Source organism: Odocoileus virginianus, chromosome 8, assembly GCF_023699985.2.
Source record: "Odocoileus virginianus isolate 20LAN1187 ecotype Illinois chromosome 8, Ovbor_1.2, whole genome shotgun sequence".
NCBI classification, from domain to species: Eukaryota; Metazoa; Chordata; class Mammalia; order Artiodactyla; family Cervidae; genus Odocoileus; species Odocoileus virginianus.
Genome location: NC_069681.1, coordinates 14,619,984 through 14,763,384, shown reverse-complemented (window position 1 = coordinate 14,763,384; position 143,401 = coordinate 14,619,984). Strand labels below are relative to the sequence as shown.

Genomic DNA, 143,401 nt, shown 5'->3' with positions numbered 1-143,401 from the left:
TCATGTCTGACTCTTTCCAACAGCCCATAGAATTCTCCAGACCAGAATACTGGAGTGGGTGGCCTTTCCCTTCTCAGGGGATATTCCCAACCCAGAGCTCAAACCCAGGTCTCCTGCATTGCAGGTGGATTCTTTACCAGCTGAGCCACCAGGGAATCCTGAATTATATTAAAATGTCTACCAGTGATACATCCTGAAACACATGTGTGACACCCAGGATTTGCGTTGAAAAACTCTACCCAAAAAAAAAAAGAAAAAAAAACAAATCAGAGCAGTAAATGAAGATGGGCTCATTGACCTACAGAAGATGCATAATGGAGGTACAGGGAATTACCATATTTTCTATGTGTATGTGAGAAAATTTCCACTTTATTCTGCTTCTGCTTCAGGCATTGATCACCTATTAGATTTCTCAGCATCATGTTTATCCCAACTTGCATTTATTTTCGCAAGCAAGTGGGGCTGTGTGATTCTCTTCCAAACCATTAACCTTGTTGCATTAATAATCATAGATACCATTACTTAGTGTTTATTACATTCCACACACTAAGTTCACCATTTTGTGTACATTAACTTATCCAATCCTCACAATAAATCTGTGTTTAAAAGCATAAAGAGGAGCTCAGATGCTGAATTGAGACAGCTCTTCCAGGACCATCAAAAATCATGCTATACCAACTAAAAAGTCCTCAAAAGTATTTGAGGTAGTTTTCTATGAATCGCTCTAATTTCTGTATTTTTAAAGACACACACACACAAATATTATTACAATAATGGGTAAAACATATTGAGTGCTTCCAACATAGTCTCTAATAAGCACTTTGCATGTACCATCTCATCTGATTTGCACAACAACCTTTAAGGTATATAGTGGATGTTTAGCAGATGAAGTGCACTGGGGTCCCAACCAAATGCTCCCCGGCATCCTCGTCTGTCAGAGCTCCTGCCATCAAGACAGGAAATGCATTCCCATCCCTTGAATCTGGGCTGGCCTTGTGACTTGCTTCCACCTACAGAATGTGGTCAGTAGAAGTAAGGATGGACCAGTTCCAAGCCTAGATTTCAGGAGGCCTTGCTTTCTCTCTATTGGGCCTCTGCTGTGAGACGATGCTTGGAGTAACTTGCTGTAGGATGAGAGACCACATGCCAAAGAGACAAAGGGTTGGAACTGACAGATCCTCCCTGGAAGCAGAGCCACCTAACAATCTGCCAGCCAAGCAAGGTGTGTGGGTGAACTGAGCTACAACCAGAACTGCCCAGCTGAAACCAGCCTAACCAAAGCGGTTCAGCAGCTATGAAATTTTGGAATGGGTTTATGATGCAACAAGAGTTATCTGATATAGCAGGTGTCATCATTTTCTCCAGAAGAAGAAATCATGACACAGAAAGGTTAAGCGGCTTGCCCAAAGTCACACTGTGAGTGGGGGAGCAGGGATAGACACCCAGCAGTCTGACTCTGAAGCCCACGCTGCTGGAGCCCACCGCTGTTCAGAGTAAAGACCAAAGGGAGAGGTTACTGGGCTCTGACTCCCAGCGGCCCACTCACGACCCAGGAAGATTCATTACAAACACCTGGCAACACAGGCATCACCATCTTCCCTTATTACTTTGAGTGCAACCTCCCTAGAACTGCCTGCCCTTCCCAGAAGAAGAAACCTCTCCTGTCTGGATGTAACCTCCAAGAGACAAGGCAGACGTTTGATTAAATTAGGTTGTATTCTGAAGGAGCCCAGTGGGGTCCCTAAGAAGCGGTGATGTGTTAACTGAAGTCAGAATATTCAGAAGAATATAAACTCGCTTCCACACTTAAGCCGGAGACCCATAGTGAAGTTTTATTGTGTCCTAAAGGCTGTGGGAAGCCAGCGATGAATTTTAAATGAGGAAACAGCATTTTCATATATGAGAAAATCAGTCTGGTTGCAACAAGAAGAACGGACTGAAAGTAACCTTGGCAATAGAGAGATAAACTCAGAGTCGGAGCAGTCACCCAGGGGGAGACGTGGCCAGGACTGGGATTACACCCATGGGAACAGAGAGAAGCGGGATTCAAGGGCTATATAGGAAAGAATACCCATAGGGCCTGGTGACTAGCTGAATGAGTGAAGGAAAGGGGAAAAGTGAAGGCAACCCAACCATAGGTCCACGAAAAGTGCCTGGCAACCAGGAAGTTCTACTCCCCTTATAGTGTTCTTGAGTGAGGACTGACCAATTTCTGAAAAGGGATTAGGACTCAGTGTCTCCATGGTGCAGGGACTTCTGATGGAGTGCTCTGAATCATCCTATTTGTAAAGAATAAAGACACGCTTGGAGAGAGAAAATGTCAGAATTAAACAGCCACTTGTCTTGACAGCATCTAAAATAATCTGTCACCTGCTCCTAACTTTGTTCTCGGTTACAAAGGCCATTGTTTGAGTGAACAAAGAGGGTAAGGAATCTGGAAAGAACTGTTTATGCAGAGACACTGATGAGGTCAAGCTAGAGAAGACTTGCACGTGATGAGGAGGGTGGGGGACTTCCCTAGTCGGGGAGTGGGTCCAACTCCTGGTCAGGGAACTGAGATCTCACACACGGCATGGCCAAAAAAATAAATAAAAATAAATTAAAAAAAAAAAATGAGGAGGGTGGTGGGCAGCTCCAAGCACTCATATTCTGTCTGCTGCAAACATCTCAGGGACTCAAAATTATGACCAGAAAGAAGGCAATTTCCAGTAGCTGCTCTTGGCATATCTAGAATATTCTAAAACTGACTGATTTCTCAGAAGAAGCCATTTCCCATCTGATGAACCAGAAATTCAACTCAGAGGACAATACATAGATGGCTATTAATAAGGGTCTCCAACTTCCTCCATCCGACACCATGTCCCAATGCACCCAGCTCCCAGGGCTCCCCATTCTGCCCGACCTACCTTCTGCAAGCATTCCTGACAGGCAGGTGGAGGTCACACCATTTTAGGGAAAGTCCTTAGAAAAGGGAAGTGTTCAAGAACCGAATCTACACATACAAAGGACTACCAGATTTGCTCCAAAATTGCTGATTCAGATTCCTACTGTTGACACTGCTAAACTTGTTCTTACAAACAGATTTTCCCACTGGAAAAAAAAAAAAAAGTCATTCTAATTCTTTAGTATTCACTAAATTAGTAGTTTTAGGTTATGAGTGTCCCCTGTTTGACCTGACTTTCAACTAACAAGCCCAAAATAGGCTGATGGCCAGAACTCAGGCAATTCTATAGGAGGATTCTAGTTGATTCTAGTCACCAAGGGTACCAGCCAGCCAAGCCAGGGGCCACATGGGAGATGCAAGGAAAGACAGAATGCTTAGCTCTCTAAAGGCAAGCCCTGAAAGTGAAAGTGAAGTCGCTCAGTCGTGCCCTTTTGCGACCCCGGGAACTGTAGCCAACCAGGCTCCTCCGTCATGGGATTTTCCAGGCAAGCATACTGGAGTAGGTTGCCATTTCCTTCTCCAGGGGAATCTTTCCAACCCAGGAATTGAACCCGTGTCTCCTGAATTGTAGACAGACGTTTTACCATCTGAGCCACCAGGCAGGGTTGCAACCAAGACCTGACCTGCAAAGAGAAAGCAGCCTTGGCTATTAGAGAAAGGGCTTCAAGTTGGACCAGAAGGCAAACACAGGAAGGGCTGAAAAAGGGAGCAGAGAAGCTTAAAGGAAGCTCTCCACGAAGAATGAAATTTCACTCTGTTCTCCAAGAGCTTATCAGCCACTGGATGTTAGTTAATCTGTGACAGATTGTGCTACACAATGAAACATGGTTTTGAAGTAAATCTCCCCCACTCCATAAAAATATTTTATGGTTCGTCTTGCCAATTTTTCACCCATTTAGATTCTGCATGACAGAGAAAGTTGACAGTATTAAATAGTATTACGTCCTCTGAGCTCCCTCAGCTTGCTACCTACAGACTGCCGTTAGGTAGCTTAATCCAAGTTAAATATTTGTAACACAAACATGGTGACAGCCTGTCATCTAGTTGTCTAGAATTGCAGAAATCAATTCGGTTTCATCGAAAAACAAAAATGAAAAAAGCCCTACGCCTTGGTGTTAGAACACTGACTTAAAGTCCAGTATTTTATGATGCCCAGCATGATGCATTTACCAAATTCAGGAGGAAAAAACTGAAAAGGCCCAGAGGCCCATCAGCAACAACTTCCTGTTTATCAAATTTTGGTGGCAAGAGGGGAATGAATGACTCGGCCTCTAAGTGCCCGTCACCTTCCACCCTTGTGTAGGGGTTGGACGTGATGTCACCACCTGGAGAGAGAAAATACTCTGTTCTCCCTCATTTGGAATTTCTGATAAAGCTATTTTGGATAAGACTCAAATCCCTAAATCTGGAAAACAGGCACCCAAACCATTTTTAAACTTCATTTTTGGAGACCAGGTTTATTCAGCAATGTGATCTAACAGGAATTTGAGATCCACCGTCTTTGTGTTGAAGTCCTAGTTTGGCTCTTCCTGGCTAAGCTCTGGCAAATCACATGGTGTGTTAGTTTCAGAGCTGCAGGAGAAACGAAAAATGCCTATTGTGGAGCCCCATACCAAGCTCACAGGACAAAAATCTCGGAAACTGACCAAGCCCCATAGCAACTGTTGCCCTGAGCCTCCAGACCTAAACTGGCCAGTTCCTGGATCCCATATTAGGGAAAAGAAATACCCACCTTATTATCCATGCTATAGCATCCTAACCAATCACCTAATGCCACCATTCCAGCAGGAATTTCTCTGTCTTGAGGCTATAAAAATTGGGCACTAGCACCCCAATGTTCATCGCAGCACTGTTTATAATAGCCAGGACATGAAAGCAACCTAGATGCCCATCAGCAGATGAATGGATGAGGAAGCTGTGGTACATATACACCATGGAATATTACTCAGCCATTAAAAAGAATTCATTTCAATCAGTTCTAATGAGATGGATGAAACTGGAGCCCATTATACAGAGCGAAGTAAGCCAGAAAGATAAAGACCATTACAGTATACTAACACATATATATGGAATTTAGAAAGATGGTAAAGATAACCCTATATGCAAAACAGAAAAAGAGACTCAGATGTATAGAACAGACTTGTGGACTCTGTGGGAGAAGGCGAGGGTGGGATGTTTCAAGAGAATAGCATCGAAACATGTATATCTAGGGTGAAACAGATCACTAGCCCAGGTTGGATGCATGAGACAAGTGCTTGGGCCTGGTGCACTGGGAAGACCCAGAGGGATGGGGTGGAGAGGGAGGTGGGAGGGGGGACCGGGATGGGGAATACATGTAAATCCATGGCTAATTCATTTCAGTGTATGACAAAAACCACTGCAATGATGTAAAGTAATTAGCCTCCAGCTAATAAAAATAAATGGAAAAAAAAAAATTGGGCACTAGCTTGCGAAAGGGTTCAGCTCTCCCTTGAGCCGGTCTGCTGTTCAGTGTCTCCCATTCTGCCTCATGTCTGGAAATTCTTTTCCAACCCACGCATGGACTACGACACCTACCTTATAGGTGCTGCCAAAGATACAGAAATCACAGCAAGTGAAAAGTGACGGGCAAGGAGCTCTGCGGGAACAGGCTGCCACCTCCGGCTCACCTTCTGAAATCTGCTCAAAGCTCAGAAATTGAGCCAGTGTGAACAAAAGATCAGGACTGAGGACGTTGCAGTCTCGAGTTCATGGCGGTCACTGGTTTTCCATCAGCAGAGTGGGTAAACTCCTCTCCGTCATATAAGCCTGCTCACCTACACCCACGACTAGGAAATGAGCACTCTACGGAGAATCAAGCAGCTTTGCTCACCTTACCACGGTGATTCCTCAATTGTGTTGCATACTGGATCCACCTGGAGAGCTTTTAAGCCTCACAGTGTCCAGGCCTACCCAAGACCAATTAATATAGAACGTCTGCAGGTGGTGTCGAGGCATCAGTATTTTTCCAAAGAACCCCCCCCCCGCCAGGTGAGACTACTATACAGAAGAGTTTGAGAACCTCTTTCTGGCTTCCCGTGTAGTCCCCCGGAGGGCACTTTTCAACCTCTTGGTTTTAAAGTTATGTCTAATTTCACAATGGGAGTCAGAGTCCAGGACACGGATCTTGAGTCTCTGTGCCTCCCTCCAGGGAGCCTGTTAATCAGACCCCTCGCCTTATATCCAACTGGGAGGTGGGAACTGCAAGTGAGCTGAGGGCAACTGGGGGCAGGGAGGTGAGCCTTGGGTTCGGAGAGCACAGAGCAGCCCTTCCCAAACTAGGTGATCAGCAGGCTCACAGGAAAAGAGATCTCAATATCAGATACAATTGGCCAGTTCTGGGTCCACTGAAGATAAGCAGGTTTTTTCATTGCAGAACCTCTCAGACTCTTTCAGTTGGAGTGTGACTATAAGCCTGCCCAAGAGGACTGTCTCCCCCCATGGAAACCTTCATTTTCTCAGAGCATTTCAAGAGCTGCTGTTTCAAGGAGGATACTCTGAGAAACCTAGAGCAATGTTGGGGGAAGGGCTGGGGTTCTGTCCCCTGGGGACATTTGACAATGACTGGAAATGGTTGTCACAGCTGGGCCTCTAGTGGGTCAAGGCCAGGGCTGCTGCTGCTAAGTCACTTCAGTCGTTTCCGACTCTTAGCGACCCCATGGACTGCAGCCTCCCAGGCTCCTCCGTCCATGGGATTTTCCAGGCAAGAGTACTGGAGTGGGGTGCCATTGCCTTCTCCGGGGCTGCTGCTAAACATCCTATGACACACAGGGCAGCCCTAAACAAGGAGTTATCCAGCCCACTGCTGCCAGCAGCCCAGCTGAAAAGTCCTGGCCTTGAGCCCCACAGCCCATCCCCCACTCTATGGCCTCATCAACACTAGGTGATGAGAGAGCAAGAAAGACAGGAGGAGGAGGAGGGAAAAGGGAGGAAATGAAAGAGAAAAACAGATGATAAGGGAGGCTGAGGAAGCAGGAGACAGGAGAAAAAAAGAAAAAGAAGCCAGATTCATAATTGCCAAAACTTGGAGGTAGCCAAGAAGTCCTTCAGTGGGTGAATGGATAAACATACTGCGGTACATTCAGACAACAGAACAGCATTCAGCATTAAGAAAAAATGAGCGATCAAGCCATGAAAAGACACGGAGGAGCCTTAAACGTCTGCTGCTGAAGAGCCTGCCTACTGTACGATTCCACCTATATGACATTCTGGAAAAGGCAAAACCGTGGGAACAGTAAAAAGATCAGTGGTTGCCGGGGTGAGAGGTAGGGAAAGATGAATGAGCAGAGCACAAAGGAGATGTGGGGCAGTGAATGTGCTCTGTGTATTCATGATGGATGCATGTCATTACACACTTTACCCAGACCCACAGAATGTACGACACCCAGCGTGGACCCCAGTGTAAGCCATGGCTTTGGGTGACAGGCATGGGTCAATGGAGGTTCATCAGCTGTAACCAGAGTGCCCTCTGGGGGAGGGGAGGGGAGGCTGATAGCCAGGCAGGCCATGGGGGTGTGGAGGAGGGGACGGAGGGAATTCTCTGCACTTTGTGCTTCATTTTGCTGTGACCCTGGGCTGTGCTCACTCAGCCGGGTCCCACTCTGTGACCCAATGGACTACAGCCCACCAGGCTCCTCTGTCTATGGGATGCTCCAGGCAAGAATACTGGAGTGGGTAGCTGTTCCCTTCTCCAGGGGATCCTCCCAACCCACGGATCCAACCAGGGTCTCCTGCACTGCAGGTGGATTCTTTACCAGCTAAGCTACCAGGGAGCCTGCAAGTGTTCAAAACAAGAAAAAAAAAAAAAAAAACAATCACAAAAACCTCGAAAGATGTGGTTAGGCCCCAGCCTCCTCAGGCCTTTATTACTTCTCTGAATTGACCAGGCCACTCATTCTGCTCTTGCACTGGGCACCAGCTGGTAGGGGCAGGCCAGGGGCCCATGGGGAAGGTGGGCGTTGTGTGGTGGGGGGGGCCCAGCCCGGTGCCTCTATGCGCCTGGGGGGCGGGGGAGCCTCAGACCCTGCTGGGCTTCTTGGGGTCCTTGCTCTTGGCCGGCATGAAGGCGTACAGCTCCTCGATGAGCATCTCCATCCGCGCGGTGACCTCGGTCACCGTGTCGATGACCAGCTTCTGCTGCAGCTTCAGCTTGTTGTTCTCCCACAGCGCCTTGTTCTCCTCCTGGAAGAGCCTGTGCTCCTCGCGCAGCGCGTGCAGCGCCCGGTTCTCCTCCTGCAGGAGCCGGTTCTCGTCGCGGAGGACCTGCAGGCTCTGGTTCTCCTCCCGCAGCGCCTGCAGCGCCTGGTTCATCTCCCGCAGCAGCTCCAGGGACTGGCTGCCGTCGGGCAGGCCCGGGCCCCCCTTGCCCACCTCCTCCCCGGGCTGCACGGACAGGGTGCTCACCATCTCCCGCAGGGCCCGGAGGGTCTTGGAGTCGTCCGGCGGGGCCGGGAGGCCCTTGGGCTCCTCGAAGGGGGAGGGGAGGCCGGGGCCCGGGTCCGGCAGCAGCCCGTGGGACTCCTCGTGGGGCGAGGAGATGGGCTTGATCTCATCGGCCGAGGCGGTCTTCTCGTCGGGCTGGGCCCAGTAGGCCTTCCTCTGCTCCAGCAGCTGCTGCAGGGCCCGGTTCTCCTCGCGGAGGAGCTGCAGGGTGCTGTTCTCCCGGCCGCGGTGCGCCTGCAGCGCCGGCTCCTTCTTCATCGCCTCCAGGGACGAGGCGTTGTCCTTGTGCAGCAGCGGCGACGAGGCCCGGCTGTCGTCGCGGCCCAGCGCGGCCTGGTGCTCCTCCCAGAAGACCTGCAGGATCTTGTTCTCCTTGCGGAGCATGCGGTTCTCCTCGCGCAGCGCCCGGTTCTCCTCGCGCAGCGTCTTGTTCTCCTGCAGCAGGCACTCCTTGGCCAGCCTCTTGTGGTGCAGCTTGTGGTGGAAGGACGAGGACGGGGAGAAGTAGGGCGACTGCAGCCGGCAGTTCTCGCTGACCCAGCGGCCGTCCTGGAAGACGAACATCTCGTCGCTGAGCTGCACCCGCGGCGGGTTGTAATCCAGCTCCAGGTCCGCCTGCGACGTGGGGCGCTCCATGGGATCCAGGGGCACCGAGGAGAAGCGGTTGAGTGGGTAGGAGTGCTGGCTGACCACTCGACGGCTCAGCCTGGGCAGGGCGGCCTGCCGGGCACAGCGAGGGGTGGGGTACAAGTTGTGGAGCCTCAGGAAGGGCTCGGCTGTGCCCCTCTGCGGGAAAGAACAGGGAAGCCCAGGGTTAGCGAAGATGAGGCTGACTGCGCCCGAGGCCGGCTGGCCGCGTAAGAGGCCCGAGACCCCACGAGAAACCCCGCCGGGAGTCTGGACCCGCCACCGAGGGTGCTTTTGCACTTGGCCCCGCTATTCGCAAGGCTTTATTCTATGGTGGTGGTGGTCTCCCATCCAAGTACTAACCAGGCCCGACCCTCCTTAGCTTCCGAGATCAGACGAGATCGGGCGCGTTCAGGGTCGTATGGCCATAGACAGTGGTGGTGGTTTAGTCGTTCAGTCGTGTCCGACTCTTTGCAACCCCATGGACTGTAACCTGCCAGGCTCCTCTGTCCATAGGATTCTCCAGGCAAGAATACTGGAGTGGGTTGCCATTTCCTTCTCCAGGCTCTATTCTATAATGTCCCAGCAGATACAGAATTAGCGAATACTGAACCGGGACTCAGGGGAGACCACAGCGTTAGGTTCCTGCCAACCTCCAGTGGGCCACATTTTCCTCAACTGATCAATACCTAACTTTTTCTTCTTTTGAAAGACACCTTATTTAAAATGCATTTTGATTCATTAACCTTGAACTTGGGGCCAACAGCACTGTAACTCATGCAGGAAGGAAGCTTACCTAACACAGGTGTTTTCTCCATAAGGGATATCACTGCCTTCTTGTGCTTTAAGGGGGAGTAGACAGCCCTTCAGCAGTAGGCTTGAGGGCCGTTTTAGACAGTGAAATCACCGACAAAGAGCACAAGAGTGTGAAAACAGTGACATGAAACAAATGGTGGAAAGGACACTGTTTCATAGTCAGAGCAGAAACAAGAAGGCACCTAAACTGGAAACGTGTGCATTAGGTAACTCAAATCATTCACCCTTCTGTGAGTGTCCATGATAAACCACAAAAGTGCCACAGGTCTTGATTTGGAGGTTGCAAACTAATTTCAAGGAAAAAAATTTAGGCAAGTTCACAAACATGGAATCTGTGAGTATAGCATGGAGGTTTTAAAGGCATTAATGTTGGGAGTCAACCACCTCTGCGTCCTGACCCGGTTATCTGATCAGTTACAAGAATATGGACAGATTATGTGAGTTACCATGCTTTCAAACTGGAGGAACTGCACCCACTGCCTTGCTGCATAGAAATACTTTAGAATTAAAAGATAATGTATGAAAGCACTAAGCAGGGGCTCTCTCACACTTCTGTCATGCTACAAGAAGAATAAACATCATTCTCCTGCTATCCCAGGTGGACCCACAACTGGCATCACCCTAACAGTCACTCACATTATCCAAGATGGCAGTGCCACTGGTAAGTCTCACCTTCTCCCTGGCCCTATTCGAGCTCATCCTTCACTCTTCCCCACCCCTGAGTTTGTCCTGATAGCAGCTCCTTAAATACCGACAAACACAGTGCTAGGCTCAAAACAGAGTCCTGCTGAAAATTTTGGAAAGGAAAGGCACCACCACAGTCATGTCACTGACCATGGGAGGTGAACATGTGGTAGTGAAGACATCCAAGGATGCCAAGGGATTCATAAAGAGGAATCTGTGAGGGTGGCCATGCACCTCGAAACCACCCCACAAAAAGAGGATCGGAGTCACAGAGCTTACCTCCGACAAACCAGGAGCAGTCACACTTTTCAATACAGAGTCATCTCAGTGCATTTTAAATGCAGATTTTGGAGCCTCTGCTTACAAGACTGATTCATACATTCAGTCATTCATCTGTGTTTCTAACCAGCTCCCTCAGGCGATTCTGGCTTCCAGTGGTCAGAACTGCTCTGAGAGTTGTCGTCGGGTCCAACTCTTTGCAACCCCATGGACTGTAGCTCACCAGGCTCCTCTGTCCATGGAGTTCTCTGAGGGTTACACCAGGGCTAAACTAGGCCCAGAGGTCAAAATGAGGATCACACAGATGCTTATCCGAGTTCTCTTGCTGATAGCATGAAACTAGAGAACTCGCTCACCTTTTCCGAGACCCAGATTTTCACTAGTACAAAAGAGAGTCAGGCTCTGTGATCTTAAAAGCACCTTCCACCATTGAAAGTCAGCAAATGGTACCTGTAAAGTGGAAATAATACCATGTGCCTGCTTAGTTCACAGCACCGTTACGAGCACCGAAAAGAGATAATGAATGCAAAAGTGTTTTTAAAACTGCCAGGTGCCATAGAAATGTAAGGTATTGTTATCGAGAAAAGGAGATTTCGCTAATGGAGGAATTCTGAGATGATTCATAAAGCAATGAACAGGTGGGATGCCTCCTGGAGAAGAGGTAACAATTGGAGCAATGAATTTAAATAAAAATAAGATCACAGGAGCTGCTTCTAAATACACCAAAAGCATTTCATCCAAGTACATCACAATGCTCTCCAAATATTAATTTCTCATTTCTTAGGTTATTTTCACAATTTTACAGATAGAGAAGATAGAAAACAAGTCAGGTTATTTGCATTATATATATTGATATATATATATATAAGCATATATAGAGATATAATTTGTACAGTGTATAAAGTTGGTTAGAATTCTTTAAGACCTAAAGAGCTAGATAAATAGAAGTCACAGTTCTGTGCTATTAACTTTGCAATAAGCACATGTCATTAACTTTGTAAGGATGTGCTTAATCTTCCAGAGAGCAAGGGTGCAGGGACATTCTGTGATCAGCACATTATTTACTTTAAATAAATCCAGCCTCAGTAATTTTCATCTTTCTCAACGGGAGAAGCACACTGGCTCTTGGGACTGACCCTGTGATCTGCATGAATCCCACTGTGAAGAGCCCAGACCATTTCTTGAAATTGAAGGTGCCTTGATCTCAGAGTGAATAAGGAGTCAGAAGTCATCTTCGTCCTCAAAGGGTAAGGCAACAGAGGTCTCCATCTCAGTAGTAACATCCTGCTCTCGAGGATGTTATTATGGAAAATGTAGTTTTAGTCAATGATTTATATTTCCATCATGAGAAAGAAAGGTAAGTTTTGTGCTAGACCCTAGGCTGAGTGATCCATCCACTGAATTCATTTAATCCTCACAACACTGATTTAATAAGGTGTTACTATTATTCCCATTTTACAGATGGATAGACTGAAACTCAGAGAATTTAAATAACCAGCACAAGTTCCACTTACTAAGTCACAAATCCAGTTCTGGCTCCCTGAACTTATTTATGTGAAGCACACATATGGGAAAGCTCCATGAATTTAGCAAAGGGCTTTCAGTACTTGGGGACTTTTTATTATGGAAAATTTCAAATGTATACAAAAAGAGAGAGGATAGTCTAATACATCTCCATGTATACATCGCCCAGCTTCAGTGGTTATCAAATCAAGGCCACACTTGTTTCATCTATAATATCATCCAATTTCAGAACCACTCTTCTGCCACTGGCTTACTTCAAAGCATAGACATTGTGTTGTTTTATCCATAAATAAGTCAATGTGCATTTTTTAAACAAAACCACAATTCCATTATCTTCCCTTTAAAATTTAACAATGATCCCTTAATGTCAACAAATACTGATTCAAAATTTCCCAACTGTCTCGTTTCTTTTTTACAATTGATTTTTATCAGAAGGATACTCTTTCTGATCCAACTGAACAACCAAAGAGAAATCACTGGTGTTTATACCTACTCACAGTATCCTTCATGGCCTTGAAATTGTCCTACTTAGTGAGCTGCCTGTATTTTATATCCACATCCTGAACTGGGCAGCCAAGGGATTTCCAACTATGTCCTCAGCATACAGGCACTAAACAGAACACCTAACACACGGGCGGCAGGTCCCTAGTAGTAGACATTCTGGGTGCTTGGGCCCTTGTGTTTATGCACGCCACTGGGTGGCCTCGGTCACATCCTCTCACCCTCTGACCTTGGGCTTCACTCCTGTGTGATGGAAGGGTCAGTGGCGTTATCTCTAAACGCCCTCTTGTCTAACTTTCTCTGGTGCAAGGGATCTGAGTTTGTAAACTGGCATTGCCGTGACCCCAGCAGCCCTCCTTTATCAACCTGGCTGACATCAGGTCCCCTCCTGATGTGGCCAACACTTCCCAAGCAGACCCTGTGCTGTCTCGGTTTCACACCTGGCAACCTAATCAGAAAACACTGATGGACTAACAGGTCTCCTTTACCTTCTTAGCCAAGAGAACAAACCCTCCTCTTATGACTAAGTCTTTCTATTCTTCCTCTTCTCCCACACAGGACCCAGAAGATGGCCAAGTCTAGCATCGTTTCATGACCTAGTTTCTTAGATAAAACACTTTAAAAAATTTGATAGTCATGTATTTATTTTAATGGCTATTAGGAAAATATACCTATCTTTATCAAACCCACAATCCTATGGATAGGATTAGGATAAGCCAGCATAGAGCAAATTCTGTTCTCCTTCTGAAAATGAGAGGCTGTAAAGAAAAACAACAAATATACAGGCATTTCAGATATACCAAGAATCATGTTTAAACACTGGGAAGATGCTGAACCAAGAAAAATTCTTTCTTTCCCTTATTTCCCTGATTCCAATCAGACCTAAAGACCTAGTCCACAAAGCAAAGCTCTTTCTTGGCCTCAAGCAAACTCCTTGCCCTAATCAATTCCTACTTTAAACATTCTTACACCAAATCTTCCTCCACATTTATGTCAATGAATCAACTAACACTAACTGGGCTTTTGTTCTCAGACCTGCCCTCAGGGAACTTCCAGTCAATTTGAAAATCAATGCATTAGCACCAACTATTTCTTGGTGTAAAACCATTAATTCTGATAGCAAAGTATGGGGCACAGAGGATTGGACATCATGAAACCAAAGAGAGTCCCAGCTCTGTGCTGTAAGTTCATGGCCTTTACGAAATCACTTGACTTCTCTGCCTCAGTTTCCATATCTAGGAAATGTGGGCACTACACTGATTCAGAGCCACCCTCTATGTTTGTGCAGGCTGAACAAAGTCCAACCCTAGAGGATGCCACTCACAGCTGGTGTTGTAGTGCTCAACCTGTGCAACCATCCACAGCCATTGTACTAACATCCGCCCTGTTTGTTTCAGAGGTCCTGTTGTAGAGTTCAAAAATAAAAGGAGAATATGTGACATCTTCTTTGTTTATAGGAAGCTTCAGACATGCAAGAATGGTGACTGTGCATTCAGAAGAGAAGTTGCTTAGCATTTCCTTCCATTGTATAGAACAAGGTAAAGCAAGTAACACAGAATGACTACTATGGGATGGTACGCTAACTGATTTCCATATTTATATGTAATATCTTACTGAAAAGAGCTACCATGGGTCTACTGAAGCTCACGTAGCCAGCAAAGATTTAAAACCAGGATATCTGACTCCAAACTGCATGTTCACTCTAGCTCTTCACAATGATCAAATATTTTATTCTGCATGTGTTATGTTTTCATTACTTTGCAGTGGTTTTCATACATCCTGTCCCATCTTCTCCCCAGGTTAATAAATTGTCATTCTCTTAGCACAGTCACCTGCCCCTTACTTTTTTGACATCCCTAGTTCTGGAAATCAGAGCAACACGTGCCACATCCAGTGGCAGTGTAATGAGTCCTTACTCATCAACCAAAGTGCACTGAAGGGGGAGGAGGAGATATTAGGCTGAACTACACAACACTGTTACATCATACTATTTTCAGCCCTCCAAAGTGATGATCTCGTTTGCCTTAATATTTCCAGTCTATTTGATAAAGCCATATGCACATTTCAGTTCCCATTTTAAGCTGCGGAGCAGGGGCACCACGGGGCATCCACCCCTGTCCACCTACATAGCCTTAAAGGAAGCTGCCCTCTGCACACAGGCTTGCTGCTGGTCCATGGCACCATCTTGAGCCTATAATCCAGTGAGGGCAGAGGCCTCAAATCCCCAGTAGCTTTGGGCTTAAAAGTCCCATTTTGGCGCTCCTGTGAAAGTCACTCAACTTCTCTGAAAGTCACCTCAGTGTAGCTGCTCTGCCTACTGCCAGGGGTTACTGCGAGAGGCCAAGCAAGTGGCCGCTCAGGTGTCATCAAGACCAAACAGAGGGCCAGTTCTCCTGGTAAAGCTTAACCGTTCCTGGCCTAAAACACTAGAGCAAATCCTAAGTGTCTTTCTCTATGAAAGAACTTGACAAAAAGTGAGTGTCTGCAAGCACTCAAGGTCCTTGAGATACCAAACCCCAGACCCCCTTAGCTGACGTCTGAAGCCAGCTCCTTCTCAGTAGGTCTCCTCAACCAGTGGTATCACAGGCTTGGTTTCATGGGCCAAACTAATCTGCCCCCGGGGTCACTGAGCCCTGAACCAGAGGTCTGGGCCAATTAAAAGCCCCTGGAACATCCCTCAAAGTTCTCCTCAGCCTCGGAGGTGGGGTCTCTGGCAGCATGACCCAAACCCGCAGCACAGCCTGGCTCGGTTTCCAAGAAAGAAAGGACAGCTTCTTCCTTGACATGTAGGACATGCCCTCGTAGGTAGGAGAGGAGAAGCGGGGGGCTTCTTCTTGGAAGAACAGGATACAGGAAGGAAGCAGGAGGGGAAGACGAGTGTCTGTGGGCCTCATCACACCTCCCATCAGGTCACCTTTGTTAGGAAGGTGACCCAGAGACTCTGCCCTCGGGAGCAAAGTGCTCCCGGCTGTGACCTAAGGAAGGTGCATCAGTGCTAAGGATGCAGGAAGGGCCCTGGGTACCGAGAGCTCCCGCTCAGACGCCTGAATCCCATCTGTGGTTGAGCTCCATCCTTAGCATCAGGCCTGGGCTTCCCTGGTGGCTCAGATGGTAAAGAATCTGCCTGCAATGCAGGAGACCCAGGTTCCATCCCTGGGTCAGGAAGAGATCCCCTGGAGAAGGGAATGGCAACCCACTCCAGTATTCTTGCCCAGACAATCCCATGGACAGAGGAGACTGGCGGGCTACAGTCCATGGGGTTGCTGAGTAGCGAACATGACTGAGCGAGTAACACTTTCCCTTTTCACTCTTTATCCTTCTCCCCAGCATCCTTTTTAAAAATACACGTGGTTCTGGAGGGGAAATGTATGAAATCACCAACTGCATGCATCGGTCAGATCACCAGCCTCGTGTGTGGCAAGTGGAGACCACACAGGAGGGATGGCGACTGAAAGGGGGCAGGGCTAAGGGCAGAGAGGAGGTGATAAAACCAAAGCGTCTTTCTGAAGCTAAGGGGTGTCCAAGAACAGGACCTTCGGGGGTGGAGCTTCTGAGGTTGCTGGCCTCCCATCTGAAGAGTTGGGGAACAGAACTGGCCAGTGACTCGCCAGTCTAGTTGCCATGCACTGGGATTCTCTGCACTTCCAGAGAAGTACGGTCACCACAGACCAGAAGAGATGTCCAGATGCCCCCAGCAGACTCCAAGTCTGTTGACCAAGTTTTTTAAAGCCCTGCTTTTGCCAGCATTACTGAGGGTTATGGTCAGAGAACATTCCGCCCTCTGGGGTTACGTTTCAAGCCTGGGGAACCTGAGACCCAGAATATGCTGAAAGGAAAAGCAGCTACTGCTGCTAAGTCGCCTCAGTCGTGTCTGACTCTGTGCGACCCCATAGACGGCAGCCCACCAGGCTCCTCTCTCCCTGGGATTCTCCAGATTTGCCACTAATTTTCAGACCAGATGACAAGGCTGAGTGTCATGATCATATGCTTAAATCAACTCGGCTCCCGAGTGCCATGAGAAAGTCAATGTTGGTTTTAATAAATGCTAACAGATAAGAGGATAATTCGCAGGTCAATGAAATTGATTTTGATAGAATCCTAACACTAACAGCAAAGAGGCTAACGATGTCATCTGTCGCCATATGTGGTAGTTTTAGCTAATTGTTTAACACAGCATCTTCTGAAATCTTCCTCCTAGCACTTTTTCAAACTGGCAGAGGTACAGGCACTGTCGGCCCCAGATTCCATAGCTTCTAAAGAACAAACCCAAACAAAGGCGATGGAGAAAAGGCAACCGAGAGGGGCAAGGCAGGGCCCTGGAGGGGGCGACGGGACCTCATTCTGACCTGGTGTGGATCCTTCATTAACGATCTTGCAGGAAGCTGTGCCTTTATGAGATTCACAGACAGCACTCACTGGGAAAACAGGAATGCTGGGGAGAACTGAACCGTTATGTACCGGGGGCTGGGGGGGTGGGCAAGGGAGGTGGGGTGCAGCATGCAGAGAACTTGGGAAGGAAGTAACACTGATGGCTGGCAAGTTAATGCGCTGGAGAGAAACAGATTAGAAAACACAAATATTTACTGTGAGGAAGGAAGACTGGAAATCAATAAGACCTGAAAAGACCTAAGGGTGATAACAAATAGAGAATCATAGATATTTGCAATGCAAATGAGAAGCGTTCAGGCAGGGTTGGGAGCTAGTGGGGCCAGAGGCACTTTCTGGAGACACGGAGCTGCTCCTGCAATTCCTTCTCGAAACAAATGGACTCATCTCAGAACCAGAACGAAGCAGGATGTGGCAGATTCGTGCAGGGAGCTCCAGGGCTTGGTTAAGATGGGGGGCAGGGAGGCACCATCTCCTAAAAGCCAGGGAAGAAGCAGGCGGCATGTGCCCAGCTTGTGGCAGAGGACGTGGGCACTGACCTGGCTCCAAGCCTCCAACTCCAGCTCTGCCATTACTAGTGGACTTGCTGAGGTTCCAGTTCCGGGTCCTTTACAATGTCTCCCTCGCTCTGCAGGGCCCAGGGCCCCGGACGTGACCAAATCAGTGCTCAGTCACTCTCCCTTCCTCCCCTTGTTACCCAGGATCAACCCTTCCCCTGCTACCAGCCATTACACTGGTCCCTCTCACAGCCCGTTCAGATCATCCAAGCATACAGGTGCCCCTTTATCCCCAGAGAGAAGGAAATGGCCAGCCCACTCCAGTACTCTTGCCTGGAGAATCCCACGGACAGAGGAGCCCGGCAGGGCTACAGTCCATGGGGTCACAAAGAGTCGGACACGACCGAGCGGCCGAGCACACATCGCCCAGAGTGTGCCCAGCGCGTCCTGGCAGGGGCCTGGAACCCGGTGGGAATGGCACCCTCCCCTGAGGACCCGTGAGGCTCATCTGCCCGTGTGTGGCGCGGCAGCAGGCTGTCCTCTAATGTCATGCCTCCAAGACCCCACTGGGGATCAGCCCTCTTCCCACACATCCCTGGACAGAGCTTTCAGATCGTTACCTCTGCGTTGGACTCCTCCACCCTACATTTCAGCCCCTCTGGCTGCACCGCCATGATCTTCCACCAGGGCCTTAGGTGACTCTGGAGAAGCGAGGCTGCCCCTTTGTGACATAGCAGTAGAAACAATCCAATCAGGACCACTCCTCCCGGGAAACGGCTGCTTAGCAGGAGGAGAACTGAGAATGTCCAGCCGGTCACCCGTTCGCTGGCCTCCATTCTGACCCCCTCGGGCTCGTCCCCCTTATGCTCTGTCTCTGGTACACGGCAGGCCCTAATTCTCCCAACCCCTCCACAGGACCCCATGCCCCTTGGTCCACGTCCCAGGTTCATGGGTTCAGGCCTATGCCCTTGATCCCAAGTCTCAGTTCTAATTCTCTCCCCAGAAGTCCAGAGTAGTTGCTCAATGTGCGTGTGCTAAGTCACTTCAGTCGTGTCCGACTCTTTGCAACACTCTGGACTGTAGCCCGTTAGGCTCCTCTGTCCATGGGATTCTCCAGGCAAGAATACTGGAGTGGGTTGCCATTTCCTCCTCCAGGGGATCTTCCCGACCCGGGGATCGAACCCGAGTCTCTTACATCTCTAGCAATGGCAGGCAGGCTCTTTACCACTAGCGCCACCTGGTGGTAAAGAAGCTCCAGACGCTCTAATTTCGAAAAGACTGTCACAGACACTTCTAGTGGGCTGGACGGTCTTATACCAGATCACCGAACCCATCCCTCTCATTCAGCTGACAAGAACCCCAAGACTCAGAGTGACTAAGTGGGCTGCCCCCGGCACACAGCTGGCTGGCAGCTGACCTACAGCTAGCAGCTGAGGCCCTGGCTACCGTTGTTCTGCAATATCTTGCTCGGGCTTGGAAAGAGGAGGTTATTCCGGCCAAAACTGAGAGGTTACACCCTTCTGTGTTTATCCCTACCTGAGGTAGAACCACATTGATGGGAATTTCTAGGTTTTCAGATCTGGTATCTCTTTTTCTTGTAAAATTTGGCCTCGAGTGCTGTGGAAAAGAGAAAATAGGCAGATTTCTGTTTTCCAGCCCATCCTCTGAGCCTCAGCTGCTCAACTGCGTAACACAGGACCTCCTACTATTCACTTCTCCCCTCCTGTTAATTATGTACATTATGAAATGGTATCTGATAAGATGCTTCATCAGTCTCTGAACAGAAATTAAGACTTATAGTTGATGACAAAGCCTTCTGAAAGTCTTTGGAGCAGAGGTCCCTATACCTACTGCCTTTTCTAATATTACTATTTTCTAGCTCAAGGAAAAAGTCATACCAATGTTAGGTGCCAAGTATAGGTCCTGTGCAGAAGTTGGTCACCGAAACACTCAGAACATTCCAGAGGTGACATCACAAAACAATATGGTCTTTTTCAAGGCTCATGGTCTCTCTCTGAGCATCACAGGAGGGAATGAGGGGTCTGCTGGCCAGGCATCTGGTTGTGTCCACGTGGCCAGTCAGGGTCGGTATGACACACAATAGCCCAAACACTGGACCCCTGTTTGGTCATCCTGGCTGACATTTGCATCTCCACTGCCAGGCTGGACTGAGACCCCTTTCCTCTCTCCAGAGGTGGCATCTTCAACTTGGATTACTCAAGAAGGAAGAAACCCAAATTAAACTCTTCCCAGACCAAAAGAGAGAAAAAAAAATATGGAGTCTGAGATGTTTTCTGACACCAACGCATTCTTCAATTCTCTGGCACCCATTGGAGGTCCTACAATTCAATTCTGACACACCCTACCTGGCGTTAATGTCGGATCCCCCAAGTGAAAGGGCTCAGTCCCCACAGAACTGCCCCCACCTCACGTGCCACTCAGGAGTCTCGGGCCACCGATGCATGCGTGCTGAGTCACTCCAGTTGTGTCTGACTCTGTGTGACCCTAGGGACTCTAAGCCCGCCAGGCTCCTCCGTCCTGGGGGGAATCCCAGCTCGTGCCTGGGATTCTCCAGGCAAGAATACTGGAGTGGGTTGCCATGGCCTCCTCCAGGGGATCTTCCCGACCCAGGGATCGAACCCGTATCTCTTATGTCTCCTGCATTGGCAGGTGGGTTCTTTACCACCAGCGCCACCCGGGAAGCCCCTTGGGCCACCAGTCTCACCCTCAGGCTCACGCTTAGTTGCTCAGTCGTGTCCCACTCTTTGACACCCCATGGGCTGCAGCCCACCAGGCACCTCTGTCCATGGAATTCTCTGTAAGCAACTGGACCATCAATACTTCAACTAACCAGCTATACATCAGGGGTTTCCACCACCCAATCCTTAATTTCGATCATTGGCTAGAAAAGCTCAAAGAACTTAGGAAAACACTTTACTTACGATTACGGGGCTTTTTAAAAAGTAAAAGATACAGCTCAGGAAAAGCCAAATGGAAGAGATGTTTAAGGCAATGTATGAGGGGAGAGGAAGGCAGAGCTTCCATACTCATCAGGGCAAACCACCCTTCCGGCATCTCCCTGCGTTCCTGCGTTTCCCCAACCCAGAAGCTCTCCAAACCCTGTCATTTAGAGGTTTTTACAGAGGTTTCATTACATGGTCATGATTGATTATTTCATTGGCCTTTGAAGATTGAATAATCAAACATACTGTCATTCAAGAAATCTCAAAAGTTTTAGTTACTCTGTGCCAGGAACTGGGGACCAAGATCAAATACATATTTTCATTAGATCACATGTAGCAGCTGTTGACCCCTGGGCTTCATGAAACGGGCAGTCTGGTCTCCTGGCCTCCATTCTGTCAAATCATTTGTCCCCGGAGGCTGTCAGTGGGAACGCTCTTATGTATTTCCAGTCTCCTGTTAGGCAGAAAGCTCCAAACCCATGTTATTATACCACACACAGCGAAGGGAATGATGGATCAGGGCCACCGAAACAACCCACCGAAAGCTCCCACCCCTTACTCACACACAAGCCTCGCTTTAAGAAAATCCAGTGGGCAAAAAAATCAAAGACATACATATGCAAAAACCAAGAGGGTAGTTAATCCCATTATATTATCAAAGAATGTCTTATTTTCAATGAGAATTTCTCCCAGGGTTTCTTTTTTTAACTTGTATTTTATTTTTTTATTTGTGGTTATAAACATATAACAGACATATAACATATATATAACAAACATATAACATTAAATTTTCTATCTTAAATATTTCCAAGCATATAGCCCAGGAGGGTCAAGAATATCCACACTGCTGTGCAATGGATCGACAGAATATTTTCATCTTGCAAAACTGAACCTCTATGACCATTAAACACTTCCTCTCACTCCTGCCTCCCCTCAACCCTTAGAAACCATCTCTCTACTGTCTACTTCTGTGATTTGGGGGCGGGGGGGGGGTGGGGGGGGCGGGTGGGAACACCAGACAACATGTAGGATCTTAGTTCCCCAACCAGGACTGAAAATGTGCCCCTGCAGTGGAAGTGAGGAGTCCTAACCACTGAACTGCTAGGGAAGTCCCTATTTCTATGCTTTTGATTACTTTAGGTACCTTATATAACTGGAATCTTACAGTATTTGTCCTTTTGTGACTGGCGTATTTAGCACGATGTCTTCCAGACACCTCCATTTGGGTGCATGTGACAGGATCTCCCTTTTTTAAGCAACATAATATGTCTTTGTGTTCATGTACCACATTCCCTTTATCCATTCATTAGCTGATGAACATCTGGGAATTCCCCCCTCTTGACTATTGTGAATAATGCTGCAATGAACACAAGGGTGTAAATATCTCTTTGAGATTCTGATTTTATTTCTTCTGGATATAAGCCCAGAAGTAGGATTGCTGGATCATACATAATTTAATTTTTAATTTTTTGAGGAACTTACATACTGTTTTGCAGCTACACCATCACTCCCCCCAGCAGTGCAGTGAAGTGAAAGTCACTCGGTCATGTCTGACTCTCTGTCACCCCAAGGATCTTCCCAACCCAGGGATCGAGCCCAGGGATCGAACCCAGGTCTCCCGCATTGCAGGAGGATTCTTAACCAGCTGAGCCACCAAGGAAGCCCAAGAATACTAGAGTGGGTAGCCAGCAGATCTTCCCAACCCAAGAATCGAACCAAGATCTCCTGCATTGCAGGTGGATTCTTTACCAGCTGAGCTACAGTGCAGAAGGGTTCCCCAATTTTCCACACCCTCATCAACACTGACTCTTTTCTGTTTCTCCCAGTGTTTCTGTAAGTGATTAACTTTCACACTGCCTGAAAACACAAGCCAGTTTTCCTTATACACACACCTCACGGAAGCACCTTCATATCCACATTAGAGGCTGAGCTGGGAAGACTAAACAGAGAGGGAGCTGTAGGCATCACCTAGAGCCACCCGAACAAAGGACCGTGAACCGAATGGCTTGAGATAACAAACATGCATCGTCTCCCAATTCTGGGAGACTCATTATCCACTGTTATCTGATCAAAGCCCCTTCCCACCTAGTCCTAGGAGGGGGAGTGCTGAGGGAAGGAAGGAAAGCAAATAGGCACATGGACTGACCTGCCACATTAGCGTGAAAAGAACTTCTTTTACTGAACCCAAACAAAAAGTACAGATGAGAATAAAGAAGGCTGCAAGATAGCAAGGTCATGGCCACTGGTCACTGGGGCTGCTGCTGCTGCTGCTGTCGCTTCGGTCGTGTCCGACTCTGTGCGACCCCATAGACGGCAGCCCACCAGGCTCCCCCATCCCTGGGATTCTCCAGGCAAGAACACTGGAGACCCAGGTACAAATCTGGAGGCCCAGAAATAGTTATTTACTACGCATCTTAGTCATCTCTGTCTGCTATCACATCCACAGACTGGATGACCTAATGACTGACAATTATTTCCTATAATTCTTGAGACCGGGAAGTTCAGAATTAAGGGGCTGACAGGTTCGGTTCCTGATAAGGCCCGTTTCCGGGTCTGCAGATGGCCACCTTCTCACTGTGTCATCATGTGGAGAAGAGAGAGAAAGAGAGAGAGAGAGAGAGAGAGAGAGTGTGTGTGTGTGTGTGTGTGTGTGTGTGTATTCTGGTCTCTCTCTTTTATAAGGACACCAATCCCATCCTTAATACTTCATCCAAACCTAATTACCTTCCAAAGGTCAAATCTTGAAATACCATCAGATGAGGGCTTCAAAATATGAATTTTGGAGGGATGCAAATATTCAGTCCGTATTGCTATGTGACCTGGGCAAGTGACCCCACATCTCAGAAGCCCTGTTTGCTCATCTCCGAAATGAGGAAATTACATTTGAGAGTACCTATGTAAAGAAGCCGACAGCAGGCTCTCAATAATCATTGTTTTGGCGCCTTCATAGAAAATTGCCTTTCTCCCTTTGACTTATAATCTCAAAGCAGCTGCCACCCAACTGGTGCTGCTGTAAAACCTGCTTGATGCTGCATCTTGCCTGGGGGCTTGTGTCTTTGCTTGCTTGATTTGCCTTTTGTTTTTAAGGGAAGAGCATTCCGAGCTGGGCATCCTGGTACCAGCATCTGCAGTTGCCCATGACCGGTCCCTTCTTCCTAGGCAGGAGACACGCGTCCAAAACCCAGTACTGAAAAGCTTCCTTGAGACTGTGCTCCGTGTGCCTTGTTATTACTCAGATTAACACCGTCATCAATCATCCACATCCCGTGAGCGCTCGCCACGAGTGGGCGCAGCACAGAACAGAGGAAGACATGCCTCGGGGGTTTCTAATCTAAACAGACAGGCAGAGCAGACAGAGAGCAGAGGGCAAGCATGCACTCTGGCTTCGCACGCCTGCGACTTGCCTGTTGACAATCGCAGGGGAAAATTCAACAAGCAGGAGAGCCCATCAGAGAGCACGGGCCCCTGTCCTTCCCCCAGAAAGCCACGGCAACTGCAGCTCTCGGCCCAGGAGTCAGAGGTGCGCATGGGGCGATGTGCTGACCTCTCTCTCCTTCTCATTTGTGGAGGAGGAGATGAGGCGTGGCATGGGGGAATTACATGACGCCTGTCGTCTCCAGACTGCGTGATGTGCTGGGGAAGGTCCGCTGTTTTCCCTGCAGAGGTAGGCTTCCCTGGTGGCTCAGCAGTGAAGAATCTGCCCACCAATGCAGGAGACACGGGTTCACGAACAGACATTTCTCCAAAGAAGACATACAGATGGCTAACAAACACATGAAAAGATGCTCAACATCACTCATTATCAGAGAAATGCAAATCAAAACCACAGTGAGGTACCATTACACGCCAGTCAGGATGGCTGCTATCCAAAAGTCTGCAAGCAATAAATGCTGGAGAGGGTGTGGAGAAAAGGGAACCCTCTTACACTGTTGGTGGGAATGCAAACTAGTACAGCCACTATGGAGAAGAGTGTGGAGAGTCCTTAAAAAACTGGAAATAGAACTGCCATATGACCCAGCAATCCCCCTGCTGGGCATATACACGAGGAAACCAGAATTGAAAGAGACACATGTACCCCAGTGTTCATCGCAGCACTGTTTATAATAGCCAGGACATGGAAGCAACCTAGATGCCCATCAGCAGACAATGGATAAGGAAGCTGTGGTACATATACACCATGGAATATTACTCAGCCATTTAAAAGAACACATTTGAATCAGTTCTGATGAGGTGGATGAAACTGGAGCCTATTATACAGAGTGAAGTAAGCCAGAAAGAAAAACACCAATGCAGTATACTAATGCATATATATGGAATTCAGGAAGATGGTAACAATAACCCTATATGTGAGACAGCAAAAGAGACACAGATGTATAGAACAGTCTTTTGGACTCTGGGAGAAGGCGAGGGTGGGATGATTTGGGAGAATGGCATTGAAACTTGTATATTATCATATGTGAAACAGATCGCCAGAGGTTGGATGCATGAGACAGGGTGCTCAGGGCTGGTGCACTGGGATGACCCAGAGGGATGGGATGGGGAGGGAGGCAGGAGGGGGGTTCAGGATGGGAACACATGTGCACCCATGGCTGATTCCTGTCAATGTATGGCAAAACCACTACAATATTGTAAATTAGCCCCCAATTAAAATAAATAAATTTAAAAAAAAAAAAAAGGAGACACTGGTTCGGTCCCTGGGTTGGGAAGATCCCCTGGAGAAGGGAATGACTCGCCCACTCCAGGATTCTTGCCTGGAGAATCCCATGGACAGAGGAGCCTGGTGGGCTCCAGTCCACGGGGTCGCGAAGAGTCAGACACAGCTGAGTGACTAACACTTTCACTTTCAAAAGTAATTAATGCGATTCTGTACATTTCAGTCTAAGCAAAATTTTGAAATCATCAAATTAGTTAAAAGTTTAACCCCTTCAACTAATTACCCATTAGCTGTTCCCTCATGATAATGAAATGTTTAACAAATAGCATGTGATCCCTAAATTGTGCCCAATAAATTGATTATAGTATTTCTTCAAGAAGTAACAGGGCTCTATTTGCTCAGCTTCCTCAGTGAGTTTTAACGTGTTCAGACCTCTGAAACATGGATATGAGATCTGGCTGGCAACACTATAAGGAAGGACAACCTCTAAAGGTGACCATGTCAGAGAAACACTCACCTTCTCACTGGGTAACTGAAAAAGTGAAGTTGGCACCTACATGTGACCCCTCTTCCACTCCGAGCTGGTGGTGTGACCTCTGCCACTTAACTTTTGCTAAGCCTCAGTTCCTTTGGTGATAGAATAGATGTGACAGTCCTTAAAATTTGGAGTTGTGGGGAGGGCCAAACTAGATAATGTAGGAGATGAAAGACTTCAGAGCAATGGTGGGTAGGCTTCACCCACAAGAGTGATAGGTAACTATGTACTGATTGACAAGTTCAGGTGGCTGAAACTAATACAATATTGTAAACCAATTGAACTTCAAGAATAAATTAAATACATAAAAATAAAAGGTTTTAAAAGTTATAATTCTGAGGGAGTAAAGAAAAACTTTGGTTTAACAGATACAAAGTTTCAGTTTTGCAGGATGGAAAGCATTCTGGAAATGAATGGTGGTGATGGTTGTACAACAGTATGAATGCTCTCAAAGCCAATGAACTGCACACTTCAAACGATTAAGATGCTAAGTTTGAAGTTATGTGTATTTCATCACAGTTAAAAAAAATAAAATGATTCACAAAAAAGTTCAGGTGAACTGAAATCATTTTTTGGAACAAAAAAATGCAGCTTTATTTCTTGATTTTTACCTTCTACTTCAGCAAATGGCAGAAGACATTGCTCTGTCCATTTATAATTCAATGACTTTCAGATTTATGCTGATAATTTAGGATGTGAACATTCAATTTCACATACACCCTGCCTTCCTTCACCTTCCCCCTTCCTATCAGAATAGCATCGCTCTTCCATCCTCTGTCCCCAGAGGAATCAGTTGAAGAGTATCTCACATGAAGTCATTATTAATAATTATTATTCATTATTAATAAACTCATGGACATGAGTTTGAGCAAGCTCCGGGAGTTGGTGATGGACAGGGAAGCCTGATTGTGCTGCAGTCCATGGGGTTGCAGTCAGACACGACTGAGCGACTGAACTGAAGGAATGGTTTGCTGTCATCATGAAATAAGGTGGCTATGAGTGCCCTGTGCAGTCTCTGGCATGCAGTATGTGTCTATTAATAAAGCTCAGTCCTATCTGATCACTGTTTATAAACCAGAGTTTCCATCAGGTTAAATGCCCTGAGTGCCCCTGCTGCCCCAAGACAAACCGCGGACACTAAATATTCTTCAGATCTTCTCACAGATTTGACCCAGACTACTTTGAACACTGTACCAGGGAATTACATACGAACATTGCTAATCTATAGTCAGTGGGCTTCAAAATCTTTTCATAGTAAATCCTACCAAAAATATACTTCCAGTGCAAACCCGTAAAGGTATATTTCTTAATTTATAAATTTGATGCTTTTTCTTACATATTATTATGGCATGCATGTGATAAAACACACTCAAAATTGAAATCTTACAGGATAAACAAAGAAAATAACTTCTCTAAGAATGCTATTTTATCTTATTCATTAAAAACACAAAATAATTTTGTTTCCACAAAAAATTAGATAGTAATATTTTTATTGAGCACAGTGTAAATTTTTCTAAAAATGTGGTTCCTTCTTAAAATCTTGGTTTAACATAGTAAGCCAAAAGTCAAATTCTAAGTTAGTTTACTGTTGTTTTTGGACTTTATGACTGTCCTCAATGAAAAGGGTACCTCACAATGGTCAGCTGATCCAAATGGAAAAATATTTACAGTATTGACAGCAATTTCTAAATAGCAATATTTAGTATTCAGTCCTATCCCAAATAATGCCAAGTTTATTGCTAAAATTTGCATCCCAATGTTCTCTTCATTGAATGAGGTTTTACTCAAAAAACAAACAAACAAACAAAAAAAAACGCTCTAAACTCTCTTACTTATTCTTAAAACACTATCACTTCCATGAAGGCAAAAACTGTTTCTTAATCTTTTAAAAAATGGCTCCTATCACACAGTTAACAACCACTTGTCACCACAAGAAAAGGTTAGCAAATTTAGAACACTGTTCTTCTGTAAAAAGAAACAAATGCAAAATCTCTGAGACACAAGTGATTTTTATCATCACTCTCCATCTTGCTACAAAATAACTGCAAAGATCCTGGCATTTTGTACATCTCTCCCACTTGTAAAAATCAGATCAATTGCATCCATGACATTGTCTAGTTCATTGTGCATGGCTTGGGTTTGATTGCTTTGCTGTGATACTTTGACTGTGAATTACCACCCGGTGAATAAATTGCATGAGTGATGCTATCCCTACACACTCACCCCTCATCCTCTTCATATTCTAAAGCAGATGCTCCATCAAATGCTATTTTAAACAATTGTTTCATCAGAACAATATTCCTAGTAAAGTTATTTACAGCTGAGATGACATCTTTTCTGACTTGTCATCCTATAATTGGTTCACAAAAGAATAGCTCTTTGTATGTTTTATTATTGAAGGAGAAGCTGTATCTGTACTTCACTCAGCTGTATAAAAACACTACTTGATTTGTTTCAATACTAGTTTCTTCAAAGTTTTCTCTGCATCCATCAGCAGTTTTGCTGGCTAAGGAATGAATATTCATTTCGTTCAGTCATTCAGAAAGGATTTGTTGAGCACGTGCTCTGAGTCAGTCGCTGTCCTAGGTGCTGAAAAAGTAAGGCACAAAATTAAGATCTCACGGAGCTGTGTGCCTGTGCAGGAAAACAGATGGTAAGCAAAGAAAAAAAAAAAAAAAAAAAGTACATGTCAGAGTAAGCACTTCAAAGAAAAGTTCAACAGGATATTGGGATAGCAAGTGGCAGAGTGAGCCATTTCCGGTGATGAGGAAGACTTCCTTAAGAAGGTGACATTTGAGCAAAGGCATTGTGGGTGAGCCGTGGAGTATCTGGAAGAAGTGCAGCCGGCAGAGGGGCAGCAGGGGCAAAGGCCCTGGGGTAGGAGCCTGACTGGTGTGGCTGAGCCGTAAGGTCTGTGTGCCTCGAGCCAGTGAGTGCATGAAGAGCAAGAGGACCAGAGGTCAGAGGATTTCTTTCCCCAACCAGGATAGGAAGCCCCTGGAGGGTGCTCAGCAGTGTGGCAAGATCTGACTTAGGTTTTCAAAGATTCCTGTGGCCACCCATGGATAATAGACTGCAATGTGGCCAGGCAGGAACAGGGGACCAATTTCAATTGTCCAAACAAGAGATGGTCTCAAATGGTCATGATAAGAGCGTAAGAAAATTGTAAGAGTCCAGATAAAGTCTGATACAGAGCCAAAGAGACCTGCTGATAGGTTTGGATATACGGCAAGGGAGAAAGGAGCTAGGGCTTTTAATCTCAGCACTGGGGAAAATGTGGTGGTAATTTACAAGGGGGGAGAAGACAGGGGGTGGGGCAAGGAACAGAGATTAAGAATTCAGTTTAGACACGCTAAGTCGAGGAAGATTACATTCAAGGGAAGGTGTCAAGAAGCCAGCCGCTTATAAGAGTCTGGATTTACAAGAGAGGCATTTGGAATGGAAATATAAATTTGAAACTTGTCAGTGTGTAAATGGTATTAAAAGCCTTGTCACTATATTTTCCCATGTATTATTTCAGCTGTATTTATTGCCGTGGGAAGAACAAGTATTTTCCCCCAGCAGCATGCCTCTTCTATTTTTTTCATGACTGAGTAAGAAACCTCAAAAGATGCTTTTAAGCACTTTCCATTATACTAATTAAAAATTTTTAAGATGCTACATTGAATAGAACATTATTTTAAGTCAATAAAAAAAAAAGATGGTAGACATCTTTACTGTCTGTTTTTCCTATCTTATTGGCTTTATACTCTTATTAGACAGTATTCTAAGACATACCACAGTTCAGATGAAGGTCATCGTTAGTAATAGTGGGTATAAATTTGTATTTGTGCAACTACATAGTAACTTCCCTGAAAGAGATAGTTGAGGCCACCATGGTGTCCTTTACCAGGTGGTTGTATAAATAAACTGTGATATATCCAGATACTTTATATTATATATTATTTAGTGCTGAATGCATATTGTTGTTGTCTAGTCACTCAGTCATGTCTGACTGTAGCCCACCAGGCTCCTCTGTCCATGGGATTTCTCATGTAAGAATACTACAGTGGGTACAAACACCAGAAAGAAATGAGTAATCAAGTCAGGAAAAGATATGGAGGAAGCTTAAATGCATATTACTAAATGAAAGAAGCCAATTTAAAAGGCTATGTACCATATGATTCCAAGCATATGGTATTCTGGAAAAGCAAAACTTTGTAGATAGCAAAAAATATCAGTAGTTATCAGTGGGCATGAGATATAAGAGATGAATAGATGGAGCACAGAGGATTTTTAGAACAATGAAAATATTAACACTCTGCATGATACAATAATGATAAGTGTATATCATTATTCACACGTCCAAGCCCATAGATTGTACAACATCAAGAATAGCCCTGAAACTATGGGCTTTGAGTAATTATGATGTGTCTACATAGGTTCATCAGTTCTAACAAACACACCACTCCAGTGGGAGATATTGCTAGGGGTGAGGCTGTACATATGTGACGGCAAAGGTCACAGGGGAAATCTTTGTCCCTTCCCCTAGTTCTCCTCTGAGTCTTCATTGCTCAGTCGCTCAGTTGTGTTTGACTCTTTGCAACCCCATGAACTGCAGCAGGCCAGGCTTCCCTGTTCTTCACTATCTCCCAGAGCTTGCTCAAACTCATGTCCATCGAGTCAGTGATGCCCTCCAACCATCTCATCCTTTGTTGCCCCCTTCTCCTCCTGTCCCCAGTCTTTCCCAGCATCAGGGTCTTTTCTAATGAGACAAATCCTTGCATCAGGTGGTCAAAGTATTGGAGCTTCAGCTTCAGCATCAGTCCTTCCAAAGAATGTTAAACTGAGTCTTAAACTGCTACCGAAAAAAAAAAAATGCCTTAATGAAAATAATTCAAATTTAAAACAATATCTAGTTCTAGAAGTGGGACTCTCATTGCCACTTCTTGTGCACTTATTCTTGCCTTATTCTTACCTTCTACCCACAATCATTGCAGATATCATCTTAAGTCACGTGTTCATTTGTGGGTGAGTGATTTACATGAGACTAGACCACATCATCCTCAAATCCACTCTCCCTGACACATAAGAACTGCTGTCCACCATCCACCATCACCCCATAACCGCTTGGGAAAGTCCAGCTTTCTCTCAAGACACTTCCCTTCTCCAATGAGAATGTGACACTGGATGCTTTTCCAAGAAGCAAAGACACCATTCACTGAGACTAGTTTCCCTAAGGGCAAAGGAACCATCTCGAAGCCCCTAAGAGGAAATGATGGCTTCATGCTTCCCCAGTCATTGCAGTACTGCCTCCTGCACTAGATCTGGGGGAACCGGATTTCTCTCTGGTCCTTCCACTGTCAGCCTGATCTGGGCTCTCTCAGGCACCTTTAAAGAAGCAGTAGCTCTTTCAGAACAGGACAGCTGACTTGGAAAGTCAAGTTTTCCAGTGATTCCTATACCACTCAGGGTCCCAGCAGAAAGCAGGCGGCCCCCCAAATTTAAGGTAAGTTCAGAATGACTTCAGGGCTTCCCTGGTGGCTAGGTGGTAAAGAATCTGCCTGTGATGTGGGAGACCTGGGTTCTATCCCCGGGTTGGGAAGATCCCCTGGAGAAAGGAACAGCAACCCACTCCAGTATTCTTGTCTGGAGAATTCCATGGTCAGAGGAACCTGGCAGGCTACAGTCCACAGGGTCACAAAGTGTTGAACGTGACTGAGCAACTTTCACTTTTTCAGAATGACCTAACATTTGCAAGATGCCGGGCAGGGTGTAGGGACACTCTAGGGCACAGTGCAGTCCCTTTGGGCTGCTCACAGGCCAAGGCTCCCAGCCCAAGGCCCAAGGAGGCGAGGGGAGGGAGTGATTATGAGAACATGGAAGACAGTATGGAAGACTGCCGCTGGGACAGGAGCGGTATCTTCAACACAGGCCACAGCCAGCCCAAGGAGATGCCACAGAGAAGTCAGGAGAAAGTACGCCCGCCTGCACCACCTTCCTGCCTCCCGTCTCCTGTCCCACTGATCCAATCCAGACAGCAAGAGAGCTCCCTGATGGAGTCCGCATCCTGGAGCCAAGAGAAGAGGCAGAGCCTGGACCTAAGGAGCACACAGGATAACCCACATGATTCCCAAGTGGAAGGGGCCAATTACATCAGAGTCTACTCAAGGCACATTGCAAAAAGTACGTGAGGACTTCCCTGGTGGTCCAGCGGTTAAGAATCACCTGCCAACGCAGAGGACGTGGGTTCGACCGAGCCCTGGTCTGGGAAGATTCCACAAGACTCGGGGCAACTAAGCCCGCAAGCCACAACTACTGAAAGCCCGTGCTCTGCAACAAGAGAAGCCTGTGCTCTACGACAGAGTAGCCTCCCCCAGCCCTGCTCACTGGAAACAGAGAAAACCCGAGCGCAGCAATGTAGCATCAGCACAGCCAAATACAAAAAATAAAGATATAAAACACGGGAATCCCGCAGAGACAACCCCGCCCTCCCCGAAGCTCAGAGTTAGCATATAGGGGTGGTGGAGAAGGAAACGGCAATGCACTCCAGTATCCTTGCCTGGGAAATCCCGTGGATGGAGGAGCCTGGTGGACTATGGTCCATGGGGTCGCAAAAGAGTCGGACACCACTCAGCAATTAAACAACATAGAGGGGTGGAATCTAAACAACCTATGCTTTTTTAATTCCTTATGTGATTCCAATGCACAGCCAAGTTTGAAATCTCTGACTTTATAAGACACACAAATGACCTTGAAACTCCAAAAACAGGTCACAAAATCCCTTCTCACCATAAATTCAAGCCCACAAGACCAAATCACCCTAAGAATCTTCTGCAAAAGGACTGCATTTTATACTATTACAGTGTCAGGTCTGGAGCAGCCCTTATCAGTCAGAGAGAGAACTGTGTCACTTTCTATCCTCAAGTACTAATCTGTAGGACAGCTGAGTCCAAGGATAAGTTTTTTGCACTGGAACTTGATTGTCTCTTTACCCCCTGAGTAGAAAATAGAAGCAATAGCTCAAAAATACCTGATGCCTTGAAAACTTTGTATACAAATCTAGACCCTCAACTTGAAATGATTGCAGGCTCTCATGGATAAATTTCTTTATTTAAATTTATTTCCATAAGGACCATCCATTGGCAAGGCACATCGTTCAGAAGTTTCATTTCAAGATCAGGCTTTCTGTTATGATCTTTGAAGTGAAGCCAGAAGGGGGAAAAAATTGACAGTCTGAACTCTAGACTCTTGGCTTCAGAAATGCCTATTAATTCAATACAATAAAACTCACAAACTCCCAGTAATTCTCAAGGTGCTCTTAAAATTGAAATTGATTCTGTGAAACTGCTTTCACCTACTATCATTAAGGAAAATTCCATTTTAACTCAACTCTTAAAAGAGAGGAGGGCAAGAAGAAAAGTATTATGTCCAGGAATACAGAATGTTATTTATGAACACTGGACCTGGGAGAAGGGAAAACAGAAGGCAGTATGCCCAGCCTGGACTACATGTATGTCTGCAGGTCCTGGCTCCAGCCACATTTTCCTAGGGACTTACATGGAGGAAGCAGCTCAGAATTTCCCATCACACTGCACAGTTAAACGGCAAATTGTTTTCCACAAAAGTAACAAAACCCAACATGAAAAGAAGCGTGGGCAGAGTGGCAGGGGGAGCAGAAGGCATTTCTTTACTTACACAGCCAGAGTAACGAAAGGACTTCCTTTGGGACTTCCCTGGTGATCCAGTGGTTAAGAATCTGCCTTGCAGTGTAGGGGAACAGTTCGATCCCCGGTCAGGGAACTAAACTCCCAAATGCCAAGGGGCAACTAAGCCTGCATGCCAAACTAGAGAGCCCGGGAGCCACAATGAAAGATCCCAAATGCCGCAATTAAGATCCGATGCAGCCAAATTAACAAGTTTTTTTAAATTTGATTATTAAAAAAAAACAAAAGACTTCCTTTGACAGCAGATGTTGGAGTTGGAAAGTAAAGTCCAGGTCTATCCACGTAGTGAATGGGTGCCCAGGGCTGTGGTTGGCATGGCTAGACTCAGGCTCCCTGACTGTGTTAGTTTGCCACGTAACCTTGAACCAAGGCTCTTAAATGTCTTCTACCAATTTCCCAAATGATAATAGGAGGAAAAACCTGCTTACCTTACAAACCCTATCGGAGTCAAAGTTCCTTTTCCTACTGGAATATCCCCAGGGCTTCCCTGGTGCTCAGACAGTAAAGAATCTGCCCACCATGCGGGAGACCTGGGTTCGATCCCTGGGTTGGGAAGATGCCCTGGAGGAGAAAATGGCAACCCACTCCAGTATTCTTGCCTGGAAAATCCCATGGACAGAGGAGCCTGGCGGATCATGGGGTCGCAGAGATTGAACACAACTGAGCGACTAACACGTTCACAGATACGTCCTCATTCAGTTCAGTCGCTCGGCCGTGTCTGACTCTTTGCAACCCCATGGACCGCAGCACGCAGCAAATATGGGCCACACTGCAATGAAGCACTTGCCATGAATGAGAAATCCAATGGTTGCCAAGTGGTTTTTAACTATTCCTGGAGAGTTGACTTTAAAAGTAGTAACAACGACCTATTATATAGCACATGGAACTGCTCAGTGTTACATGCCAGCCTAGATGGGCACGGGCTTCAGGGGAGAACAGATACCTGTATGTGTACGGCAGAGTCCCTTTGCTGTTCACCTAAAACTACCATAACATTGTTAATTGGCTACATCCAAATACAAAATGCTTTTGGTGTTAAAAATTTTTTTAAGATAAACAACAACAAAAAAAGAAAAGATAAAAAAAAAAAGTAGTTATTGGGACTTCCCTGGCAGTCCAGTGGTTAAGACTCTGCACTTCCATCACAGGGGTGTTGGTTCGATCCCTGGTCTGGGAACTAAGATCCCACACGTTGCATGGCACAGCCAAAAAATAAAATAAATAAAAGCCCTTATTTATGAGAGTAGCTAAGAGGCCAGTTTCTGAAGACAGACAGCTCTGTTTATCTACCGTAGCAAGAAGTTTTTGGTAGAGTCACCAACATTTTTCCCCTTTCCCCTTAATTCCTATTATCCCGTGACTCTTCCTCCACAGACCAGGATCTTCTACATTTACTACCTGTATCAATGACAGCTTACAGATCCCCTAAGAACTGTGTTCCCGCCCACCATGGAGTGTAGATGTCTCTGGAAAGTGACTTCCCAGCCAGGGACTGCACTTCCTGCACCCCCTGAGCCACAGTGAGGCCAGGTGACTGAGTTCTGTCCAACTCTGTGGGCAGAAAAGACACATACGACTTCAGAATCATCTCTGCCTGGTCACTAGAAAAAAGAGGAATGCAAGAGGATGCCTCATTCAGCACGGAGATTCCTGAAGTCAGTGCAAGAAAAGAGATATAGACTTCTTCTATGAGACCTTCAGCATCATTTACTTGCCTGAGAACCAATGTTGCTGATTCCTTAACCAGGATGCAGTCCGTGTCTCTTTAGAAATAACATGATACGATATGCCAAGATAACATGCAAATACAGGATCTCATTCTTAAGAGTGGTAGAATTATCTCCATTTAATAATGGAGGGGGGTGCTCGCTTCGGCAGCACATATGCTAAAAAAAAATGGGAACGATACAGAGAAGATTAGCAGGGCCCCTGCGCAAGGATGACACGCAAATTCGTGAAGTGTTCCATATTTTATAAAATAAATAAATAAATAATGGAGGGGGAAACTCAGGATAAGAGAAGCAACATCTTGTCCAAGGTCATTCAAATAAAATGCGGTAGTTCTAAGATCTGAAGCCAGGGTTTCTGGCTTTGGGGCTATCCTGGCGGCTCAGAGAGTAAAGAAGTTGCCTGCAGTGTGGGAGACCCAGGTTTGGATCCTATGGACAGAGGAGTGTGGCAGGTTGCAGTCCACGGAGTCTCAAAGAGTCAGACATGGCTGAGTGGCTAGCACTTTCACTTTTCACTTTTCTGGCTTTGAAGGCAGTGACGGTGGCAGCTTCCTCTTGGGGACAGTGTGCCCAATGGTTCCATAACTGTCATTCAGCTGTCACCCTCAAAGACCCAGACCCTATCCAACAGAGGATCCGAGAATCACTAACTGAACCCACCTATCTCTAAAAGCGGCTTCCATGGTGGCTCAGACCGTAAAGCATCTGCCTGCAATCCGGGAGACCTGGGTTCAATCCCTGGGTTCAGACATCCTACTTGAGATCTGAGAAGGAAAACAAGTTCTCTCCAAGCTCTGATCCACATGGACGCATGGGCCATAGGGTCTGGCCATCTGCCCACCATTATCTTTGTATGACTGACCTCTGCCAGGTGTCACGCCAGCCGACATAGATGAATTAGTTAGTATAAACCAAGGTCAGTGTAATTAATCACGCAAACTTAAAGCCTTTAATGTCCAGTATTAAAATCATACCATAAACTTGGGACACTACAAAGGATTCATGGCCAAAACGGAGACATGACTAAGGCCTTGAACACACCTGATTCATATTTGAATCAAATCTGATCCTCATTGCCCAGCAGGAGCTCTTCTAACTCATTATTGTTATCAATAAAAAATTCATGGAGCTCAAACATGTATGAATTTCTATTCATGTGACCCACTGGAGAAAACCCCCAGACAATCCACAAGGGACCCTTCCCTTTGCTTTTTCCAACCAATTGGCCCAATACATTCCAGACCTACTTGCAAGAGACAAGAAGCACACTGCCACAGTTACCACGGCAGCCTCTCCATGTCCCCCTGAAGAAGGGCGTCCGTCTGCAGACCCCATCCCCTCCGTTACGGAACTACAACACGTTTATCACCCTCACTTCCCAAGGAGGCTCCCGTCCTGTGCCACTGTGAAGTCTACTTTTCACCCTCCCCCCTCCCCACAGGGGTGTCTGAGACAACGCAATGGTTCTCAGTAGATTTCTTCAGCCTTCTGACCCCCGAAAGAAGGACTGACTGGCAGAGTCTTGCCAAAGAACTGGCCATCTGGGAAATGGCCGCTTCCTTTGACTTAGGCCAAAGCTCTTCAATGGATGGAAGGGTTTTCCCAGCTTATCTTCATGATCTCACCTCCTCCCATTCCTGAGCCTTAAACACTTTTTTTCCTAATTGCCCCCCCATTTATAGAATTTTAATGCCGCAGATATACAGATACAATGAATCTGTTCATGCATCGTATATCTATCTGAGCTTTATACATAAAAAGTACAAGGGGTTTCTTTGCCCCCCTCCCTCCATGAACAAATTCTGGCACTCTTGGGAGTGTTATCTCCCTCTTTGGGAAGAAAACTACAGGCTTAAATTTACACTAAGTGAAACATAGCAGAATGCTATGGTCTTTATCCCCCATGTCCTCAGCCTGCCTTTTGTCTGTGGAAAAACTTGAGCCAAGCAAGTAAGTTTAATCAGGGAAGTGAGAAAATGCAGAAACAACGGAAAAAAGTAAAACAAGACCAAGGAATAATATTTAATAAGGAGGCACAGTCAAGGACCTTTAGTTCCTTCTCAAGGGTTATAGATAATATTCTGAGCCACATCCTTTGAGCTGTCTTACAGATACTAAAACACCCACCAGGTGGAAGAAGTTAACTACACGAGGACTAGACTATAGCCATGACATAAGCTGCCACAATTTTGAGAACTGGCCTCAAAGAAATGGGGAAAAGCAGCCCTGGAGCTGAAAACTAACTAAAACCATCAAGGTGGCCCTGGTCAGGCCACCGCATGACCAATTCCAAGACGGCCATCAGAGCCGACGGTGCTGCGTCTGCCCGGAGCCCCCTCCCTCTGTCTCTAAAAGCTCTTGCCCCCGGCGGTCAGTGAGGGGGTCGGCCTTTGGACAGGAGCCCGCCCTTCCCTGCCCCAGTTGGCAGCCTCTGAAATAAGGCAAACTTTCTTTCCCACCAAGTTTGCCTCTTTATTGACTTCTGAGCGGCGAGCAACTGGACCCCACTTTCGGCAACATAAAAGGTATGATGGTCTGCTATCAAGATATGTCCTGTTGAGTGGAGAAAACAGAGCCAAATGCAAAGGGGGCCAATTTGGAGGAAAGAGGGTGGAGAGGAAGCAGGGGACCAATTCCCATCCTTTATAATACTTGGCCTTTATAATAAGACTTGGCCTTATTTACCAACACGGTGCCTATTCACTTACGAGAGGCATAAATACCACCTCCAATTCTAAATTCACTGGCTTTCCCCACACTCTGGCAGGCTCAGCACTTAGAGAAAACGCTATGCCAGGATTAATTTCTAATAAGAAACACTTCGTCAGGGCAGACAGGCCCGTCGCTCCGTTCTCTGCCACTCTGTGACTCCAGCTCTCTGGCCGCCCACCGTGGTGCTCCGGGCCATTCAGAGTTTATTACAGCATTGTGTAATTAGCCAGGAGTATTTTAGACCCATATTTTTATTCCTCATCTCCCTGATCGATTTTCTAAATTATGCGTCAGCACAAAGGTGTTTAAAAAAAAAATGCTTAACTCAGCAGCAATTAACTGCAAAGCTTTTAAAGCTTAGTTTTCATTTCATAGGTCTTCAAGAGCCAGAAATAATATCAATAATATTGAAATCAAGTTGTTTTTTTACCCCTGTATAAAAAGGTGGCAAATGGCTTCAGAGGCACTATTATCTAAGGCGACGTTAACCAATCTGCTTTTCTGCTCCGTTTCTAGCTGTTACATTCTCTCTCTCTCTCTCTCTCTCTCTCTCACACACACACACACACACACACACACCCATGGGCAGGATTTAATGGAAGGGGCATTGCTCATGAAGATGATGTTTGAAAGAATATTTGATATCTCTGAACACTTTGAGAACACCAATGTTTTGTTTGGACAATACATCCTCATCCGTTTTCTAGAACTGGAAAAGCTAAGCCTCTAAAAGCATAACCCTCACGGTTATTCTGAGATAGTTTAACATGAAGAACACAAGGAAGAAAGACAGAAATACCCAGCCGCCTCTTTCACAAACACTGTGTAAAGAACCTCCAATTTGCAGAGAGTTTGGAGACATGGTTACTTTGCAGCAATGATGAGCAAGGAGTGCTTTCCAGAATTTGTATTTATTTGGGAATCAGAGCTTGCCCTTAGGGTATCTATTGATATAACTGCCCCCAGGGTCATTCACGTTCGGAGAGTCTACACAAACAAGCAACATGCAAGTCAGGGAGAAGGAAACTGAAAGAACGGGCGTTAAGAATCCGTGCTTCATCATGGAATAGTGCAGAAAGACGGAGGCTGGCAAAATACTTCCGCCACTGCCTTCACCTGTCAACCGCCAAATGGCCACTTTAAAGCCTTCTAATCCCACTGCCCCTTTCAAGTTTGCCCTTGATGCAAATTTTAACCACATGTCACCTTCAACATTTAAGTACAGAAACAAGAGGGTGGGCATGTGCGTGCATGTGCATGGTGTTTGGCATGAGCAGCCATTCTTTGTGATCTTGCCTTAAGATGCTCCTTCATAAGATGCAGAATTAAACCTTTATTCCTAGACTAACTTATCCGATTGAGCTCACATACCTAAATTCTTCTTGTCTCACAGTGTATTTTATCATATGATACAGAGACCTTCATGGGCTTCTCCAGTGGTTCAGCAGTAAAGAATCCGCCTACAGTAAAGAATTGATCCATGGCTGGGGAAGATCCCCTGGAGAAAGAAATGACAACCCACTCCAGTGTTCTTGCCTGGGAAATCCCATGGACAGAGGAGCCTTGCAGCTATCGTCCGTGAAGTCACAAAGAGTCAGACACGACTGAGCAACTGAGCACAGCCTTCATACGTCATCCAGCTTCCCTTCTTAGCCTCGGCTGCCAGGAATCCCACAGCTAAGTTCAGTTGCACTAACTGGTTTTGACACGCACCTTCCACCACCACTCTCTTACCCCCATCCCCACTGCTGCCCCCACCCCACGCCCATTACATGATATTTGGCCTTTGTTCTTTTATCTTTACTTGGATATAACTTTTACAACAAGCTGCCCTATAGCTTGTTTGGTAAAAATACAAACAAAAGAAAAAGAACTAAATTATCTTTAAATGACTTTACATTATGGAGCAAATTCCCTGGTGGCTCACATGGTAAAGAATCTGCCTGCAATGCAGGAGACCTGGGTTTGGTCCCTGGGTTGGGAAGATCTCCTGAAGAAGGGAATGGCAACCCTCTCCAGTATTCTTGCCTGGGGAAATCCATGGACAGAGCCTGGTGGGTTAGCCCATGGGGTCACAAAGAGTCGGACACGACTGAGCTACTATCACTAACACTTATGGAGCAAAGTCCTTGTGATAGGCTTGTGCTGACATCCTTCTGGGCAAAGGCTGATTGGGGCGGGGGCGGGGAGGGGCGCATTTTAGCGCAGCAATTAGTGCACACAACCGAATCCAAAAACCTCAACACCGTAACCTGCTCCACATGAACAATCATTTCTGCCTCCCTCGGTGACGTTTTCCATCTACAAAGTGATGACAACGCTTGCTCCTTCCCCTGTTACACTTGTGTTATGAGGATCAATGCTGCAGCATCCAGAAAGTGCTTTGAGCTCCTCAGGGGACTGGCTTTATAATTATAATTACCATTATTGACAGTGGCGGAGAACTGCTGGAGGCTTTCTGAGGAATACTCGAGACTTGGGCACCCGCCTGGCCTTTGACTGGAGCTGCAGCTTGGCTTCTGTGTGTCGGGGGGAGGAGGGGCATGCTTACCACTAGCTCCAATAATCTAGATTAAAAAACAAAAAAAGAGTTCTCAAAATGCAGAAAGATTCTAAAAAGGCTGAAAAAAATACATCATTGCCATTGCCATTTAAAGGAAGCCTGAAACATCTAACAGGGGCTTCCCTGGTGGTCCAGTGATTAAGAATCCGCCTGCCGATGCAGAGGTCATGGGTTCGATCCCTGGTCTGGGAAGTTCCCACCTGCCGAGGAGCAACTAAGTCCGTGCATCGCAACTACTGAGCTTGCGCCCTAGAGCCCAGGAGCTGCAACTTCTGAGCCCATGTCCTGGGTTTAGAGTCTGAGCCCTGAAACAGGAGGAGCCACCACGAGAAGCCTGCTCACTGTCACGAAGAGCAGCCCTCAACCGCCACAACTGGAGACAGCCCACTGGCAGCAATGAGGACCCACCACAGCCAAAAAACAAAAAATAAATAAATCTAAAAAAAAGGAACACCCGAGGGCACAACCAGAAAACGCATGTGGTAGGGACAGCCGGCAGCAAGTGACACGGGGCCTGGAGGGCTGCAGTCCATCCACGCAAAGAGCATCTTTTCCTACTTAGGAAATGCTTTTACAGGATCCCATTCTTTATGTTGGGAAAAATGTATATATGATGCCCACATCCATCAGGCTGCCAGGGCTTTTATGGCCCTTTAAGACTACATCGTCTGGAACCCTGCATTATCTATCTCAAGGAGACATCGGGCTCCATAACTTTGCCACCTGCCTCCTGGTGGGGACCGATCACCCTTCTCCGATCTGACGGCTGTCACTACTTCATTTTGAGCTCGGTCAGAATGCCACAGGCAGGTTCTTCCTTTGGACAACTCCGACTACTCCTGTGATCGGAAAACTACCCTTTCCAGCTGGCGGCATTTTAAGATCGTATTTCTGAAAGATATCTTCTGATTTCTTCTCAAGTTCCCCTCTTTTGGATATTTTCTTTGAAGTCTTTTCTGACCCTAAGGAATGCCAGGACAGACCCTAAAATCAGACATGATTTACTTGACTCCAAAAAAACACATTTGCCTCCTATTTTAAAAGTCCAAGTACAATTCTTGCAGTCATGTTGGAGCAGTTGCTTCATTGTGCTCAGCCACGTCTGACTCTTCGACCCCATGGACAGTTGCCCACCAGGCTCCTCTGTCCATGGGATTCTCCAGACAAGAGTACTGGAGTGGATTGCCATTTTCTCCTCCAGGGAATCTTCCTGACCCAGGGATCGAACGCGCGTCTCCTACATCTCCTGCATTGGCAGGAAGATTCTTTATCACTGTACCACCTGGGAAGCCATGTTGGAGCAATAACAGTGGCTAAACAGAAGCTTCAGGAACTAAATGAGATGGGATGGTGTCTGGGTCAGGGAACTGGAAAGCCAAAGCATATATGCCGAGGATGTAGTTCCAAGATTCATTTTGGGTGCAAAAGAAAAATACACTGTACTTAGCACTCTGCTTTCAGTGCAGCATCAATGAATGCCAAGAAAGAAACACCATTTCAGAATATCTGAAATTCAACTGCAAACTTACATTAACACTTAGCAAAAAAGGAGGGGAACACAAAGTGACAAATTTACTTGGAGTCTTGTGGGCTCTCTTTTAGCCAAATCGCTGCTTCGAGACAGCTCATCATCTCTGTAAGAACAGGAACTGCAGACTTGTCACTTTCCCCGCTCTCTGCTAATACAAGCTGAGTGATTATGTGTCTGCTCTCCCCGGTCGGTAGCTCGAGTCCCGTTCTCTGCAATGCAGCTCATGACAAAGAAGAGCCCTCTCAGGGGACTAATGAATGACTGTCATCAGTGCTCTGTGATTGGATGATGGTGGAATAAGTGTTGATGGAAGAGGGGCGCCTTCACATGGGAAGGACAGCCTCACTGACCAGGATAACTGGCCCAGGGATTGGTGGTCCCCAAACACAGCATTTGAGTAGCAACACGCTGCTCTTAGTTACATCCATCCCCTGGCCTGTCCTCGGGGGCTGCCACCTCGCTGGTCCACATGATCAGGCTCATTACAATTCATCCAACCACTTAAACCAGGAGCACACCTCCGGGGGAATGTTTTCCCAGCTGCTTTGAGGAAACACTGACACCACTGGTCATAAACTCTGCAGGGTAGCAGTTGGCCCTGATCTGAAAGCCGATGCCCAAGACGGAGCTCGATAAACACTTGGTGAGAACCAATGAATATACAAAGTGGCTTATTAAATACTTAGATTGTGAAGTGCCAGTAATACTCTGTTTCACATGAAGATATTACTGAATCGTCTCTGATCCTAGGAGCAGATGTCCTCATTTAACGGATGAGAGAAGAGAAACACAGTAAGTCACTTGCCCGGGGTCAGTAAGAGTCCACCTCTGGATCCCATCTGAATTTCCTACACTTCCTGCCTGAGAATAGAGGTCTCCCCTCCCAGCACTGACTCCCTGAAGCCAGCAAGGTAGACAGATACACAGAGGTGCTCTCTATAGGAGATGCGTGCATTAGGGAGGTTGATAGACTTGTTACCAAAGCTCCCTTCTGCCCTCTCTCTGCCTCTCCCCCACCCAATGCTGGCAAAGGCAAGTCAAGACCAAAGCACGTGCCAAGTCCCCTCAAAAACCCATCTTCTCCTCCCAAAGGGACATCTTTCTCCCCTCCTTCCCACCACCCCCTCTACAACACGATCATATACATGCACCCACAACGAGGACTGCATTTCTCTAACTTTGCCTACTGTTTTTGTCACCTGTCCTAGCAAAACATGGAGAAGGTTGTTGCCCCCTAATGCAGGTGGATCACCAGGAAAGTCTCCCCAAACCAACTCCTGAAACTTGGCTTTGTTGTATCAATCCTATTTACTTGTGGTGGTATTCTTTCTTCTCTAGCACAGGTGGGACAAGGTGAATTCCAGAGTCCCTCCTGTGTCCAAAATTCCAGAACTGAAGTCCTCCTGGCTTTCCGAGGCAGTGTATAAGCCAGTCTTACGGCTAAGACATGGCTCAGCTGAGCTGTGATAGGAGCCCATCCAGCTCAGGAACAGGGAATCCTGGGGTGTGCTGACATGGTCGTCTTCACCGTCAAAGAAACTATGGCAATGGGGCTGGGAGGGGCTTCAGGAGCACTTAGTCTCAAATCCCCTGCCACGTGGGGGGAGAATGGATTCCAATCAACTCTTTTTTTTTTCTTAAGACTTTCAATGCTTCTAGTTTTGCTTTTGTTGTTTGTATTTTGACCACGTGGCATGTGGCATCCTATCTCCCTGACCAGGAATCAAACCAAGGTCCACTGAAATGGAACAACAGAGTCTTATCAGCTGGATCACCAGGGAAGTCCCTCCAAACCAACTCTTGAAACTTGGTTTTGGTGTATCAAGTCCTATTTACTTGTGGTGATATTTTTTTTCTTTAAAAATAAACACTAAAACAAAACTCCGTGTCCAACTCTTTGCAACCCCATGGACTGTATATGGATTCTCCAGGCCAGAACACTGGAGTGGGTAGCCTTTCCCTTCTCCAGGGGATCTTCCCAACCCAGGGGTCAAACGCAGGTCTCCTGCATTGCAGGCAGATTCTCTACCAGCTGAGCCACAAGGGAAGCCCCTAAAACAAAACACTAAAAATAAATAAGTCTCAAAGAGATTACTGTTCCATGTGCCATGTCCTTTAAAGGTGGCTGGGTTTGATAGTTCTAACTCGCTCTGCATTTCATTCCTGACTCTTGCTTTTGGTTTACCAAGGGCAGCAGCCGGAGGTGGGTTCCTCTCTCCCACCAGTGTGGCTGCCAGGCTGGCATTTGCAAAGCTAGCACCTGTGTTGCACCGCTATGGCCTGGAGGCTGGGAACATATGCCCCAACTGTCCGTTCTTCAAAACTCATTATTACATCAGCATGATGACGTCATTAATCAATGAAATGATTTTCACCTACAAGTCAAAACTAAACCAAAGTTTCAGTAAAGTTAAGCAGTGATCAGTAAGTCTGTGTGCTGATTTTAACGATACAAATAGATATCAAGCTGCTTTGGAAAAGCGAAAACACTGTGTTTAAGTGTGAGCTGTGCACATATGTGTTATGAGATATATATAATCTAGGTGAAATACTATTAGAATCGGTCAAACTTGACTCCTCCCCCCAAAAAACTCCCCCACCCATGTGTATGTGATTCCCACATGGATTCAAATTCTCAGTCATCTGGGGCTGACAGCAACTTCCTTCAGATGGGCTCTCCTGGCTTTTATGTGAGGGGATGGCTAAGTGTTCCAGCTCACAGGATTCACCAGAACATTCCACAGGGCTCATATTCCTGCCCTCACTCACTGACCAGGCAGGGCATTGCTGGGAGAGGCTATTAAACACTTCTTAAAACTGCTTTTCTGTTTAGCATTCCTTATTGTAAATGATTTCCTGCTCACAACAGCTGGAATGATGGATCAAGAAAGGTTTTCTGCAGAGAAAAGGAGAAATTTCACGTTCTCCTGAGGACTGGTCCTGACGAACTGTAGCAGAGGACCCCACAGCTCACGGACAGAGGCTGCAGGAGCTCCTCAGAAGGCCTTGCTGTTTGGGGTGTTGCGGCGATGCCCTAAAGACCACAGCTGGCCAAGAGCAGAGGCTTGACACAAAGTGGTTCAATCAGAGGAACCCGGGTTGATGGCCCCGATAAATTCTTAGATGTCCGGGCCACTAGGCACTGACCATGACTTCTAGTCCTCTGTTCTGCCTTCAGAAAATCCAAATCTAGAAGAGTGATTCAAACAGAAAATGCACCCACCTTCCTTAGCACGCACATGCTTCCTACCAGCACCAACCACCTCACTCCTGCCCTGGGGCAAATGCCAATGCCCTCTAGTGATGACTGTGGACAGAGCCAAAGGTGCCTTTGAATGGCCTCTTCAGCTCTGGGTGGTCCTCAATCACACTGAACAGAAATTTTGAGACGTTTAATTATTTCTCATTTTTTCCTTAGTTTTTTCCCAAGTTCACAGTCATATGCTCCTTATGGGCTTCTCAGCAGCTCAGCGGTAAGAATCCACCTGCAGGAGATATGGGTTCAATCCTTGGATCAGGACGATCCCCCGGAGGAGAGCATGGCGGCCCACTCCAGGATTCTCACCTGGAGAATCCCATGGACAGAAGAGCTTGGCGGGTCACGGTCCACGGGGTCCCAAGGAGTTGGACACGACTGAAGTGACTGAGCACACAGACACGCAAGCACGCTCACAGTGACACATGAAACAAAACTGCATAAGTTACTCACCTCTGCATACCCCTCCTTCTCCATGCCGATAGCCAACAATCACCACTCTGAGGAATCCAGAGCCCAGAAGCCGGTGTATATTCTTCCAGATCTTTCTGGAAGGGAGGTTTTATATATATATAATTTTCTGGGTTTTCTTTGGAGTTTTTTTTGCCCAAAGAGGTTCATACTCTATACATTATTCTGTAATTTGACTTTTTCATTTGACAGTAGTATGGAGATCCTTCTGGGTCAGTTAACAATTGCTATGTTGTTTGTTGTCATCGTTGCTCAGTCGCTCACTTGTGTCTCACTCTTTGCAACCCCATGGACTGCAGCACACCAGGCCTCCCTGTCCTCCAGCATCTCCCAGAGCTAGTTCAAACTCATGTCCATTGAGTCGATGATACCATCCAACCATCTCATCCTCTGTTGTCCCCTTCTCCTCCTGCCCTCAATCCTTCCCAGCATCAGGGTCATTTCTAATGAGTCAGATCTTCGCATCAGGTGGCCAAAGTATTGGAGCTTCAGCTTCAGCATCAGTCTTTCCACTGAATAGTCAGGGTTGATTTCCTTTAGGATGGACTGGTTTGATCTCCTTGCAGTCCAAGGGACTCTCCAGAGTCTTCTCCAACACCACAGTTCAAAAGCATCAATTCCTTGGCGCTCTGCCTTATTTACGGTCCAACTCTCACACCCGTTCATGACTACAGCAATCACTCCACAGCCGAGTAATTCAGCACGGGCCTGCCGAACTGCAGCTGTGAGCCAGTCACCTGCCTTTGTAAATAAACATATTGGAGCACAGCCACATCCATTCATTTCTGTACTGTCCACAGTTGCTCATGTCTTACAACATGAGAAACGAGTAGCTATGACAGAGATCACAAGCCTAAACTATGTACCACCTGGCCCTTTAAGAAAAGGTTTGCTCACCTCTGCCTCAAAATAGCAACCATTTATTTCCCCGTGATTGCACAGGTCAGCTACGTGGGCAAGGCTCAGCTGGATAGTTCTTCCGCTGGCCTCACCTACAGTCCCTCACAGCATACAGCCATTAAACAGCTGAACAGGTCAAGGGGCCTCACTCACTGGTTGGCATTTGGTTACCAGCTCAGCAGCAGCGTCCAGCAGATTTCCTCACATGGTGGCAGCATTCCAAGAGGGTAAGCCCAATGCACAGATGCAAGCATCTGCTCGCATCGTTTGTCCCATTGGTCAAAGTGAGTCACATGACTGCTCCAGTGTCAAAGGGAGAGGAGTCACACATGGTTGGAGATACAGGAAGGGTTAATTCACTGGGGATGATTCCTATGGCAATGTATTCCATCCTCCAAGTCAGTAGACATAGATACGATAAAGACAAGTAGAGGCAAATGATGATGGGTGTTCATTTAGCAGCTCAGGAAAGTTAGGAATGAAATATTTGCAGCTAGTCTGGCCTACCCTGCATGCTGGCTGCCTCATGGTTGCAGAATGGCTGCCCTAGCTGCAGACATCACAGACATGCTCAAGGCTGAAGCAACAGGGAAGGGACGACACCAACTGTACGAACCCCTTTGTTTCAGATTAGCAAACGCTTCATCAGGAAACTTTCATCTGACTTCAGATAACATGAAGTCATATGGCAACTTCTAATGGCAAGAAAATAGTTATTTAACTAATCCAGCCTCAATAATGGAACCAGTCCCAACAAAGGAGACTAGGAATGGGTCAGGACTAGCCAACCTCAGAATTTGTGAGATATTCTAAGCCAATTACACATTATTTTTGTCTAGAAAGGATGCTGAATTTCACTGAAAGGCTTTTTTTTTTTTCTTTCAGGTGAAAGGCTTTTCAACATTAATTATATGACCTTCATTGATGTAATGAATTACACAGATTGATTTCCTTTATATTTCATTATCTTTGCTCCCTTTAGAGAAACCCTACTTGATCATAATTGTTTTTTTATTGCTGGGTTCCACTGGCTCAGATGGTAAAGAATCTGCCCGCAATGCAGGAGACCTGGGTTATATGTATATACACATTTTTTAGTATTCCTTTCTATTACGGTTTATCACAGGATATTAAGCATAGTTCCTTGTGCTCTACAGTAGGACCCTGCTGTTGCAACGAGTCAGATATGAGTGAGCATGCACAATGAAGCACATTAAATTGGGTGGAAACTTCTAACCTCTCATCTCATGCAGAGTTCATATACCCCAAACTACCTATCAACTCAAAATTTTCAATGTCCAGATTTTCCCACCTGATATTATTTTCTCTACCATCCAGAAAGTTCTTGAAAGAGTGTGCCATTGTTATCTGGAATTTTCATCCAAGTTACTAATTCCCATTCTACAAGCTTTCATGCAGCATTTTCTTTATCTTTTCAGAAGATAGCTACACATCTACTCACAAGTCTCCCAATACTCATGTTCCTTCCTGATCATTAACAATCTGTTCTGAGATGCTCCCCCAGGTCATAAGTGGGCTGTGAAGACTCCGCAGGCCCCAACTGAGGCCTCACTCACACGGAACTGAAGACCTGCCCCATCACAAAGGGAAGAAGAGCTTAAGCTGGAGATGGAGAGCAGTCACCACCTTCCTGGAGAGTCCCCAGTTCTTTATTTTCATAAAAGATGGCAAACATCTGAGTGGAATATAAAAAAGTGCCAAGGTTACACACACCATTCCATCCATGCCCATCACTACAATGCCTCCATTGAAACCATTATCCCAACCACGAGAAGTACTTCTGCATCTTAATTTTCTGTCTATGAGAACCTACTACGGGATAGGAATAGATGATATGAAACAACAGGATCAGGAGCTAATGCCTAGGGATGGTTTTGGTATAAACATGCTCTACCTCCTCACAGCAGAAATTCCCAAAACCAGCAAAAAAGTACCAACTTCTCAGAGAATTCACTCACCCAGAATGAGGACCAGTCACCATGGTTTGGAGGCACCAGTGTCCTCAGTTCAAATGTGTTCACAGGGCCTTCCCTGGGGTCCAGTGGTTAAGAATCCACCTGCCAATACAGGGTACACGGGTTCAATCCCTGGTCCAGGAACATTCCACATGTCTCAGTGCAACTAAGCCTGTGCGCCACACCTACTGAAGTCCACGCTTTGCAACAAGGAGTGACCCCCCAACACACACACTCACTGCAACTGGAGGAAGCAACAAAAATCCAGACCAGTAAAAATAATTTTTCCCAAAAAAGGGGGATAAAATTTACTTTTTTAAAAAAATGTGGCCATAGCTTAGCCACTGGCAACTTATTTTCCCTTAGTTTCCAATTTCTCATGAGGAAAATGGAAGAAATATTACCCATTTTGAACATACTGTGAAGGTTGAGATCACATAAGCGGAAACATCTCACCAAGAAGGAAATGGCAACCCACTCCAGTACTCTTGTCTGGAGAATCCCATGGCCAGAGGAGCCTGGTGGGCTACTGTTCACAGGGTCACAAAGAGTCGGACTCAACTGAGTGACAAAGCACACACAAGCCATGGGCACAGGGTGATTCCCAAGGAATAGACTCGCCTTTCCTACTGCTCACGTCAGTCCTGCAACCAGTAGGGGCGCCGTGGTGCGACACAGCAGGGTGCCCCAGGCTGACCCAAGGTCACTCTTGGCCGAGCTTGAACAAGTTCACTCTCCACTGCATTACCCTCACAGGAGCCCAAGTTCCCTGTTGAACACAGGGATGGCGGTCACTCCTGCTCAACACATTTTAGTGACAGGACCCCGCAATGCCTCTCACCTCAAAGTACCCAGTACATAGGAGCTGTTATTCCCAGCCCATCCATCCCTCCAGCTCTCCCTGACTTGGTCCATTTCTCACGCACAGAAGGAGAAAAAAGTGCTCACAAGAGTCAGGAAGCAAGAAAGGGGAGCAAGTGGACAAGAAGAGGAAAGGGGTGGGTGCAGGTGGGTTATAAAAAGACCCAAAGAAATTCCTTTGATGCTGAGGAGAAAAAAAAAAAAATCCTGCAGCATTTCCTGGAAGTCAACCACATGAAGAGAGGATTTTGATTTAAAACCTTTAGATCACACTGAACCTGCAAATCTTAATGGTAGACTCTGAAAATCACAAGAAGTCCACTGCATTACGGGATGATTATGCCCTGGGGTACGTTGGTCCGCTCTGGAACACTTTAGTGTGAAATCTCACATTTCAGGAACAAATGAGCAGAACACGCAGGCACTGCCACTCAGAGACCTAGAAATGAGGGTTCCCTAAGAGGTGACAGCACCCATCCTACAGGCCTGGAGCGGGAAACAAGTGTTGCCAGAGTCCCCTGTGGTGACTTTCCCTCTAATGGGACGTAGAAAGCCAGCCTCTGGGGCTTCAGAATAAAACCTCCGCTTTCCCAGAGCCCAACTCTCAGAGTCTTTATGTTTAGCATCAAACGCCTCATGTAAAAGTAACAACCCTGGCTCCTGGGGCCTCCTCCGGTATTTCAGACACATCTCAATCTAAAGCTCTGGGGTATCCATGCTATCATCAGAGAAGGGTGCAAATCAGGAACCAGGAGGTGAATTATTTCCGGCTCTCACACAGCTTTGAATCAAATGAATCAAAGTCTTCCTTCATTTGATTAGTGCGACTGGGTGAAGGCTGAGCTGCTTAGAATTCTTCCTTACCACCTCATGGAGAAGTAAACCAATTCTATCCAAAATATTTGAAAAACAAAAGCCTCACCCAGGAGTCTCAAAGTTAAATCTCAGATTGAAATAAAATATGCCATATGATTTATCTTAGACAAAAGAAGCTTCCTGGCTGCAACTTGAACAAGCTCCAGTTTTAATGGTGCCATAAAAGTGTTTCGTGCTGGACTCAGAGACAGGCCCTCATAATTCCTCTGTGAACTCTGAAAGAGATCTATCAACGGGGCCCTGTGGGCAGGAACACAGATTTAGGGGGTCAAAGCACCAAGCAATCCCATTCATGACCTTGCTTCATGAACCCCTAATTAATTATGGGTGTCCTAATATGAAAAAATACTTTCAGAACTGGAAGGTGACCTATCTCCATTCATAAGCAGACCACAAATCAGTCATCACTCCCCAAACACCATGAAAGAGCTGCTCAGTTTGTATCTGTGTTGAACTTTACGGGTTGCATAATTTATATCTAAAATCCACTCTCCTACGTCTCCTGAAAGACCCACTCTGACCTTTGCTCCCAATCCCAACTGCATTAAAAGGGACTATAAATCATTGAAACAGACACCCAATCGCAGCTCAGCTCTCTCACAGCCAGGCAACTTTCTTTCCTTGATGAGTTCATCATCCCCTAGAATGGGTTATAAAAACTGTTCACATTTTGAGATAATAATTCAAAGGCTCTTTATTTTACACTGTGGCTCACTCTTCTCCCAGGTGGACCAACAAGCAAGTAGACAGACAGAACAACCAGGTTCCAAGGGCCTTCCAGCTCCCCCCACCTTGAGAAGACCACCCTCAGATCCACGCTCAGCCCTGCCACAGACTGTCCTCAATTGAATAGGGCTTTTCTTTAAATAATAATAATAATAACTTCCGGGCTTCTCACTTCAGTTGTTTCTCTTGTTGTGGAGCCTGGGCTCCAGGGTGTGGGCTCAAGCTTGTGGCACACAGGCTTAGCTGGCCCGCAGCATGTGGAATCTTAGTTCCCAGAGCAGGGATTGAACTTGTGTCCCCTGCATTGGCAGGCAGATTCTTAACCACTGGGCCACCAGGGAAGTCCCTTAATAGAGATTTAACAGACCTTATGGCTGAGGACGTGCTCAGTCGCTCAGTTGTGGCCGACTCTTTGCAATCACATGGACTGTAGCCCACCATACTCCTTGGTCCATGGAATTTTCCAGGCAAGAATACTGGAGTGGATTGCCATGTCCTTCTTCAAAGTCTGAGGTTGGTGCAAGATAATAAAGCTATGGTCCTTATAGCTAAGAATCCTCTTGACTGTGGATCAAAAGTAAGAATTTTTACAGGAAACCCACATTGTCCCTTCATTACAGTAAAGCTTGACTTTGAAAAACAAACATTTCTTGATTCCTAAGAGACAAGATTTGCTTCTCTCAGTTTTTCCAGGGGAGGAAACCTGTGCAAATTTCTCTCCATCCCTGGATGCAGTTAAATCATTTGTGCTGATAAAACAGATGCTGTGACATCTGAAAGTGAAAGTGTTAATTGCTCAGTCGTGTCTTGACTCTTTGTGACCCCACGGACTGGAGCCCACCAGGCTCCTCTGTCCATAGGATTCTCCAGGCAAAAATACTGGAATGGGTTGCCATTTCCTTCTCCAGGGGGTCTATCTTCCCAACCCAGGAACTGAACCCAGGTCTCCTGCACTTCAGGCAGATTCTTTGCCGTTTGAGCTCCCTGGTGATGTCCACCCCACCCCAAGTCACTATGAAGAACCAGGAGCCCTGCAGCAAACAGGTATGGCCAAAAGAGATTTCTTCTAGCAGTTTCCAGGGAGACCTTCCCAAAAGTCTGAGGAGGAAGTGTGAGGAAGGTTTGCTCTTACCTGCTACCCAGCAGTGTGGCAGCTTGGCTGTCTTCCTTGTCAATCATGGCATCACTTGTGTCTTCAAAGGGACTCGGTCCATCTGGGGTGGCAGCAGAGAGCTAGGAGGCTGGGACAGTGGCCAGGCTTGCTTCATACCAGGCATCCCATGAGTCTGTCTACAGAGAAGCAGTGTTCTTGGGGCTGACATCTGTTTGTCCCATTCAAGCGACTTTGTGCCAGTGACTCTTGCAATGTGTTTTTTTAATTTATTTATTTTTAATTGAAGGGTAATTGCTTCACAATGTCATGTTGGTTTCTGCCATAAAACAACATGAATCAGTCATAAGTATACATATGTCCCCTCCCTCCACAAAGTGTTCTTTGATTAAGGCCCTGTCCCCATACAGGCATCCCGGGTGGCGCAGTAGTAAAGAATCCGCCTGTCAGTGAACAAGGCGCAAGAGACATGGGTTTGATCCCTACATGGGGAAGATCCCCTGGAGGAGGCAATGGCAACCCACGGCAGTATTCTCACCTGGAAAGTTCCATGGACAGAGGAACCTGGTGGGCTACAGTCCATGGAATCGCAGAGTCAGACATGACTGAGCGACTTGGCATGCACACAAGCTATTCTTTGGTGGTTGCGTCTTCCTGTGACACCCAACTGTAGTAAGGGCTCTGTACGGCAGGGTCACGTCGGCAATGTGCTGAAGTGTCTGCTCCTCATATACATCTAAGCCTGGAGCTCCCTCCCCGACCTCTGCTCGCCTGGGGTACAACTCTCTGTATCTAGAATGCATACAAAAGGCACAGGAGAGAGCTGTCTGACGTGGAGGACACTCTTCCATTCTGCAGTTAGAGCAGGAAGACGGGAAACATTGCTCCGGGAGAGGAAAAGTTGATTGCCCGTATATAAAAAGGCAGGATTTTCAAAACTTTTGTTTTAGCTCTGTTGTCTTCCAGTGGGGGGAACATGAGTTGCTATTGTAGAAGCCAGCTACTCTTGGAGTGAGAAGGTAGAAATATAAATGAGCACAAGAATCAAGAACTTGTAATAAACTATAATGGAAAGGAGTCTGGAAAAGAATATCTTTTATCTATATAATGGGCTCCAGTTTCATCCATCTCATTAGAACTGATTCAAATGTATTCTTTTTAATGACTAAGTAATATTCCATTGTGTATGTGTACCATAGCTTTCTTATCCATTTGTCTAAACGTGTGTATGTGTATGTATGTGTGTGTTAGTCTCTCAGTTGTGTCCGACTCATTGCAATCCCACAGACTATAGCCCATCAGGCTCCCCTGTCCATGGAATTCTCCAGGCAAGAACATTGGAGCAGGTATTGCCGTGCCCCCCTCCGGGGATCTTCCTGACCCAGGGATGTGGCTTAGCTTGTAAACAGTCCACCTGCAAAGAGGGAGACCTGGGTTCAATCCCTGAGTTGGGAAGACCCCCTGGAGAATGGAACAGCTATCCACTCCAGTATTCTGGCCTGGAGAATTCCATGGACTGTATAGTCCATGGGGTCTCAAAGAGTTGGACACAACTGAGCGACTTTCACTCCTGCATTGGAGGTAGATTCTTTATCATCTGACCTACCAAGGAACCCTTATATCCATATAACTTAATCATTTTGCTGTATACTTGAAATTAACACAATATGATAAGTTAATAACACTTCAATTTAAAAAAATTAGAAAAGAACTATTATCTATCACAAGACAGGGTGTGCTAAATGGGACCTGTGGAGGTCTTACTCAACTCAGGCCCCCAGGGCCTGGATTCTCTGAAACAGGAAGAAGGTGATGTCTAGCTTGACAAAGGATAGGTGCCTTGGCGCCTGGAGAGTGTTCCCTTGAACCGTGACTCCTGGTGCGTGGTGTGGGGGTGTTTAGTCGCTCAGTCGTGTCTGGCTCTTTTGTGACCCCATGGACTGTAGCTGCTCTGTCCATGGGACTCTCCAGGCAAGAATACTGGAGCGGATTGCCATTTCCTTCTCCCCAGGGGACCTTGCCAACGCCGGGATCCAGGGTGGATTCTTTACCACTGAGCCCCCAGGGAAGCCCCCCGTAACACCTACAGAGGTTAAAATGGATTCTCCACGAGTCCACTTGCAATCACCTGTCACTGGTCTGATTTTTGTGGAAAGCAAACTGTTAACCGAATTTCTCTCGGTTCCACGTGGAGGGACAGGCAGGTGCCAGGAAGCAAGAAAATGTTATCTCCAAAATCTTCACTCAGGCCCTGGCTGCTCTTACTGACACCAGGAACCTCAGGAATTGCCTCAGTGAGTGACTTGGGGGCCGGAGGCTGGAGAGGACCGGAGCTGGGTGTGGGGAGCCCAGGGGGGCAGAAGGCAGGGGTCCCCCCATCAGGTGGTGGAGAGGTCAGCTCACTTCCATCCTGCTTCAGGGGTGGACGAGCCGCACGCCGAGCGGCGCTGGGTTTGGCCAGGGGCCAGGGAGTGGCTCTGTTTGGTAGCCTCTGTTTCACCTCCCTGTATCCTGTTGCATTTGATGCCTCCTCTTTTCCAGGTTTTAAAACTGCTCCACCAAAGCCAGTGTTGAGCAGGGAAGTACAATAGCAACAAACACCAGCCTGTTGATCGCACTCTCTTCCGACGCAGAGGAACGTGGCCTCATTTCATGCGGGTAAGTGCCTCGCCGTGGCCTTTGCTGATCCTGCCAAAGGAGTCCATTTCACTTACACTTCCTTCTCTGAACATGAGCCTATACTAAATATTTACGCTTCAATAAATATTAACCACTGCTAAAGTGATCATTTGTCCTAGTTTGCCAGGACAGTCTCAGTTTATGCTGGCTGTCCCAGGAAAATGAGTCCCCTCCTGCCTCTCACTGTCCTGGTTGGGAGGATAAATCCTACACTCACCCCAGCCATGGGGCACCTGCCGTGCCTTCTTCACCAGCCCGTCCTCTCCTGATCACCTCTTGCTTTGCTCTAGCCCATCACTTTTTAGTCATAGCAGAGATCATTAATAATTTAGTACTTATATCCTACTTACTTTCAAAAAGAATTAAAATGGCACACAAGGCATTCACTTGACAAATATTTACCGGAAGCCAAAAAGTTCCATGAATACTCACAGATACAGATATGGAAAAAGTTGTTTGAATAAAAGTTAAAAGTGAAGGCATTGAAAAACCATGTAGAGGGGGAAGGAAGATCACTGAGTCAGACCAGAGGTGAGACAGTCATGGTAACTCCCTTCACATTCGGCTTGGAACTATCTGGGAGCAAAACTGAAAAGTAAAGTCCAATGAATAGCAGCAATCATATTGTCTAAGGAAATGCAAAAGATACTTTTTCTCCAACACTAATTCTACTAGAAATTAATCATTCATTCAGTAAGTACTTATTGAGTACTTCCTATGTCCCAGGCCTGGGACACAGAAGTGGGATACAGAAGTATACAAAGAAGAGCAAACAGATATAAATTCCTGTCCTCAGGATGCTTATCTTCCAGTTGAATGAGACAGACAATAAACATCACCTAGAGGGACTTCCGTGGTGGTCCAGCAGTTAAGGCTCCGAGCTCCCAATCACAGGGCATGGGTTCAATCCCCAGTCGGGGAACTAAAATCCCACATGCTTCAAGGCATGGCCAAAAACTTAAAACACACACACACAATATATATCATACAGAGTGTGTCAGAGAGTGATAAGTGCTATGGAGAAAAGTGAAACTGGAAGGGAAGACAGAGAGCTCAGACAGTGACCCGCAGCTTTAACAGGGGGGTCAGGAAACTTCTCACTGAGGACGTGACATTTGAGGAAAGACAGGGAAGGGGGGAGAGAGGGGTCACGCGGCTCTCTGGGGAAGAGTCTTCCAGAAAGAGACCCTGCGATGGGAGCACATGGGACCAGGGTGAGCCCCGTGATGGAAATCAGAAAATTAGAAGGACACGACTCAGAGCTGGGAAGGGAGGGACTGAAATTGGAGAGCTTGGGGTTTTTTCCCCCTTCCGACAAGACAGGAAGTCCTGAGAAGATTTGGGGCAGAGAAGAGCCATGACCTTATTTTAAAGGCTCATTCTGGATGCTGTGTTGAGTATAGATGGAGGGGAACAAAACACAGAAGTAGACAGACCAGTTAAGAGGTGTGTGGGACTTCACTGGTGGTTCAGTGGTTAAGAATCTGCCTGCCAATGCAGGGGACATGAGTTCGATCCCCTGTCCAGGAAGGTTCCACATGACACAGGGCAACTAAGTCCGTGCACCACAACGACTGAGCCTGTGCTCTAGACCCTGGGCGCTGCAACTACTGAGCCCACTTGCCCAAACTGCTGAAGCCCGAGAGCCCCAGAGCCTGGGCTCCACCACAGGAGAAGACACTGCAATGAGAAGCCCACGCACCGCAACTAGAGAGTAGCCCCTACTGGAGGCAATGAGACAACACCCACGGGCAGCAATGAAGACCCGGCGCAGCCAAAAATTAATTCATTTTTACAAAGAGAAGTTTGTGAAATTTCCAGACAAGAGAAGGCGGTGAGAAACTGTCAGCCTCTGGATGTGTGTTGAAGGCAAAGGCAGGACTTCATACCAGGTTACACAGGAGGTGAGGCAGAAAGTAAGGGGCCAGGATGGTTCGGAGACGCGGTGGAGCTGCTGTCTGCAGAGCCGACAAAGACTGAGGGAGGAGCAGATCGACAGGGAGGACGGGAGTTTGGTCTTCACCTTGTGAAACGGGATACGCCTGCTGGACACCCAAGGGGGAAGGTCAAGACAAGCAGAGGGTCTGGTGAGTCTGGGGCTCTCATGGACTCTGACGTAAAGGACACAGTGAATGAGGTCTGTAACAGTTATTTCTGCCCAAAGTGCAGAAACCTTTGTTTTATGACCACTTTTATATCAGTCCGCAATAAAAGTCAACATCTTCAATCACAGCTAAGTGAAGGCATTTCCGGAAGCAGCCAAGTTAGTGCAGTAAACGTCCTCAAAGATGCTGCCTTTGGGAATCTAATTTGAGCAAAGATAGAGCTTACAGAGCTAAAGGGATGGGCAGCTCCCACGGACCTCTGCCGGTCTCTCTATCAGCTATGACTCCAGATGTGCCTTTGGCAAGTGTGAGCTCTTTGATGGTTCTTATTCTCTGGGGCAGATGGTCAATGAGCAGAGTTGACATTTTGCTGTGAAAAGCAAAAGTGTCTGATAAAGTCTACCCAGATCAAGGCCCATCTCACTTTATTCGGAGAGGGGTCACCAGGAGATCCAAACGACCTACCAGAATTTTTCTTGGAAAGGAGCTGTGGGGCTTCCCTGGTGGCTCAGAGGTAAAGAATAACCCTCCTGCCAATGCAGGAGACAGAGGTTCCGCCCCTGGTCCAGGAAGATCCCACACGCCGAGGAGCAACAAAGCCCATGTGCCACATCTGAGCTCCAGAGCCCTGGAGCCGCAACTACTGAGGCCATGTGCTGCAGCTACTGGAGCCTGCATGCTTAGAGCCCGCACTCTGCAACAAGAGAAACCACTGCACTGAGAAGTCTGCACCCCTAAACTAGAGGGGAGCCCCCCTCGCCACAACTAGAGAAAAGTCCAAGCAGTAACAAAGACCCAGCACAGTCAAAAATAAACAAATGAATTTTTTTTTTCCCCAAAAAGGAGCTGTTAATTTACTCAAATGGGCAGACGAATCACAAGCTGAGGTCTTGGAAGGATAAGCTGGTGTTTAGAATCATCCAAGTTAAAATGTAGTGTTCTCCTGGCAAAATGATGGATCTCAGACAGGAAACACAGACACATAGAAGTTAATCCTGTCCCCAGCCAAATAATAATAGTGTCTATAGTTCCTCCAAGCCATACCCATTCTGCACGGGGAGGGGGATGTCAGAAATGTAGCAGAACTCTGAAGAGTATATACCTGCAACATGAAAAGGGAAACTTACATCACAGTTGAGTTTTGCCTCGGAAAGTATAAAACTTGTAACCTTTAAAAATTCCTTGAAACCAGGGACTTAGTCTTGTTCACTCTGTATTCCCAGTACCTCCTAACACAATACTAGCTCACAGCAGGTATCCAGTAAAATATCAATACTAACAAAGAAATGAATCAATCAGCATTAAAAAAAAAAAAAAAGTAAAAGCAAAACCCGTCAGCACCACCTGGTGGACAGCCTTCCCAGGACGCAGCCAAGGTTCCTGTCAGACTGGGGAACAGACGCTGAAATTTCTGTACGACAGAGATTTTAGCGCCTATGGACTGTTAGGCACGCTGGGCTAGAAGCTGTGTTTGCAAAACATGTAGACTTTGACATAAATTCAGGTGAGGTTGGTGGAGATTATTGCGGGGGGGAGGGGGCAAAGAGGGAGAAGGGCAAAAAACAGAAACAGTGACAGACTTTATTTTCTTGGTCTAGAAAATCACTACAGATGGTGACAAATTAAAATATGCTTGTTCCTTGGAATAAAAGCTATGACAGACCTAGACAGCTTATTAAAAAGCAGAGACATCACTTTGCCAATAAAGGTCTGTATAGTCAAGGTTATGGTTTTTCCAGTAGTCATGTATGGATGTGAGAGTTGTACCATAAAGAAAGTTGAGCACCAAAGAATTGATGCTTTTGAACTGTGGTGCTGAAGACTCTTGACAGTCCCTTGAACTGCAATGAGATCCAACCAGTCAATCCTAAAGGAATCAACGCTGAATATTAATTGGAAGGACATGCTGAAGCTGAAGCTCCTATACTATGGCCACCTGATGCAACGTCGACTCATTGGAAAAGACCCTGATGCTGGGAAGGATTGAGGGCAGGAGGAGAAGGGGGAACAGAGGATGAGATAGTTGGATGGCATCACTGAATCAATGCACATGAGTTTGATTAAACTCTGGGAGACAGTGAAGGACAGAAAGTGAGGCGTGCTGCAGTCCATGGGGTCGCAAGGTGTCAGACACGACTGAGCGACTGAACAAAGGCGGAGCTGCAAAAGTTCCCCCAAGCCCACTCTTGACACTACCAGAGTATAATTGAGAGATATAATTCTGAAAAACAGACTTTGGCCAGTTTCCACACACACACACATAGCAAAAATTGTTTTAATAACCTAGCCTCAAATTTTTCCTTTGTATTTCAAGAGATTCTTGGGAACCAAATATGAGTTATTTGGCACAACACTGTAAATCAAATATATGCCCCCCCCCCAAAGAAAAAAAAAACTTCTTGGAGAGCTGGTAGCATCCTCTGTCTTTCTATTTCCTTCCTACACTCCTCCCCAACTCACTGAGAATCCTGCTGTTGCCCCCTGGTACTAGTATGGGCTTGGCCTCTCTCTGCCTTTCTTCAACTTTCTCCATCCACATTGGGGGCCGGGTTGGGGGAGGCAGAAACTGCCATCTGGTCATCTCCCACTTGCTTACTTCCTATGGGACCACTGAACAGAGGAAAAACCACCAAGAACCAACCAAGTTCTCTGTGTCCCAAGCCTCTCCCCCTGGAGCCCCTTTGTCTGTCTTTCCCACTCCCTTCCCAAGAGCCTGGCATGGGCCCCCAAGACACAACATGAAGAAACACTCCTGAGATGCATGGGGTACTCGGGATTCTTCAGGTTTGGTGGATACCTGGGGCTTACACAAGCTGGTGGATCCTCTTTGAGAAAAAGCATGAAAGATTCTGAATATGAATTGAGGAGCAAAAGGGAATATGTACTCCAAATGGGAAAAGATTTCACAGAAAATTACCGGGACTTCAAAGATCTGGGTTCTTTTCTCCTGACTGTGACAGCTGGCCAGAAACACCTACACAGAAGTAAGTCTCAGGGCTTCCCAGGTGGTCCAGTGGTTGAGAATCCACCTTGCAATGAAGGGACGCCGGTTCGACCCCCGCTCTGGGAAGATCCCACATGCCACCGGGGCAAGTAAGCCGAGTGTGCCACAACTTCTGAGTCGGCGCTCTAGAGCCCGGCCTCTGCAACAAGAGAAAAGCCACGGCAAGGAGAAGCCCACACTCCTCACGGAGGAGAGGCCTGATCGCCTGATCGCTGGAACCAGAGAAAGCCTGCGAGCAGCAACAAAGGCCCACCACAGCCAAAAAAATTAAATAAGTAAATCTTTTTTTTTCTAAATGAGAATAAACTTTTAATAAATAAATGGCTTCAACCTGGCCTCCTGGGCCTCTATGCACATCCAGAGTCCACTCGGAGCGGCCAGAGAAGGTGAGCTTCCTTGTCACCCTGCTGCCCTTGACCTCAGACCAAGTCCAGGTACCGATACTCCATCTCCTCCTTCATATCCTCCGTCTCCTCCTCCCCCTCCTACAGTACCGCAGAGAGAGCAGAGGAGCCGCCCTCCAGCGTGCCCAGGGGTGTCCGTCCTGAGGGCCAGCCCTCGGGGGCTCACTCAGGGTGCCTCCTGCGCTTACCACCCGGCCAGCCCGGGCTGCAGCCTCACACACCTGACCAGCTAAAGGGTCTCAGCTCCCGGAGCCTCGGGCCCTGCCTCTCTCCATCTTAGCTGCCATCCACCCAAAAGCTCAGCGCCGGGCCCCAGGATTCGGGAAAGGATGCTCCAGGGTTTTCTAATTAGAGGCTATAAAAATTACCTACCATTGAATAAATAACAGAACAAAATAAAAGTCTGCCCAGTGTCTGCCGCCCCTCCACTGCCTGGGAGCCCTGGGTGGGTGGGTCGGCAGTCTCGCTTGGCAGGCGCCAGCGACTTCAGGTCCTGGAGCCTGTAGTCCCCAGCCCCCACTTCGGGGAACACCCGATGCAGGTGACCGTGACGCCGACAGTAAAGGAAACCTCCTGCCGCTGAGCCCCGATCTCCCGCGCCCGGAAAGACGTGGGAGAGGGAAGCCGAGAGCAGGTCCAGAGGTTCGGAGCTCCCAGTGCCCCAGCGCCGCTTCCAGGGGCGCCGGGAGGGCGGGGCGCCGTTCCCATAGTAACGGGACCACGCAAACTCGGGCGCCGGGACCCTGCGCAGGAGCCGCGCGGCTGCCGGGCTCGGGTAAGAGCTGCGAGCAGCCGCCGTCCCGCGCGCTCAGACAGACCCGATGCCTCCCCGTGCAGCCCCGCCAGGGAGTGGACAGCAGTGTCCAGGGGTGCGGGACGAAGGAGCGACAGCGGCAGGCAGCTTTGTGCCTTTTCCTTTCTCTGCGCTCCCTCCCTAGGCCTTCCTCCTCCCCGCTGTGCTGCGCTTCTCCCCTTTGTGAACCGCGGCGTCGGGTCGCCAGTCGCTGTTCCCTTGCTAAGTCATATCCGACTCGTTGCGCCCCCAAAGTCGCTGGACTACAGCACGCCAGGCTTCCCGGTCCCTCACTCTCTCCTGGAGTTTGTTCAAGTTCATGTCCACCGAATCAGTGATGCCACCCAACCATCACATCCTCTGTGGGGTCAAGATACTTCTGCAAATAAAGGAGGGCTGAGTCCCTTCCACTCCAGACAGCCCTGGCCCTGAGTTCAGGGGAAAATGCTGGGTGTGTTACACTGTTTTCAGCATGGACCAGTTGCATGAACCAGTCAACTAAGCAGGAAAAGAATTCCCCGTATCCAAAACTGCAGCCTGGAGTGCACATCAACTCCTGTGACCCAAAGCAAATGACTGTTTCCCTGTGTTTCTTCCCCCACCCCCATGTCCCCTCCTCTAATTCATGGTGAGGTTCGACAGAAAACAAAATTATGTGAAGCAATTAGCCTTCAATTAAAAAGTAAAATTAATTTAAAAAAATAAAATAGGACAGAAACAGCAGCCTAACCTTCCAGAACGATGGCCCACAGTGGCTGGGGCTGGCATTCCACAGGCTTTCCTCTACCCGTCGGCTCAAGGTCACCTTCTCTGAAAGTTCAAACCTGAATGCACTGGAAACTCTATTTATTTACAAAAGGCCTTAAGAAATTATGTTGTAATGAGTGCACTGGGTGTCTATACTGCTGAAAACTGCACTGATCGGTCTAAGAGGGGTGACCGTCATTTTTTGACTTCAGTGTTTGTCCCCTGGCACTTTTTCACGTGGATCCCGGTCAGCCCAGACACAGGGACCATGGAATTCACTATCAGCCAAGAATCCTGCCAGTTAGTCAAAGAGGTTGTAAACAGCTGTGGAAGATGATAACAACAGCAACAAGAAAGCCTTGTGTTTGCACAGCACCAGAGAATACCCCAGATCCTTTATAGAAATGAAACTTCTCCTGGAGCTCCAGCTAGCTCCAGTTGAGGCTTCCAAAAAGCAGAGATGTGAAAAAGCAGAGACATTACTTTGCCAACAAAGGTCTGTATAGTCGAAGCTACGGTTTTTCCAATAGTCATGTATGGATGATGTGAGAGTTGGACCATAAAGAAGGCTGAGCACCAAAGAACTGATGCTTTTGAACTATGGTGTTGGAAAAGACTCTTGAGAGTCCCTTAGACTGCAAGGAGATCAAACCAGTCAATTCTAAAGGAAATGAATTCTGAATATTCCTGGGAAAGACTGATGCTGAAACTCCAATACTTTGGCCACATGATGAGAAGAGCTAACTCATTAGAAAAGACCCTGATGCTGGAAACGATTGAGGGCATGAAGAGAAGGGGATGACAGAGGATAAGATGGTCGGATGGCATCACTGACTCAATGGACATGAGTTTGAGCAAGCTCCGGGAGATGGTGAAGGACAGGGAGGCCTGGCATGCTGCAGTCCATGGTATTGCAAAGAGTCAGACACGATTGAGCAACTGAACAGCAACAATGAAGGCTTCCAAGCCTTGGTTGGCAACTCCTAAGCTACACCCAAGGGTCCCATCCTCTTCATCAGCTGCATCTTTGCAGTCTGAGCCCACCCCCAACCCATCTTGGGTTTTTTTCTCCATGACATGAAAAAAAGCTAAGTGGATGGGGACCTGAAAATTGCAAATCAGAAACTGTATTAAAAATAGCTAGTTTTGGCTTTACCAGGTCTTAGTTGCATCCCTTGGGTGTAGTTGCCCCATGGCACGTGGGATCTTAGTTCCACGACCAGGGATCAAACTGGAGGCCCCTGCATTAGAAGGCGAATTCTTAACCACTGGACCACCAGGGAAGTCCCCAGATTCTGAAACTTGATAAGCAGTCCCCTGGGTACCTTTCTTCTTATATGGCTCAACCGTTCAGCCCACAGACTCCAGTTGAAACCCTGCCATGTGCAGGCACTGAGCTAGCACTCAGTCACTCCGTATGTCCTCCTCTCTGGGACCCCATGACCTGTAACCCGCCAGGCTCCTCTGTCCCCTCTGTCCATGGGATCATCCAGGCAAGAATACTGGAGTGGGTTGCCATATCCTACTCCAGGGGACCTTCCCCACCCAGGGATTGAACCCACGTCTCCTGCGTTGGCAGGCAGAGTCTTTATTGCTGAGCCGCCTGGGAGGCCCACATGCAAACAAGCTTGCAGAAAACAGGAAAAGAAGGGCTGAGAGAGCTATGGGGGGAAGAGGACAGACCTTTTTCCAGAAGAGTCTGCACGAACTCACCAAGGAGGCGACTCTGAGTTAAGTTTTAAAGGGTGAATAGACTTCCTTTCCAGTGATAAGAAAATCCAGAAACAAGGCTGGAATCCCCCAGAGAAATCCCCCTCTATGAAGAGTTCTTGAACATGGATACAGCGTTCTCCAGAAAATAAAGCAGGGCTGTGAGCAGGAGACCAAGAGGAGACTGGGACAGAGGAGCAGGGAGGAGTCCCAGGCAGGAGGGCTGCCCCGCACACGGCCCTGTGGCCTGGGCTCTGAGAGAGGCCGGCAGCGCCCATCTGACCAGCTGCTCCACAGCCAGCCCAACGGCCTGGCCTCTTCCTGAACTGACTCCTAATGTTAAATAATACGGGCTTCCCTGGTGGTTCAGATGGTTAAAGACTCTGCCTGCAATGCAAGTGTTGACAGGGCCTCCTGGGCACCTGAAGTACTGCCAAGAAAGAAATCAGCCCTCCAGGTAGAGTTCTGAATACACAGGCCTGTTCGAGAGCCAGACTTCCCTCCATCTCCTCTGGGAAGGAGACCGTCTATTTCCCATCAAATCTCCAGGCTTTTCTTGACCATGAGACAGAGGAGCCCTGCCGTCACATCTTTGCTGATGTATTTTTATTGCTAGGGAGGACTTCCGCAGCAAGTTCCTCACGCTTTCCAGTCCTTCACCCATGATCTCAGCCGCTAGCCTTCCACCCAGGACCGGCTGGTCTCCCCCTGCCGTAGGGCTCTACCAGACCTCTTGACTTTGGGCTTATGTAACTCATCATCTCTGACTCTAGAAATGTTTGCCTGTGTTCTTCCTGTCCCACCAAAGGTAGGAGGTGCTGGTTTAAAACTAGAGTTTATTCATTTTTAATATGCAATCCCTCCAAACTCTAAATGTGGAGCCCGCCACCTGGGCTCTTTTATTTATTTTTTCAAATTATTTATTTACGTGTTTATTTTTGGCGCTGCGGGATGATCGTTGCTGCATGTGGGCTTGCTCTAGTTGCGGCAAGTGGGGGCTACTCTCCCGTTGCAGAGCACAGGCTTCTCGTTGCGGGGGCTTCTCTTGTGGAGCACGGGCTCTAGGGCGCCCGGACTTCAGGAGCTGCAGCACACGGGTTTAGTTGTCCCGAGACATGTGGAATCTTCCTAGATCGGGGATTGAACCCGCATCTCCTGCACTGGCAGGCAGATTCTTAACCACTGGACCACCAGGGAACTCCACTGTGCCCTTTTAGGCTGATGTCTTAGCCTTTCAGGAGAAAGGAGTGTTTAGGCAGCACTCCCCAAGTCCGGAGCCTGCCTCTCAGCTCCAAATCATCAAAGATCCCCAGTCCTGCTTCCACCAGTGGGTATGATCAACTTCAGCTTTACATTGAAAGTGAAAAGCGTTAATCGCTCAGTCATGTCAGACTCTGCAACCCCATGGACTCAGCCCACCAGGCTCCTCTGTCCATGGAATCCTCCAGGCAAGAATACTGGAGTGGGTAGCCATTCCCTTCTCCAGGGGATCTTCCTGACCCAGGGATCAAATCTGGGTCTCCTGCATGGTAGGCAGATGCTTTACTGTCTGAGGGAAGCCCCAGCTTTACATTCGTTCCCAGCTATGGTCATACACATAGGGCTCTGGGGCTACTCCAACCACATTCATGGTCACTCTCTGTAAGAAAATAAACACCATCAGCACTCCTCACCCAGGTCATATTTTCCGAACCCTCAGCAACAGGTGGAGTCCTGTAGCCCTAATCAAATTAGTGTGTGCAAGAGGCTTTCTACAAGCTTTGGGGATTCTAGGAGGCCCGAGGAGAGGTGCAGAGCTAGCTCCCAGGTGGCGGCTGGCACAGGCCCAGAACCCACTCGTTCCCAGGACCCTGTTGCCTTTTGGCTACAGACGTTTCTTCCCTTGGAGGAGCTCACTGCCTCAGAGGTATCCCTCTTTGAACAAGGACACGGGTCCAACCTGGGATGATGGGTCTACCAAGGTCAGCTACTCTCTGTCCTACAAAATTCCTAACATGGTGTCCTGCAGGCTCCCAGCACCATCCCAGGGTCTGTAACGTGAGCAGACAAGCCCCTCTGCCTGGACGCCTGAGGTTCCAGTTTTCACATCGAGGTTAGCCTCTAAATGACCAGAGAATTACTCATGGAAAATCTCTGCGAGCAGCTATTAACAAAAGGTTCCCTTTGCCCTTGGTCTTATCAGCATCCCTAGCGAATAACTGGACATTTTCACGGCACGTGTGACAACCTTCCTCTCTCATTCTGTCCCCTCCAGTTTCTCACTGAAATCTAAAATGTCCTCAAGGGGACTTCCCTGATAGTCCTGTGGCTAAGAATCCACACTCTCAATGCAGGGGGCCCCAGGTTCGATTCCAGGTCAGGGAATTAGATCCCACATGCCACAACTAAGACCTGGCGCAGCCAAATAAATGCCCCCAAGAATTCCACTCAGTATTATGTAACAGCTAAATGAGAAAAGAATTTGAAAAAGGATACATGGATATGTAGAACTGAATCACTTTGCTGAAACTAACACATTGTTAATCAACTAAGTAAGTGTTCGTCACTCAGTTGTGTCCAACTCTTTGCGACCCCATGGACTGTAGCCCACCAGGCTCCTCAGTCCATGGAATTCTCCAGGCATGAATACTGGAGTGGCTTGCCATTTCCTTCCCCAGAGGATCTTCCCAACCCAGGAATCGAACCTGGGTCACCTGCATTGCAGGTGGATTCTTTACTCTCTGAGCCACCAGGGAAGCCCAGTCAACTATATACTCCAATATAAAATAGAAAGTTTAAAATCAATAAAGTAATTACTTAAATGCACCCTGATTCTCTAGTCCACCATATGAAACTTAGCCCCTCCAGCCAAGACGGCTGAACTTGACCCTTTGGGGAGGCCTGCCTGCAGTAGCGGGGCGGGGGGGGGGGGGGGGGGGGGGGGGGAGCCCAGCGAGCAGGCAGTAGCAGAGAAGAGCAGAGGCTGTAAGCAGGACAGGAAGAGCCCAGCCCCCTCTGTAAGTAGGGGTGGCGGTAAAGGTTCCGCCTGCCAATACAGGAGACGCCGTTTCAATCCCTAGGTCCAGAAGATCCCCTGGGGAAGGGCATGGCAACCTGCTCCAGTATTCTTGCCTGGAGAATCCCATGGACAGAGGAGCCTGGTGGGCTAGAGTCCACGGGGTTGCACAGAGTCAGACACGACTTAAGTAACTTAGCATGCACACACTCCATAAGTAGGTGCTCCCCACCTCCATCCTCTTTCCATTTCTTTCCATTTCAATTCTCTTTCCACTTCCCTATGTTAGCTAAAGCCTTCCCCCCTCCCCGGCCCTGGGATATCCTCTGGCTAGCTTTGAGTTATTAACACATCAGGACAGTCCATGCCCCAATGGACCCCCCACCCCAGAAGCCAGAAGTGGTGCTGGCATCCTCCTAGCTCCCTGTTTCCCCACTGACAGATAATTACTCTTCCGACTGCTGCTAAAATCCCCCTCCCCCTCTTTCATTCATAACATAATCACACTGTATTATATTTGTTTTTCTGTCTCCTGGCGTAAACACAAAGCTTTCTCAAGGTCTTCCTCAAGGTGTGCCTTCTGCAACACTGCAGCCACCATGCCCAACAGTGTCTGGCACATAGAAAGTCCTCAGTAAGTGTCTGCAGAAAGAAAGAAGCAAAGAAGAAAGGGAGAAGGATAGGAGGGAGCCTTGGAAGCTTATCCCTCTCAGTAGCAAATGTTGTAAGGTCTGGTTAATGCACGGGATGATAGAATCAGATTCACAAATGTTTGAGCAGCCTTGAAGCAGGAGGCAAAGTCAGCAAGATGAAATTTAATACTGATCCATATAAATGCCTGCATCAGCTTCCAAAAATAAACCCAAGTTTAGCACCAAAAAAAAAAAAAAAAAGGTAAAGGAACATAAAAGCTATCTTCAAATGTATGCAGCCGCTGTGGATCATCAGACGACAGACCTGGGGCAGGGGGAGGGGTGCTGGTTGAAAGCCCAAGGGAGAAAGATTTCACAGCAGAAGTCTGTGTCATTTGTTACGTGCTAAATGCAGTGCCTGGCACGTAAAAATGGTGGCTGAATAATTCCACCACTTATTGTGGTGATCTTTCTTATCGTTATTATTACCAGCATCATTGTCATTATTTATTATTTATAAGAGCTGTCCAACAGTCTGCCTCAAGAAGCACTGAACTCCACTCCCTGGAAATCCAATGTTATCACTGGGTAGCCACCTGTCTAGGGAGTTTGTCGACCAGATTCCTAACCCCCCACCCTGCCTTCACTGTAATCCTGTGATTCAAAGAACAATACTCTGTACATCCTGGGTAGCAAAGCTGCAGATACAATTCCTGGCTGAGCAAACTGTCTTTCATACAAAGAAGCTTTTGCACTGCCTGCATTTGTTGCAGAGAGCCTCCTTGCAGCCACCCCTCAGAAGCATCTCTTTGATGCTGAAAAATAAAATTGCTTTGTGTGAAAGCTCCCTTAATCTTATATAGATACAAATGCCTTGTATCTTTGGGGATATGCCAAACTGCTCTTAGTGTTTCAGAATTAATCTTATTAAACAAAGCTCTGTTTAATCCCCACTGCTGTTTGCTGGAGATGCTGAATAATTCCACATCTATTGCTGCTTTACCACGGGCCCTTCCCGGATTTAGTGTTGTCTGAGAAAACACATCAGTGAATCTAGGCTGGACAATGGCATTCCCACTTCGGGTTTAATGCTGTAGTTGTAGAAATGTTCCTTTATATATGTTTATGTTGATTTCTTAATGAAAGAAAAGGAAAGAAAAGGGATGGGTTGAAAGACTTCCCTGTTGTGAAGAATAACAAGTGGAATAATGAGTTGCCTCATTGACCAACTCAATATAATTACATGTGATAAACCAGTGCTGCTAATATTGCTAAGAAAAAAAGGAGTTCATATAAGGTCACTGTCTGTTGTCTATGTTTAGCCTGGGTAGCAAGAGCTGCAGATACAATTCCTGGCTGAATTGTATAGGAATATACACAACCTAGAATACAGGAAACCCCTGATTACAATACTAGTTTGTACAATGTATTTTCTGTATCAGTGTGTTTACACACACATATATTCACACCAGTCAAGGGAAATTACAACTTCCTCCCTCCCAACAGACTTCTGGATCTTCTCTATTAGGAGACAACAGTGAGTGATCCAAACATGCAACCATATAGAATAATTTTGCATTTATCACTTTTGATGCATTCTTATGATCTCCTACTATGTGCCAGGCATTATTTAGGTGGCAGGAATACAACAGCAAACGAGAGTGAAGTTCCTATTCTCAGATATACAGATCAATGAACATGATACAAACGTTATGCAGAAAAGAAAACAACATGATGAAATACACAGAGATTGGGAAGTGAGGGGCTATTTTAGATCAGTTGCTCAGGGAGGGTCTCACGGGGAGGTTACAACTGAACTGACACTCAAGGAGGAGGAGCCAGGCAGCTGCAGATCTGGATGAAGAACTTTGCAGACAACTGTGTGTTAGTCACTCAGTCATGTTCAACTCTGTGACCCCATGGACTGTAGCCCGCCAGGTTCCACTGTTCATGGGATTTTCCAGGCAAGAATACTGGAGTGGGTTGCCATTCCCTTCTCCAGGGGATCTTCCTGACCCAGGGATTAAACCCAGATCTCCCACATTGCAGGCAGACTCTTTACCATCGGAGCCACCATGGAGGCTCTCACAGACAATGAGAAGGACTAATGGAAGACCCCTGAGCTTGGAACATGCTGGAGTATGGTGCGCAGGGGGAGCAGTCCTGGGTTCCAGGAGGGTCAGAAAAGAAGCAGGGGCCAACGTGGCAGGCCTTGGAGGCCTTTCAACGTGAAGTGGAAACCACTGGAGAGTTTCAAGCAAGGTCATTAAGATAATGACCCAACAAAGTCACCCATTTACTGCCTCGCCATCCTGTTATAACCACAACTGTGTGTGTGTGTTGTCTGCTCAGTCGCTCAGCCACATCCAACTCTCTGAGATCCCACAGACTAGCCCTCCAGGCTCCTCTGTCCATGGAATTCTCTAGGCAAGAATACTGGAGTGGGTTGCCATGCCCTCCTCCAGGGGATCTTCCCAGCCCAGGTCTCCCACATTGGAGGCAGATTCTTTACCATCTGAGCCACCGGGGAAGCCCAAGAATACTGGACTGGGTAGCCTAACTCTTCTCCAGGGGAATCTTCCCAACCCAGGAATCGAACTGGGGTCTCCTGCATTGCAGGCCAATTCTTTACCAGCTGAACTACCAGGGAAGCCCATAACCACAGTTAGTAATTTATTTTGTCATCTTTTTATTATATACTTCATGTGTTATTTACAGCCATGATCATACCTGTTTATATGCTTTTGTATCTTGCCTTTTATTTATTAAACCTTTTCTCATGTTTTTCAATATATTCATTACTAAATCTTAATGCACACATAATGTATCATTCATTAGCTATATAAGTTTATTGACTAATTTCCCAGATGAGGCATTGGCAAACTATAGCCCTGCATTTGTATATAAAGTTTTATTGGAATACCAAAAAAAAAAAAAGGACATGATCTAATTTATGTGTTAAAACCAATCACCTCTGAAGAATGAATTCTTGGAAAGCAAGAGCCAAAACAGGGAGGCCACTGTAGAAGATGTTGTATTAGACAGGAGTGATCACAGTGGTGATGGAAGGAAGAATGGATTCAGGACATTTTTTGGAAGACAGCATGAAGAGGACTTACTGGTTGATCAGCAGGCTTAGGAGGATGAAAGAGAGAATAATCAAGGATGACTCCACATTTCCACATCTGAGCAACTGCATGAATTATACCAGAGGTTCCCAAACTTTCTCAGTTCACAGCACTCTCAATATCTCAGTGAATTTTTCACAATGCCCCCTAAGCCAAAAGAAACCTACAATGGTTTTCATTTATTACTTATCTCCAAGTAATTTAATAAACACTTGTGTTACATTTTTATTGTCATATGAATGTATATTTATGTTGAAACTTAAATATATATTTATGTTAAAACTTAATACACAAAAATTGAAAGAAAAAAATAATGCTTTTACTTCAGTCTTAAGTAGCCATGATGACTTCCTAATAGAATGTGTATGTCTATCAGGCACTGCATGACTGAGTCTTGGAGTCAGATTGCACGTGGCCACCCTCATTTCCTGTTCCATGCTGATTTTTGCATGGGATTTGCTTTGTATCTCAACAATTTCCCCAAATCCAGCTTTACAAAATATGCCATCAATTGAAAGGAATGCAGTGTAATCTAAACCAGTGAAAGTTGCTCAGTCGTGTCCAGCTCTTTGCAACCCCATGGACTGTGTCCATGGAATTCTCCAGGCCAGAATACTGGAGTGGGTAACCTTTCCCTTCTCCAGGGGATATTCCCAACCCAGGGATCGAACCCAGGTCTCTTGCATTGCAGGCACATTCTTAACCATCTGAGCCACCAGGGAAGCCCAAATCTAAACCACTAGTTCATACAATATCCAGCAGATGCTGAGTATGGCTGTTTTCCTAAAAACTTTTAAGTCCACTGCAGCATCCCTGTGAGTTCTCTGCAGTACCTGGGAAGCTTTGATGCTCAGATTGGCCAGACCATTTAGTGACAGGACGTGGGTGAGGAATGGCAGGGGAGATACATAAGTGAGGGTTGCTTGGTTCGATTTCCATGGGGGAAATTCAGGGATTTCCATGGGGAACACCCAGGAAGAGCTACTGACCAAGAAAGATTAAGCAAAAAACATGTACTTCAAAAACAAATTCCATTTCATCTTAGTCTAGGAAAAATATCTACTATCCAGTATTCTTAAGAAACAAGGTGTTCTCTGGCTAATTTTCTGGATAACTAAGAGCTAACCAGAGGGACTCCCCTGGTGGTCCAGCGGCTAAGACTCCACACTTGTAAGGCAGGGGACCTAGGTTCAACCCTTGGTTAGGGAACTAGATCCCACATGCCACAACTAAGAGTTTGAATGTAGCAACTAAGACCCGGCACAGCCAATAAATAAATATTCTTTAAAGAAAGAGCTAACCAGAAAACTTTTCTTTTTCCAGCTGTTACTATTGAAGAATCTCTTGGCTTGGACTCAGTTCACTCCCTGACATTGTAAGTATTGCCCATGAGCGTAACTAGATATATTAATAACTGCAACTGTGTCTTCTAGGTCTCGAAGGCTGCACAATCATGATTGCAAATAATCCTTACGACCCTCCCTGTGGGCCATACTGTTATCCCAGAAACAGCGATGGCAAAATGCATCTCCATGAAATGAACTGTATTTTAAACATATTGTTTCCCATCATGGGCATAATATTAACATCAAGCCTAGATGTGACCATCCACGGGGCATCTGAAAAAACACAGACATAGGATTACAAACTCTTCTGCACAACACCTATAATCCAGAAGGTTCTAAAAACTGAAAGTTTTTAAGTTTGATAAGTTTGTGGCAAACTCATTTGGACACAAAACCCAACCTGCTAGAACTTGAAAGTGTTAGTCACTCAGTTATGTCTGACTTTGTGACACCAGGGACTGTAGCCTGCCAGTTTCCTCTGCCCATGGAATTTTCCAGGCGAGAATACTGAAGCCATTTCCTATTCCAGGGGAATCTTCCTGATCCTGGAAGCAAAATCCAACCTGAACTGATGTGGGGCTACTTAAAGTTTGTTTTTATCTCACTTATTGTGAACAATTATGTGTCTTGCTGCAGAAATACTAATAATATTCACTACAGTGCGGCCCCAGACCCCTCTAAGGTTGTTATACATCTGTGATATATTCACCCTAAGGCCAGTTGAAATTAGAAAAAAATCTTAATTCCACAATACACTGGCCCCAGGGGTTTTGAATAAGAGATAGTCTTTAGAAACAGAGGGCAGAAAGAAGCCTAGATCTCTTCTAGGTCAATCCATTAACATTAGAAGTGAGAAAAGAAGCCTAGACAAATGTGTGGGAGGAGCCAGTAATGTGTTCAAAATCACATATTCAGTTTGGAGCTCAGCCAAGACAGAACTATTTCTCCTGCCACCTGCTTCCCCAGAAGGCGGCCTATGTGTGTATGTTAGTCACTCAGTTGTGTCCGACTCTTTGTGACCCCATGGACTGTAGCCTACCAGGCTCCTCTGTCCATGGAGTTCTCCAGGCAAGAATACTGGAGTGGGTTTCCCTTCCCTTTTCCCGAGGATCTTCCTGACCCAGGGACTGAACCCAGGTCTCCTGCATTGCAGGGGATTCTTCACCACTGCAGAGGTGGCCTATGCACGTGCTCAAACATGTTAAGAACACAGGTGTCTTAGCACTCCGCTGGGGCACACTCAAAATACATGCTTCTACTGAGTCGTTAAGTTGAACCATCTGAAAAGAATACGTCATCAGTTATAACAGTTACCTGCTTTGTTCCTCACCATACTGACAGTTTGAGGGAGGTTAATTCAAAGCCATTCTATATGACTCTTGAAAATGAGTCCAGTAAGCTTTTAATTAAGGATGTCTTTTCATCTGAATGAATTTCCTTTTAGCAATTAGAAACTCTAAAGATTATTCCTTTGTTCTTTTAAATAGTTTCTTTGTTCTTGGAATATTTGAAGGAACCACTAAGAACTTGAGTTGTAAAGGCTGGAAAGATGACATCTCTCACTAATCCCCTCTGGTACAGGGCGGTTTAGACTTGGAACTGAGCAGATGTAGTCTGAATCCCAAATGTGGTGCTTAGGAACCATGGCTTAAGCCAGTTACCAATCTCTATAAGGTCTGGTTTTCTTCGTTGGAAAATAGGATAGTAACACTTTACCAGATTTTTATGAATCGTGAAGTTTAAAAATAAAAGTAAAATACTTTGTTCTGGGTACCTAGTAAGTGCTCAGTAAATGACGGAAAGCCGGCTTTCCCCTCCCTCCCTTTCCTCGCTCTCCGTCCTGGATCATGGAGAACACACACATTTACCTGTAGCAGAGGAAGAGGCTTTGAGAAGGAAAAGTGAGAATGCTGGGGCTCAGTCCTGTCTGACTCTTTGCCACCCCGTAGACTACAGCCTGCCAGGCTCCTCTCCATGGGATTCTCCAGGCAAGGACACTGGGGTGGGTTGCCACTTCCTCCTCCAGATGACCTTCCCGACCCAGGGATCCAACCTGAGTCTCCTGCTTTGTAGGCAGATTCTTTACCATCTAGTGCGCTAAGAGCTCGCCTTCCAAACAACACAAGCCCTTCTGCCCACAGAGCAGCCAGTATTATAAAAGAACACCATACTTGGGGACGGGAGATACAGGTTCAAGTCCGAGCTTGGCCACTTATTAATTGTCTGACTTTAACCAAGACCTTTGCTTTCTCTGAGCCTTAGTGGTGTCATCTGTAAATTGCAGAGAATAGCGTTTGCTGCACAAGATGGCTATGATGAATACATTCAATATGGCACGTTTGTTACAAATATATAATACATACATATGTATTATATAATACCTACATATGTATACATAATACATATAATACAACTCAGAGTATTATACAAATCGGTGAAGCCTAGAGAAGACAGAGAAGAACCCCAAATGTGAAAAGAGAACATTTTCCTGATTTAAGTAAAAGAGAAGGCAGAGGTGAAAACTTATAACCCTGGTGGTTTTGATACTGGTGCTGGGCAGAGTTCCAGGACATGTCTTGTGATGGTTGGGAAGCATCTGAGAGAAGTAACAGGCTGTGTGGATTCCTGGAAGAGCAGGTCATGGAGGGCAGGACCACTCCACCCACCCCTTAAAGAAGGGGGTAGACCTTGAGAAGGGCGGAAGTCTCAGAGAGCCAAAGAGAAGGGAGCAATAGAAAATTGAGGGGGCGGGGCCTCAAGAGGCAAGGGGCGGGGCTCAAGAGTCAAGGGGCGGGGCTCTGAGAGCCAAGAAGGAGGGGCCTCAAGCAGCTGAGAGGGAGAGTCACGGAGCAGAGGGGAGGGGTCTCAGAGCCCCGTCCTCAGCGGTCTCTGGTTTAACATTTGTGTCCATGATTTGAAGAGGACACGGCTAATAGGGAATGGCCGGCAGCCCAATAAAAACTTACTGGGAGGAGCTGGAGGAAATGTGAGGCCCCGGTTAGAAAGCAAAGGAACACCCTGCCCTTTTTCGGAGATGGTGCTCGAGCCCCCAGGGTTAAGTGTTCTCAGACCCCCACGCAGTGTGGGGATGTGGCCTCACACTCAAGCCGGAGCTCCTGACACCCTGCCCGCACGGCAGCGGGAAGCCAAGACTGCGGAGGAGGGCCTAGAAACCACACCGGCTGTGAGCTCTGGAAGGAGCTCCTCCATTCAATAAATAACGCAGCATTACCTACCATGGTAATGTTCTAGACGCAGGCTGATTAGTGAAAACAAAGATCCCTGCCCTCGGGGAGCTTACATCCTAGTGAGAGGAGACAGATACTGCCGGTAACAAGTGAATAAAGCATGTAGTATGTTAGGAAGCGAACTCTGGGAGATGGTGAAGGACAGGGAAGCCTGGCGTGCTGCAGTCCATGGGGTCACAAAGAGTCTGAAACACGACTGAGTGACTGAACAACAAAATGTTAGGGAAGTGATATGTGCTCTGGAAAAAAGGGAAAGTGGAGAAGCTTAAGGGAGAAGGAAATGCTGTGATGGGGTGGGTGACAGCAAGCAGGATGGTGGGGACCAGCCTCATTGAGGCAGCGCTGGGAAGGAGGTGAGAGGGAGAGGGAAGGACAGGGAGAGCAAAGGCCTCAGGTGGGCCAGCACCAGTGTGACGGAGGTGAAGGGAGGGAAGGGGAGAGAAGTGGGAAGGAGATGGGAGACACGATAGAGGCCAGTCAGGAAGGACCTCACAGGCCCTGAAAGGGCCTTGGCTTTTTCTTTTCTAATGTATTTATTTATTTGGCTGCATGGGGTCTTAGTTGCAGTGCACAGGATCTTTAGTTGTGGCCACGTGGGATCTAGTTCCCTGGCCAGGAAATGAACCCAGGCCCCCTGTACTTAGCCACTGGACCACCAAGGAAATCCCAGATCTTGGCTTTTAATCTAAAAGATGGGAGCCCTCGAAGGGTTGTATGGGGAGGGGAGCGAGGTGATGTGATTTGTGTCTTGCAAGCTGGCTACCCTGTGAAGAACAGACATGCTAGAGGCCACCTCAGTAACCCAGGCAAGATGTGATGGTGGCTCAGACCGGGAGGGGAAGTGACGGGATTCAGAGAAGGTGAGAAGTGGGGAGGTCCTTTGGTGGGCTGATGTAGGGTGGGAAAGACAGAAAAGTGTCACACGACCCCAAAGGCTTTGTCGTCAGCCAAGAGGTCTGGGGAGGAAGAGCAGGATCCGATTTTGGACATGAGAGTCTCAGATGTCTGTTAGACGGCGAGTGGAGATGCTGAAAATGCAGCTGGAGGGCTGAACCTGGCGCCCTGGGAGGAGGTCTGATCGCTCCCTTCAGACCCTTGAGCAGCTGCCCAGCGGAAGAGGAGTGAGAGCTCTTCACTGAGGCTCCCCCAGGACTGAAAACACAGATGAAGGGGAGGGAGTCAAAGTGAAGGAGGCTCTGATTCAACGCCAGGACTTCCAAACCAGGCTGTTGGAGACTGAATGAGCGGCCTCATCCAGGCTGTTTTACAATAATAGCTGACAGTTCCCCTGAAACCAGGGCTGAGAGTCAGAAAACAGACTGACCCATGGGGAGAGAGTTTCTGCATCGACAGATAAAACAGCACCACAGAATTCCCTTGGGCCAAGCAGCTTCGTAGAGGGGTCTGGCCTCCTAAGAATGAGGGCGCTCACTCACCGCAGTCACTCCCTGTGGGCCATCACTTCCCCCGGGGCCCAGCCACTAGGAGCTGAGCTGAAGGATGGGCAGACCTGAATATCTAAACCTCCGGAAATCAATATTCATTGGAAGGACTGATGCTGAAATTGAAGCTCCAATACTTTAGCCACCTGATACGAAGAGCTGACTCATTAGAAAAGACCCTGATGCTGGGAAAGATTGAAGGCAGGAGGAGAAGGGGACAACAGAGGACGAGATGGTTGGATGGCATCACCAACTCAAAGGACATGAGTTTGAGCAAGCTCCAGGAGTTGGTGAAGGACAAGGAAGCCTGGCATGCTGCAGTCCATGAGATCACAAAGAGTCGGACACGACTGAGAGACTGAACACCACCACCTAGGCTTCCATCAGTACCAGGAAGCAGTCTTTTTCCTCTCTCTGTATCATGAGCTATTTAAGGCCTTAGCAGGACACACAAGACACACTGACACATATGCACACTTACAAACATGTACAGTCACACACACCGTCAGAGCTGGTTAGGAATAAGTGTGCAATAGTAACAACATGAGTTTCCTGGGAGGCGCAGTGGTAAAGAATCTGCCTGCCAATTCAGGAGACTCAAGAGATGAAGGTTCGATCCCTGGGTGGGAAGATCCCCTGGAGAAGGGAATGGATACCCACTCCAGTATTCTTGCCTGGAGAATCCCATGGACAGAGGAGCCTGGTGGGCTACAGTCCATGAGGGTGCAAAGTCAGACACGACTGAGCGTGCATGCAGAAGTAACAGCATACCTCATGTCTGGGCCTGGTACTGCTTACATGTGTCCATATTGCCTCGCTGAATCCTCACGGAGAGTTGGTACTATTACTGTTCCTATTCTACAGAGGAGGAAACTAAGTCACAGGAGAGGTAAGAACCTCAGTCAAAATCATACAGCTTGTAAGTGGCCAAGCTGGGATTTAACCCCAGGAAACTGAGCCCCAATCCCAACCTTCTCTTTCTCAAGGTGAGTTTTCAATCTTGCTTACCTTCCCTGTTCCATTCTCACACAGACCTCTCCTCTCCTGATGGTCTAGAGCAGGTACCTCAGAAGCAATGTTGAATTACTGACCAGGGACTCGGCCAAGTCACAGAGCTGCACCCCGCAGGAGCCAGAGGAGGGGTGGTGGTTGGACCCAGAGGGCATGGAACCTGGGGCAAGGGAGGTCAAGCAAGGGAACCCAGGCCCCTCGTGAGACCCTGCAGAGGGGCCAGAGGGCACTCAGGGTCACTGGGGCAGGGCCATCATGTGCCCTCCATGTCAGGAAGGAGGGGGAGCCTGCCTTCCTTTTGAGATGTGAAAGCAGGTGATGGTGGTGACAAAGGACTGCCTTTGGTGCTGAGAAGCCAGGGGTCAAATGAGGTCCGTGGGCTGCTTCCCCGGAGGGGACAGGAGGACGCATGAGGGAAGGACCACTGTGCTGGCCAAGCCGTCAGAGCAGGACCTTGTTGTTGTTCATTCGCTCAGTTGTGTCTAACTGTTTGAAACCCCATGGATGGCAGCACTCCAGGCTGCCTTGTTCTTCACCATCTCCCAGAGCCTGCTCAAACTCATGTCCACTGAGTCAGTGATGCCATCCAACCATCTCCTCCTCTGTCACCCCCTTCTCCTCTTGCCCCAATCAGAACCTTAGATTTCCTGATCTTCACCCAGGGCATCACAGAGGGCCTCAGGAGGTGGACAGAGCCCGGTCCTTACGGCAGAGCCGGTTTCCTGCCCTACTGCAAGGCCGGCCCTCTGACCACACCTGGTTTCCAAAGCATGAAGCCTTTCAGCATGTCAGTTGGGCCCCAGCCCCAGTGAGAGGGACAAAGAACAAATCAGGAGCAGCCACCCCCTCCAACCACGGAAACCAGAGGAGAGACCTTGCTGACGCCACAACCGGAGCACAGAGCCCTTCCTAGGCCATCATCTGGGAGCCAGAGGCTGTCACTCATCTTCCTCTTCCAGTCTAGTCATCCAACCAGCCCTGTAAAGACAGAGTGCTCCGTCTTGTCGCTTTGTTTTAGTTACTTGTGTCTTCCTCTTTATTTCAGTAAGACTATTTCAGGAATCCTGGCCTTAGCCCCTCAGAATGACAGATGAGATCCAAAGAAAACCTCACCAGAGAAAATTCAGTTGGCCTCTGACTCACAGCGCGATGTGGAAGGGGTCAGGCAGATAGAAATCTACGAGACTGTGGTTTCATGTTGACCTCCGGCATCAAGTGTTCCCCTCTTCACTAAATAAGCACATTCCTCAGTAAGGATACTGGGCAAAGCACAGAGCACATTATTACAGCTTTTCTTTGCTCATCCATGCCTTCATTCAGCAGGGACCACTGACTAGCAACCATGTGCCCAAAACGCCATGCTGGGGGCCGGCCTGCAGCCGTGAGCTGTCCAAGCGCTGTACCCTCTGCCACCAAACGGCCTCCGGTTGAAGGCCCCACCCCTCACCCGCCAGAAGGATCAAGCCAAGGAGGGCAGTGTGAGAAAGAGTAGACCTCCCGGGAGCTTTTGTTTTCCTGCTTTTGATGGAGACGTGGCTCTATTTTCTGATAGAGGCAGAGAACTAGGCTTTCCTACCAGGACACATGCAATGATAAGTCTACCTGGGAATCAAGATAGTGACGTGGACAGAAGCAGAAAAGGAGACCCGTCCCATTCAGAGAGGGCAGCCTCCACTCCACATCACTGTCCCTGCAAGAGGAAGCCAGCCCAGGGTCCCTGAGACACCTTTTTCCAGAACAAGCCAGAACCCCTGACTTTTGGTGAATTTGGCCAATTCTAAATATCTGTTCTAATTTTTTAAAAAAATTATTTAACTTGAATAAAATAAGTCTGGCAGCCTCCTTTGATTGAGGCAACCTTTTTGTAAAGCTGATCTAGGGAAGAACGAGCTATAATCAGCTGATTATAAGTAGCTCTTATAAAGCCGATGTTTTGTGTTGTGGCCACAGAAATTAACCCGCAATCGCTCAGAAACCAGGGTCAAAATGAGTCAAGATCTAAATCCCAAGTCAAAACCGAGATGTCTGTCTCAGACACTGGATGTCTGGTTGCCATTACCATCTATTTCTGCCCGACAGCTTTTATTATAAATTTCTAGGAGAATTAAAGGGACAGTGTTGAGAATGCAGTTTCTTTTCTGACCTTTGGAATGAGATTGCAGCTGACTGGAGCGTTTTTTACAAGGCCTGATGAGAAAACAGAGAGAGAAGACTCTTAACCATGCGTGACAGCATGCTGTTGATAAACGCCTTCTGGGCTGTCCAGGGGACTGGCTGATTTTGATCTTTTATTTAAGCAGCTAAAAAATATGAACATCAGGAGGGTCTCCGAAGTGCAAGAAGGCCTTTGATGGAGTGGCTGGTGCCTGGATGTGCGCCTTCAGCGCTCCCAGGGCTCGGCTGGGACAGAACCCCGTCTCCATGGGCTCTCACAGTCCTCCCATCCCTTCCTTGTCCCTGTGGTTTACAGGCCTCAGGAGCAAGCAGGAGTTCAACCTGGACAGCTAACCCTTAATGCAGCTTCTCCATCCTAACAGGTGATGCATTTAGGTTGTACATCAAAATAAGGCTGGAGAGGCTCCTTTAAAACAGAAGAGGCTCCCAGAGATAGAGATATAAACCCCAAAGCTTTCCCACAGCTCAGCCTTTGCTGCAAAGGCAACATCCTCCACGGTCACCGCCTCAAAAAGCAATTGAGATAGCCTACGTGAAAGAACGTGCACACAGGCCTGTAAAGTGATGGAGAGAGAGCAAGTCAACTGTGGGGCGAGCTCCCAGGCTCTACTTCCTGTCTGGCGAGTGGCCACAAGAACCCTCCTGCCCCAGAGTCACTTTAATCACATCGCCTTCCGGGTCACTACCCAACACAAGATGCTCAATATGGGTGTTGAAGTCCACCACCCTGCCTCTCTCTGGACTTTTCCTGCCTTGTCACCCCTGCCAGGGCAAGTCCAGTTACTCCCCACCTTCCCACCCTTTAAACCATCAAGTGATCCATCATCCATCAAGCTATTTCTCCTTCTCCTCGGATCTCACCATCAGTTCTTTTCCAGATTTACATTTTATGAAACTGCCTGTCACAGGCTGGGTTTTCTGGAAATAGAGGGTAAGATGTAAACTGTTGAGAGGCAGCTGGGCTGAGATGCTAAATGTGTCTTTGGGACCAACCCCTGAGAAAGACCAGCAGGGATACAGGATAGACTAAGGGGGACAGTGCCGTGGAGCAGGCTTGGCAACCCTGACCCAAGTGGAGGAAGCGGGATGGGGGGCAGAGGGGCCTGAGATCTCTCAGAGGTGTCCTGCCTGGACTTTTGCACCCCCGCCTTGTTTCATCACCAGATGCAGCCACCCCCAAGAAGGGAGTGGCTTCTGGAAGGTGGCCCCTGGCAGCTGAGGCAGACCTTAAAGGAGCTAGGGGCTGGGGGGCTGACTGCTGACCAACTACCCCACAGCTGGGCAGCTTGTCCTTCCTGGAAAAGAGGTCTGGCAGCGCACCTCTATATGTTCCCACCCCGCCTCCAGGTTAATCCTATGGGAATCCAGTAATCCAGGGGCTCTAGCAACCCTAGGGGTGCACAAATATGGCCCATTATTGATATCAACCCCAGTTCTTGGACTCTTTATTTTTTGAATTATTTAATGTATTTGGTTGCCCTGGGTCTCCGTGGCCGCATGTGGGCTTTCTCTGGGTTTGGCAAGTGAGGGCTACTCTCCAGGTGCGGCACAAGGGCCTCTCCGTGGGGTGGTTCCTCCTGTTGGGGAGCAGGCACGCTAGAACACAGGCTCAGTAGTTGTGGCCCCCAGGCTTAGCCGCCTCTCCGCATGCGGAATCTTTCTGGACCAGGGATGGAACCCGGGCCCCCTGCATTGGCAGGTGGATCCTTAACCACTGGACCACCATGGAAGTCCTGGATTCTTTAATCAATAGCAGTTGGTGAGGCCAGACAAGAAATCCAGGCAAGGCTTTATTGAGACTTGTGCTGCAGCTAGTACTAGGGAGCCAAAGCAAGTAACAGGCGCCCTTGCAGTCCCCTGAGATGGGGGCAAGTTGGTCCCTTAAATGGGGTGAGGGTGGGAGCCGATCAGTGAGACCGGTTGGAGGAGTGACTTGCATGGTCTGCCTACCCCGGCATCTCAGAAGTGGAAGGTAGGTTTTAGCCTTCCGTTCTCTCACTCTTCATCATTTGCCCCAACTGCACACGCTTGCAGTTATTTTTAGTCCCTTACGGTTTCTTTGTATTCTGTTCAAGGAGACGTTTTTCCAAGTACAAGCACTGCAGTAAAAGGCCCCAGGGCCAGCCTGTCTAACTAGGAATGTCTTGCACATCACACCCCTCATCTCAGGCATCATGTTGCACGTATGCTAGAGAGTTAGCCTCATGATCTCATCTGGCTGGTTCCCTAGAAGAGAGCTTCCCAATCAGATATCTGGGGAAAGCCAGGCAAAGAAATTTCTCTCTAAAGTCCTTAGAGCAGACAGGAAGATTTCGGGTCTGTTACCTGCAGCTTACCCCATTGTGCAGGGTAATTATTAACATTTTTAAAATTTGGGGATGCCCTGCTCTAGAAACATCTACTCTTGGTCCTTCATTCAGTCACTGATCATTTACTTTGGGGACCTTTTATTATTCATCAGGCACTGAGCCAACTATTGGAGAGAGAGTGGGGAACAGGCCACACAAGGTCACTGTCATTGAAACACTTAGTAAGGGTCTAGTGGAAAAGAAAGGCTGAACAAGTACGCATGGAAACAGAACCATAAATAGAAATAGGGTAAGTGCTCTACGAGAGAATAACAGGGTGGGAGAGTCAAGAAGGAACTGTAAGAGGTCAGAGAGACTGGCCAGCCCTGGGAGCCCTGGAGTGGGGTTGGCGTTTTATTCTCAGTGCAAGAGAAAGCAATCGGGGGACTGTGAAGCTATGGGTGTCCTGATGTGGTTAATATTTTCCCAAGAACACTCCTGGTGGAGAATGACCGTAGGGCAGCAGCACTAGTGACAGGAAAGCCAGTTAAGAGCATGTAGCAATAACCCAGACTAGAGACGGTGCAGTTAGAGGCGAGCAGTCACGGCGGATCAAAGAGAGGAAGGATCCGAAATAGATTTGCAAACAAGAATCAGTCCTTCCTGGGGCTTCCCTGGTGGTCCAGTGGTTCAGACCCTGTGCTTCCAATGCACGAGCTGGGGGTTCGATCCGTGGTCAGGAAATGAAGATCCTACATGCCACGTGGCACAGCCAAAGATAAGAATAAAATGTTTTTTTAAAAGAAATACTTTTTAAAAAGGAGAATTAGGGAGGAGGAGCCAAGATGGCGGAGGAATAGGACGGGGAGACCACTTTCTCCCCTACAAATTCATCAAAAGAACATTTGAACGCTGAGCAAATTTCACAAAACAACTTCTGATCGCTAGCAGAGGACATCAGGCGCCCAGAAAAGCAGCCCATTGTCTTCGAAGGGAGGTTAGGACAAAATATAAAAGATAAAAAGGGAGACAAAAGAGCTACGGACGGAGACCCGTCCCGGGAACGGAGTCTTAATAGAGGAAGTTTCCAATCACCAGGAAACCCTCGCACTGGCGGGACTGGGGGAAGTTTTCGGCAATCTAACTGGGAGGAAAAATTAAATAAGGCCCACAGATTACGTGCCTAAAAGCAACTCCCAGCAGAAAAGTACCCCAGATGCCCCGCACCCGTCAGCAACAAGCGGGGGCGGAACGGAGAGGAGCGGGCGACATTGCTTATGGTAAGGACCGGCCCGAAGACCCTGAGAGCAATCAGAGGGAGCTTTTTTATTTTTATTTATTTATTTTTTAATTTTCCATTTATTTTTATTAGTTGGAGGCTAATTACTTTACATCATTACAGTAGTTTTTGTTATACATTGAAATGAATTAGCCATGGATTTACATGTATTCCCCATCCCAGTCCCCCCTCCCACCTCCCTCTCCACCCGATCCCTTTTAAACTGTGGGATAGCAAGGGTCAAAATTAACCGGCCGGAACACACTGCTGGCGGTTCGCAAAACAAAGGGACTGAGAAACTCCAGAGAAGAGCCGGCCCATCCCCGCTGGAGATAGGAGGCAGGGGGGAGGGGAAAAGGGCAAACTCAGCCCCTGAGAAGCCACCCCCTCCCACACTGCAAACAGGCCCAGGTTCCTTTCTAAAGACTTCCTGAGACCCGACTGGCGGCGCGCGCTGGGGCTGCGGAGGGAAAAAGTGCGCCGTACCCGGGGAGATTGCGCCCAAGCCTCTGGCTGCCTGGGCCGCTCGACGCGGAGGGAAAAGGCGCGCTGCACCCGGGAGAGTGCGCCCAAGCCTCTGGCTGCCTGAACCGCTCGCCGCGGAGGGAAAAAGTGCGCCGTACCCGGGGAGATTGCACCCAAGCCTCTGGCTGCCTGAACCGCTCAGGCCAGGGAAGGCACAAAACGCAGGCGCAACCGAATCCGCGCTTTTGTGGAATACCCGAAAACTGGAACCGCACTCAACGCAGGGCCCGCTCCATATAGAGCAGCCGGGAGCCTGAGCAGTGTAGACGGGGAAAGCACTGACACCCGTGAGCGGGGCAAACCTAGTGTGGCCGGTGAGTGCTATCCACACAGAGCGGTATCTGTCTGCAGCGCCCCGCCCTCCCCATAGCAGGACTGAACTGAACTAGGGAACCTAAATAAGGGATCACCTCCTCCCGCCTGTGTCAGGGCGGAAATTAGACACAGAAGAGACGGCAAACAGAAGCCAAATAAACAAAGGGAACCGCTTCAGAAAGGACCGGTGCAACAGATTAAAATCCCTGAAGGTAATACCGACTACACCGGAAGGGGCCTATAGATATCGAGAAGTGTAAGCTGGAAAGAGGAGCTATCTGAAATCGAACTGAATCTACACTGACCGCAAACTTTAAAGGACACAATGGACCAGCTAGACCTAATTGACATCTATAGGACATTTCACCCCAAAACAATCAACTTCACCTTTTTCTCAAGTGCACACGGAACCTTCTCCAGAACAGATCACATCCTGGGCCATAAATCTAGTCTTGGTAAATTCAAAAAAATTGAAATCATTCCAGTCATCTTTTCTGACCACAGTGCAGTAAGATTAGATCTCAATTACAGGAAAAAAATTATTAAAAATTCAAACATATGGAGGCTAAACAACACGCTTCTGAATAACCAACAAATCATAGAAGAAATAAAAAAAGAAATCAAAATATGCATAGAAATGAATGAAAATGAAAACACAACAACCCAAAACCTATGGGACACTGTAAAAGCAGCGCTAAGGGGAAGATTCATAGCATTACAGGCCTACCTCAAGAAACAAGAAAAAAGTCAAATAAATAACCTAACTCTACACCTAAAGCAACTAGAGAAGGAAGAAATGAAGAACCCCAGGGTTAGTAGAAGGAAAGAAATCTTTAAAATTAGGGCAGAAATAAATGCAAAAGAAACTAAAGAGACCATAGCAAAAATCAACAAAGCTAAAAGCTGGTTTTTTGAAAAAATAAACAAAATTGACAAACCATTAGCAAGACTCATTAAGAAACAAAGGGAGAAGAACCAAATTAACAAAATTAGAAACGAAAATGGAGAGATCACAACAGACAACACTGAAATACAAAGGATCATAAGAGACTACTACCAGCAGCTCTATGCCAATAAAATGGACAACTTGGAAGAAATGGACAAGTTCTTAGAGAAGTATAACTTTCCAAAACTGAACCAGGAAGAAAGAGAAGATCTTAACAAACCCATCACAAGCAAGGAAATCGAAACTGTAATCAGAAATCTTCCAGCAAACAAAAGCCCAGGACCAGATGGCTTCACAGCTGAATTCTACCAAAAATTTAGAGAAGAGCTAACACCTATCTTACTCAAACTCTTCCAGAAAATTGCAGAAGGTAAACTTCCAAACTCATTCTATGAGGCCACCATCACCCTAATTCCAAAACCAGACAAAGATGCCACAAAAAAAGAAAACTACAGGCCAATATCACTGATGAACACAGATGCAAAAATCCTTAACAAAATTCTAGCAAACAGAATCCAACAACATATTAAAAAAATCATACACCATGACCAAGTGGGCTTTATCCCAGGAATGCAAGGATTCTTTAATATCTGCAAATCAATCAATGTAATACACCACATTAACAAATTGAAAGATAAAAAACATATGATTATCTCAATAGATGCAGAAAAAGCCTTTGACAAAATTCAACATCCATTTATGATTAAAACTCTCCAGAAAGCAGGAATAGAAGGAACATACCTCAACATAATAAAAGCTATATATGACAAACCCACAGCAAGCATCACTCTCAATGGTGAAAAACTGAAAGCATTTCCCCTGAAATCAGGAACAAGACAAGGGTGCCCACTCTCACCACTACTATTCAACATAGTTTTGGAAGTGTTGGCCACAGCAATCAGGGCTGAAAAAGAAGTAAAAGGAATCCAGATAGGAAAAGAAGAAGTGAAACTCTCTCTGTTTGCAGATGACATGATCCTCTACATAGAAAACCCTGAAGACTCTACCAGAAAATTACTAGAGCTAATCAACGAATACAGTAAAGTTGCAGGATATAAAATTAACACACAGAAATCTCTAGCATTCCTATACACTAACAATGAGAAAACAGAAAGAGAAATTAAGGAAACTATACCATTCACCATTGCAACAAAAAGAATAAAATACTTAGGAGTATATCTACCTAAAGAAATAAAAGACCTATATATAGAAAACTATAAAACACTGATGAAAGAAATCAAAGAGGACACAAACAGATGGAGAAATATACTGTGTTCATGGATTGGAAGAATCAATATTGTCAAAATGGCTATACTACCCAAAGCAAAATATAGATTCAAGGCAAACCCTATTAAACTACCAATGGTATTTTTCACAGAACTAGAACAAATAATTTCACAATTTGTATGGAAATACAAAAAACCTCAAATAGCCAAAGTAATCTTGAGAAAGAAGAATGGAACTGGAGGAATCAACCTGCCTGACTTCAGACTATACTACAAAGCCACAGTCATCAAGACAGTATGGTACTGGCACAAAGACAGAAATATAGATCAATGGAACAGAATAGAAAGCCCAGAGATAAATCCACGAACCTATGGACACCTTATCTTCGACAAAGGAGGCAAGGATATACAATGGAAAAAAGACAACCTCTGTAACAAGTGGTGCTAGGAAAACTGGTCAACCACCTGTAAAAGAATGAAACTAGAACACTTTCTAACACCATACACAAAAATAAACTCAAAATGGATTAAAGATCTAAATGTAAGACCAGAAACTATAAAACTCCTAGAGGAGAACATAGGCAAAACACTCTCCGACATAAATCACAGCAGGATCCTCTATGAGCCACATCCCAGAATTTTAGGAACAAAAGCAAAAATAAACAAATGGGACCTAATGAAACTTAAAAGCTTTTGCACAACAAAGGAAACTATAAGCAAGGTGAAAAGACAGCCCTCAGATTGGGAGAAAATAATAGCAAACGAAGCAACAGACAAAGGATTAATCTCAAAAATATACAAGCAACTCCTGCAGCTCAACTCCAGAAAAATAAATGACCCAATCAAAAAATGGGCCAAAGAACTAAACAGACATTTCTCCAAGGAAGACATACAGATGGCAAAAAAACACATGAAAAGATGCTCAACATCACTCATTATCAGAGAAATGCAAATCAAAACCACAATGAGGTACCATTACACGCCAGTCAGGATGGCTGCTATCCAAAAGTCTACAAGCAATAAATGCTGGAGAGGGTGTGGAGAAAAGGGAACCCTCTTACACTGTTGGTGGGAATGCAAATTAGTACAGCCACTATGGAAAACAGTGTGGAGATTTCTTAAAAAGCTGGAAATAGAACTGCCATATGACCCAGCAATCCAACTTCTGGGCATACACACCAAGGAAACCAGATCTGAAAGAGAAACGTGCACCCCAATGTTCATCGCAGCACTGTTTATAATAGCCAGGACATGGAAGCAACCTAGATGCCCATCAGCAGATGAATGGATGAGGAAGCTGTCGTACATATACACCATGGAATATTACTCAGCCATTAAAAAGAATTCATTTGAACCAGTGCTAATGAGATGGATGAAACTGGAGCCCATTATACAGAGTGAAGTAAGCCAGAAAGATAAAGACCATTACAGTATACTAACACATATATATAGAATTTAGAAAGATGGTAACGATAACCCTATATGCAAAACAGAAAAAGAGACTCAGATGTATAGAACAGACTTGTGGACTCTGTGGGAGAAGGCGAGGGTGGGATGTTTCAAGAGAACAGCATTGAAACATGTATATTATCTAGGGTGAAACAGATCACCAGCCCAGGTTGGATGTATGAGACAAGTGCTCGGGCCTGGTGCACTGGGAAGACCCAGAGGGATCGGGTGGAGAGGGAGGTGGGAGGGGGGACAGGGATGGGGAATACATGTAAATCCATGGCTAATTCATTTCAATGTATGACAAAAAACCACTGTAATATTGTAAAGTAATTAGCCTCCAACTAATAAAAATAAATGGGAAAAAAAAAAGAAAAAAAAAAGGAGAATTAATCCTTCCTACCCTCAAGAAGTTTACATTCTGTTGGAAAGACAGATGTAGAAACTGTTTAATATAGCAAAATCATTACTTTCATGGAAATATAGAAGGTATTGATGGAGCCTAGGGTGGAACATGGAAGACCCCCTGGGGGCATATAGGTGCTCACAGTTATGTCAAATCTGGGGATTAAAAATAAGCATTTGCTGAGTAAACTGACTTTGCCAAGGGGGTGGTGCTTCCAGCAGAGGCTGGAAGACATGCCTGGGAGACGTCCAACCACAGGGACCTTCACGGGCCCAGGCCCCGCCCATGGTGTCTAAACCACCCTGCCTGCACCTCTTCCATCGTGCTTGTCACTGTGTATGGAAACCTCTGTTTGACTGTCTTTCTCTCTCCCCAGTTTGAAACTCCTGGGAGACAAGTCTGTGTTCTGATTATTGTAGCAATGAGTATTTCTTAATGAATAAGCAAAAGTCTTCTAATGATTTCACCACTAAACACCAGTCACTCCCTCACTTTCCGGCCCTCTTGGTTGACTTCAGGTCATTTCAAAGGCGATGCCTTCAGCTGTGGTCTTTCTCCAGGCAGCTCCCAGAGGGTAAACCCTCTCTCTCCTCTCTCTGTGACTTTTCATGGGCCACCAGGTACTGATCTACACTCTCCCAGGGCCATCCCAAGACCACTGAATGAAATGAGTGCACAATCTGCAGTAGGTCATTACTGACTAACGTGTTTTTATTCCTTCCTTGTTGCCAGGATGATGAAGTAGTGACTGCCTGCTGCAGAAGGCTTTCACCTGCTAAATGCCTCCCAGCATGTCTGCTGAAAATCCTGAGCCATCAGGAACACCACCTCCCCACCCTTCCACAACTTTCCACCACAACACACAGACCTTCTCCTCGATGGAAGAAGGTACTAAGGGAGATGAGCAGAGTTTAACGGACGGACTTTTACTTCCTGAAGAGGATGAGACTCCGGAGAAAGACCAGTACCTGGAGAGGGAGGCAAATTACCTGAAAGGAAACGAGTATCAGTTTGAACAGGATTATCTGAAGGGCCATAAGAATCTGCAGAAGAAAGAACTCCTGGAAGGGAAAATATTTCTGTATGAGAAGTTTCTGGAAGCAAGTGAGTGTCTGGGGAGGACGTCCCGTGGATGGCGGTTCTAGCTCATTACAAGGCCCGGGAAAAAAAAGAACAGGCTTGAGTTACAGCCAAAGTGCAAATGATCAGTCCTACTCACCACACTGACAGCCTCATGAATCATTTTTGATCAGCCTACTCATGACTTCAGTAACTGTGCCCCCAAGCCCTGAGCCTACCAAGTAGACAGGGAGACCTGATGATCCAACAGGAAGCCTCTGTTCATAAAAAGCAAAACAGGACAAACAGAACACACCCCCGAATTTGTATCTTTTCCTTTTCTTATTGCACAAGTAATACATGTGCATGGTGGACGTTTGAGAAACCGTATACAAGTAAAAAGAAAAAAGCAAAAGCAAAAATCAGTCTTATTCAAGGTCTTCCCCAGTGGTCCACTGCTTAAGATTACACACCTCCACTGAAGGGGCCATGGGTTCAATCCCTAGTTGGAGAACTAAGAGGCCACATGCTGTGTGGCCCCCAAAAAAATTTTTTTTTAATTTCTGAAAAATTCACTCCCATCCAGAGATGATAATCACTTTTGCACCTTGATTATGTCCTCCCCAGACACTGTATAGTGCTTGTAACCTGCCCTTTAAGGCATATTTATTTCTATATCATGTGCTGTGCTTAATCGCTCAGTTGTGTCCAACTCTTGTGACCCCATGGATGTAGCCCACCAGGCTCCTCTGTCCATGGGGATTCTCCAGGCAAAAATACTGGAGTGGGCTGCCATCCCCTCCTCCAGGGGATCTTCCAAGCTGCAGGATTGAACCCAGGTCTCCTGCATTGCAGGCAGATTCTTTACCATCTGAGCCACGAGGGAAGCCCAAGAATACTGGAGTGGAAGCCTATCCCTTCTCCAGGGGATCTTCCCGACCCAGGAATCAAACTGGGGTCTCCTGCACTGCAAGCGGATTCTTTACCAGCTGAGCTACCAGAGAAGCCCCTTCTATATCATAATTACATATCAATATTACATATTTATAGGAGTATCATTTCACACTTTTGATTTTCTACAAATCATTTTATTGGCTACATCACCTTGTATTAATTTTTTTTGGCCCCACTGTACAACTTGCAGGATCTTAGCTCCCTGACCAGGGGCTGAACCCACACCCTTGGCAGTGAAAGCCCTGAATCCTGACCACTGGACTGCTAGGGACTTCCCCAAACCATAATATTTTTAATTGGCTTCCTATTATTAATCATTTATTGCTTCTGTTTTCTGTTACCTTTCAAAACAGCATGTTGATAAATATCCTTATAGCTAAATTTTATTAATGAGCTCTAATTATTTTCTAGAACACATTTCCATAATGTGTTACCAAGTCAACAGAGACTCGGATGCTTCCCTGGGTGCCCATTCAGGCCCTGGAAGGCGTCACCTTACCCTGCTGGTGGGTACTTAACTTTGGAGTGGTTTCTCTTATCCTAAGGCTCATATTTTCCCCATACTGTTTCTGCAGTTGGCAACTTTTCCTTAAGTTGGGTTTTATCATTTGGCAGTGGTCTCCTTGTGCTATTGCTCCAAGTGGGTAACATGCATTTATTCACAGGCCACACAGTGTCTTCCCTTGATGTTATGACTGCGTGGCCAGAAACAGAAAGTTAAAAATCCAGGTCATCTGCATCATCTTAATGCTGACCTAGAAATAGAACTATTTTCTGGAACAAGCAAGCATCTCAAGCAGCTTGAATTTTTAAATCCCAATCTGACTGCACACAGCCCACATCCTAAAAGCTGGGTGGTTTCGGCAGCCACACAGGTGTTTCACCGTTACATCCTCTCCATCAAATCATGACAGATGTATCATCCTGTCAATACATTCATACTGCCTTCACCAGTTTAGTTAGCACACTGGAGAGGTCATTCCTCTTGCTGGGAAATTCTCTTTTCCGTGTGTCTGCACCACTGAGCTCCCTCTCAGAATCCTAACAGCCCTGTTCTGCAAGTACCAAGAGTAATTCTAACGCTGAAAAACAGCATTCAAGCCATTTCTTTTGCACAGTATGAATCAAGCATTCTTCACGTGTCCCCGCTACGTGTCGGACCTTCGTAAATATATTACCCACCAGAATAGGACAAATAGAATGCTGTCAAGTGAATGGAACTGTATATAAAAGCAAAAGCTTTGAAAATAAATGCCCTGCTAGCAAATATTGGCGAGGCACTGAAAAAAAAAACTGTAGAATACTAAAATGCCTTTAAAGGCACATGCAAGCATGTCTTAGTCTATGAAAACTCAGGGTACCAAGCCAGACTGTACAAAACAGATTAAGTTAAAAGGGTTTACAAGAGGATCTTTAATTTTTGAAAGAATTTACATTAAGATTTCTTTATGTAGAATTTCTTCCCAGTATCTTAAAGATGTAACTGTTTATCCTTTGTTTTGAAATTCAGTGTCAAACAAGAGTGCTTTCCTGACTCATAACAGGTGTTTAGTAAATGCAAATTGTATCAAGTTCAATTTCATTCATTTCACAAAGCCAGGTATATATATAGACACACACATACACAAACACATTTTTTCTTTTTTTGTTGTTTTCATTTTGATTTTTAATTTTTATGGTGGAGTATAGCTGATTTACAATGTTGTGTTAGTTTCAGGTATACTGCAAGGTAGATCAGTTATACATACACGTATGTCCACTCTTTTTTAGATTCTTTTCCATATAGGCCATAACAGAGTATTAAGTTCCATGTGCTATCCAGTAGATCCTTATTAATTAACTATTTTATATATAATAGTTTGTATATGTCAATCCCAATCACTCATATTTATTTTTAAAAACAGCATTGTGAATTAATCAATGTCTATAAAATGAACCCACAATGACAAATAGGCTTCCATATCACTGGCTAATGGATGAATTATTAGACGTTAGTGGTGAAGCACTGTCATGAGACAGATTCTGATACCTCATCTGGCCTCAGGAGAGAATGCCATGATCCACTAGTGATGTCTGCCACAGCATCAAGAGAGGAGGGAAGGAGCCTGATGTCATTTATTAATTTGGTGGCAGATGTGAACCTGTCACAAAGAGCACTTTTTTCTTCCTCTCTCAAGAGCTTGACTGCATAGGTGTGAACACCAGTTCTCTCCCATTTATCTTGCATGAGTTTGGACAAGTCACTTAACTGCTCTTAGTTTTCTTAGCTGTAAATTAGGGATAACACTGAAAGTCGCTCAGTCGTGTCCCACTCTTTGTGAACCCACAGACTGTAGCCTGCCAGGCTCCTCTGTCCATGGAATTCAGGCAAGAATACTGGAGTAGGTAACCTATCCATTCTCCAGGGGATATTCCCAACCCAGGGATCAAACCCAAGTCTCCCGCATTGTCGGCAGATTCTTTACCATCTGAGCTACCAGGAAAGCCCAAGAACACTGCAGTGGCTAGCCTATCCCTTCTCCAGCAGATCTTCGTGACCCGGGGATTCAACCAGGGTCTCCCGCACTGCAGGAGGATTCTTTACCAGCTGAGCCACCAGGAAGGCCCTTCGGGATAGCACTAGCCCTACCTTATGTGAAGATTAAAGGGGTTAAATTATGTGAAGCATTATGAGCTATGCCAGGCATATAGCATATAGCATATAACCTATGTAAGTGCTAGCTATTATTATTATTATGTATTATCATTCCCTTTATCACTGACTTGTGAAGGGTAGGTAACATCCCCTGGCCACATTGCTCTCTTTTGTAAAATGGACATAACAGAAAGACAAGAGAAGACGCAATGAACTAGGGTGTGGAAGGAATCTATGCCCCCACCCAACTACTCTGCAGGCAGATCAATTTCACAGACTCTCATTGCCCTGGACCAATCAGTATAGCATCAGACCAACGACCCCCATCCCCTCTCTTCTTTAAAGGGATTATTTTCTCCATGGTTTGTGAGAAAATCCAATAAAATTGGATGAGCAAATTGAATATCAATGCAGCACCAACTGTCACTGAATAATCAATAGTCACGTGTGACGGATCTCCCAGGATTTTAACCGGGAGGTTCCAAATCACTTTTGTGAAGCGTGGGTGTGAACCCAGGGGTGTCAGAGTTAGAAGATCCAGCACAAGGGTGGGCCTTGGACCTGGGGCATGTTGATTACCCGTTCCAGGTTCCCCTTTTACCATGTGAAAAAATACACTGTGACTGTGGCAATGTTCTTTCATTTCCATTCTGAAAAGCTTTGAAAGCACTCCCACACCACACACTTGTCAGGTGTAAAAAGGCATGTCTGATCTCACAAGGTACAGGAAGGTTCTAGAAGGAAGAAATACAATCTACATTTCTGACATGCTCTCACAGAACAGGAAACCACCCCACAACGTGGTCCCTTTTGTTTATTTAGAACCTAAGACCTTCCTATGATATGCTCCTCTGTCCATGGGATTCTCCAGGCAAGAACACTGGAGTGGGTTGCCATGCCCTCTTCCAGGGGATCTTCCCAACCCTGGAATGGACCCCAAGTCTCTCACATCTCCTGCACTGATGGGCGGGTTCTTTACCACTAGCGCCACCTGGGAAGACCTTCCTAAAGATGAACTCTGCGCTGTGGCAAATGATGCTGTAGAGATGTCACAGTATACTGATTCATAATGTTTCTACTTAATGACCTTTTGAGACACGCAATCCACGGGATTTGATTTTCTTGCCCCTTGCTAGCTCCTCTTTGGCGGCTCTGAATGCTGATTGACTTAAGTGCTATAATTTGGTTGCTGTCTCCAAGTAAGAGTTGGCATCCCAGGGACCATTTCTAAATGGGGAACCTAGCAATTCTGTGTATTTAAAAAGAAAGGTTTGAGATATCCTGATAAGTCAGAGACAGGGGAAGCAGACACTTGTCAAGCAGCAAAGTTCACAAATACACCAGAGCTTCCAAATCAGGGTGCCTTGAGTTGGCCACTACTGGGGAGAGATGCTGGGTGCCTAGCTCCCCCAGCCTCCACACTGCTCCCGTACAAACGGCACCATTTTCTATACCTGTCTTGTCCTGAAGGTTAGGAATACAGTCCAGTGACATAGAGTGTATAGTGTACATTTCAGTCTTGGTTTCCATCAAGTCTTCAGTCACTCTTTACCACCCTCCTCCCAGTACAAATGAGGAACCTGGAGTCTGAGAGAGGGTATGTGACTTCTCCAAGGTCACGGAAAATAACTAAAAGGGTCAAGAGACGCTTCCAAGCCTTCTCTTTCTCTTCTAATCACTTCTCTTTTTTCTTTCTTCCCTCCTTTCATCCTTTGTTTCTGCTTTTTAATAAATTATATGCATATTTTAATTTGAGAGGAGTAACATAAAATGAAGCAAAATCTACTTTTGTTCATTTTCTAGTGGAAAATTTGAAAAGTAGAAAGACATCACCCAACCCACCAACATCTGAATATAAATAAGGCTGATTCACATTTCAGCAATTTTTATTGTCTCTCCTGCGCTCATTTTTGGCATGTTTGGTGGTGTTGGTGGTCCGTGTTTTGTCTTGTTTTTACCATTTCAAATTCGCTGTATAAACAAGCCTGTATTTTACTTTTGTTACTTGGTATTGTGACCTTCACATTTGCCCATATTGCTTAATGTTTGTATCCATCACTTTATTTTTTAATACTTATTTATTATTGTTATTTATTTTGGCAGTGTCAGGTCGCGGCTGCATCACGCGGCATCGCCCATTGTGGCAGTCTTCTCCAGTTATGGCGGGTGGTGTGGGATCTTAGCCCCCCGGCCAGGGATCGAACCCACATCTCCTGCACTAGAAGGGGGGCTCTTAACCCCTGGACCACCAGGGAAGTCCCTGTAGACGTCATTTTAATAGCCAAGTAATATTCCTCAATAATAGTCTATCTCATGGGTAAACTATGGACAAGTGTTGAACATTTAAGTTTCACTTTCAAATTTTCTGATTCTCATTTCTTTACACTTCCACTCTGCCATCCTCTATTACTAGAACTGATGCTCTATTTTATCCCAATTGTACCTGAAATTCTTGATGTCATATCATTCAAACCCAATAGTCAGGTGATTAAATGACACAAATAGAGTTTGTAAAATTAAATATCATTTTTAAAATATTTATGTCCTCTGAGCCTCAGCCTCTCTCCTGTATAGAGAAAATATCCTTCCTCCTGTGACAGAGGGGGGACTCTGTGATAACCCAAAAGACTAACAAAGCAAACTTGAATGTCCCAAATCCACAATTTCATGAAAATTACCTCCTTGAGTTATAATTTTATAAAAATTTTAACCTCATAATTTCTAAAGGAAACAAGAGAGAGAACACCAAAAAAAAGCAAACATAGAAAAATTCTGTAAATCAGGGCTTCTCCACCTCAAACCCAGCATCACATAATTAATGACAGGTTTTTCAACAGAAAGAAAGTTTCTTTTTTTCCCCTAACATTGTCTTTCTGTTCTTTTTTCCAACAGACTTAAAGGCTCATTCTTCACAAACCCTGCCTGGTCTTAAAGCAAGGTAAAAGTTTTTTGGTGGGTTTTTTTTTTTTCCAATAGATCAAGGTGAAAATTCATGCTGAGGGCTGATGCTTCATAGTCTTTGAAATCCCAAAGACTGGGAGCAGGGGTGAGAGTGGGTAGGGGCGCAGGGAGCAGGACCTCCGAGAAGCAGGGATTCAGGGGCGGTCTCCTAGAAGTCACACACAAAGGCTCTCCCAATACTATTCCCCTTTGCCATTCAAGCCATTCACAAGCTAAGAGGCGAGCCCCAGGATCCAGAGCCCTGGGCACCCAGAACTATGGAAAGAGCAGCGGCCAGCTGAGTCTAGAAAGGAGGTTAGCGTGGGAAAAGATGGCCAAGGGCCCTAGGCATGGCTCGTAGTGAAGAGGTGAGTGAACGCCGCAAGGAAGTTGCCATCTTCCTCGCTCAGGCGTATTCCAAGCTCCAAATGATCATGCAGTGAGTATTCATGGAACTCCTGCCGCAGGGCTTGACCCAGGCTGGATGGTTACTGCGAGAGCCGTGGACAGAAGCCTGTCTGTGCCGCTCTGTAGACACCCCCGTGGGGCAGGGGACACACAAGCTCTGGTTCAGGCTTCATCCCCTACAACCGCCCCAAAGGATGACTGGGAGAAGGTGGTCGCTGACCTCCAGTGGGGACGTGGGTTGACACTAGATACAAAGAAAGTGCAAGGCTGGCTGGGTTACGCTGAGAAGCAGGAATGAAACCTGCTCTACTGTGCAGGGAAGACATAGGCTGTAACTTGAGGAGCCGGGGCTCTGTACAGGGGCACCCCTTCACCTGGTGAGGTCAGCTCCCCACTCCCACCCTCCACCAGCCCCTCTGGATCATGCTTCACGGTTTCAGAGGCTCAGCATCTGCCAGGACCGCCCCACTACGCCAGTCCACAGAGGGAGTGCTCTCCGGAATCCCCTCCACTTCAGCCATTGACACTCACAGAGAAGCAAGCAACGTGATGCTGAAGGGGCCTGACGGTGAAGTGACCGGTCAGGCTGTGATAGAGAACAGGGACCCCAGAGTCCGGCTGCCTGGGCGTGAATCTCAGCTGCTCCACCCAGCCAGCTGTGTGCTGCAGGGCAGCCTCTTCATCTTCTGCCTTGGTGTTCCCATCTGTAAAATGGGGACAGGAAGAGTTTCTGCTTCCCCAGGGCTCAGTTGTGTCCAAATCTTTGTGACCTCACAGACTGCAGCATGCCAGGGATCCTCTGTCCAGGGGATTTCCCAGGCAAGAATACTGGGGTGAGTTTCCATTTCCTCCTCCAGGGGATCTTCCCGACCCAGAGATCGAACCTGAGTCTCTTGGGTCTACCTGCATTGGCAGGCAGATTCTTTGCTCTTGTGCATCCTGGGGCGGGGCTGTGGTGAGGATTAAACAAGTACTAACTCATGGGGTGCAGTAAGGGCTGGGGGTCACTGTTAGCCTTCATTCTGCTCCCCAAGAGTCACCACGCAAAAAACTTAACACATGTACAGCGAGGAGCAGGATTCCTGGTCAGCTCTGTTCCCAACACAAGCACCCGTCCAATCTTTCAGTCGCATTGCTGCGGCCTGTGCTTCTGTTCCCAGCCGGCGGGGAGCCCCAGGCCTCCCCTGGGTCTGCCCCCAGGCAGTTCAGTTTGGCTCCCCAGGGCCAAGGCTCAGCCTGGCGTGCTCAGAGAGGCCCTGGATTTTCCTCACCCAACGCTGCTAAGACTGAAATCTTCAGAAACCCCTTTGGGCAAGAAGTGTCCCACAGATATGTGTTTGCTAAGGTCAGCGGGGAGGGGGCACAGACTCAGCTCAAGTGTTTCCTGGGTTCCTCCTAAGCAGAAAAACACCCGCCCCCAGCCCACGCACTCTGCAGGCCTGACGTGAGGTGCCCGGGCACACACCAGGCCCCGTCCCCGCTGTGACGCAGCTGCAGAAGCAGACGTGGAATCTGGGACCAGGGGCTCCTCCCTGCGTCCCTGCTTTGCTGATAAAGCAGGGCGCTGGTGTTTGGAAACGCAGTCTTTCTCCCAGGTGCTAAGGTCACAGCAGAGCCCTGGCAGGCGCCCCAGAGGACCCTGCATCGTCCCGGCCCTGGGCAGACGTGGCAGGGAGGGCAAGTGCACATGAGAATGATCATGACTAGAGCAGCACTCTGTGACCTCAGGCACAATCCTGCTGCTTGTCGGCCGACCGCTTTGGCTTCTCAAGGTCTGACCATGGGAACTTGTACTCTCTCCTTGAATCCCAGCAACATCCCACCAGCAGGATAAGACATTGAGCTCAGAGAAGCCCCTGATGCGGCCTCGAGGCCTGGAGCAGTGCAAGACGTGACACCTGCCGGAAAAGCTCGCCCTGCTCCACTAGTTCTTGACCCCTGTGGTCACTTGACTAAAACCTGAGCATCTTGCCGCTTGCCCCCGGGGTGCCCCAGTAGCGCACCCTGAGAACGCAGCCACTCTGCTGGGGCCTGTGGGCCAGCACAGACCCGCCCCCGGGCCCCGAGAGGTGGCACAAATCCACCCGTAACGCCCGCAGATGCTGAAGGGAGAATGGTGTTCCCATGGTGACTTCCCTGCATCAGGGAACCCTGAGCCCACAGGAAACCAGCCCGTCTCATGAAGGGCCGTTGAACTTCTTACTTTGCCTCTAAAAACAACACTGCCTCTAAGAGCCAACACTGCCCACTCTCATTTTGTCCTCACCTATGAAGATCTGGTGCAGGGGGGAGGTATGATTATCTAAAAGGTGTGAAACACTGGGGTACGGGCGTCTGTTTGAATTACAGTTTCCACCATTTGATTCCCATGCATAAAGCAGGTAACTAGTGGGAAGCTGCTCTGTAACACAAGGAGCCCAGCCTGGCACTGAGTCTAGCAGGAAGGGTTGGGTGGGGTGGGGGGAGTTCAGGAGGGAGGTGATATATGTATACTTATGGCTGAGTCACGATGTTGGACGGCAGAAACCAATGCAACGTAGTAAAGCAATTATCCTCCAACTTAAAAAAAATGGCGTGGAAACCAAGGCACGGAGAAGTTAAGGGCATGACCCAAGGTTACTGCACTCTACTCAAAACAGCCAAGACTCCCACTCGGACCAGCCGACTCCAAAGTACGTTCTTTCTGCCGTCCATAGTCACTGCCCCTCTTGTCAGCTGGGCATCTCCCTCACACTGTCTCTGCCAGCGGGGCCAGTCAACATGACATGACTTCAGGGTCAAAAGCCCCTCTCATCTCTCTGAAGTGGTTTCTTGCCTACTTAGCAGAGATTCTTGAGGAAGGACGCGGTGCGGAGCAGAGTGCTGGGGCACCTTTTTGATCCCGAGCTCCCAGGTAGCAGGGTCTGCACCTCACACCCGAGGGCCTGTCCTCGAGCCCTGCAAAACCTTCCCTGAAAATGACGGTGTGTGCAGCGGGTGGGCTGGCAGGCACAGACCCCAGTGCTTGACTTGACGCGCTGCTCTGCTCTGCCTGAGGCAGCGTGAGGCGGGAAGGGTGACTGGAATGAGCAGGGTGGTGAGCTGGCAGAGGCAGAGAATGTTCTGGAAGGCTGGACTGTCCATTACGGAAGCCTGGCCCGCTGGCCTTTGAAGGCGTCCACAGATCCTTTCGCTCTAAGTGAAGCGGCAGCTGGCACCCAGAATGGCCCACAGGCCTATCTTCCATTCCCTTGTGATGGTCCTGGGATGGGTGGAAGTCTGCAGGGGCCAGGGAGCAGCCGCCACCACCCCAGCCTCCCTGCAGGCAGCAGCTGTGGGGTTTCTAACCCGGCACGTGCCTGGAGGTGGACCCTCTGTGGCTGGCATCCCTCGGGTAACCACCTTCTCTGTCCTTCCTCCCATCCCCTGAATCTGCCAGCAGCAGGCCTCTTCTCGAGGACACGGTGCCATCTACATCGTTTGTCAAGCACGAGGGAGAGTTTCCGACCTCCCAGGACCAGAGTACACAGACAGACTGGATTTATGAAAGCAAGACAGGTAAGGGACCCCACCCCCCACACCCACCTCGAGGCCAGGCTCTGGGGGTGCTGGGGAGACTTGGCCTTGCGGGTGTCCCATGGAGGTGGAACATCGAGGCTGGAGCATCACCCGTCAGATTGATGATGCATACTGCTTCCTGGGTCACCCTGTCCCTGTGACCCTCCCTTCCCTTCATCCTGGACCCCTCTCAGAGAAAAAGCATCAGCAGCGTGCTAAGACAAATACCTTCTCCCATCTCCTCCTGCCCCTCATTAGTTTTCCTGCTCTTGTTCCACATGAACACAGGCCCTATTTCCCGGGGGACACAGGCCATTTCCTTCCCAGATTACAGGCTGGTTCCCTGGGGACAGAGCCCATCTCTAAATAATCACGTGGTGACAGGACTGGGACCCACCCCAGAATCTCCGTCTGAGTGTGCAGTCAAAGCCAGCCCTGGTTCAGAACGAGCCAAGACCATCCATAGCAGGAATTTGTGTGGCCACAATTAGGAGACACTCAAGAGAGAGTCTGGCAAGATTGCACTGAGGATCTTAATTCTCAGCCCAGTTAAGCCCAAAGGCCCTTTGCCCTAGGATCCTGGGAATGCACCCCTGAACAGCATCTTCTCTCGCCATGATTAATAATTTAAACCCAGCCTTAGTGAGATTGATCCATCACAGAGTCACACATTAGTTTCACATCTGTAGTCATGGCAGCGGTGAATTAGATTCCCGACCGGCACCTCGCTTCCCCGCCCCCATCCATGCCTGCTCGATTTTGTAGCTCAAATGTGGCTTAAATGAAATTAGGAGCCAGAAACCCTATGAGGGAGAAGGGAGCAGCAGAGGCGAGCCCACATAAGCCAGGAGTTCCCGGGTGCTGGCTGCCAGCACGTGATGGGGAGTATTTTACAGGCTAAGTCGGTGCATGTGGGGTTTGTGTCAGGGTTTGTGCTCCAGTGGAGCCCCGAAAACTGGAACCATTTCAGAGTCAGTAAGCGTGACGGCTGGGGGAAAAAAATCTGAGCACTTATCTAAATATTCATAAGCAGGATCCTGGAAGTCATTTACTGGGTAATCGCCTGTGAAGTGCCAATGCGAAGCATGAAAGGAGGTAGGGTAGGAAAAGGAGAGAGTGGGAGGCTGAGGTGGGGGATGGGGGGCACCAGAGTCTGTAGTCTGTTCACTCCACTGGGCACCTTCCTTCAGAGAGAGGCCCCCTGGAAATCAATGTTTCATTTGCCATATTCATTCATGATCCTTTTGGTCTCCAGGCTTAATTACAGAGCCAGTCACGTCTGGATCTAATTTCGGTTTTAAGTGCTCCGTGCATTTGGACTGTAGGGGCATGTTTTCTAGCCATGTCTCTTTCCACCACTGAGTTCCTTTTTGATGATACCGCATGACGTGTGGGATCTTAGTTTCCTCAACCAGGGATGGAACTGGGGTGCCCCCTGCAGTGAAGTGTGGCGTCTTAACCACTGGACTACCAGGGAAGTCCCTAGCATGTGTTTAGTGTTTAGCACAAGTCTGGCCACCCACAGCAATACCTACTGATCAGATCCTGTGATGCTGGTGGCCTGGACTGAAGGTGTGGACAGTGCTGAGCCTCTAAGCCAGGGTCACGGTCACACCCCAGGCTCCTGCAAAGACATGAGGGGTGGTAGCTATAGCCGAGATTGGAACACAAGGAAAAGTAAGCAATTTCCTAAAATTTATGAAGCTTTTTCTTTTCCCTTCTGCCCATGGTTTACAATCAATCTTTTGGAGAGTGTTAAAATAATAACTGGATAGATTTTACTGGCAATAGCTATATGATTATGTCTGGCCAGTGGAAAGGGGCAAAGAGACTCATTAAGAGACTTCTCTGAAAGAGTGAAGAATGAAAAGGAAGTGATGGGGAGTGGGGTGCAAGGGGAACCCCAGAAGTATGGAGCTCCAAACAGGAGGTCAAATCTAGTTAGGAGAAGGTGGAGGAAAGTGACACAGGGAAGATCCCCGCCATGAAGAAAAGCTAGTCCCCCTGCAGCTGGAGGACAGAACACTAAGGGTTCCTGAGCATGGCAGATGCAAAAAGAATCTGATTAGCCCAGGGCAAAAGCCACCCATCCACTAGTTGGAGAAACACAACTGAGGCTAAAGCAACTCAAAGTGCTGATTTTGTGAGGGGGCAGGCGGTCCCCAGGGGTGAGCGGAGGTGAGTGCAGGTGTTGGCGGTGATGGTGCTCAGAGTCCAGGACTGGGCATCCCCAGCACCCACTGCCTGTAAAGATGAAGATTCCCAGGCTTTCTTAACACAATCCCTGCCTGCATCCTTAACAAGATCCCCAGAGGATTCTCAGCACAAGAGTGCTGGAGAACCAGCGAACCTCTAGGGTAGAATGGATTTCATGGATGCTAGATTCCTACTTTTAAAGCCTTTTTTTTTATTATGGGACTACTCTACCCCATACTGTACATGGAGTTGAAACTCACCATTCAAATAACTAAGGTCATGGCATCCAGTCCCATCAGTTCAGTCGCTCAGTCATGTCCAACTCTTTGCGACCCCATGAATCGCAGCACACCAGGCCTTCCTGTCCATCACCAACTCCTGGAGTTTACTCAAACTCATGTCCATCAAGTCGGTGATGCCATCCAGCCATCTCATCCTCTGTCATCCCCTTCTCCTCCTGCCCCCAATCCCTCCCAGCATCAGGGTCCTTTCCAATGAGTCAACTCTTCACATGAGGTAGCCAGAGTATTGGAGTTTCAGCTTCAGCATCAGTCCTTCCAATGAGCACCCAGGACTGATCTCCTTTAGGATGGACTGGTTGGATCTCCTTGCAGTCCAAGGGACTCTCAAGAGTCTTCTCCAACACCACAGTTCAAAAGCATCAATTTTTCTGCGCTCAGCTTTCTTCACAGTCCAACTCTCACATGGGGAGACAATGGAAATAGTGACAGACTTTATTTTCTATGGCTCCAAAATCACTGCTGACAGTGGCTACAGCCTGAAATTAAAAGACACTTGCCCCTTGGAAGGAAAGCTGTGACAAACCAGGACAGCGTATTAAAAAGAGACATCATTTTTCCAACATAGGTTTGTATAGTCAAAGCTATGGTTTTTCCAGTAGTCATGTATGGATGTGAGATTTGGACCATAAAGAAGGCTGAGCACTGAAGAACTGATGCTTTCAAATTGTGGTGTTGGAGAAGATTCTTGAGAGTCCCCTGGAGAGCAAGAAGATCAAACCAGTCCATCCTGTAGGAAACCAACCCTGAATATTCATGGGAAGGACTGATGCTGAAGCTGAAGCTCCAATCCTTTGGCCACCTCATGAGAAGATGGAAAAGACTTTGATGCTAGGAAAGACTCAAGAAGGAGATGGGGGTAGCAGAGGATGAGGTAGTTGGATGGCATCACTGATTCAATGGACATGAATCTGAGAAACCTCTGGGAGATAGTGGAGGACAGAGGAGCCTGGCAATGCTACAGTCCCAGGGTCATAGGGTCAGACAGGACTTAGTGACTGAACGACAAATTCAACCCCAGGCACCAGAGACAGCATTTCACATGGACTCTATAAACAGCACTTTGAAACAAACATGGAGGTATAACACCCAGATAAATAAATCCTTGAAACCTATTACTACAGAGAGTGGCAGGTCTGACATGGAAGGAATGCTAAAGGTACCAGAAATGCCTCGTGGCTTAGGTGATGAAGCAGGCTGGAGGAGGACCGGAACAACTATTAATGGCTCCAGGTGTGTATACCGCCAAGCACAGAGCAGGGTCATAAACAAAGTATACCAGAAATTCTAACACAGAATATTATATCCCCTCTGGTAGAAATCCTCAAAACTTGGTGCACCCCACACACACAATAAGTGCCTATAAATATTTGTTACATGCTTGTGAAACTGCTGTTGAGTCCTCATCAGACTCCAGATCAGATATGATGATGAGAGGGTGCACCCTTCCCTCAAGAGACGGTCTTGGTAGGCAAGGAGCTGTATGCAGACATCCGTACACATGGAGAACAGTATATGATCCACCTGGGCCAAATATTGAGAGCAAAATGACCAGGAGGAGCCAGCACAGGATCAGTCAGAACCGATCAAGGACTTCCCTGGTGGTCCAGTGGTTAATAATCTGCTGGCTAATGCAGGGGACACAGGTTCTATCCCTGGTCCGGGAAGACCCCACGTGCTGAGGAGCAATGAAGTCCGTGAGCCACAACTACTGCAGCCTGCCTGCCTAGAACCCGTGCTCTGCAACAAGAGAAGCCACCGCCACGAGAAGCCGGCACGAGGCCACAGAGTGCGGCCCAAGCCAGCCGAGACTAGAGCAAAGCCCGTGCAGCAACAAAGACCCCCTGCGGCCCTAAATAAACAAATACTTGAAGAAAAAAGAACAGATCAAGTGACGCTGGCTCTTACATCACTTTTTTGACAAGGTCATTAAATCAGGACCTGTGATAAAGCAGGAGGCCTGAGTTCCAAAACACGTTGCATTTTCAGAGCCTTCCTGATGTTTCTATAGACCAGATGGGCAAACACCAGGTGGGAGCATCATGATCAGGACAGCATGACCGCTGTGGAATAACCATCCGAAGAATCTGTTCAAGGATCGAGTCCACCCGTTTTCCAGTTGGGAGCCATGGGGCTCCGGCCAGCACAATATTTTATCATAGACTCGGATACAGATGGAGGAGGAATACTGATATCAGCACATGACTGGAAGCGGTTGAGTCATGATGATAATGTGATCAGATTCTGAAAGATCTTGGCAGCCAAAAACACTGGATCAGGACTGGCTAAATAAAATAGAATGCTCATTTAGATTAGACCCTGCTTGTAGGCCCACAAATACAGGCTGGAGGAGGACAAGGGGGGAAAGCTCTAGGTGATTTACTCAACCACAGGCTCCATAAGTCAACAGGATTCCTGATGTGACGGCCAGAAGGTTGATATAACCAGAAACAACTACAAGGTTATGTAGAGGGAGATGAGTCCTGCTCCAGCCTGTACTACAAGAGCAGCCCCAGGGCACTGTTCACTTAGAAGGATTCCACCCTCTATGGGGACCAGAAGTGGACTAGCTGGGACTCAGAGGAGAAGCTGGTATGAGGCCCACCTGGAGATAACATCGCACAGAGAACTGCTGAAGCAAACGAGGGCATTAAGTCTAGAAGACCCGTGAGTCTGAGACCTAGTAAGTGCCTTCAGATATCTGATGAGCTGGCACACAAAACGAGAAAACAAGACCTGGCCTCCCCATCTGCATAGAAGGGCTAGAGCAAGGCAGCTTGAGAAAATTGGTTAAGAAAAGGAAATGGGTCCCAACAGCCAGAGCCATGCACGGTAGAATGCATGTTCGTAGTAGTCAGAGAACTATTTCCCTGGTGGCTCAGACGGTAAAGCATCTGCCTACAATGTGGGAGACCCGGGGTCGATCCCTGGATTGGGAAGATCCTCTGGAGAAGGGAATGGCAACCCACTCCAGTATTCTTGCCTGGGAAATCCCATGGACAGAGGAGCCTAGCAGGCTACAGTCCATGGGGTCTCAAAGAGTCAGACATGACTGAGCGACTTCACTTTCCCTTTTCAGTAATCAGAGAGCTCTCTGTCTATGGAGGGCTCAGTCTTAGCTGATGGGCTGACAGCATGGATCCTGCCCTCGTCAGGGAGGCTTTGCATCCATAGACAAGATCCATGTCCACAGATGGCTCAAAGCCTAATGCTCCCGTGAGCAGGGAAGCAGAGGTGGGTGCAGCTTGCCTCTGCTTTCCTATCATGGGCCTGCTCCTCTCTGCTATTGGGAATGGAATGTAGTGTGTGTGTGTGTGTGTGTGCAGAGTAGGAAGAAGGGCAGGTAGGGTCAGGGGAGCAAAAAGGAGCAGGGATCACAAAATTCTAGAAAACATTGGCCCAGATGGTAATGAATCCACCTGCAATGCAGAAGACCTGGGTTCAGTCCCTAGGTCAGGTAGATCCCCTGGAGAAGGAAATGTCTACCCACTCCAGTATTCTTGCCTGGGAAATCCCATGGACAGAGGAGCCTAGCAGGCTACAGTTCATGGGGTTGCAGAGTCAGATATGACTGAGCAAGTAACACTTTCACTTTTCAACCAAGAACTTTAGGAAAGTTCTCAAAAACTACAATTGCCTCTTGTGGCGTACGTAACTCATCTGTACTAGCCAGGCCCCGGGGCCTCCCCACCGGCCCTCATTCTGCTCCTCTCTGGGAGCTCTTGACCACAGAACACCAGAGACACCCACTTCCTACAGCGAGAGGTGTACCCGGTTATAAGCCTACACGGCCTGGAAGCCACTTGGCTCTGTGGTTCCTATAGAAGGAGGACTCTCCCTCAGCTCTCCCCAGCCATCCTCTCTGTCCTGGGGACCAGACAAGAAGAGGGCCTGCATTTCCCAGCCACAGTTTACTGCAGCCCCATAGTAAGTCAGCAAAGCTAAGAGGAGGATATGGGCAGAGGAAGCATCCAGTATATACCAGCAATGGCCTCCAATCCAAGCTTTCTGCTCTGTGGATCAACTTTGGGTGCTAAGAAAGAACCTCAGACCCTAACTGTCCAATATGAACCCACTGAAAAGTATAAGGTTAAAACTGCCAATGGCCATCATCTTCTGTCTTTTAACAGTAGTTTCAATATCAAGATCTCCAGGAGAGGAAGAATCAACAACGACTCTAGCCACCTTCAAGTCTGAGTCACAAGGTATCATTTTAACTTTATAATTTTACGATGATTTTAAATGACTCGTGGAAGCTTCAGATCCATCCATGAGATGGTGAGAAGCACAGAATTAGCATTCCCCAGGCCAAAGAGAGTCCTCGAGTGATCATTTTAGACTAGGGCAGCCTTCATGAAGGTTAGTGGGCCAAAGCCTTATTTCTAGAACTTGATGTCAAGGCTCATAGAAGAAACTTGACCAAAGGGTAAAATGCTTTTAATTCTGAGTTAAAATTGAGTTTTGAAAGGGGAGGAAATACTATTTACCACCAGAGTTAGAAAGGAAGATAATGGATTACTCATACCCAATTTATTCCATGACATCTACTGTGTATCTACTGTGTATGAAATTATATTTATTGTATACCTACTGTGTACTTGGCAGTAGTATGTCCATCTTCATATGGACAAAGCTATCCTCCCCTCTCAGAACTTAAACTCTATTGGAAAAGATGAACCGTGAACCAAAGGAGGGGAATCAATGTGTGCTGAGCATAAGCTACCGCTCCAACTGCTGAAAACCACAGGAGCCTCTTATCCTGGAATATGCAGTCTCTGCCCTGGTTTCTCCAGACATTTAAGGGTGAAGAGTTCACCATTCCACCTCCTATTAATCATTTTTCCTATTTGTTTTTAGCCTTTGTTCCCACTGAAGAACCACAAATGGCAGGAAAGGGTGAGTCCCACATAACCTAACCAAAGATTCCTGCTCCCTGCAGAGGGTCTGGGAATGGTGCCCCCCCGGGGGGGCGGGTGCCTTGCCGGTCTGGCCAGTGCTGAATCCTAGAGAGAATCGAGGGACGTGCTGGGCATACAGTCCACGAACCCGGATATGCTTCCCTGTCCTTAACTGAAGAAGGGAGACAGAAACAGAAAGAGAGTCTTGGGAGTGAGAAAGAATGACCTGGGAACAGTCTAGAAGTCCATCTCTCCATTCAAGGTCTGTATCAGGACACCCACATTTCAAGAGCGGCCAGCCAGTCAGTTACTGGCTTCTCTGAAGTCTGGGCAGCAGGGCTTAGCTGGGATGCATGGGTCCCTCCAGACAGAATCATTCCATGGCACCTTGGCAGGGAATGAATCAGAGCCCCTCAAATGGTACCCTGAGAGCCTGAGTCAGTTTTTATTAAAGGAGGGGATAGCTGACTCCTCTGAGGGAGGAGGACAGAGGAAAAGGTTGGGTTTTGGTGGCAGAATCCCAACTTGTACACATTGCTCCACCAAAGTCCTATAATTAACCAGACCTATGCTATGGTTTGAAGGCAGGCGTGGCAACCCACTCCGGTATTCCGGCCTGGAGAATCCCATGGACAGAGGAGCCTGGCGGGCTACAGTCCATGCGATCACAAAGAGGGGGACACGACGGAAGTGACTTAGCACACACACAACCTTTTATTGAATAAACAACGGAGGGATGGTGAACTGCTGGGATGGGGGCTGGGAGGAGCAGGGTTACCTACACAGGTGGCTCATCAAACAAACTCTTTCTCACTCTGGAGTCTTCTTGATCTTATTCCATTTCCAGAGAGGAGAGAGCCAGGGTAGACTAGTGCTGCTCAGAGTTTCACGTGCAGCGCATTCACCCAGGCCTTGTGTTGAAACGCAGACTCAGTCCAGGGGCCTGAGGGTCCGCGTTTCTCAGGCGCCCCCGGCAGCAGCTCCCACCTGAAGGGTGGAGGAGTGGACCGGCCCGGGTTTCACCCCCGTGGCCACTTCTCTGAGCCGGCCGGGGGCAGTGGCCTACTGCTTCTCTCCTCCACGTCCCGGCTTCGAGTGCGGGGCTCTGCTCTGCTCGGCAAACACACAGGACTCCAACATCCACCCCAAAGTCAGGAGGCGTCCTTCTGTCAGCAAGAAAAAAGCTGTGGGAGGACAGCCACTGACTGGGTGGAGAGGAGTTAAGCCTTGTTGGTAATCAGTCCGGGAGAGACGTCCCCCTCCAGGGAGTGCTGAGTGCCAGGCTTCCATCGCGTTGGCGCTGGTCCCCTGAGCCGCCCTGAAGATGAGCTCCGTGGCCCCCGCTACACGGACGAGGGGCCCAGGGCGCGGAGGGCTGAGAGACCCGCTGGGAAGGCCCCGGATAACAGGGCCACCATGCAGGAACCTGGCCTGACACCTCCCCCGCCTCCCCAGTCCTCCTACAGGAGAGGCTTGGAGGGAAGATAATCCCACTAGAACAAAGGTAGAGGTTGACAGAAATCCCCAAAGGGAAAGTTAATTAGGACTAAAGCTCTTCCCACTCCTCCTGCCCCAGTTAAGGCAGGATTTACCGGGCTTGTCTTGACACGTAGCCAGGGCTGGTTGATGCTAATAAGGTTAATGATTTCGAGAAACAAATGCCTCTGAACATGGTTGCTCCCAATTCCGGCCTGCCAAGTCCCCTTCTTCCCTTGACAAACACCTACTTCTTTTTCTTCCCCCCTCAAATTAAGTGTCTCTTATTCAATAAAGCCTATTAAAAGATGGCACTGACAAATCACAGGGAGCTGCTGAGCGAGCAGGGTCAGAGGCAGGCTCCTCTCCCCCGCGTCCGGCAGGCACGTCCTCAGAGAGCCTTCCTCGGGGGCTCTGCACCCGGCCTCCCCAGACTCGCGTTCTACCAGCTCCTCCGCTACTTCTCCTGAGGGCTTGCCTGAATCCCTGTGGATTCTCGTCTGGTGTTCTCAACAAGAAGAAACTCCTCCAGGCCACACCCCGGGTGGACACTCTGGGGACACAGTGTCCTGGAATGGAGCCGGAATCACCCTGCCTTTGCCAGCTGTGAGCCCCTCAGTGGAGAGGGTGTGTGCTTGGAAGGAGGACCTGGCGGGAAAGAACTACCAGCGTGGGCGCGAGGGGGCACTCTGGCCGCACAGGGGCCCCTGCAATGAGGCAGGTTTCCACCAGGAACAAGCCGAGGCTGGGGTGGGAGGTCTGCAGGCAGAGAGGCCCCTGGCCTGGGGTCAGGACAGGCAGATCCAGCTGGGTGGAGCTCACCATCCCTGCAGGGGCCCAAAGGAGTCAGCGTTTCCATTACTGAACCAAAGTCCGGAGGCAGTGCAGAGATACCGTGTATGGAGATCACAAAGAACGCCCCTCTCCACCCCCAGAGACCCAGCAAGGACACACAGACAGACTCAGTCAGCCCAGCGCCACCGCTGGTAGATGGGCTTCCTGGATGGCTCAGCGAGGAGGGGCTGGTGTCATCCTGGAGCCAAGACAGAGGCCACCATAGTTTCCCCAGGGTTCCAGTCATCGTGTGCAAGCCCTGTCCCCCCAGCTCCGCTCAGGATCCACACCTTTCCCGGAGCAGGGAATCCAGGCCCAAGTTGTAATTATCTGCTCCTCCATTCAAGTCGCACCCCATCCACACTGGAGGTCTCCAGCCCCTCTCCTGGCCCAGAGTCACCAGGCTGTGGTTGACCGTGAGAACAAAGGCATCTGCTATCTCCCAGAGACTGGTCTTTTTGTTTTTTTTAAGCTCACTGGCTTGGGGATTCATCTCTTACGCTTTAATTAGCAATTACAAACCATCTGCAATTCTGGAGATGGGCAATTTTTGACAAAACTGACAGGAGATAGGAATATTTCTCAGGATTTCCAAGAGAAAATCACACTCAGAATAAATCTCTCTGGGAATAAAATCTAAATTCCTCCCCAGGGCCTACTAGGTCCTCCGGGAGCTGGCCTTGGCCCTTCCCAGCTCACCTCACTCTCACGCCTCTCCTGAGGTTTGTCAGATACCTCAACACGCTCCCACTCCCTCCCACCTCAGGGCCTTTCACCTCCTCTGCCCCCTGCCAGGGATGGTCTTCCCCAGCCAGCTGCCTGCTCACTCCCTTGCTTCGTGCAGGACTCACTCAAATGTCACTTTGTCAGATGCACCTTCCCTAACCACTAGAAACACACACCTTCCTAAATCTGCCACTGAGATACCGTTAATTTCCTGTTTTACGAATGTCTCTGAGTCAAATTTTAAGTGGTTTCATGAATTTAAAGTCTTATTGATGACCTCTGCATTTGTAGTTAAAAGGTCAAGTGTAAATGCCGTAAATCTGTTTCTCTTTTTGTTTTTGTTTGTCGTTTCGGCTCCTTTCCCAAATGCCTCTCCTTTGGCCATGCCTTCCACCATTGAAAGCCATGGAGTTTGATTACAAAGAGAGCTTTTGGGACCGTGTATTAAAAGACCCCATTGGCACGCTGGAAGATGATGAGGTCTCCGAAGACGAAGTAAGTTGGTTAAACACTGGGAACACTGGCTCTGCATGTTGGGAGGGTAGCCCAGGGGGGCCAGCTGGACACTGCGTCTTGAGCCCTGGGAGTCCCAGCGTTGCTCGCTGTTATCACAGCGCAAGAGAGCATCTCTTAAAACAGGCTGAAGAGTAAATGACACGCATTAATCCAAAGAGGGTCAGAAGAAAGCCAAGGATGACACCACAAGGCCCTGCATTCTGTAACATGAATAAAACCCCCGCGAGATTGCTTCTGAAGGCAGCAACGTTAAAAGCGAAACACACAAGCTACCCAGATACTTATTAATAGATCAGGGCAAATCGCTCTTTGTAGAAACCTTGTGTAAAAATGAAGTTAGATCCTGGAAATATGGACTAGATGTAATTTTCCCACTAAGCAATAGTGGCTCAGATGGTAAAGAATCTGCCCACAATGCGGGAGACCTGGGTTTGACCCCTGGGTCCGATCCCTGGGTCGGGAAGATCCCCTGGAGAAGAGAATGGCAACCTGCTCCAGTATTCTTGCCTGGAGAATTCCATGGACAGAGGAGCCTGGTGGGCTACAGTTTATGAGACTGCAAAGAGTCAGACATGACCGAGCGACATACACACCACTTAAAACTCTAGACATTATATATAAAACAAACACAAGGAGCTTTTAAAAGACAGAGGAAAGAAGGCAGACTGTCAGGGGACCATGAGATCCAAGGAACAACATGGCAGTGAGTTTGAGTTTTCTTTTTGCTTCAGAAACTCCTGAAAAGACCACAATCAGAAACCCCAACAAGCACAGACCAAAGCCCCTCAAAAAGCCTACCATCTCCAACTGAAGGACCAGGCATGGAACAGCCCAGAAGATGGAAACTTCAGACAACAGCGTCCTCAGTGCGACACCGCAACAAAGAGCATTGGAGCATACCCCACAGATCTGAGTCCTGCTCCCACACTTTTCAAAGCAGCACAGAACCAGCCCTGGGAGTTTAATGGCGATCCTTTCCCAGCTGTATCCAATAACTAAAGATACCGTGGGAAGTTCCAAAACCTTGAATAAGTCTTCCATCTACAGAAAGTTTTGTACTGTCTTTACTGCACAAATGTTTTGCCTGCCAATGCAGCTTGGTGGCTATAATTTCCTGTGTCAACTTACCTCCAAGGCTTCCAACACCTGTTTACTCAGGTTATATATCCTTTCCACTATACCTGAGAAATTGTCTCAGGATTGTAGGTACTAACTACAATCACAAAAGTGAGAGCTTGTGTCTCTGAAACTCAAAATAAAGCAGATACATTATCCTGAACTTAAAAAGGGGGTGGGAAATAACCGAGGCATTTAGGTTTTGCTCTTATTTTAATTGAAAAAAAATTCTCTTATTTCAGTTCTTATTTAGCCCTAAATTCCTTACTTTCCAGACATGCTCTTATACACTTATATTAATAAGAAGCAAAAGTATTTTTGCTCAGCCATGCCTGACTCTTTGCAACCCCATGGACTATAGCCCACCAGGCTCCTCTGTCCATGGGGATTCTCCAGGCAAGAATACTGGAGTGGGCTGCCATGCCCTCCTCCAGGGGATCTTCCCGACCCAGGGATTGAACCCAGGTGTCCTACATTGCAGCAGATTCTTTATCATCTGAGCCACCAGAGAAGCCCGTATTAATAAGAAAAAAACCTACTGCTTTTTCAAATACTGAACTACCGTGTCAAATGGTGAAGGGATTACTTGAACTTAGATTCACAGCACTGAATATACTAAGATAGGAAAGTAAACTCAGGCATTTTAGAGAGATTTTTTTAGCAAGAATTGAAATCGAAAGGAATTGTTTTAATTAGAAACTAATTTTTCAAAAACCTTCAGCGCACCTGTCAACTGAGGTTCTGTGTGTCTGGTGGGGCTGCAGCCGTAAGCCAAGGGGACACCTCCCATGGAGCCGCGTGAGGTTCTGGATGAGACAGGATGCTGGGAGGCTTCTGGGTGACACGCAGCCTGTGCACATGAGCCCGTCACAAACACCTTGCCTTGCCATCTCAGGGGCTTGGCTCAGGTGACAAAGTATGGCACAGAGACAGGGGACATGACCCCCTGCTGATACCACCTGGCTCCAAAGATCAGACACTTAGTGAGTGACAGCACCTGTGGCCCAGCCACAGTATCACCTGAAAAGCACCGTTCCTCCAAGAAATCCCATGCGCAGCAGATGTGCCCAAGTAGGGCCGGAGCAGGACAGAAGGAGTGGAGTCAGTGCCACATGATACCTGCAGCTGAGAGACTTGTCTGTGTGGACTTCTGAGGCCTTTGGGAGGGGGAGCACCAGAAACCACTGAGGTACCCAGGGGAGAGACGTAGCTGAGGTCCTTTGACTTGGAGGCAGCCATCAACCTGGACCGTGGTTATTCTGACAGTGGGATCTGACAGACCTCACATGCCTCGGGGCAACTCAGCCCAAGCGCCACAGCTACCAAGCTGCAATGACTGAGCCCACGTGCCTAGAGCCCACGCTCTACAAGAAAAGCCACCACGCTGACAAGCCTGCACACAGCAACCAGGGAGTAGCCCCTGCTCGCCGAAACTACAGAAAGCCCTCAGGCAGCAACAGAGACCCAGCACCGCCAAAAATAAAATAAAAACTAAAATTAAAAAAAAACAACAAAAGGACTCATGAAAGACCAGCCTGGGCAATTGGGCCATCGCTCCAACTCAAGGAGGAATGGTCAATAATAAAGAATTTAGAGGCAGCAATATTGGGACGACAAGCCTTCACCTCAGTCTGCCCCGAAGCACTGATACATTCCAGTGTGAAAAGATGAACTGAGGCCTACTAAGAATCTGAAGAGTTTGAGCCCGTATGATTACAATCAGGCAGTACCAGACCGGAAGTGGCTAAGAGCCCTCAGCCAACAGGAGCTGAGGAGAGACAGAAAAGGCAGAAGCAGAGCAAGGAAATTATTGGCTGACTGGCTTAAAGCCAAGCCGGCTGCTTGTGAGTGGTTGTCCTTGGATTTTGATGTCTTAGGCTTGAGGCATTTACAGGCTGAGGTTTTTGTTTGCTTACTCGGGGCACCATGGCCTCAGAGCCTCCTCAGTCTGATGGCCTCTGTGTTTAATTAACTGAACACCAGCAATGAGGAGAGGCTGGGAATCAAGCAAGTCGGTCCCGAGACACCCCAGGTTTTCCCCAACCTGGAAAAACCAGCAACGGCAAGCTCCATCCTTGTATCTGCCCCAGGTCACATGCGACTTTGGGTATGTGGGTCGCCCGCTTCCTTTTTGTTGTCGTTGTTTAGTTGCTAAGACATGTGTGCCTCTTTTGCAACCCCATGAACTGCAGACCGCCACGGTCCTCTGTCCATGGAATTTTCCAGGCAAGAACGCTGGAGTGTGTTGCCACTTCCTTCTCCAGGGGAACTTCCCAACCCAAGGGTTGAACCCGTGTCTCCTGCATTGGCAGGTGGATTCTTTACCACTGAGCCACCAGGGAAGCCGCCCCTCCGCCCCCACTGCTTACTTTAGGAGGCTTGTAAGTGAATGGTAGACTGTACACTAACAGATGTGGAACAACCTCCCTAACAATCTCAACCTGTAGTGAGCAGGGCGATGTGACGACCTGCAGTTCTTCTGGACAGCAAGTCACAATTCACCTTCTACCAAAAGGGAGTCAAAAAAAGAAACTCTTGTGAAGACCAACCTATGGGTCAGTCCTGGTTAACCTCACAGACTTGAGATAGAATGAACAAATCTACAAAATTAAAAGGTAGCTTGCAGTGTTATTACTTTGGAAGAATCCTTAAAGACAGAATTATCCACTACAAGAACATGCTAGGTACTACCCTGGTTTCCTGAAGACTCTTATCCTTCACAGTTATTTATGATATGATAAATAACCAACCACTGACAGCTTGGTCATTCCAGGAACTAAAAAAGCTTTATGCTCTCAAGCCATGAATGCAATATTATGTTCTAGAGCCTTCTCTACATTTGGAAGAAGGAGGTAATTTTATGCTCTCAAAAGACTTCTTGGTATGCTACTATTAAAAAATATATATTCTTAAGGGAACTGGGGAATGAGAAGAGGGTGTGACCGTTAGGGAGACAATCTTCAGAACAAATCTTGCTAGTCATCCTACTGTTCCCACTGTCTTTTTCCAATTACATGTTGAAATCTCATCTGGCACATCAGGGAATCAGATTTCAGGCTATTTCATTTTGCAGTCCCTTTGCAGGTTTCCTCTTGGATTGATCTCTTGATCATTATGTAGTGTCCTTCCTTATCTCTTGTAATCTTCTTTAAGGTCTATTTTGTCTGATATGAGGATTGCTACTCCATCTTTCTTTTGTTTCCCATTTGCATGGAATATATTTTTCCATCCTCTCACTTTCAGTCTATGTGTGTCTTTAGGTCTGAAGTGGGTTTCTTGTAGACAGCATATATATCGGTCTTTGTTTTTGTATCCATTCAACCAGTCTGTGTCTTTTGGTTGGAGCATTTAATTCATTTACATTTAAAGTAATTATTGATATATATGTTCCTATTGCCATTTTCTTAATTGTTTGGGGTTGATTTTTGAGGGCTCCAAAATCACTGTAGATGGTGACTGCAGCCATGAAATTAAAAGACGCTTATTCCTTGGAAGGAAAGTTATGACCAACCTAGACAGCATATTAAAAAGCAGAGATATTACTTTGTCAACAAAGGTCCGTCTAGTCAAGGCTATGGTTTTTCCAGTGGTCATGTATGGATGTGAGAGTTGGACTATAGAGAAAGCTGAGCATGAAGAATTGATGCTTTTGAACTGTGGTGTTGGAGAAGACTCTTGAGAGTCCCTTGGACTGCAAGGAGATCCAACCAGTCCATCCTAAATGAGATCAGTCCTGGGTGTTCACTGGAAGGACTGATGCAGAAGCTGAAACTCCAATACTTTGGCCACCTGATGCAAAGAGCTGACTCATTTGAAAAGACCCTGATGCTGGGAAAGATTGAGGGCAGGAGGAGAAGGGGATGACAGAGGATGAGATGGTTGGATGGCATCACCAACTCAATGGACATGGGTTTGGGCAAACTCCAGGAGTTGGTGATGGACAGGGAGGCCTGGCATGCTGCAGTTCATGGGGTCATAAAGAGTTGGACATGACTGAGCGACTGAACTGAACTGATGTAGATCTTTTTCCTTCTCTTGTATGTCTTGACTATATAAGTCCCTTTAACAGTTGTTGTAAAGCTGGTTTAGTGATACTGAATTCTATTAACATTTGCTTGTCTGAAATGCTTTTTATTTCTCCATCAATTCTGAATGAGATCCTTGCTGGGTACAATAATCTTGGTTGTAGATGTTTCCCTTTCCCTATCAGTACTTTAAATATATCCTGCCATTCCCTTCTGGCCTGCAGTTTCTGCTGAAAGATAACATATGAGGTTTCCCTTGTACATTACTTGCTGCTTCTCCCTTGCTGCTTTTAATATTCTTTCTTTGTGTTTAGCCTTTGTTAGTTCACTTAGTATGTGTCTTGGCGTGTTTCTCCTTGGGTTTATCCTGTGTGGGACCTCTTTGTGCCTCTTGGACTTGTTTGACTATTTCCTTTTCCATGTCAGGGAAATTTTCAACTATAATCTCTTCAAAAATTTTCTCATACCCTTTCTTTTTGTCTTTTTCTTCTGGGACCCCTATAATTCGAATGTTGGTGCATTTGATAATGTCCCCAAGGGCTCTGAGACTATCCTCAGTTCTTTTCATTCTTTTTATTTTGCTCTTCAGAAGTCATTTCCAGCATTTTATCTTCCAGCTCACTGATTCGTTCTTCTGCTTCAGATATTCTGCTATTGATTCCTTCCAAAGTATTTTTAATTTCAGTAACTGTGTTGCTTGTCTCTGTATGTTTATTCTTTAATTCTTCTAGGTCTATGTTAATTGATTTTTGCATTTTCTCCATTTTGTTTTCAAGGTTTTAGATCATCTTTACTATCAATATTCTGAATTCTTTTTCAGGTAGTTTGCCTATTTTCTCTTCATTTATTTGGATCTCTGTGTTTCTAATTTGTTCCTTCATTTGTGTAGTATTTCTCTGCCTTTTCATTATTTTTTTTTTAACTTATTGTGTTTGAGGTCTCCTTTTCCCAGACTTCAAGGTTGAATTCTTTCCTTCTTTTGGTTTCTGCCCTTATAAGGTTGGTCCAGTGGTTTCTGTAAGCTTCGTATAGGGTGAGATTTGTGCTGGGTTTTTTGTTTGTTTGTTTTTCCTCTGATGGACAAGGCTGAATGAGGTAGTAATCCTGCCCGCTAATGATTTGGTTTGTATTTTTGTTTTGTTTGTTGTTTAGATGAGGGTGCACAGGGTGCTACTGGTGGCTGGGTGATGCAGGGTCTTGTATTCAGGTGGTTTCCTTTGTGTGAGTTCTCACTATTTGATGCTCCCGAGGGTTAGTTCTCTGATAGTCTAGGGTCTTGGAATCCGTGCTCCCACTCCAAAGGCTCAGGGCTTGATCTCTGGTCAGGAACGAAGATTTCACAAGTGGTTTGTTATGGCATTAAGTGAGATTAAAACAAGTACGCAAAACCAAGAAACCAAAGATGAACCCCAGACAAATGGCAGTCACAAAATCAGGCAAATAATAATTAAAATAATGGAATATACACATATACATATATGCCTATAAGCAAAGTCAAAACGGTCCAACAAAAATAAAATACAGTAGATTGACCCAGCTAACAAAGGAAATCAAAAATTATATTTACCAGTTAAGAACAAAACTAACTAAAGCACAAACTGGAAAACAAAATGAAAGCAAGGTGCCAAGTGGGGAATAAAGCAATGAAAACAAAACTAACAAATATTTTGAGAGGAAAAGAAAGCAAGAATAGATATGCAAAGTTAAATAGAGGTAGATGAAGAAGATTTATATACAGTAAATATTAACTCTTTAGCAGGTTTCGACCACCTCCTATCAGTCGGTGTTCAGGACTGTGCTCAAAGAAATGGCTGTTCGCAACGAACTGGAGGAGGATATTACCATTCCCCTGACTGGTCATCTGGAGGGTGAAACCAGAAGGAAGCTGGGAATTCTGTAAGTGACAAGAGGGATGGAACTGTTGGTCACTGGGAAGGTACTGGTCGCTGGGTGCAGGTAGACCAAAGCTAGCTGCCGAGAAGAGCATTAACTGGGCCATGAGAGCACAGAGGAAGGCCAGGGTCCAGAAGCTTCCTTGAGTCAAAGAGCTGGCACAAGCCAGACACAGGACAAGGGTAAGATTAGGGGTCAGGGGACAGGATGATCCGGCTGCCAAAACTCAAAGGCAAAGAAATCTATGAACACAGGATGTGCAAGATAGCATCAAAGGTGAGCAGGGACACAGGCTGGAAATCCCAGGCAAGAAAAAGTCTTGAAGGGACCGTGAACTTGTACGAAAGTCCGGGAGGCAAGGCTCAGACCCCTGAGCCTTTGAAGAAAAGGGACAGTGGGGGGATCAAGCTCATGGGCATCTTCCCAAGAAATTCCTTAGCTTCATCCTAGGCTAGCCATTTCTTCTCCATGCTCCTTGAGGGGGAAAAGCCCCAAGCGTCACTGACCTGGGACATGGCAGGGGCTTGGGGAGCAATAAAGTTATTGCAGATGGCTGCTGGCACCAAATCTTTCTAGTTGGCATGACCCCAGTCACAAAATATTCCAGAACCCTATCTGTACATCCAGTCTGTGGTACAAGGAAGCCTGGATTTTCACTTATCCAGCTGTCAGAAGCCTTGGTGAACAAGGGACATGGTCAGGCATTGCATCTGACCATCATCATGACCATGACTCTCTGGGAAGGGCTCCGAGGAACAGGCTGTGGGGGATGGGGTACCATGCATAGCCTCCTTGGTGAATGAAGACTCCCCAAAATCAGGGAGAGACTGACTGCCAGCAACTTCTGCTTTGGGCTCAATACAGTCCTGGGGCCAGAGACCCCTAAGGCTTCTCTAGGAAAAGGGAAGGCTAAATACACAAAATACAAAGAACACCCAAGTTTTCAGATCCTCATAAAACAAGAAAAATAAAAATCCCAAATAATACCATTGTAGGTTATCCTACATTCTAGGTTACATTTTCTCCCCCTTCTTTCTCGTTTAAGCCCATAACCAAGGCTCATTCTAACCTAACTGCACCCAATGAATGCACCTACTGTATGTTGGTCTATACGGTAGTGTGTACACTTACTAGCAAAGCTAGTAGGGATTCCATTAGCTTGCAAAGCTGAGCAAAGAACCAAGGAAAGAACCTTCCCCAAAGGGCACTGGGTGCCTCTGGAGGGATCCCCTCACTGGAATTTAACTCCTGCATGCACCTGGCATCCTGCTGTCAGCCTGGACAGGCTTCACCCCACCCTCTTCCTCCTTGTTCTTTCACAGGTGATGGTAGGTGAGGTAACTGCTTCAATTCCATTCACAGTGCTTGCAAATAAAACAAAGAACCCTTGGCACAAATGGGCCATGAAGAGCTCATTCTCAACTTGCAAACAGCATCTAAAGTACAGACACTAAACCTCCTTTCCACCAGGCAAAACAGCCCAGCCCTTTCCAGCAGATGGTATTTGCTTCCTGAGGTTGCTTGGGGTTAAATTATTATGCTCTCTTCGAGGATTCTGAAGCGGGAAGTTAAAATCTGCCGTGTCAAAGGCCCTCTGCTCAGATCCAATTAAGCCTTGGAAGCTCCCTCCTTCCGGCAGATTCCCTTTCAAAAGGTCTCTGATCTGAGAACCAGGAAAGGCTGCTGTCTCTGGAGACCACCCTTATTTGGCAGGAAAACAGTCCCAGCCATTGAAATGCCAGGATGACTCACTTTGTATATCGACATGAGAGGAGGTGTAGAAGGCTTGATCATTTTGAAGAGCTGTGCCTTAATGTGGCTTTCCTGGTGAGTCATTTTTGAGTGAGTTTATTTGAAATTTTCCTACTCAGTGCAAAGGAGTTTCAGGTGGCTGTGTCCAGCTCACAAATGATACCGTTTCTCTGAGCTCTTTCTGAACAGGCTTTACTGAATGTGCACAAGAGCACAAACCACAGAAAAAATAACCTGCACGAGTTGAACTCATAGCGTCAGCTTTGGCTGGCTTTGAATCTCCCGACCCTGGCTTCATTCCCAAGAGGAACCCCACTGAATTCATTTTGAAAGATCTGGGGTCAGCCCAGGTGCCCAGGTTGAAGGCCAATTAAAGGCCAGGAGGGATACACAACACCAGGTGCTGGCCCTTTATTCCTGAGTACAGACTGGAAGAAAGCTTGTTGCAGAGGCAGAGCCATCCAGCCAAGTCTCCGCCTATGAAACGATGGAGCCGGCCCCAGCTCTATCTGCCGCTTAGCATGACATGTAAACACGATTCAGTCTCAGCTTTTAAAGCCAATTCACCTTCCTTTCAGGTTGAAGAAAAATTTTGAAAACTACAAGAAGACGATCCTCTGGATTATGAGGAAACGGGAAAGTAAGAACTCCTCTCCCCATTTTCCATCCCATTACCTGGTTCTCCTGGGTGCATCTCACTGTCTCCCACCTTCCCCTGTGTCCCTCAAGGAGGCAGAAATGCTTGTTCCCTCACTTGAGCATGTATTGGGCCAGTAAAGTCTCACATGCCAGGGATTAAAATACTGAGCAAGCGAGAAACACAAACATGGTCTGGGACTTCAAGGGGCTTATCCTTTGATTGTGATGAGGGTGGGAGGGAGAGCAGGAGGCGAAGATAAACAGGAAAGCAGGGAATCTGCATATAAAATAGTTAATGCTTTGGTGGGAAGGGGATACTATGGGACCACACAAGAAGGCATCTACCCTGTATTGGGGGAGGGTCTAAGAAGTCTTTAACACAAAGTTTAAGAAAGAAATAGCCCCTTTACCAGATACTAAAGGCATCCTAAAGGAAATCAGTCCTGAACATTCACTGGAAGGACTGACGCTGAAGCTGAAACTCCAATACTTTGGCCACCTGATGAGAAGAACTGACTCATTTGAAAACACCCTGATGCTGGGAAAGATTGAAGGCGGGAGGAGAAGGGGATGACAGAGGATGAGATGGTTGGATGGCATCACTGACTCAACGGACATGAGTTTGAGTAAACTCCAGGAGTTGGTGATGGACAGGGAGGCCTGGCGTGCTGTGGTCCATGGGGTCACAAAGAGAAGGACACGACTGAGCCACTGAACTGAACTGAAAGGCATTGGAGGTCCAGCTGCTAAGACTTGCCAATCATGGACTTTGCCAGCTTTGGGGGGGGTCTCATCAAAAAGTCTGAGCCAAGAGCCTAAGCTACCCGGCTACTTAATTCAGAACTCCAAACCGCCAGCTGGAACATCTTCCAGATGACCAGATCCCACTGACCTAGAATTGGCAACGACAGCCTCAGCTGACACACCTCATCCATCACATGCTTTTTCTTGCTGAGCCAGGACAAAGCCCCGGATTCCCTCTCAGGAAGTGTTCCCATCCCCATGCCAGTAAGTATATGCCCCTGACCTAACTCCTATAGAATGACTGCTGCAGGCAGCCCCTTGTCTCTGAACCCTCCGATTTCCAAGCCAAGGATGGCTTCGCAGGCATGTGAGCTGTGCAGGGACGCAAGCCCCCCACACTCAGGGCCCTGTGCTTGCTTTTAATGCTCGGCTGCCACTGTCTTGAAATCCTTCATTAATTTATTTTGGTTGCCTAACATGTGGGGTTCTAGCTCCCCGACCAGGGATCAAACCCATGCACCCTGCAACTGGGAGTGCAGCGTCTTAACCACTGGACCACCGGGGAAGTCCCTGAAATCTTGAGTAATTTTAAAACAAGGATACCTGCATTTTGAAATTAGATAGCCTCTCCTGTGGGTGAAAAGAAGTGGGAGCTACTACACAGCTCATGTCATGAGCCATCAGACCCCAAAGCTCCCCGTGTGAAGGACACAGGCCTGTGGCCCGTCTCCGGACAGCGGCCTCCAAGCAGCATCGTTTCAGAGGAACCTGACGGGTCTCTGCAGCCAGCCCGACCCCACTTTAAGGAAACTGAGGCTCAGACAGGCAGCCTGACACCTCCCCCTATTAAAGACAGAGCTGGTTATACAGCACAAACCAGGAAATCCGCGATTCTCGCCTTCTGACAGGGGAAAAGAATGAGCATATCCGTGTCCCTTGTTACCGTGACCACTTCAGGAAGGCTCTCTGTTCCTCTCTGACTGACTCTCAGGAAGAGCAGCTGGGCTCACATCCGCCTCCCCCCTGGACAAATCGCCTCCACTCTGGACAGAAGCACTGGAGGAGGGCTCCTCTGAGAGAGACTGAGGCCTGCGTCCAAACCACTCACAAAGCACTTTCATCGACTCTGCCCCCGCCCACCTCTCTCTCCTCACCTCCCTGAGGACAAGCTCCTCTGTGAGGTCTAAGGAGCGGCCCCCTTCCATTCCTCAGGGGCACACGGCTGTGTTCTCCTCTCCCCAGGTCCCCCCCCCCCCCCACCTCTCCGACATCACCGACACCACCTCAGACACCTTCATTGCCCCAGAGTCCCTGACCCATCCTGTCCTTTCTCAGTCCTTTCTTCACATTCTTTCCAGCAAAACCTTTTTAAAACACTTCCCTGGCCCTCCACTACCTCCAGGAAAATTCCACATTTTCCCCACATGGCTTCAAAGGCCCTCACTCTTGTCCATGCCAGGCACACTGGCCTTTCTGTTATTCACCACGTGAGCAGGCCTCCCTGCCACAGGGCCTTTGGACGTGCAGTCCTCTGGCTAGAGTACTCTGCACGCCAATATCCTTGTGACTTGCTCCCTCACTTTATTCAGGTCTCTGCTTAAAAGTCACCTTCTCAGAAACTGTTGCTTTGGCTACCCTTTACAAAGCAGTGTGCACACACACGCACGATCATTCTTCAGGGCACTCCTAGCCACCAGCAGGTGAAGTTTTCACCTGTTCACTTGTGTAGCGTCCATCTCCCCTACTAGAACGAGCAGCAGGCATGGTGCCAGCCCTGGTACCTAGGACAGCTTGTGGCATATGTGAACTCAATGGATATTTCCTGAGTGAGTGGATAAAGGAGTGACCTAGCCCTGCCTATCTCTCCAGAGTCACCCGTTAATACTAAGCTGGTCTCATGCTAGCCTTCAACCACACAGCCCTTATGCTAGGAACTCCACCTGGCAAACTAGAGACAATTTCCACTCTGTGCACAACCTCCAGGCCTGGATAGGGTCCCTGTGAGCTCCGATGGCACCTTGCCCTCTGTGTTGGCAACCTCAGAGTTCCTGGGGTGAAATTCTAAATCAGCCCCTATAAGATAGCACCACCAACTCCATGGACACGAGTCTGAGTAAACTCCAGGAGACAGTGAAGGTCAGTTCCGCAGCCAATGGGGTCACAAAGAGTTGGACACAACTGAGTGACTTAGCAGCAGCAGAGGGCAAGAGAAGGCCTGAGAGGCAGTCCACCCCACGCTGTAGGCGGCGGGTTTAAAAAGCAAGAGAACTTAAACCCGACGTACGCATGTCTCCGGCGGCACAAGACTTATCGATTTCCACCTCCACCGGCCAGAATCTTAACGTTTAAATGGAGGACTTACCTGGCTTCAGACATGTATCCGTCCAGGTGGGCTCAACAGCATAGTGCCCGAGAGGCTGCATCCTTGCAAAGGGTTCCCAGTGTGGGGACCGTGGGCAGAACGTACATGCCAAGGACCAGGAAGGGGGCGGGGAGACTTCCATGCCCCGCCCAGCTCCCGGGTCAACAAGCTGTCACGTCTTCCAACGCTGTGCTGGCCCCAGAGGTGGGACAACCAAGCTCTCTTAACTGACCTCCCCCAAATCTAGTTGCGGAGGGAGTGGCCCCCTTGCGGGGAAGAGCATCCTGGCTGATACCAACGGCGCGCCTCCCCCGGGGAAGAGTCCTTGCTAGCTTACTCCAAAATTCAATAGTTAACAAAAATGGGCCCAAATGAAGATTAAAAAGAAACTTGCTGCTGCTGTGAAAACTAAGTGGAATGCTTTTGAGAAGACTCAATAAGAACGTTGGAGAAGGCAATGGCAACCCACTCCAGTACCCTTGCCTGGAAAATCCCATGGACAGAGGAGCCTGGTAGGCTGCAGTCCCTGGGATCGCTGCAAGTCGGACACTACTGAGTGGCTTCGCTTTCACTTTTCCCTTTCATGCATTGGAGAAGGAAATGGCAACCCACTCCAGAATCCCAGGGACGGGGGAGCCTGGTGGGCTGCCATCTATGGGGCTGCACAGAGTCGGACACGACTGAAGCGACTTAGCAGCAGCAGCAATAAGAAAGTAGTTTTACAAATACTGCTTAGAACTAGGTGTGCACCAAACATACCCAAAAGGCTGGGGGATATACAGAAGTTTTTTTTTTTCCCCCAAGTCTACAATCCTGCACTCAGACTATGTAGAAATTGCCAAAATTGAAAGTTTTGGATAATAAATTATGAATGGGCTTTCAGCAAACGTAACCACTGAGTCCTGCACTTAAAAATGGTGTGTTAGCTACCATGTAGAAAATAGCTCGCTAGTGGGAACCTGCTAACACAGCACAGCAAGCTCAGCTCAGCGCTCTGTGATGACCTAGAGCGCTGGGATGCCGCAGGAGGCTCAGCAGGGAGGGAACACGTGTATACACAGAGCCGATCCACTTTGTTGTGCAGCAGAAACTAACAACGTTGGAAAGCAATGTCCTCCAATTAAAGATAAAATTTTAAAACAGTGTTAGTATTCATTTGTGTTTTAAGTTAAAATAGCATGTTTAAGGTATATTTCCTTTTTTTTATGACTCCCACTTTAGCCTGTTTTTTAAATTACCAGACTCAGCAGCCTCACTTGTTACTGGCACACGGCTGGTATGTCACCCCTCACATCCCCAAGTCTGGACTGGGTGGTGTTCACCGTGGTGTCGGGCATCTGACACTGAACTGGCACCTCACAGGCCCTTAATAATTGTGTGTGAAATGAAAGAATGAATGGGAAAAAATAAGAGCTTGGGGAAATATGGCCAATATCCCAAATCCTCAAACTCTCTTTGGGTTCCTCGAGAGAAATAGATCTAAGTTTTCTTTCTCTTTTCTACCGAAGCCTTACATGCCCAAAGGACTACAGAGAGCACTCTCACGTTTCACTTATGTAATATGCCACTACAAGACGAGGAGGAGGAGATGGAGCCAGAGAAACATCGTCGTGTTGCTCGCCGTACGAAGAAGTTACAACTAGATATGGACTGGATCAACAGCAAGATTAAGGTAATTGTGGCAATGCCCTGGCGTTTGTTTTGTTGTTTGTTTGTTTGGCGGTGTGGGTGGGGATTTACTGGATTTAGAAAAGGCAGAGGAACCAGAGATCAAATTTGCCAACATCCATTGGATCATCAAAAAAGCAAAAGAGTTCCAGAAAAACACCTACTCCTGCTTTATTGACTATGCCACAGACTTTGACGGTGTGGATCACAACAAACTGTGGAAAATTCTGAAAGAGATGGGAATACCAGAACACTTTACCTGCCTCCTGAGAAATCTGTATGCAGGTCAAGAAGCAACAGTTAGCATCAGACATGGAACAACAGACTGGTTCCAAATTGGGAAAGGAGTATGTCAAGGATGTATATTGTCACCCTGCTCATTTAACTTATATGCAGAGTACATAATGTGAAATGCCGGGCTGCATGAAGCACAAGCTAGAATCAAGATTGCTGGGGGAAACATCAATAACCTCAGATATGCAGATGATGCCATCCTTAAGGCAGAAAGTGAAGAGGAACTAAAGAGCCACTTGATGAAAGTGAAAGAGGAGAGTGAGAAAGTTGGCTTAAAGCTCGACATTCAGAAAACTAAGATCATGGCATCTGGTCCCATCACTTCATGGCAAATAGATGGGGAAACAGTGGAAATAGTGACAGACTTTATTTTCTTGGGCTCCAAAATCTGCACAGATGGTGACCGCAGCCATGAAATTAAAAGACGCTTGCTCCTTGGAAGAAAAGCTATGACCTACCTAGACAGCATATTAAAAAGCAGAGACATTACTGACAAAGGTCCGTCTAGTGAAAGCTATGGTTTTTCCAGTAGTCATGTATGGATGTGAGAGTTGGACTATAAAGAAAGCCAAAGAATTGATGCTTTTGAACTGTGGTGTTGGAGAAGACTCTTGAGAGTCCCTTGGACTGCAAGGAGATCCAACAAATCAATCCTAAAGGAAATCAGTCCTGAATATTAATTGGAAGAACTGATGCTGAAGCTGAAACTCCAATACTTTGGCCACCTGATGGGAAGAAATGACTCATTTGAAAACACCCTGATGCTGGGAAAGATTGAAGGCAGGAAGAGAAGGGGACGACAGAGGATGAGATGGTTTTTAGGGCCATGCATACATTATGTATTGTATTGTAACAGTAGATATATGTCATTATTATCGCTGTTTAGTCACTAAGCCATGTCTGACCCTTTGAGGCCCCATGGACTGTAGCCCACCAGGCTGCTCTGTCCATGGAATTCTCCAGGCAAGAATACTGGAGTCGGTTGCCATTTCCCTCTTCAGGGGATCTTCCCGACCCGGGGATCGAACCTGTGTCTCCTGCGTTGCAGGTGGGTTCTTTACAGCGGAGCCACCAGGGAAGACCATATGTCATTATATATTTGTATAAACCCGCAGAATGTAGAATACCAGGAGTGAACCCCAGGGTAAACTATGGACTCTGGGTAATGGTGATGTGCAGTATAAATTCTTTGTATAAATGTACACCGTGGTGTGGGATGTTGATAGTGGGGGAAGGCTGCACGTGTGTGGGGGTGCAGAGAGTTTATGAGAAATCTCTGCATTTTCTACTCAATTTTGCTGTGACCTGCTCTAAAAAAATAAAGCCTATCTGTAAAAGCCAATCACATGGTATATTTATAAAGATGGACACTATAAAGCCATAAGTGAAACCTAGTCTCAGTTAGTCACATGAGCTAATAAGGTCCAGAGTTAAAAAAAAAAAGGCACTGAAAGGGGAAATAGGAAGATGTGATAGACTCTCTGCTTTCTGTAAATATATTCTGAGAACACACAATGCCCCAGGCCCTCTTCTAGGTGCTGGAGCTACAAGGGTGAACAAACAAACCTTGGGAGCCATGGACCTTACGTTTTAGTTGAGCACACAGTCCACACGACGGAGGATGAGATGGTTGGATGGCATCTCCGACTCGATGGACATGAGTTTGGGTAAACTCCAGCAGTTGGTGATGGACAGGGAGGCCTGGTGTGCTGTGGCCCATGGGGTGGCAAAGAGTCGGACACGACTGAGCAGTCAACGCACAAAACTCTGTTCAGTGCCAAGGTAGGTGTTATTAAGTGCCGCAGGAAGGAAAGCAGGAGGAGGGGCTCTAGAGCTGCTGGGCTGAGAAAGGAGTGACTGTCCTGCTTTTAGTGCAATCGCAGACGCGCCATTTGAGCCTAGGCAGGCATGGAAAGAGGGAGTGAGCCCCTAGAGGTTTGGAGGAGGAGTGTCCTAGGCAGAGCTAACACATGCAAAGGCCCTGAGGCCCTGAGCCTCCAGACGGCGGTGAGCAAGTGAGAAATGAGCTCGGTGTCTAGGTCAGGTAGAGCCTTGGGGGTCACGGTTTTATCCAAAGGATGCCATGGAGCCACTAGAGGGGCTAGAGCAGGGGCAACATCATCTGGCTTAAGCTCTAGAAGTATCTTTCTGGCTGCTCTATGGGGAACAGGCTTAAGGGGGCAAGAGTAAGGGCAGCAAGTTCAGCTGGAAGCCAGGTATTAATGCAGGTGAGAGACAACGTGTATCTCTACTAGGCTGGTGACGGGAGGTGGTGAGAAGCTGGCTGACTGGGCATATTTTTTGAGTAGCCCTGACTAATAACAACCTCTGTGCTTAAGACCATCATGTATGTTTTTCTGGGTCTCACTTTCTTGAACTGTAAAGTGAAGATAATAAGACCATACTTATCCCACAAAATTGTTGGAAAAAGCTAAGTCCACATTATATGCAGAGGTGCTTTAAAACCTGCATGATATTACATAAATGTTAGTTTCTAGTAGTCTCAAGTGTGCCCCAATTTACTAAGTGATAATACAGCTTTTTCTCAGTTGCTCAGGCCAGAATTATTAGATTCATCCTCTGGGCTTTGTGTGATATATTTCCCAGTGAGGGAAAATGGAACGACTCTATCTCTGTGTCAGGGATTTTTCTTTGCCCGTGGCTTCTTGTTTTTAGGAAAATGTCATTCCATGACAAGTGAATTTGATGAAAAGAAAGTGTATTAGGAAATTCTGGCTTCAGGTAGCTTTTGAAAATAAGACCTAAAATAGAAAATCCTCCCCCGTGAGCAAAATCTAGAAGCTTCTTACCTGTTCTCAGGAAGAAACCAACCATAGATGACCTTATAAAGTGCTTTCTTTAGGGTAAAAAAAGAGAGGGGGCAGTGGTTTGTAGAGTAAATGAGCGAGATGGCTGGTAGCTTAATGGCTGGAGGCGGTACGTTTCCAAGGATGAGCCACCTGGCTGGGGGTGGCAGGGACAGACTGTGGGAGTCTGGGTCCCCTTTCATTGGATAGCCTTGTGTAGGTCGCTCGGTCATGTCTGACTCTTTGCAACCCCATGGACTGTAGCCCGCCAGGCTTCTCTGTTCATGGGACTTTCCTGGCAAGTTTACTGGAGCTGGTTCCATTTCTTATTCCAGGGGATCTTCCCCATCCTAGGGATCAAACCTGCATCTCCTGAGCCTCCTGCATTGGCAGGCGGATTCTTTGCCACTAGTGCCCCCTAGTGGAACGCCTCTCTTAAACGGGGAAAATAATAGCGCATTCTCTGAGGTCACTGTGTTGTGGAAGTCCCGTGCTGAGCGCAAACGCTGCTGTAGGGACAGAGTCAGTCACAGGATCTTCATCCCCTGGTGGAGCGGTTCCTGGGCATTGAAGGCCACGCCCTGCGGAGTCCACAGCAGCTCCTCGCCAGCCAGCTGCACCTTATTCTTTCATTGTCTCAGATTTGGGCACTCTGCAGTGAGCTCTCTTGAGTGAAGGATTCTTCAGTCATTAAAAGTAAGAGCTTGAAAACCACAGATCCGACACCTAGTTAGAGTAATGCAGGATAAAACATGACGGGAAAAGGCATCCTGCTACAAACACCTGGGAAATTTAAATAAAATGTAAAAAAAAATGTCCTTTTAAATGTATAGTGTGTAAATGCAGAAGTTTATATGTACAGTATTTAAATCTAGAGTATATAAGAGTATATTGGAGAAGGAAATGGCGATCCACTCCAGTATTCTTGCCTGGAAAATCCCATGAGCAGGGGAGCCTGGCCGGCTACAGTCCATGGGGTAGCAAAGAGTAGGACAGGACTGGGCACACATACACACGAAGAGTGCATAAGAAAGGAAGGGGGCAACACCAGAAACAGAACCTGGAAAATGCGGATAGTGAGAGTGAGCGGCGTGTGGGAAGCAGGAGAAAAGGCCTGCATTTTAATGTCTGGTGGGGACTCGAGGCCGCTGGAGGACACACGTCCTTCTCAGGCACAGTGAAGTAGCTACAGTGAATGCTGACACATTTAACCACAGAACACTTTGCAAGCACTAAAGAGCTGATACCAGGACTTCCCCGGTGGTCCTGGGGCTAAGACTTCTCACTGCCAAGGCAGGGGGCCAGGGTTCAATCCCTGGTCCGGGAACTGGATCCAACACGCCACAAGTGAGACCCAGCACAGCCAAAGATGGAGGTGATACCATCTGTACTCTGCTCTCTCACCCCTGCGGATTGTTTTTAGTATTTCTATATAAATGTTTGCCTTTGTTGGGTCTTAGTTGCATTGTGCAGGCCTAATTGCCCTGGGTGACGTGGAATCCTAGTTCCCCGACCAGGGATTGAACCTGCCTTCCCTGCATTGGAAGGTGGGTTCTTAACCACGGGACCACCATCACCTGCATTGGAAGGCCGGTTCTTAACCGCTGGACCACTTGGGAAGTCCCAACGCTGTGGATTTTAATTGGTAATATTAACAACATAGCCAAAAGCAACTCGTACATTTGCAAACTCAAAAACACACCTGTAAATAACCTGTGTGTCAAAGAGGAAGGCATACTGGAAATTTTAAAATACTCAGAATGAAATGAAAGGTATCTACTATTGGAGGGAAGAGCTAAAATTTTGAGAGAAATGTTATAGCTTTAAATGCCTATCTTAAAGAAGAGGAGGAGGAAGAGGGTCGTGAAGAAGCAGCAAGATGGAAATCAATGAGCTCAATGTTCAATTCAAGGAATTAGAAGAAAAATACACAGTCTAACATAGAAAACCCACAGAAAGCAGCCATATGGAGAAAATAATGCTGGGAACAAAAATTGATACACTGGAAAATCAAAAAATATTAGAACGAGCAAACCAAAAGGCTGGGTCTTTGAAAAAAATAAGTAAAATTAGCAAATCTCCAGGCAAATGATCCAGAAAAAAAGAAAACATATATATACGATAAAGAATGAGGACAAAGACATGACTAAGAGACATGCATGTGTGCATGCTCAGTCATGTCCGACTCATTGCAATCCCGTGGACTGTAGCCCGTTAGGCTCCTCTGTCCACGGGATTCTCCAGGCGAGAACACTGGAGTGGGTTGCCAATTCCTCCTCCAGGGGATCTTCTCGACCCAAGGATCAAACCCATGTCTCCTACATCTCCTGCATTGGCAGGCGGATTCTTTACCACTGAGCCTCCTGGGAAGCCCAACTTAGAGACAGTAGAGGGTTTCTGAAAATATCATATCATAAAATTTTATGACAATAAATTTGAAAATTTACATAAAATAAACAATTTCCTAGAAAAATATAACTCACTAAAACTGATTCAGAGATACAATACCTGAATATACTAATGTTATCAGTGAAACTGAGCCTCCCTCCAAAGTAGATACGTTTAAATCCTAAACCCCACTGACTCAGATTATGACATTGTTTGGAAAATTGGTAATTAGTTCAGATGAGGTCATCCTGGAGTAGGGTGGGCCCCTAACCCAGTAAGACTGGTGTCCTTGTGAAGGACAGTGAAGACACCAAGTCTCAGGGAAGATGGAGCCGGACATCGGAACCCTGCATACACAAACCAAGGAAGAGGAAGGACCGCAGGCCATCACCAAAGCTAGGAGAAAGCATGGAACAGATTTTTCCTCTGAGCCTCTAGAAAGAGCTGACCCTTCTGACCCCTTGATTTTAGACTTCTGACCTCCACGGCTGTGAAAGAATAACTTTCTACAATTTAAAATTGCCTGGTACTTTGCTATTGTAGCCCTATGAAATTAATATAACTGATAATCATTAGATTGAAATGGTAGTTTAAAATCTGCACACACAAACACAGAGTGGTCCATTTCAGCTTCCTCAACACCAAGACAGGTAAACCAAACCCCTGCGAAGGTTCCCTTCTGGAATCCCCAGCAAGTTGGTGGTGGTGATGGGTGGGGGAGTGAGGGGTGGGTGGCATGCAGGAATCAGAGAGTAAGTAGACTGATGTCAAGCCTTCTGGTGACAACACAGGTTTCTCTCTTCTCCCTAGGTACTTCAAGGTGATGGAAAAATAATTCTCTACCCCGATGAGATTATCTTCCAAATTCTCTTTGCTGATGGATCAGGCCAGATATAGTATCCACTGGAACAAGGGACACATATGATGCCAGAAAAATCTGTGATTTGGGGCCGGGGCATGGGTTTTACTGGGGCCTGCCTCGCTCTGCAGGGCTCTCTGCCTTCTGCAGGGGACCCCAAGGGAATACTTGTGCCTTAACCATCTCCCAGCTACCCATCAGGACACCTGGCTATGCTCATCCTCAGTATAAAAGAGAGCAAGTTCACGTACATCATTCTGGAAGACAGTGCAAAAACGTGCATCCGGGCCCTTATCAACAACTCTGGCCATGCCACCTTCCATGATGAAAATGGAGACATCTGGTAAGCCTGGGGCATGAGTCCCAAACACCCCTCCCTGCAGAGAAGCTCTGTGATTAAGGTTTTGATTCCCAGTCTGCATAGCTGTCCTCTTTCTGGGTAAGCCTCTCTTTCTCTCGCTCATTCACTTAGAATTCATCCGTCCAACCCACACATGGGGAGCTGGGTGTCGTGATGAGCCTGTAAGACAGGTTCCTGACCTCAGGTGGTGCCCCAGCCTTTTTGCACCATTGCTTCCCCTCCAGGACATAGCAATCACAGACTCAAAAGCTGGAGTAAGTTTTGGGTTTCGTCTCCTCTCACTTAAGAATCGAACTTCACAAGAATGGCCTTAGAAAGACCCAGTGCCCTCTCTGTTCCAGGTGCCGCAGAGAGAAAGGTATGATAAGTGCGCTGGAGGTACATGTATTGTATTTTAAAAACATAACTTCTACAAATTTCGTTGGCTGTTATGTTCCCATTTCTGGTAATGGTAGGGAACCTCATCTTACCCATTCAAGGTAATTCATTCACTTTGGAATTTTTCTCCATCTCTTTGGTGTAAGAACTCTGTCTTTTCAGGATTTCTCCCTTGCCTTCTGTTCTAGTGGTCACAAAGTGGAGAATGCATATTCTCTTGAACCAACTTTATACTTCTTGATAGTTAAGGCCAAATTTTAATTCCAAAGAAATATTTTCACCCTCCAGGCCTTGGTTTTTAGGAATATTTTCCCTGTTATGAGGTTTTCAACACCATTTGCTAGTTGACTACTTTGTTCTCATGTGTATCTGCTCTTCCTGGAGGGTATAGAAATTGATGTCTATAATATTACAAAGCTATAGTAATTAAAACAGTGTGGTCCTGGCACAAAAGCAAATATGTGGATCATTGGGACTGAACAGAGAGCCCAGAAATAAACCCACACACCTATAATCAATTAATCTTCAACAAGGGAGGCAAGACTATACAATGGAGAAAAGAGAGTCTATTCAGTAAGTGGTGTTGGAAAAGCTGGACAGCCTCATATAAATCAACAAAGTTAGAACACACCATCACACCATATACAAAAATAAACTTGAAATGGCTTAAAGACCTGAACATAAGACATGACACCACAAAATTCCTGGGAGAGAACATAGGCAATACCTTCTCTGACATAAATCATCACAATCTTTTCTTAGATCAGTCTCCCAAGGCAAAAGAAATTAAAGCAAAAATTAACAAATGGGGCCTACTCAAACTTGAAAGCTTTTACACAGCAAAGGAAACCATAAGCAAAATTAAAAGACAACCCAAGGATTGGGAGAAAATATTTGCATATGATGCAACCAACAAGAGCTTAGTTTCCCAAATATACAAACAGCTCATGTAATTTAATATAAAAAACCAAACAACCTAACCAAAAAAAAAAAAAAAAATGGGCAGGAGACTTAAATAGATATTTCAAAGAAGATATACAGAAGGATAACAGGCACATGAAAAGATGCTCAACATCACTTATTATTAGAGAAATGCAAATCAAAAGTACAATGAGATAGCACCTCACATCAGTCAGAATAGCCATCATTAAAAAGTCTACAAATAAATGCTGGAGAGGGTATGGAGAAAAGGGAACCCTCCTGCATTGTTGGTGGGGATATAAATTGGTGCAGCCACTATGGAAAACAGTATGGAGATGCCCTAAAAAATACTAAAAATACAGCTGCCATATGATTCAGCAGTCCCACTCCTGGTCAGATATCCAGAAAAGGTGAAAACTCTAATCCGAAAAGAAGTCCATCAACAGATGAATGGATAAAGATGTAGTGTGTGTGTGTGTGTATGTATATATATGTATATATACACAGTGGAATATTACTCAACCACAGAAGAGAATGAAATAATCTCATTTGCAGCGACATGGATGGGCCTAGAGGTTATCATACTAAGTGAAGTAAGTCAGAGAAAGACAAATATCATATATCACTTATATATGGATTCTAAAAAAATAATACAAATGAATTTATTTACAAAACAGAAACAGACTCATGGAAAAAAAGAACAAATTTATGGTTACCAAAGGGGAAAGGGTGGAAGGAGGGACAGATTAAGAATATTGTATTAACAGATACACACTGCTATACATAAAATAAACAAGGATGTACTGTATAGCACAAGGAACTATATTTAATATCTCGTAATAACCTATAATGGAAAAGAATCTGTATATAAAACTGAGTCTCTTTGCTATATACCTGAAACTAACACACTATTTTTTTAACTTATTTAATTGGAGGCTAATTACTTTACAATATTGTGGTGGGTTTTGCCATACATTGACATGAATCAGCCATGGGTGCACATGTGTTCCCCATCCTGAACCCCCCTCCCGCCTCCCTCCCCATCCCATCCCTCTGGGTCATCCCAGTGCACCAGCCCTGAGCACCCTGTCTCAAGCATTGAACCTGGACTGGTGATCTGTTTCACATATGATAATATACATGATTCAATGCTATTCTCTCAGATCATCCCACCTTCGCCTTCTCCCACAGAGTCCAAAAGTCTGTTCTATACATCTGTCTCTCTTTTGCTGTCTCTCATATAGGGTCATTGATACCATCTTTCTAAATTCCATATATATGTGTTAATATACTGTACTGTTGTTTTTCTTTCTGACTTACTTCACTCTGTATAATAGGCTCCAGTTTCATCCACCTCATTAGAACTGACTCAAATGTATTCTTTTTAATGGCTGAATAACATTCTATCCTGTGTATGTACCACAGCTTTCTTATCCATTCGTCTGCCGATGGACATCTAGGTTGCTTCCATGTCCTGGCTATTATAAACAGTGCTGCGATGAACATTGGGGTACACGTGCCTCTTTCAATTCTGGTTTCCTCAGTGTAACACAAGTATTTTAAATCTACTGTATGTCAACAAGAAAAGCGTTTTTATTTTTTTTTTAGTTATTTTTGCCTACTTTATTTCTTGTCCCCTTGATTTTGTTTTTTTTTTTTCAATTTATTTTTATTAGTTGGAGGCTAATTACTTTACAACGTTGCAGTGGTTTTTGTCATACATTGAAATGAATTAGCCATGGATTTACATGTATTCCCCATCCCGGTCCCCCCTCCCACCTCCCTCTCCACCCGATCCCTCTGGGTCTTCCCAGTGCACCAGGCCCAAGCACTTGTCTCATGCATCCAACCTGGGCTGGTGATCTGTTTCACCCTAGATAATATACATGTTTCAATGCTGTTCTCTTGAAACATCCCACCCTCGCCTTCTCCCACAGAGTCCACAAATCTGTTCTATACATCTGAGTCTCTTTTTCTGTTTTGCATATAGGGTTATCATTACCATCTTTCTAAATCCCATATATATGCATTAGTATACTGTATTGGTCTTTATCTTTCTGGCTTACTTCACTCTGTATAATGGGCTCCAGTTTCATCCATCTCATTAGAACTGATTCAAATGAATTCTTTTTAATGGCTGAGTAATATTCCATGGTGTATATGTACGACAGCTTCCTCATCCATTCGTCTGCTGATGGGCATCTGGGTTGCTTCCATGTCCTGGCTATTATAAACAGTGCTGCGATGAACATTGGGGTGCACGTGTCTCTTTCAGATCTGGTTTCCTTGGTGTGTATGCCCAGAAGTGGGATTGCTGGGTCATATGGCAGTTCTATTTCCAGCTTTTTAAGAAATCTCCACACTGTTCTCCATAGTGGCTGTACTAATTTGCATTCCCACCAACAGTGTAAGAGGGTGCCCTTTTCTCCACACCCTCTCCAGCATTTATTGCTTGTAGACTTTTGGATAGCAGCCATCCTGACTGGCGTGTAATGGTACCTCATTGTGGTTTTGATTTGCATTTCTCTGATAATGAGTGATGTTGAGCATCTTTTCATGTGTTTTTTTGCCATCTGTATGTCTTCCTTGGAGAAATGTCTGTTGAGTTCTTTGGCCCATTTTTTGATTGGGTCATTTATTTTTCTGGAGTTGAGCTGGAGGAGTTGCTTGTATATTTTTGAGATTAATCCTTTGTCTGTTGCTTCATTTGCTATTATTTTCTCCCAATCTGAGGGCTGTCTTTTCACCTTGCTTATAGTTTCCTTTGTTGTGCAAAAGCTTTTAAGTTTCATTAGGTCCCATTTGTTTATTTTTGCTTTTGTTTCTAAAATTCTGGGATGTGGGTCATAGAGGATCCTGCTGTGATTTATGTCGGAGAGTGTTTTGCCTATGTTCTCCTCTAGGAGTTTTATAGTTTCTGGTCTTACATTTAGATCTTTAATCCATAGAAAAGTGTTTTTAAAAGAAAGAATTTGATGTCTAAGATTTGGAAGAAAGTACTGCATACAAGAAGCATCAAGAAATGGGGGCAGGAAACTATCATCTCCAACAGTATCTGCTACACAGTAGGGGCTCTTCTCCTAAATGTCCTTAAATCTGGGGGACAGAAGAGACCATGAGGAAAATCTGCTTTTATTTTCTTGATAAGGAAACTTAGGTACAGAAAAAATGATGAGTTGTTTGCCCCTGGTCATACGTAAAGTCACAGGAAAGAGGTTTTATGGAATTTTTGACTTGGCTTGAACTAAAGCATTATTTTCAATTATCAAATAAAGTTTGCAAGAGAAACCGCATCTTACGGCAACACACCCAAACCCAAGGGGAAGGGTGGTGCTAAGAGCTGGGGAAGATCTGTTCCCTGCCCCCTACCTCAAGATTCCCGATTCTGTCCGTCTGGGGTGGGGCCTGGAGATGTGCCTTCTTGGTACAGGTGCTTGCTGCTGCTAAGTCGCTTCAGTCGTGTCCGACTCTGTGCGACCCCAGGAGCTTAATCCTCACAAATACCCTATGAGCAACATACTGTTATTATCTGCATTTTACCACTGAAGCTGAGGCACAGAGAGTTTAAGTAACTGGCCCAAAGTCACACAGCTTGCAAGTGACCAAGTCAGGCTAGGAACCTAGAAAGTCTGGCTCAAGAGTCCAGGTTGTTTTGTCTTTTCTTGCTTTTTTAATTGGAGGATAATTGCTTTACAAAAGTCTAGGTTTTTTTTTAATTCATTACATGCATCATAGTTTCTCCTCTAGGTGAAGAGGGGTGTGGTTGACAGGCTGGGCTCAGTGAAGGGACTTAATAGTTTGCACTTGGTTCAATGGGCAGTGGGAAGCAACAGGAGGACCTAGTGTTGGGGGGTGACCAGAAGTCCTGATTATTGCAGGTGACCGAGGCTGCCCTGAGCAGGTCTGAGCCGGCCTCTCCCTGAGCCGAATGTAAAGTCCCTGGACAGCTCGGACAATGCCTGGCAGGTGATCTGAGGGACCCAGGCTCCCCCAAAGCCTGCCTTCTCCTGACTAGCCCAGGGCTCAGATTCTGTCCCCTTCTGTGTTCTGTTCCCGAGAAAACCTTCTGCACCGGTTCTCAGGACAGACCTGGCGGGATGTGAAAAGCAGAAGCCGGGGCAGGAGGATACATGATGGGCTTGAAATGCCAGGAGAGGACGCTCGCAGGAGAGCAGGGCCCAGACTGGGAGAGAGAGGAACCCATCAGTCCACACTCGCCCACAGCGGCCACATGGGCACCAGGGGCCGTTCGGGGCAGCATCCGCCCAGGAGCCACACGGATGGGGGCCCCGCACTCCAGACTTCCAATTAGGTTTCCATACTAGTGGGAAGGACGGATGAGAAGCAAGGATGGCCGATTCTCATTCAAGATAGTTCAGCTCTGTCAAGTCTCCAGGACATGAACTGGCAAACGCCGAGCCGCTGCTCCCAGGGGAAGGAAGCCTGTGTACACCACACATCGAGTCACAAACTTGCGCGGGGCAGAATCTGAGTTACCTGCTGTGCACGTTCCCAGCTGCTCTGCTTTCTTGAAGCCACCCTTAACACGGGAAACAGGGGATGGAGCCGGGAGGGGAAGGGCAGGTGGTGCTGGGAAGTCCAGCCCTGGGGCCAGTGGGAACCAGGATGCGGTGTTTCTAGGATGTGAGTGTATCCACGTGTCTGCGCTGCTGCGGTGCTTGCCCAGTCACGTCTGACTCTTTTACGACCTCATGAATTGTAGCCCGCCAGGCTCCTCTGTCCATGGGATTCTCCAGGCAAGAATACTGGCGTGGGTTGCCATATCCTCCTCCAGGGGATCTTCCCGACCCAGGGATCGAACCTGGGTCTGCTGCGTCTACTCCTGCATTGGCAGGCGGGTTCTTTACCACCAAGCCACCTGGGAAGCCCCCATCATGTATATACACACACCTCCTTCCCTGGGGAGCAATGGTTTACTATTTGCTAACTCCATGTTTGAGGCAACTTTATGGAATCTAATTACAGCAAATAATGAGAATTAATGTGTATTAGTAAATTATATGAAGGAACCTAACTGAGGCTGAATTGTCATATTGGGACCCAGAGGGGCTGGTCAAGAAGGGCTTCTTGGGGGAGGTGACATTTAAGCCGAGACTTAGAACCCACTGTACCACACAGGCTGGAAGGAACACTTTCTCCAAGGAGGGCGAACAGCATGGCAAAGCCTTGAGGAGGGCAAAAGCACACATGACCTAGACTTCAGTCCTTTCAAGGAGTGACTGGGTGTGAGGGGCCAGGGGCACAGGAGGAGACCGAACTGGACAGGCCGGGGCTGAAGGGCGGCGCCCAGCCTGGGTTCCGGGGGCGGGGGCGGGCAGGAGAGGGGGGAGGGCGTGCCCCCACCCGCTCCTACCCCAGGCCCAGCACCATGGCTGCCTGATGCCTTCTTGGTCTAGGTTGAGCCTGAGCCAAAACCTGGGCTACTACTTCGCCAAAGACGAGTACCAGAAGGCCTGGAACTGGTGGGATCTCAGCCTGCACGTGCATGCGCCCCCCGTCCAGCCCATCTCCTTGAAAATCAACCGGTACATCGAGGTACAAATCAAGAGCCAGGACAAGATCATCTTCCACTTCACCCACTGCGAGAAGCGCGTTTGCTTAAACCTGGGCACCAAGTTCAAGGTTCGGTCCGATTCCCCACCTCGTCTGCCAGGCGGGGAGCCGCCCGCTCCTAGGCCCCTCGGGCTGGAAGTGGTGCCCGCGGGCTGGGGGCAGTCCCCGAGGGCTCCTGGGCCCCGAGGGCTGGGGGCGGTCCCCGCCCCGGCTATGTTCTGCCCCAGCCCAGCCCCTCGGGAAAGGAGGCTAGCTTCACTGACAGCGTGTAACCTTGTACAAAGGCAATCATTTCCTAGAGGGGTGGGAAGTTCTAGAGGGAGGGGACACTGATGGCAGATTCACGTTGCATGGCAGAAACCAACACGACACTGTAAAGCGACTATCTTCCCATTAAAAATAAGCGTCAACAAAAAAGAGGCAATCAGCTAACACCCGAACACCCTGAGATTCAGAGCTGAGGAGACGGACATCCTGATCCCAGGAAGGCCTGGACAGGCCCCAGGGGAGCCCCAGATGGAGGGGGGCTCACAGGCAGACACCGGCCCCCCTGGCGGTGGCAGGGCTCAGTCTCCTGCTGTGCTAGGGAGCGCGTGGGGAGCAGCCAGATGCCCCCAGGAGGGCACAGCCTTTGGTTTGGGGTCAGGTTGGCATGTGGTCTCAGCCCAATCACCGTAGCCCGTGTGTCCAGAGGCATGGGCCAAGTGTCTTGGGGAAGCAGCAGGAAGGTCACTGGTGGCAGCACTGCCGCTCAGGTTTGCCCTGGAGAGACTCGGTCCTGGAAGGGTCCAGGAAGACTCTGCCCACAGGGTCCCAGGCCTGCCGTGGGGGGCACGTAGTGTCCGGGCAACATTAATCCTCACCCAGCCTTCTGTGAATTCCCCCAGTACATTACCCTGGAGGTGCTGAGCGAAATGAAAAAGAAACCGATCCTGGAGATGGAAGTCAGTCCCACGGCTCGGAAGATCCATGTCCTTCTAGGGAAAATGAGTGGGATCCTGAGGCTACTGACCATCCCCGACTTGGAAAGCTTCATACGTTGCGTCAAGATCTTGCCAACAAGCCGACACAGGTCTGAGCAGGAGGTCGCCCCCACCAAGCTCAAGCCGTCACCCGCTTGTCCCAGAGGGGCTTTGGCAGGTGCTGAATGTCTGAGGGAGGTGGAGTTGTCAGAAGCCCCAAGGAAACCCCCAAGGAAACCCCCAAAGCCCTAGGCTACATCCCATGACAGCTGGTTTGTAATTTGGTACCTATCACAGCTCCTTGGTTTGGTGGGGCAGAGTCCTGGGGGGTGGGGGGCAGAGACGGGGCTGACAGCATCTGTGGCAGGGCACCGAAAAGACTTAAGCATGTCCCCTGAGGGTATCAGAAGCAAATTGTTTCAGAGAATACATGTCAACACCTGTCCTGCTTGCTTCTACTGGTTATTTGAACACAGAAGTTCTTTCTAGTCCTTGGGTTGACTCAGGACACAGACTATCTCAAAGCCTAGCTCCACCCATTGTTGACTGTGTGACCTTGGGCATGTAGTTTCCTGCCTCAGTTTCCTCACCTGTAAAATGGGTCGAGAAACAGTAGCCTCACAAACACCCCTCTTCCGCCCCTGCCAAGGCAGAGGGACACTCACTCAGTAAAGCAGCACCAGCCTACAGCCAGTCCCCCAACTGGGGCCAACCAGAAGCCCAAAAGGACCCACAATCAAAGCCTCTTCAATCTCTCGGCCCCTTTTGGTCCCCGGTAACAGTCACCAACTTGAGTAGGTAAAGCAGAATGGGAAACGTGTGATCTGGGTGGAAGGTGCAGTGGGCCTCTGGTCCAGAAAGGACTGGTGTGGGGGAGGCCTCCGGAGCCAGGACTGTCATTGTCAGCTCACCGACACTCATCTTATTCCAAAGACACGTTTTCTAGTCATCTCAGTTCGTGTGGCTTTGTCTCCTGATCTTTCTCAAAGACTCCAGTGGTCTCCGATTGGCCTGGCTTGATTAGGTCACTCTTGGTTCAAGCCAGTGTGGTGGGGGGGAGGGGTTACGTCTTGTAACCATAGCTCCTAGTTGATGGGAGCATGGGGAGGGGTAGTTCCTAGAAAAGGGGGGTTCAGGAGCTGGGTGGTCCTGGACAGCATGCATTTTCTATGTCCCTGAGACAGTGCAGACTTTCCAGAATGACCCCAACTGCAGCCTGAACCACAAGTGTGGGAAACCCCTTCTTCCTGGCTCAGCCTAGCAACTAGCCAATCCCTGCTGTGAACAGACACGCAAACCCTACTTTTGCAGCTGGGCTCTCCTGCCGCCAAATCCTCACCAAAGTCCCATCCTCACTCCAAACCCCGACAACCGTGCACCTGGGATGGGTCCAGGGTGGTCGGGCTGGTAGCAGCGGGCCCTATGGGTCACTTCCCCTCTGACACACATCTTACTGGCACGTAGCATCATCAGCTAGAACTACAGTTACCAGGTGGTGAGCCACGAGTGCTGCCAGTGACCACTGTGGGGAGCGAAGCGTCACGGGCCCACCTCCACATTTAGGGAGCTTGTTGGTTTACACCTTTGCTGGGTGTGGGCAGGGGCCCCTTCTCTTACCAGGTGCTGGAGACAGAAGTTCCGGGGTCGAGTCTCTGCGGCAAATAAATCCTCCAAGCCTGCCCACATCTCAGAGCCCCGACGTTTCTCCCGCATGTGCCCTGGAAACCGACAGCCCTGGTGGGGGTCTTGGCACCGCCATATGCCAGCTGTGAGACCTCGGCTGAGGCAGGGAGCCTCCCGGGACTCCATTCCCTCCTCTGTAACAGGAGGGCAACCACAGAACACAGCTCGCAGCTAGAGGATGAGAACAAATGGCGCTGGGGAAGTGCTCAGCGTGGGGTTTCCCAGCTGTGAGCGCTTAGGATCATCAGCCAGTGCCTCCTCCTGGTCCTGCTCCTTCCAAGAAGCCTAAAAGCGCGACCCACCCCATTAATGCAGAGATTGTCAACAGGTGGCCTCGAAGAGGCATTGGGTTTGGTCAGCTCCCTGTTTTAAAATATTCTGACTTCCCTAGTGGTCCAGTGGCTGAGACTGCATTCCCGATGCATGGCGCCCAGGTTCTATCTCTGGTCAGAGAACAAGATCCCACATGCTACTACTAAAGATCCCATGGGCCACAACTAAGACCCAGCAGAGCCAAACGGATAAAGAAATATTTCTTCAAAATCTTCAGGGACTTCCTTGGTGGTCCAGTGGCTAGGACTCCGAGCTCCCAACACTGGGGTTCCTGGGTTCAGTCCCTGGTCTGGGAACTGGGTCCCACATGCTGCAACTAAGACCCAGAACAGCCAAATAAATGAATAAATATTAAAAAAATCTTTAGCCATTAAAATATCTTGTTGCCAGCACTTACATAGATGCAATATTTCACAGAGATTTTTTGCAGTTCCAACTTCTCTTGCGGCTATTGGTCTGTGTGTGTTATCATGGACCAGACAGAATAACCCAGCAGCCAGGGACTACTTCATAAGGAAAAGTGAGTCCCCTCACAGATGAAGGATGTAGTGAAAGCAGCCAGGTGACCGGGAACTAAAAAAACCCAGCCCCCACCCTCTGTGTTAGCCTGCTAGAGCTGCTGTAACAAAGAACCACACGCTGGATGGCTTAGACAACAGTTCTGGAAGTCGGAAGTCCAAGATCAAGGGTGTGGAAAGAATGTGGCCCAGGCCCAGCTCCCAGCTTCTAGGAGTTCCTTTGTCTCTGGCAGTCTTCATACCGCATTCTCCCTGTGTGGGTGCCTCTGGATCAAATTTCCCCCTTCCAGGGACTTCCCCGGTGGTGCACTAGTTCAAAATCGGCCTTGCAATGCACAGGATGTGGATTCGACCCCTGGTCTGGGAACTAAGATCCCACATGCCAAGGAGCAACTAATAAGCCTGCTAGCCACAACTAGAAGGCCCGAGTGCTGCAACAAAGAGCCAGCGTGGCCAAGTAAATGTTTGCTTAATTTCCCCTTTTTATAAGGACCCCAGTCATACTGGATGAGGGACCCGCCTCTTTACAGTATCTTAGCCAACTACATCTGCAAGAACAAACTGGTTCACAGACACTTGCTGCTTGGATAGCAGGAAAACTCACCAGACAACAAGTGCCACTGAACCCCCCACCCCTGCCCCACACCATTGCCAGGGCGGTGTAGGAGGAAAGACCGATGCCAGAAACAGAGAGCCTCTTCCCCTGCGCCTTGCGGGACAGCATCAGCACACTACAGAGCCTCCCTCTGCACCTGCTGGCGGTGGACAAGTGTTCTCAGGGCCCAGCTCCAGAATCTCAAAGCAGGGCCCAATGTGGGTGGATTTGGAGGTGAGAGGCACTCCATGGATACTGACACAGAGGATCTTCCTTCTCCCTGCTCCAGCATTAATGAAGCACGGAGAATCACACAGACACACACACACACACACAGTCAGCTTGGACGAGATTCACGCCAAGGCCAGGACACTGCCCAGGCAGTGGACCAACACTTCCTGCTTTGGAAATGAAGACAAAACCTCTGCATCTGTAAAGCTTCCTCTTCTCATTCCTCTGGACCTCCCGCTTCTGGTCTGTCCCCCACTCCCCCATTTCCTTCCAGTAGAGCCCTTTCCTGCTCCAGTTAGACATGATGCCTTCTCCAGGACCCTGATGAATACAGAGGATGAGCAGTAAGGAGATGGGGCTGTGACACATAGATGCGCAGGGGTCTGAACAGCCTGCGTGCCGTCAGGAGTTGTACGCAAAGGGGAAGGAGAGCATTAGTAAGCCTAGGTTCTTGGAGTAAAAATACAATATTCACAGCAAGGAATATTGAAAATGAGGGTCTTGACTCAGGGCAATGGCATTGTAAATAGAGGACAGGAGGAAATAGAGGAGGGGGGAAGGAGGGGTAGAGGACAGGCAGGACTTGGTAGGAATGGGACGGGGAAGGGAAGGCTGTGTGACTTGGGTCCACGGGGATTCTTTCAACTGGTACTTACTGTGCACCTACTATAGGTTCTG

At 47.3% G+C, this 143,401-nt stretch overlaps 2 protein-coding genes and 1 non-coding gene across 5 annotated transcripts; 2 read left to right on the top strand and 1 right to left on the bottom strand.

Annotated features, from left to right (window-relative positions):
* Nucleotides 1-7,795: 7,795 nt before the first annotated feature.
* CBY2 (chibby family member 2) lies at nucleotides 7,796-19,795 on the bottom strand. Of its 3 annotated transcripts, XM_020873925.2 has the most exons (3): nucleotides 19,617-19,795; nucleotides 19,255-19,335; nucleotides 7,796-9,190 (listed from the first exon to the last, which is right to left on the bottom strand). In XM_020873925.2, exons 1-3 carry the CDS (start codon nucleotides 19,689-19,691, stop codon nucleotides 7,979-7,981), a joined length of 1,368 nt encoding a protein of 455 aa, XP_020729584.1. In that variant the 5' UTR covers nucleotides 19,692-19,795; the 3' UTR covers nucleotides 7,796-7,978. The 3 variants fall into 3 exon arrangements, with proteins under 3 accessions (XP_020729584.1, XP_070327234.1, XP_020729583.1); XM_070471133.1 differs by lacking the exon at nucleotides 19,255-19,335; XM_020873924.2 differs by lacking the exons at nucleotides 19,255-19,335; nucleotides 19,617-19,795 and adding an exon at nucleotides 18,339-18,439.
* A 15,643-nt stretch (nucleotides 19,796-35,438) lies between these two features.
* On the top strand, nucleotides 35,439-35,550 carry LOC139036406 (U6 spliceosomal RNA). Its single transcript, XR_011489198.1, has one exon. It is a non-coding gene; the product is annotated as a U6 spliceosomal RNA (small nuclear RNA).
* A 25,653-nt stretch (nucleotides 35,551-61,203) lies between these two features.
* On the top strand, nucleotides 61,204-139,849 carry ERICH6B (glutamate rich 6B). The gene is made up of 15 exons (XM_070471207.1): nucleotides 61,204-61,256; nucleotides 71,810-71,861; nucleotides 88,875-89,246; nucleotides 95,683-95,728; nucleotides 99,560-99,675; nucleotides 106,301-106,375; nucleotides 107,028-107,066; nucleotides 110,508-110,599; nucleotides 117,518-117,657; nucleotides 119,985-120,046; nucleotides 124,660-124,823; nucleotides 131,119-131,204; nucleotides 131,358-131,510; nucleotides 138,245-138,470; nucleotides 139,289-139,849. The coding sequence occupies exons 3-15, from the start codon at nucleotides 88,922-88,924 to the stop codon at nucleotides 139,613-139,615; spliced, it is 1,851 nt and encodes a 616-aa protein (XP_070327308.1). The 5' UTR covers nucleotides 61,204-61,256; nucleotides 71,810-71,861; nucleotides 88,875-88,921; the 3' UTR covers nucleotides 139,616-139,849.
* Nucleotides 139,850-143,401: the final 3,552 nt, after the last annotated feature.

Bases quoted from the DNA above. Each gene is read 5' to 3' on its own strand.
- CBY2 (XM_020873925.2), bottom strand. From the start codon at position 19,691: ATGTCACCTCTGGAATGTTCTGAGTGTTTCGGTGACCAACTTCTGCAC. The intron at 19,336-19,616 runs GTATGACTTTTT...TCTTTTCCACAG, and splicing joins ATACTTGGCACCTAACATTG to CACTCGAGGCCAAATTTTAC. The intron at 9,191-19,254 runs GTAGGGATAAAC...TCTTTCCCGCAG, and splicing joins TCAATGTGGTTCTACCTCAG to AGGGGCACAGCCGAGCCCTT.
- ERICH6B (XM_070471207.1), top strand. From the start codon at position 88,922: ATGCCTCCCAGCATGTCTGCTGAAAATCCTGAGCCATCAGGAACACCA. The intron at 99,676-106,300 runs GTAAGGGACCCC...GTCTTTTAACAG, and splicing joins GATTTATGAAAGCAAGACAG to TAGTTTCAATATCAAGATCT. The intron at 117,658-119,984 runs GTAAGTGACAAG...CCTTCCTTTCAG, and splicing joins AGAAGGAAGCTGGGAATTCT to GTTGAAGAAAAATTTTGAAA.